The 116,839-nt window shown below is 45.9% G+C and overlaps 1 protein-coding gene across 5 annotated transcripts; it reads right to left on the bottom strand.

Annotated features, from left to right (window-relative positions):
- Positions 1-41,313: 41,313 nt before the first annotated feature.
- LOC139277510 (NFX1-type zinc finger-containing protein 1-like) lies at positions 41,314-98,542 on the bottom strand. Of its 5 annotated transcripts, none has more exons than XM_070896052.1 (15): positions 98,237-98,542; positions 90,101-90,185; positions 78,172-78,310; positions 71,895-73,802; positions 69,287-69,418; positions 60,645-60,793; positions 60,028-60,171; positions 59,348-59,468; positions 56,152-56,381; positions 55,579-55,718; positions 53,980-54,134; positions 52,615-52,760; positions 47,764-47,874; positions 45,106-45,201; positions 41,314-44,073 (listed from the first exon to the last, which is right to left on the bottom strand). In XM_070896052.1, the coding sequence occupies exons 3-15, from the start codon at positions 78,293-78,295 to the stop codon at positions 41,641-41,643; spliced, it is 5,889 nt and encodes a 1,962-aa protein (XP_070752153.1). In that variant the 5' UTR covers positions 78,296-78,310; positions 90,101-90,185; positions 98,237-98,542; the 3' UTR covers positions 41,314-41,640. The 5 variants fall into 5 exon arrangements, with proteins under 5 accessions (XP_070752153.1, XP_070752154.1, XP_070752152.1 ...); XM_070896053.1 differs by lacking the exon at positions 98,237-98,542 and adding an exon at positions 90,304-90,395; XM_070896051.1 differs by lacking the exon at positions 90,101-90,185.
- Positions 98,543-116,839: the final 18,297 nt, after the last annotated feature.

Raw genomic sequence — 116,839 nt, 5'->3', positions numbered from 1 at the left:
AAAGTGTGACATCCCCACTGACACCTGGGAGTCCCTGGCCCAAGACCGCCCTAAGTGGAGGAAGTGCATCCGAGAAGGCGCTGAGCACCTCGAGTCTCAACACCGAGAGCATGCAGAAATCAAGCGCAGGCAGCAGAAAGAGCTGCGGCAAACCGGTCCCAACCACCCCTTCCCTCAACGACTATCTGTCCCACCTGTGACAGAGTCTGTGGCTCTCGTATTGGACTGTTCAGCCACCAAAGAACTCACTTCAGGAGTGGAAGCAAGTCTTCCTCGATTCTGAGAGACTGCCTGTGATGATGATGATGATGATGTACACCTCCCAGCGAGAGGTGGGCACCGGAAAGACTGGAGTTCATCATCACCCCCGGCAACCAAATTGTAATTTGATAAAGGTTTTCGTTACAGTTTTAAATTGTGAATTTGTGGGTTCTAGTGCCAAAAGGGGGCACTTGATTTAAAGTTTCTACTAAAATAGTTGTACACCTCCCAGCGCAGCCTCATTCTCAAGATCGCTTTACATTTAAACTAGAATTAATGCTGGGTTTGTGACAATACAAAGTTTCTGTAGGTAGCTCCTGAATCTTAACCAAGTTTGGTCTTGGCTAAGTTTTCATTCTCAAGGCACTTTCATACTGCAATAATGTAGCCAGCCGCAGACAACAACGTATATTTATATAGTGCCTTTAATGTGGAATAATTTTCCAAGGCGCTTCACAGAGGTGTAAGGAACAAAAAGAATATTAAGCTAAAGAAGATATGTGGAGTGGTGACTGTAATGTATGAACGTGTGAGCATACTCACAGGTTTGAGTCACTAAAAGTGGCACTGGCCCTGACTCCACTAGGTGTGTCGAGGATGCTCAAGCACGTGGGGCGATCCTGTCCGACTGACCCCCATCCCAACGGAATTCTTCATTGGCGCCAAGCCCCGAAACCTCCCTTGGGAGCTGGCGCCTCACAACTTGAGCCGCCTCTGGGAAATCCTTTCCGTGGCTTTCAGTTCTACGCGGATGGTATTTCTGTACGGGCTGGTCTTGCACACCCTCCATTTTGCCATCCCCATCTGCCGTCCGGACATGCCATGGCGCACCATCTTGCCGTCTGGAGGATGCTGGAGTCTCCAATGGAGGGCTCTCTATGCGGGAGTCCTCCCTTTGTCTTTTGGGGACATGGCAGTCCCGTGCAATAAGTTTTTAAGTCAGTTCACGGACTCCCAGGCTGCCTGCAATTTCTGCTGTCTGGAATTGTTTATGTTCAGTGTGTGAGATTGTGGCTCCTCTTCCATTATTTGAAGGGGTTGCTCCTCAATTTTTGGCTGCACTTCAGTCCCACACTCCTGATCTTTGGGCACCCAGTGCAGAGGGGAGCGGGCAGGTCGGAGGGCTTCCTCGTAGGACTGCTCCTGGACCTGGCCAAGGTGTCCCTGGAGATGAAGCACGTGGTGTCCACCGGTACGCTTGCGGCCATCCGCAAGAGGTGGGCACCGGAGGGACTGGAGTGCATCATTTCAACAGGGAACAACATTTTAATTTAATTTGATTTGACAAGGTTCCCTTTAATGTTTAGTTGTTAATTTTGTGGGTATTGGTGCCCTTAAAAACAGTGTAACTATTTGTACTGCACTTTTTTTGACAGACATGTGTCTGTCAAGCCCCGCCCACTTCCCGGCCCCAAATCATTCCCTCCACGTGGTGCCGAGAAGCAGGACCTGAGGCGCCGACTCTCTTCCCCGGCTCAGGTCCCGGCCCTCTTCCCTTCCCCCCCCGACTCTTTCTCTGCGCCCACCCCCGCCCCGCCCAACTCTCCCCCGCACCGACCCCAATCCCTCACGGGGGGGATCGAGAGCGGCAGGCCTGGGGCGAAGAGGGCCAAGCCTGGGGCCGAGAGGTCTGGGCCTGGGGCCGAGAGCGGCCGGGCCTGGGGCCGAGAGCGGCCGGGCCTGGGGCCGAGAGCGGCGGGCCTGGGGCAGAGAGGGCCGACCCTGGGGCCAAGAGGGCCGGGCCTGGGGCCGAGAGCGGCTGGGCCTGGGTCCGAGAGCGGCGGGTGTGGGGCCGAGAGAGCCGGGCCTGGGGCAGAGAAGGCTGGGATGGCTCAGAGGGAGGGAGGGGGACATCCCCTTAAAAAAGGGCTCTTGATTTAAATGATTTACAAACATAGTTGCACTGTGAGTGGCTTAGCCAGTCATGTGATGTTCACAAGACTCAATAAAACCCCAGTTAATTGTGGTCAGGTTCTCCATAATGAGGTAGGAGTTGTGAACCTGGTGGATGAACTGGTAGTGTTCAGTTTGATTGTTAAACCTTTGCTAATAAACCAGCTAGTTCTTTACAGCAAATGTATAGCTATGAATTCTTAAGCAAAGAACAGATGAAGCAAAGGGAAGGGGATGTATGAAGTTTGTGATGTGGGCCGAAGACAATTACTTCAATCTTGCTAATATTAATTGCAGCTCATTAAAATGGATGTCAGACAAGTGTATCTGACTTGCATAAAGGCAGCGGAGGGATAGAAAGATTCAGAGCTGCGTATTGTCAGTGTACAGGTAAATGCTGATCCCGTGTTTGCAGATGATGTCGCCAAGGGGCAACATGAGGATAGGACCACGAGTGAATTCTTGTGGGCCACTGGAGATAAGTGTCGGGGTGGGAAGAAAAGCTATTACTAGAGGTGCTCTAGCTACAATCGCATAGGTAGGAGTGGGACTGAGTGACGACAGTCCCATGTGGGTCTCGCTCTGTGGTATAAATGCCCTGATGGTCAGGGTATTGACAGCATTATAGATCCACATTTCTGGGGGTTTACATATGTCCTGCCATATTACAGGAGCACATTTTACAAGGTAAATGTGGCAGTAGTACCAGGCTTTATACATCATAAGGTCAATTCCATTCTCTGAAGTTACTAGTGTTTTAGAATTGCTAATATGTTGATATTTACAGTCATCAGGTTAAGCAATTCAATACTGTATTTCTGAAACCATCCAGAAATAATGTCTGCAGAGTATTTACAATGAAGCTATTATATTTGGTTATCTGCCAGCCCAGTTTATGCAGAGCCTCATGGAGCAGACAGTGCTTTAAGCCTATTTTGTAGGATACATAGAAATATAGAAACATAGAAAAAAGGCGCAGGAGTAGGCCGTTCGGCCCTTCGAGCCTGCACCACCATTCAATAAGATCGTGGCTGATCATTCACCTCAGTACCCCTTTCCTGCTTTCTCTCCATACCCCTTGAGCCCTTTAGCCGTAAGGGCCATATCTAACTCCCTCTTGAATATATCCAACGAACTGACATCAACAACTCACTGCGGTAGGGAATTCCACAGGTTAACAACTCTCTGAGTGAAGAAGTTTCTCCTCATCTCAGTCTTAAATGGCTTACCCCTTATCCTTAGACTGTGTCCCCTGGTTCTGGACTTCCCCAACATCGGGAACATGCTTCCTGCATCTAACCTGTCCAGTCCCGTCAGAATTTTATATATTTCTATGAGATCCCCTCTCCTTCTAAACTCCAGTGAATAAAGGCCCAGTCAATCCAGTCTCTCCTCATATGTCAGTCCAGCCATTCCGGGAATCAATCTGGTGAACCTTCACTGCATTCGCCCAATAGCAAGAACGTCCTTCCTCAGATTAGGAGACCAAAACTGAACACAATATTCCAGGTGAGGCCTCACCAAGGCCCTGTACAACTGCAGTAAGACCTCCCTGCTCCTATACTCAAACCCCCTAGCTATGAAGGTCAACATACCATTTCTTCACCACCTGCTTACCTGCATGTCAACTTTCAATGACACCCAAGTCTCGTTGCACCTCCCCCTTTTCCTAATCTGCCGGCATTCAGATAATATTCTGCCTTCGTATTTTTGCCCCCAAAGTGGATAACCTCACATTTATCCACATTATACTGCATCTGCCATGCATTTGCCCACTCACCTAACCTGTCCAAGTCACCCTGAAACCTCTTAGCATCCTCCTCACAGCTCACACCACCTTAGTGTCATCTGCAAACTTGGAGATATTACATTCAATTCCTTCATCTAAATTATCGATGTATATTGTAAATAGCTGGGGTCCCAGCACTGAGCCCTGCGGCACCCCACTGGTCACTGCCTGTCATTCTGAAAAGGACCCGTTTATTCCAACTCTCTGCTTCCTGTCTGCCAACCAGTTCTCTATACACGTCAATACATTACCCCCAATGCCATGTGCTTTAATTTTGCACATCAATCTCTTGTGTGGGGCCTTGTCAAAAGCCTTTTGAAAGTCCAAATACACCACACCCACTGGTTCTCTCTTGTCCACTCTACTAGTTACATCCTCAAAAAATTTCAGAAGATTTGTCAAGCATGATTTCCCTTTCATAAATCCCTATTGACTTGGAACGATCCTGTCACTGCTTTCCAAATGCGTGTTATTTCATCTTTAATAATTCATTCCAACATTTTCCCCACTACTAATGTCAAGCTAACCGGTATATAATTACCTGTTTTCTCTCTCCCTCCTTTTTTAAAAAGTTGTGTTACATTAGCTACTCTCCAGTCCAGAGTCGATAGACTGTTGGAAAATGATCACTAATACAGCCACTATTTCTAGTGCCACTTCCTTAAGTACTCTGGGATGCAGACTATCAGGCCCTGGGGATTTATCGGCCTTCAATCCCATCAATTTCCCCAACACAATTTCCTGCCTGATAAGGATATCCTTCAGTTCCTCCTTCTCACTAGACCCTCGGTCCCCTAGTACTTCTGGAAGTTTATGTGTGTCTTCCTTCGTGAAGACAGAACCAAAGTATTTGTTCAACTGGTCTGCCATTTCTTTGTTCCCCATTATAAATTCACCTGATTCTGACTGCAAGGGACCTACATTAGTCTTCACTAATCTTTTTCTCTTCACATATCTATAGAAGCTTTTGCAGTCAGTTTTTATGTTCCCTGCAAGCTTCCTCTCACACTCTATTTTCCCCCTCCTAATTAAACCCTTTGTCCTCCTTTGCTGAATTCTAAATTTCTCCTCAGGTTTGCTGCTTTTTCTGGCCAATTTATATGCCTCTTCCTTGGATTTAACACTATCCTTAATTTCCCTTGTTAGCCACGGTTGAGCCACCTTCCCTATTTTATTTTTATTCCAGACAGGGATGTACAATTGTTGAAGTTCATCCATGTGATCTTTAAATGTTTTCCATTGCCTATCCACCGTCAACCCTTTAAATATCATTTGCCAGTCTATTCTAGCCAATTCACGTCTCATACCATCGAAGTTACCTTTCCTTAAGTTCAGAACTCTTGTCTCTGAATTAACTGTGTCACTCTTCATCTTAATAAAAAATTCTACCATATTATGGTCACTCTTCCCCAAAGGGCCTTGCACAACAAGATTGCTAATTAGACCTTTCTCATTACACATCACCCAGTCTAGGATGGCCAATCCTCTCGTTGGTTCCTCGACATATTGGTCCAGAAAACCATCCCTAATACACTCCAGGAAATACTCCTCCACCGTATTATTACCAATTTGGTTAGCCCAATCTATATGTAGATTAAAATCACCCATGATAACTGCTGTACCTTTATTGCATGCATCTCTAATTTCTTGTTTGATGCTGTGCCCAACCTCACTACGACTGTTTGGTGGTCTGTACACAACTCCCACTAGCGTTTTAGAAACATAGAAACATAGAAATTAGGTACAGGAGTAGGCCATTTGGCCCTTTGAGCCTGCACCACCATTCAATAAGATCATGGCTGATCATTCAACCTCAGTATCTCTTTCCTGCTTTCTCTCCATACCCCTTGATCCCTTTGGCCGTAAGAGCCATATCTAACTCCCTTTTGAATGTATCTAACGAACTGGCCTCAACAATTTTCTGCGGTAGAGAATTCCAGAGGTTAACCACACTCTGAGTGAAGATGTTTCTCCTCATCTCGGTCCTAAATGGCTTACCCCTTATTCTTAGACTGTGACCCCTGTTTCTGAAACTCCCCAGCAATGGGAACATTCTTCCTGCCTTTAACCTGTCCAATCCCTTCAGAATGTTATATGTTTCTATGAGATCCCCTCTCATTCTTCTAAACTCCAGTGGATACAAGCCCAGTTGATCCAGTCTCTCCTCATATGTCAGTCCTGCCATCCCGGGAATCAATCTGGTGAACCTTCACTGTACTCCCTCAATAGCAAGAACATCCTTCCTCAGATTTGGAGACCAAAACTGAACACAATATTCCAGGTGAGGCTTCACCAAGGCTCTGTACAACTGCAGTAAGACCTCCCTGCTCCTATAATCAAATCCTCTAGCTATGAAGGCCAACATGCCATTTGCCTTCTTCACCGCCTGCTGTACCTGCATGCAAAATCAATGACTGATGTACCATGACACTCAGGTCTCATTGCACCTCCCCTTTTCCGAATCTGTCACCATTCAGATAATATTCTGTCTTCGTGTTTTTGACACCAAAGTGGATAACCTCACATTTATCCACATTATACTGCATCTGCCATGCATTTGCCCACTCACCTAACCTGTCCAAGTCACCCTGAAACCTCTTAGCATCTTCCTCACAGCTCACACCACCACCCAGCTTAGTGTCATCTGCAAACTTGGAGATATTACATTCAATTCCTTCATCTAAATCATCGATGTATATTGTAAATAGCTGGGGTTCCAGCACTGAGCCCTGCGGCACCCCACTGGTCACTGCCTGCCATTCTGAAAAGGACCCGTTTATTCCAACTCTCTGCTTCCTGTCTGCCAACCAGTTCAATACATTACCCCCAATGCCATGTGCTTTAATTTTGCACACCAATCTCTTGTGTGGGGCCTTGTCAAAAGCCTTTTGAAAGTCCAAATACACCACATCCACTGGTTCTCTCTTGTCCACTCTATTAGTTACATCCTCAAAAAATTCGAGAAGATTTGTCAAGCATGATTTCCCTTTCATAAATCCATGCTGACTTGGAACGATCCTGTCACTGCTTTCCAAATGTGCTGATATTTCACCTTTAATAATTGATTCCAACATTTTCCCCACCACTGATGTCCGGCTAACCGCTCTATAATTCCCTGTTTTCTCTCCCCCGTCCTTTTTTAAAAAGTGGTGTTACCTTAGCTACCCTCCAGTCTATGGGAACTGATCCAGAATCAATAGAATGTTGGAAAATGATCACCAATGCATCCACTATTTCGAGGGCCACTTCCTTAAGTACTCTGGGATGCAGCCTATCACGCCCATGGGATTTATCGGCCTTCAATCCCATCAATTTCCCTTACACAATTTCCTGACTAATAAGGATTTCCTTCAGTTCCTCCTTTTCGCTAGACCCTCGAACCCCTAGTACTTCCGGAAGGTTTTCTGCCCTTTGATATTCCGCAGCTCCACCTATACAGATTCCATATCATCCAAGCTAATGTCCTTCCTTACTATTGCGTTTATTTCCTCTTTAACCAGCAATGCTACCCCACCTCCTTTTCCTTTTTGTCTATCCTTGCTGAATGTTGAATACCCCTGGATGTTGAGTTCCCAACCTTGGTCACCCTGGAGCCATGTCTCCGTGATGCCAATTATATCATATTCATTAATTGCTGCCTGTGCCTTCAGGCACATGGTAGACCTTAGGCCTCTGTGCATGGTAATATAGGCACTCCCCATCATGTTATCAGACCATTAGTTTCAATTACATAGGATATATAGTCTATGTCCGTGTTTATGCTCCACTCAAGCCTCCTCCCGTCATTGCTGGAGTGGAACTAAACTACAGAACCAGTGGGAAGCTGTTCAATCTTCGCCATCTCCAGACTAGATCTAAGACCACTCCAACCTCTGTCGTTGAGCTACAGTATGCGGGCGACACCTGCATCTGTGCACACACAGAGGTTGAACTCCAGGACATAGTCGACGTATTTACCGAGGCGTATGAAAGCATGGGCCTTACGCTAAACATCAGTAAGACAAAGGTCCTCCACCAGCCTGTCCTCGCTGCACAGCACTGCTCCCCAGACATCAAGAGCCACGGCATGGCCCTGGACAACGTGGACCACTTCCCTTATCTCGGGAGCCTCCGATCAACAAGAGCAGGCATTGACGATGCGATCCAACACCGCCTGCAGTGCGCCAGTGCAGCCTTCGGCTGCCTGAGGGAAAGAGTGTTTGAAGACCCTCAAAACTGTCACCAAGCTCATGGTCTACAGCGCCGTAGTAATACTGCCCTCCTGTATGGCTCAGAAACATGGACCCTGTACAGTAGACACCTCAAGTCGCTGGAGAAATACCACCAGCGATATCTCTGCAAGATCCTACAAATCACCTGAGAGGACAGACACACAAACGTTAGCGTCCTCGTCCAGGCCAACATCCCCAGCATTGAAGCACTGACCACACTTGATCAGCTCCGCTGGGCAGGCCACATAGTTCGCATGCCAGACATGAGACTCCCAAAGCATGCGCTCTACTCAGAACTCGTCCACGGCAAACGAGTCAAAGGCAGGCAGGGGAAATGTTACAAGGACACCCTCAAAGCCTCCTTGATAAAGTGCGATATCCCCACTGACACCTGGGAGTTCTTGTCCATAGATCGCCCTAAGTGGAGGAAGTGCATCTGGGAGGGCGCTGAGCTCCTTGAGTATCGTCGCCGAGAGCATGCAGAAATCAAGTGCAGGCAGCGGAAGGAGCATGCGGCAAACCTGTCCCACCCACCCCTCCCCTCAACGATTATCTGTCCCACCTGTGGCAGGGACTGTGGTTCTCGTATTGGACTATACAGCCACCTAAGAACTCATGCTAAGAGTGGAAGCAAGTCTTCCTTGATTCCGAGGGACTGGTTATGATGATAAGCATAACCCTCTGATCCCTTCTCCCTCATATACTTATCTAGCCTCTCCTTAAATGCCTCTATACTATTCACTGCAACCACTCACTGTGGTAGCAAGTTCCACATTCTCACCACTCCCTCTGAGTAAAGAAGTTTCTTTTGCATTCCCTATTTAATTTCTTGAATTCCTTATTTGATTTCTGTCGAGTCAGGAGGGGTCATTTTTGCTTTGGGCGATAATGTAAAACAGATTAGCTGCCCGTTTACATCTCTCTCGATTTTCATTTCTATTGACTTAGCAGTATATTCTAGTAGTACTAGTAGATGTAACGAATGACAACTGAATGCTATTTGGCTTCTCCAGTTGATTATATTGTTCTTATTTGGTTTTGTCTTTTTGTGACCTCTTAAATGGCCACCTACAGATCGTGTGGTTGGTTGATGATTGTTGCCATATGACAAAAGCATTCTTTGTGGCAGAGCATATAATCTGGTTTGCAGTGTCCATTCCATTTTATTTTCCTTTGACTTGTTGATATGAAAGTCATAGGGCTAGAATTTCCATTATGATCGCTGGGCGATATTTCCAGCCTTAGTGCTCTTTTTATTTTTCAGGATTGCTGGAATATCGCCCATTTTAAAAAACGCTAGTTTCGCCTTTTTCATTTGGGCGATAGCCTTAGCGAAATGGGCCTTAGCATTGTATTCAGTCGTGCAAGGCTGGCGTTTTGTACATACGTATTTTTTTCCAGCAAAGAACTTTTCCCGCGATTCGGAAGTTCAGGGGTCATCGGTGCATGCTCAGAAGACTGAGGGAGAGAGAGAACAAGAGAGAACAAAGCTGAAACTAAGTCTGTGGAGGTTGAAAAATCTCAAACCAATCGAGCAATAGTAGTGTGCAGCAGGGTGAAGGAGGGCGAGAGCCTTCTAAGATGAGGCCAATGAGGCCCTGGTTAATGAGGTCGAAAATCAGTGGGGCCAATTAACCCGGGGTGGGCATGGGAAACCTCCCCCCCGCATATATCAAAAAATATGCGGCGATATCGCCGCCGTAGTCTTATCGGTGGCCCACGATAGGCATGAGGCAGACCAGTGCCACAAGCGGTGGAACAGTCTGGTTGCATCGGCAAGATTCAATTGTTACATTTTAAACTGATTCATTCATTAGAATGTAAATCTGCCAGATTGTAATTAAGTTGGATAATCTTGGGTAGCTTCCCTGCTAAGATTTGGACTGGGGTTGGAACCTGCGCCCTTTTATTCTAATGTTGCTGAGATGCCTTAAACTTAATCGACAGTATTAATTATTATTATTTAAAGGAATGACTGGAAACAGACACACCGCAAACATTCTGCATTTGTACCATTTAGTTTCGAAGGGGAATTCTTGTGTGCTGTGAGCTAGTCTTTAACTTGGGCACCGTCTCCTTTTTGATTACATTGGTGGATGGGTCAAGACTGAGCACTGAGGGATCCAATCACCTTTACCCAGACTGTGTGAGTCTCTTCGGCTGCTGTCACTCACACAGTGACCCAGCCTGGACTGGGGGAGAGCTGCCCTGGCTCACTGTCTGCCCTGGGACACTTTGGGACATTAGCTCCGGCCACACGGAGGTCTCCAAGCACAGCCCATGGACACGGTGTCCCCTCCCATTACAGTCCTGTCATTGCCAAGCTCACCAGCGGTCCTGATCCACCCCCCTCAGCCCCCCCCCCCACCTCTGCCACTGGGGGACCTCCATCAATTCAAATAAACCGCCTACCTTCCCTCAGGCACTGAATGGCACGGCCCATGGATGGGGCCTTTCCTGGAGATTGTATGCGAGATGTTTGGTGTCAAGCTTTAGTTCCTAAACACAATCTTGTTAAATATTTTCTCTGAACATGGATGTTATAACCATGCATCCAGTTTATGTTAATGATGAATTGCATGTGGGGTGACTAATTGTGGATTACAATATCTGTTGTGTTTCCGTAATAGTACCTAGTCAATCAGCTTATGCCATGCTTTTGTCACGTTTGCAGAGGAAGATATCTAAAAATCATGCCAAGCGGAGGCAGACCGGAGGAGGGCCTGCTGAGCTGCACTCTCTGACCAACCTGGAAGAACGTGCTGCAGCTTTAGTGGGCACCCATAATCATTCTGCCACCCGTGATGGTGCAGATCCCGTTGTTGTGCCACGTGAGTAATGTGTAAAGCAGTGGTAAAGCAGTGGTAATTTAAAGTAATGTAATGGCTTTTCATTATAATATATGAATGTTGTAATATTATGCATACAGTTTCTGTACTCTTCTGTACTCTCATGTTAATCATATGTAACGTCTCTCATTCACATTTATTGCAGTAGTGTTGCTCCTCAGATAGAGCGGTTGGGAGGGCTTTAAACTGGCTTGGCAGGGGGATGGGAACCCAGGAGAGGGCTCTGAGCTAATTAGAGTGGGTGAGAGCTCAGATGAACAGAACCCCAAGAAAGGATGCAAAAGGCAGGAGGCAACAGAGCAGAGTAGCACTGGCGTAAGTGTAAACCACAAGGTGATAGGAAGGGACAATATGTATGAATATAAAGGGGCTGCAGGAGGGGTCAAAACTAAAAATCATGGTTTAAAAACTAGTATTAAAACACTTCACCTAAACGCACGCAGCATTCGAAACAAAGTAAATGAGTTGACGGCACAAATCATTACAAATGGGTATGATTTGGTGACCATTACAGAAACGTGGTTGCAGGGTGGCCAAGACTGGGAATTAAACATACAGGGGTATCTGACAATTCGGAAAAAGAGACAAGAAGGGAAAGGAGGTGGGGTAGCTCGGTTAATAAAGGATGAAATCAGGGCAGTTGTGAGAGACAATATTGGCTCTAATGAACAAAATGTTGAATCATTGTGGGTGGAGATTAGAGATAGTAAGGGGAAAAAGTCACTGGTGGGCGTAGTTTATAGGCCCCCAAATAATAACTTCACGGTGGGGCGGACAATAATCAAGGGAATAATGGAGGCATGTGAAAAAGGAACGGCAGTAATCATGGGGGATTTTAACCTACATATCGATTGGTTAAATCAAATCGCACGGGGTAGCCTTGAGGAGGATTTCATTGAATGCATACGGGATTGTTTCTTAGAACAGTATGTTACAGAACCTACAAGGGAGCAAGCTATCTTAGATCTGGTCCTGTGTAATGAGACAGGAATAATAAACGATCTCCCTTAGTAGAATAGTAAAAGATCCTCTCAGAATGAGTGATCACAGTATGGTTGAATTTGTAATACAGATTGAGGGTGGGGAAGTAGTGTCTCAAACGAGTGTACTGTGCTTAAACAAAGGGGACTACAGTGGGATGAGGGCAGAGTTGGTTAAAGTAGACTGGGAACACAGACTAAACGGTGACATAATTGAGGAACAGTGGAGGACTTTTAAGGAGCTCTTTCATAGTGCTCAACAAAATATATTCCAGTGAAAAAGATGGGCGGTAAGAGAAGGGATAACCAGCCATGGATAACCAAGGAAATAAAGGAGAGTATCAAATTAAAAACCAATGCGTATAAGGTGGCCAAGGTTAGTGGGAAACTAGAAGATTGGGAAAATTTTAAACGACAGCAAAGAATGACTAAGAAAGCAATAAAGAAAGGAAAGCTAGATTACGAAAGTAAACTTGCGCAAAACATAAAAACAGATAGTAAAAGCTTTTACCGATATATAAAACGGAAAAGAGTGACTAAACTAAATATTGGTCACTTAAAAGATGATAAGGGAGATTTAATAATGGGAAATGTGGACATGGCTGAGACCTTAAACAATTATTTTGCTTCGGTCTTCACAGTGGACGACACAAAAACCATGCCAAAAATTGCTGGTCATGGGAATGTGGGAAGGGAGGACCTTGAGACAATCACTATCACTAGGGGGTAGTGCTGGAGAGGCTAATGGATCTCAAGGTAGACAAATCCCCTGGTCCTGATGAAATGCATCCCAGGGTATTAAAAGAGATGGCGGAAGTTAAAGCAGATGCATTTGTTATAATCTACCAAAATTCTCTGGACTCTGGGGAGGTACCAGCGGATTGGAAAGCAGCTAATGTAATGCCTCCGTTTAAAAAAGGGGGCAACAAAAGGCAGGTAACTATAGGCCGGTTAGTTTAACATCTGCAGTGGGGAAAATGCTTGAAGCTATCATTAAGGAAGAAATAGCAGGACATCTAGATAGGAATAGTGCAATCAAGCAGACGCAACATGGATTCATGAAGGGGAAATCATGTTTAACTAACTTACTGGAATTCTTTGAGGATATAACGAGCATAGTGGATAGAGGTGTACCGATGGATGTGGTGTATTTAGATTTCCAAAAGGCATTCGATAAGGTGCCACACAAAAGGTTACTGCAGAAGATAAAGGTACGCGGAGTCAGAGGAAATGTATTAGCATGGATAGAGAATTGGCTGTCTAACAGAAAGCAGAGAGTCGGGATAAATGGGTCCTTTTCGGGTTGGAAATCGGTGGTTAGTGGTGTGCCACAGGGATCGGTGCTGGGACCACAACTGTTTACAATATACATAGATGACCTGGAAGAGGGCACAGAGTGTAGTGTAACAAAATTTGCAGATGACACAAAGATTAGTGGGAAAGCGGGTTGTGTAGAGGACACAGAGAGGCTGCAAAAAGATTTAGATAGGTTAAGCGAATGGGCAAAGTTTTGGCAGATGGAATACAATATCAGAAAATGTGAGGTCATCCACCTTGGGAAAAAAAAACAGTAAAAGGGAATATTATTTGAATGGGGAGAAACTACAATATGCTGCAGTGCAGAGGGACCTGGGGGTCCTTGTGCATGAAACTCTTTTTGGAGTTTATCTGAAAACATAAAACATTAATCCGTGCCACCCGACCTGGATGACACACCAGACATTTACAAGGCCCTTTTTTTCCTTTTTTGTGGGTTTTTTTTGTGTTTTTCTTTTTTTGTTTTTTTTTGGGGCACTAAAATCACATTTTTTTTTCCAGTGCCCCCTATAATAGGGGAGGGGGACACTAAAAGCACCGGCAATTAAAACAAATTAAACTTTAAAACGTAAAATCAAATTAAAATTTGGTTGCCGGGCGTGATGATGCACTCCAGTCCCTCCGGTGCCCACCTCTCGCGGAAGGCCGTGAGCGTACCGGTGGACACCGCGTGCTCCATCTCCAAGGACACCCTGGACCGGATGTAAGAGCGGAAGAGAGGCAGGCAGTCAGGTTGAACGACCCCCTCGACCGCCCGCTGCCTGGACCGGCTGATGGCACCCTTGGCCATGCCCAGGAGCAGTCCTACGAGGAGGCCCTCGGACCTACCCGCTCCCCTCCGCACAGGGTGCCCAAAGATCAGGAGAGTGGGACTGAAGTGCAGCCAGAATTTCAGGAGCAGCCCCTTTAAATAATAAAACAGGGGTTGAAACCTCGTGCACTCAATAAAAACATGGAACACGGACTCCTCCAGACCGCAGAAATTGCAGGCGGCCTGGGAGTCCGTGAACCGGCTTAAAAATTTGTTGCACGGCACTGCTCTGTGCACCACCCTCCAGGCCAAGTCCCCGATGAATAGTGGGAGGACTCCCGCGTAGAGTGCCCTCCATCGGGGACCCCCGCCTCCTCCGGACGGCAAGATGGTTATGCCATGGCGTGTCCGGACGGCCGGCGAGGATGGCAAAGTTGAGAGTGTGCAGGAGCAGCCCGTACATGAAACCCCTCCGCGCGGAACTGAAAGGCACGGAGGGGATTTCCCCGAGGCGGCTCAAGTTGTGAGGCGCCGGCCCCCGAGGGAGGTTCCGGGGTTTGGCGCCGATGAGGAATTCCGTCCGGACGGGGATCAGTTCGGACGGGATCTCCCCACGTGCTTGAGCCTCCTCAATGCACCTAACAGAGTCAGGGCCCAAAGCTGTTTTTAGCGACTCGATGGCTTTGGCCGCGCGGCGGACGTTTGCTGAATTTAGGCGCCGCGCCAGCGTGTCTGGCGCCATCCAGCCCGCTCCTCCGCCATCGAGCAGGTCCCTGACCCTGGTCACCTCACCAGCCACAGCCCTCTCTTCCGACCGCCACATAAAACCTCGGTCGTGAAGGTACGGATTCCCGAGCAGCGGCTCCTGCAGGACAGCCGCCACTCCAGCCGGCGGAGAGCTGCGCTTGGTGGAGACTTTGTTCCAGACCCTGATGAGTTCCTTGTAAAAGACAGGCAGCTCCCGGAGGGCGGTCCTAACACCCCCCAAGTTCACAAACAGGAGCTGCGTTCCTTGTGCATGAATCCCAAAACGTTAGTTTGCAGGTGCAGCAGGTAATCAGGAAGGCAAATGGAATGTTGGCCTTCATTGCGAGAGGGATGGAGTACAAAAGCAGGGAGGACCTACTGCAACTGTACAGGGTATTGGTGAGGTCGCACCTGGAGTACTGTGTGCAGTTTTGGTCACCTTACTTAAGGAAGGATATACTAGCCTTGGAGGGGGTACAGAGACGATTCACTAGGCTGATTCCGGAGATGAGAGGGTTACCTTATGATGATAGATTGAGTAGACTGGGTCTTTACTCGTTGGAGTTCAGAAGGATGAGGGGTGATCTTATAGAAACATTTAAAATAATGAAAGGGATAGACAAGATAGAGGCAGAGAGGTTGTTTCCACTGGTCGGGGAGACTAGAACTAGGGGGCACAGCCTCAAAATATACGGGAGCCAATTTAAAACCAAGTTGAGAAGGAATTTCTTCTCCCAGAGGGTTGTGAATCTGTGGAATTCTCTGCCCAGGGAAGTAGTTGAGGCTAGCTCATTGAATGTATTCAAATCACAGATAGATAGATTTTTAGCCAATAAGGGAATTAAGGGTTATGGAGAGCGGGCGGGTAACTGGAGCTGAGTCCACGGCCAGATCAGCCATGATCTTGTTGAGTGGCGGAGCAGGCTCGAGGGGCTAGATGGCCTACTCTTGTTCCTAATTCTTATGTTCTTATGTTCCTTGTACATATGCCAGCGCAGCGCAAGCATTCTCATGTCTCCCCTTCTCTTTCAATAACTGCAGTTATGTTTTCTAGCTCCCCAGGATCCCCAAACGCAAAGGGAGGCCCCTGCACAAACAGCTGTACCACTGCAGGTCATCATCACTACAGATGACGAATATCAATGATGACGAAACAAAGCCTGATTTTTCATCTGTGTTACCTACAGCCACGTCATCCTCAATGAATGAAGTAACGGGGCCAAGCAGCTTGCAGCAGGCCACTCCAAGTCGTCCAGTGCCCACGCCAACCCCGCGGAGGTTGCGTCAGTGAGGTTGGCACGCACTGTGACAGGCAAATGTCAATGAGAACATGGTGTCACTGTCAAGGGCGAGCATCGACATAGGTCAAGAGCTCCTCCAGGCGCTTGGTGGGTTGCCACATTGTCTGCGAGAATAATGGAGGGCATGGAGCAGATAGTTGTGGCTATGGGACGAACGACCGACTCTGTCGATGCCTTGCAGCATGCAATAGTATTGGGATATGGCACTGCACCACAAGGTGCCATACCACCAACCACCACAACAGATGCGAGACAGGAGGAAGAACGTCCTTCAGACTTGGAAGACGTTTCTTTGCAAACATCTTCTCCTCCATCCACTGAGATCATTCTGCCGACATTCCCCCACCACCCCCCCCAACCCCCAGCAGCAGCCCTTGAGGTGCTCTGCTGCCAGACGTCTTGGTCCCATTACTTGGGGAGTATGTGGGAAATGGAGGGGTTATGACAAGGGGGGTCAAGGTACAGGAGGGAAGCGTGGCTGCAAGTAGGGAGGAGGTGGCCATATATTATTGTTTTTATTAAAAAAAAATTGTTGATTGTTGGGGATGGTGGGAGGGTGTTGTTATATTGTTCTGTTAAAAATTTTGTTCACTTTTGGGGGTTGGGGCGGAGGGGGTGGGGGCGGTGTTATATATGTTTGTTTAAAAAAAAAATTAGATTACCTGTTAAATTATTAAATGTTTTTATCTAAGTTTACAATTGTTGTGAAGTGACTTCTAATAACATAAGGTAAAACATCAATACAATGGCCAGGCCAGGCAAGGATAAAACATAATGCAACGTAACTTCACGCAAAGCGATCATTTATGAGCTGCTGATGCAAGAGTTTTGCAGCTGCGTAACTACCATGGGGCTTTTCCAGTGGTGTGACGGGGGGGGGCGGGGAGGGGGGGTTGTTGGGCGTGGGGCATGGGTTCGGCGCCAGGCTGATTGTCCTCCCTGAGGTCCTCGTCCTCCTCTTTCGCCTCCCCTCTCTCGGAACAGCGGTCCCATCTGGTAATTGTTGTCCACTCCTGATAGCTAGGTTATGCAAAATGCAGCACACCACAATGAACTGAGCGACCTGCTCAGGGTGGTATTGTAGGTTGCCTCCTGAGTGGTCCAGGCATCTGACGTTCAGAACTCCAATGATCTTTTTGACGTTATTGCGTGTGGCTATATGGCTTTCGTTATAGCGCTTCTCAGCTTCTGTCTGGAGCTTACGCAAGGGGTTCATGAGGCAGCTGGCAACGCCATATCCTTTATCCCCCAACATCCAACCGTGACCTTGTGGCTGACTCTCAAACAGTCAGAGACAGTGCGCATCATGGATTCTGCCTGGAAAATTTGCATTTACTGCCATGATTATTTGCTTGTGGTTGACAACGAGCTGCACATTCAGGGAATGGAATCCCTTTTGTTTCCGAAACACCTCTGCATCCTGTAAAGGTGCTCGCAGGGCGATGTGCATGCAGTCTATTGCTCCCTGCACCTTGGGGAAGTTTGCTATTCTTGAAAAACCAAAAGCCCTCTCAGTCTGTGCCTCCTTGTTTATAGGGAAGTTTGTAAAGTTCCATCCTGCGTGCATAAAGGGCTTCAGTCACCTGTCGAATGCAGCAATGTGTGGCGTGCTGAGAGATACCGCAAATGTTGCCAGTAGAGGCCTGAAAGGAGCCCGATGCGTAGAAGAAAAGTGCCGCAGTAACCTTAACCTCAATGGACAGTACAGTCCTGATGGTGCTGGTAGGTTGCTGATCTCCCTTAGTTAGCTGGCATATCTCACTGATGATCTCCTTTCAGAATTGCAGACTACTTTAATGCACGTGTTATCAGACAAGTCCAGGTATGATCGCTTATCCCTATAAATGCGTTGGGTGTAACGTCTCTTCCTTGTAAAGTCCTGTCCCCTCAGTACAGATTCACACAAGGCATGTAGTGAAGTCAAGGTCACTCTGGACCTGCACCTTTATTTAACAGCTCTGGAATGCTGCACTTGCCTGAGACCTGTCCTTATATACCTGTCTCTTGCAAGTGCACCCCTGGTGGTAAGGTACGCTGGTGGTTACAGGTCATATCTTATTACAGTCATGTATAGCATGTTTGGATACAGTTATATATAATAATGTAAGATACATGACATCACCCTCCCCCAAGGTCTTATTGTCTTTATAGGTTCAGTCTCTCAGGTGGTCTACGCTCTCGCGTGGAGCGTCTGAGTTGTGGCTCAGTTGTTTGCCTTGGTGTCTGTTTTTCTTTGGGTGTGGTTGCTGTTGATGCGCCTGGGCTGTCTGTTGGGATTGCCCTTTCCTCAGGTTGTTCCCTCTGTCTGTCCACCAGGAGTGGTGCGAGTTCCACATTGTAGTCTGCCTCTGGTTCCGCAGTGTTGTTGGTAAATCTGCTTTTGACTTGGTCTACATGCCTCCGGCAGGTTTTGCCATTGTCTATTTGTACTACCAGTAGCCTGTTTCCTTCTTTGCCTGTTACTGACCCTGCAAGCCATTTGGGACCTCTGCCATAGTTTAGTACAAACACTTTGTCCCCTATCTCATTTCATCTCCCCCTCGAATTTCTGTCATGGTAATCAGTCAGCTTACGGCGCTTTGCCTCAATGATTTTGTGCATGTCTGAGAGGATTAATGAGAGCCTTTTCTTAATAAAGTCCTTTTATAATCCTCTTAATAAAGTCCTTTTCATCAACAGTTGCGCGGGGGGATTCCAGTCAGTGAGTGCGGACGAGATCTGTATGCCAGCAGCAGTCGCGACAGGCGACCCTGCAGCGTGGGACCTTGGATTTTAAGCATGCCTTGTTTAATGATTTGCATTGCTCTCTCTGCCTGGCCGTTGGAGGCCGGCTTGAACGGTGCCGTCTTGACATCATTTATGCCGTGGTCAATTATAAAGTCTTGGAATTCTGCAATGGTGAAGCACTGACCATTGTCACTGACCAATATGTCAGGGATTCCGTGCGTTGCAAACATGGTGTGAGGCTCTCCACAGTGGTGGAGGTTGTGCTCGAGTTTAAAATGGTGCATTCGATCCACTTTGAAAATGCATCTACAACTACGAGGAACATTTTGCCCATGAATGGGCCCGCATAGTCTACGTACACTCGCGACCACGATTTGGTAGGCCAGGGCCAGGGGCTCAGTGGAGCCTCCCTGGGGGCATTGCTGAGTTGGGCACAAATGGTGCACCTTCGGACGCAGAGCTCCAAGTCCACGTCAATACCAGGCCACCAGACGTGGGATCTGGCTATGGCCTTCATGAGTACGATCCCCGGGTGCTTGCGGTGGAGCTCCCAAACAAATGCCTCTCTGCCTCGCAGAGGCATGACTACTCGGCTGCCCCACATCAGGCAGTCTGCTTGTAGTGATAGCTCATGCATGCACCTGTGAGAGGGTTTTAATTCCTCGGGGCAGGCATCGCGAGCCTCTGCCCAGTCACCGGTTAGGGCACATCTTTTTACTAAGGATAACATGGGGTCGCTGGCCGTCCAGGCTCTGATTTGGCGAGCCGTCATGGGCGAACCTGTGGACTCAAAGACATTGATTGCCAAGACTATCTCACAGTCCTGTTCGTCAGACCCTTCCGTGGTCACCAGGGGTAGCCTGCTGAGCGCGTCGGCACAGTTGTCTGTGCCTTATGGTATAGTTGTAGGACGCCAGCATGAGTGCCCACAGTTGAATTCGCGCCGAGGCGTTGGCGTTTATTGCCTTGCTCTCGGATAGGAGGGACGTGAGGGGCTTGTGGTCAATTTCTAACGCGAACTTGGCCCCGAAAAGTTATTGGTGCATCTTTTTGACACCGTACACGCACGTGAGTGCCTCCTTCTCTACCCTTCCGTACCCGTGCTCTGCTCGCGAAAGTGACCTGGAGGCATAAGCTATGGGTTGTAATTTGCCTGCACTATTGACATGTTGCAAAACGCACCCGACCCCATACGCTGACGCATTGCATGTGAGAACTAGCTTTTTACCTGGGTCAAAGAAAGTCAAAACACTGTTGGATCACAGAAGGTTGCGTGCCTTATTGAAGGCGCGTTCCTGGGGGTCCCCCCAAAACCAATCGCACCCCTTCCTGAGTAGCACGTGGAGAGGCTCCAGCAGCGTGCTTAAGTTCTGCATAAAGTTCCCAAAGTAATTGAGTAGCCCGAGAAAGGCGTGCAGTTCTGAGACATTCCGGGGCCTGGGTGCCAGGCGAATTGCTTCTGTTTTGGACTCTGTTGGGCGGATTCCATCAGCGGCAATCCTTCTGCCCAAAAATTCAACCTCGGGTGCGAGAAACAGGCACTTGGATTTCTTGACTCGTAGGCCAACCCGATCCAACCGCTTTAGTACTTCCTCCAAATTACGGAGATGGGAGTCGTTGTCCCTGCCCGTGATAAGTATGTCGTCTTGAAATACAACCGTCCCCGGGATGGACTTGAGCAGATTCTCCATGTTGCGTTGGAATATGGCAGCTGCCGACCTGATGCCGAATGGGCAACGATTGTACATGAAAAGGCCTCGATGTGTGTTAATGGTGGTGAGTAGCTTGGATTCCTCGGCCAATTCTTACGTCATATACGCAGATGTGAGGTCTAATTTTGAGAAAAGTTTACCTCCAGCCAATGTGGCAAATAAGTCCTCCGCTCTGGGCAGCGGGTACTGGTCCTGTAGGGAGACTCTGTTTATGGTAGATTTGTAGTCCCCACAGATTCGTACGGATCCATCAGGCTTCATGACTGGGACAATGGGACTTGCCCAGTCGCTAAATTCCACAGGTGATATAATGCCTTCCCACAGAAGCCTGTCTAGTTCGTGTTCAATCTTTTCCCTCATCACATAGGGTACAGCTCTGGCCTTGTGATGGACCGGTCTAGCATCCTGTGTGATGTAGATTTTGACTTTGGCCCCTTTGAAAGTGTCCACACCTGGCTGTAAGAGATGTTCAAATCGCTTTATAACTGTTGAGCAGGAGGTCCATTCCTCTAATGATATGGCATGGACATCATCCCATTTCCAGTTTAGTTTTGCCAGCCAGCTTCTCCCCAGCAGTGCTGGGGGGTCTCCGGGGACAATCCACAGGAGAAGTCGGTTCACTGTCCCTTTGTGTGTGACAGAGAGCATGACGCTGCCGAGGATTGGTACGATTTCTTTGGTATAGGTCCTTAGTTTGGTGTCGACCCTTGTGAGTTTTGATCTGTCTCTTTTATGCGGCCACAGTTGTTCAAATTGTTGAGTGCCCATGAGAGATTGACTCGATCCCATATCCAGCTCCATGTTGACAGATATCCCGTTGAGTAGGACCCTCATCATTATAGGAGGCGTCCTGTTGTAGGAGCAGCAGCCATTTATCGTGTTGACCCGCTGTACACCGGTGTCCCGGGTACTGTCCCCACCATCTTCTGGTCCGCTTTCCGACCCATTTGATTCGTATACCAGCCGAGCTGCCGTTCTTTTGCACATGCGGGCCAAATGCCCTGTATATTCACAATTTCTGCAAACAGCCTGCTGAAATCGACATCCCCTTGACGAGTGCCCACCCCCACACCTCCAGCACAGACCTGTTCCATTGTTCAAAGTGTTCCCAAAGAATGAGCTGTGTCTGGCTTATCTCTCTTGAGCTTCTCTCAGTTTGTAGTTGATTGCTCGCATTGTGGGTTGATGAGGTGTGAACGGCCGTTCCTGTGGCCCTTGATGGCCTCTGCCTGCTATCGAGAGCTTGTTCTCCCGGTTTTGTCTATGTGTGGGGGTAGCAGCTTGATGGCTTCTATCTGCTGTCGAGAGCCTGTTCTCCCAGTTTTGTCTGTGTGTGGGGGTAGCAGCTTGTTTAGTGCTGTTAACTTCTTCTTCCGATATTTCGTTAGTTGTCGTACCTGCATTGTAAATTAACCTCGTTTCTTCTTCCCCTACCAAGAATGTCTGTGCAACCAATGCTGCTGCCTCTAAGGTCAGGTTCTTGGTCTCTATGGACTTTCGGAATATGTCTGCGTGGCCTATTCCTTCAATGAAAAAGTCTCTCGGCATTTCTCTCCTCAGTTCATCGGAGAACTCACATAAAGTAGCCAACCTCCGAAGTTCCGCCACGAAGTCGGGTACGCTCTGGCCCACACAGTGTCTGTAGTTGTAGAACCTGTGTCTGGCCATGTGTAGGCTGCTCGCTGGCTTCAGGTGGTCTCTTATCAGTGTGCTCAATTTTCAAACGACTTGCTTGCTGGTTTCTTGGGTGCCAACAGATCCTTCATTAAAGCATATGTTTTCGAGCCACAGCTGGTCAAGAGATGGGCTCTTCTCTTGTCTGCCTTATCATCGCCTAACTAGTCTTTGGTTACAAAGCTTTGCTGGAGCCTTTCTATAAAGTCCTCCCAATTGTCTCCCGCATTGTACTTTTCATCTGATCCGTTGTTCGCCATTCTGTGGATTCTGTAATCCCATAACCCGTCGCCACTGTAAAGTCCTGTCCCCTCAGTACAGATTCAGATGAGGCATGTAGTGAAGTCAAGGTCACTCTGGACCTGCACCTTTATTTCACAGTTCTGGGAATCGAATATACTTGCAAACTGTGAAAGACTGCATGACAATTTATTCTAGGCTGTGGAGAGACTGAAGGCTTTACCCAAGTCAGAGGGTCAATATTAAGTGTGCAGAACACAACCTTGTTGTCGGGAGGAAAACAAATTGACATAATGCTACAATTCCTGTAGCTCTATGTGACATAGCAGTACAAAACCATTTGCAGCACTGCCTATCTATAACGTCCTGACAATATTGCCATGGGGTAAGCACATGGTTTCCCCATAATCAATCAAACTAGACATGACTCCTATGATGTGTGGAGGATGCAAAAATAAAGGAAAATGAGTGGATGTCATTGCTAATTGAGAGTTCACATGTTTACACACGGCATGACCCTGCCATATGCATTATATTGGAACTGGGTAGAATTGGCATAATCTGAGCATCCAGGAACAAGAGCCCTGGCCTCTCTTCCTTCCTTCCTTCCTTCACTTAGAGATGTTAAGTCCAAGAGTAGTATCAGCATTGCACCCTGATTGAGATGGGCTACCTCAGAGCAGTCCAGGGACTGAACCTTGGGATCTTCCTGATGTGTATGGCTGAATATTACAACAGTCAATATTTTAAGAATGAATAATGATGTCTCTTCTTCAGAGTTTCTTCAGCAGCACTGGTGGCCTTTTACCTCTGGCACGTGGATTCAAAAACAGCCCTGACTGATTGGATGAAAGCCTCCTCTAGTTGCCGACTGTAGAAAATGAGATTGGGCAGTCTTAGTCCAGTTCCTGGCGAGCATAACCCTGCAGAATCACTAAGTGGCTGGTCAGAGAAATGTCACACTGTCCAATAGGGAGCTCCCTTCATTCCTGCACTCGGCTTCTTTGGGTTGCAAAGGCCAATATGTCAAAGGGGTTATTGTGCTCCCAAGCCTTTTAAATTACAAAAAGCCCCTCAGTAGCTGCTGGTGCCTGAAATTCTAGCCCATGATCTTCAAGGAGCTTTCAGCAGGTCATGTACTAAACCACAAAAATATTTAAATGCAGAGGCCTCGCTGGATGAAGTGAGGTCAGCTCAGTGGAGTTCATGTGCATACAACATCCGAGGAGCAGCAACCCCTGACTCTGCATCAGTGCCACATTCTCTGCCCATATATGTGCAAAATGTATCACTGCTCTTTTAGAAGTAGCAATTTTAAAAAATCAGAACAGTTACTCTTTCCTATGTATAATCTGCACACATCAGCGCATATACTCTGCAGTTTACATATGTACTTGAAATGTTCACCATCTAGAGATATTCTACTGTACCTCCTGCACAAGGTGATCACTCTTAAGGATGAATGTGCCATGTGTGCTAAAGCCTATGAAATACAGAGAAGTCTCTGATGACCTGCAAATGATGGATTCGACCCACATTTAAACATTAAACCCTGGCTGTTGAGCGTGTAGTTGTTCTCAATCAGTATCAGTGCAATCACCTAATTATTGATTGTCTGCTGGGAATAACACAGACCTCATAAGAAAATTGGCAAGATTTTTCTGGAGCATGCCCAGTTAGTTAGACTTGTTAGTGTAGGTTCTAAAAGTTTTTGTCCACAAAGTTGCTGGAAGCGCGAGCTGATAACAGCATCTTGAGCAGTCCCTCGAAACGAGGATGACTTGCTTCGATGCCAAAAAGGGATGAATTCACGGTGTTTCAATGAAGGATCTAATATTCCGGATCCCAAACTACATCTTGAAGGGTGGACGATGCCTGTGCGTGGATTTTTTTTAACATGTGGCGGCTGTTGCACTGCAGCCACCACACAGGCTTGACAGACTAGGTCTTGGTCCAATGGCAAGGATTAACCAAGATGACTGGAGATCAGCTCTGCTGCACAGGCCTAGTGCGCGCACATATCGCAGTGTGGGCTTGCCCGTGCTGCCCCTGGGCCCTTCTGGGCCCCGATCACATCCCTCCACGAACGCTTGCCGCTCCTTCGCCCTGACCTCACCGCTCCTGCTGTACCTGCACGCACTACAGTCAGCTGTTGCCCTCCTGCAGCAGCATGCACTACTCCCTGAAGTGGCACGCCACCGCACGCTGCTCCCTCTACTGGCCCCGGTCTGCGGATAGTCTTGCAGGCGGGGACCCCGCCGATTTCTGGGCCAGGCCGCCCACGTTGCTCCCTCCAATGGCATAACAGCACAGCGAGGACAACAGGGCATCTGGGAATTTGCTGAACAATGGGACAAACAGTATATCTCCTTAGCCAATGAGATTTAAGGATTGAGAAATAAACAGGAAGGACTGAGAAGGAGGGTGAATTTGACTGGGTGAATTCCATGTCAAATCAGGTAGAGAAAGAGAGGGAAAGAAAGGTTGGATTAAGCAAGAGACAGAAGGGAAAAGTAAGAAAAAAAAAAGTAAAATTTGACATTTGTAAAACAGCTTGAATGAATGAAACTCCACATTTATAATTGTTCATTTTCTGGGTAAGAGATTGATTGGTAGTCATTAACAATTATCATGTCGTTAAAAGGGTGCTTATGCTGTTAATTACTAGTCTTAACTTTCTGTGGCCAGTTTAATGGCCAATTATTTGTGCAAATGCAGCAACTTCATAAAAATCACAGGAGGTTTAGGGCGAGATGCCTTTTTCATGAATACACGAAACACCAGAGTCAAAAGTAAGCCACAGCAAGGAACATCAGGCTTGAGGAAGTATACTGGGGTGAGGGCATGAAGGCATTTGTAGATGAGGAGGACATAAATTTTAAATTCAATCCATTGCGGAATGGGATAACAATGGAGGTCAGTGAAATGGAGGTGGCAGGCGGTGGAATTTTGGACAAGTTGCGATTTATGGAAAATAGAGATAAGGAGGCTGGTAAGGAGCATGTCAGAGAAATTAGATTAGATTTTCAATTTGCCGCCCAGGCACTGGCATCGTGGATTGGCTGACTGTTGCATTGATTTCAATCGAGATACAAGTTGGACAGTTTCTACAATGAGTGTCCGATCTGCAATGCCAGTTTTCACAGCTAGTTGAAAATCTAGCCCTGACAATAGCAAAAAACTGCGGGAGCTGGAATCTGAAACAAAAACAGAAAATGCTGGAAATACTCAGCAGGTCAGGCAGCATCTGTGGCGAGAGAAACAGAGTTAACGTTTCATGGCTGATGTGCTGAGTATTTCCAGCATTTTCTGTTTGTGTTGAAAATCTACCCCAGGCAGAGTTTTTGGTGGGAACCGAAAACAAAGGCTTCAGTTTCCAGATAGTTAGATTGGAGGAAATTCTGGCTGATCCTTGGCTTAATAGGCCCAAGTTTCGGCATCTGTTGAATACGGTGCACCTCCGAGGCTTACGTGACCTGCCTGGGCTCGAAGGTGCGCCGGAATAAATTATTGCAATTCTCCGGTCCTCCTGGACCGTGGCGTGGCTTGGCGTGGCGCAGCGTTATCTTCCTGGGTTGGAGCAAGCCTATAGTACTCTGCAGGTGGGCGGGGCTAAGCCCCTGTGTGTCTAAATACAGCTGGCATTGTTGCGCATGCGCGTTGCAACGTGCGCGCATGCTCAATGGAACCTCGACCTTGGCAATCGGCCATTTAAAGCAAGAACGTGGCACGCATTTAAAGCTGGCTGGGATTTTTGGTTGCAGGTAGGAAAAGGATTGAACATTATTTTATTGATTCTTGCGCAGAGTGCTGAAAAGGTGCTGCATAGGTGCAAGCAAGGACATTTAAAGGGAAAATGTGGCAGACACTCATTTAAAGCTTGCTGGGATTTTTGCTTCTTGTGCAAAGGTGCCACATAAGTGCAAGCAAGGACATTTAAAGGGAAAACGTGGCACTCTGCTACAGCGAGCTGTGTGAGTTATGGGTGCAGGAAGGGAAGGAGTGAAAAGTCTTAAGTGATTCTTGGAGTGCAAAGGGGTGCTACACACGTGCATGCAAGAAAAGGACTGTGTTTTTAATAATCACTGAGTGGAAATCCAGTATCTGTACAGCAATGCAAGAACATGCAGCGAGAACGAAGAACTTCTTGCATGACGAAGTCGAGACACTAGTTAATGTCATTGAGGGTAGATGGCAGGAGCTGGACACCAGCAACAGAGGCCGCACCCAAAGAAATCAAGAAACGCTGGGACCTGTTTGCAGATGAATACTGCGCAGTGGTGAATACCAGGAGATCTGGAGCCCAGTGTAAAAAGAAATGGCAGGACCTTGGTCAAGTCGTTAGTGTAAGTAATATCTTCATTTTCTCAATGGAATTGCAATTCTAAATGTGACCAGCTGTATATGTCCCACCCGGCAGAAAGGCACCCTCTCTTAAAAGTTATATTTTCATCATTGCAGAAGAAATTGGCTCACAACAAAAGGGAAAGAACACTAACAGGAGGAGGCCCGCCAAATCTGCACCCACTGACACCCTTGGAACAGAGGGTCGCTGCCATGATGAGTCGTGCCTGGAGAAAGGCAATCAGTGATGCACAAGCTGGGCCCACACGCTTGGGAGAGGGTAAGTCCTGAAAATGCATTGTGACCCTTTAAATCAACCTGCTGCCTCGCCTGCTATGTGCGAGACTATCCATGTCACCCATCCTCCCCACTCCTGTGCTGCTAACCATTTGACTGTTCGGTTATATTTTGCAGAACATGATGTCAATCCAGAAGATTCAGAGGAAGAGTCAGATGCATGCGATCAAGACCAAGGTGGTGACGGGGAGGAGGGGCGAATGGATATGTGTTTAGGGAAGAATGTCGAATGTAATATAGATCAGTTCATAGTGCAGGGCCTCACTATCCCAGAGAATACCATGAATTCTCATACAACATTCCACTCCTTCATCCACCCCCCATCCTTCCGTGGTGCTTTAAGTTCTGATGCGGCATGTCATCGTCTCCTCGCGTACCTATCCGCGCTTAGTGATGCAAGTTCTGGTAAGACGTTCCATGGTTTCACATCCTTTGAGGTTGAGAGTCACAGTGGTGGTGGTGGAATGCAGCTTGTAGCACCCAGGGCCCCATTCTCAGAGGTAGAGGGTCACAGTGGTGGAGGTAGAATGCAGTGTGAAACACCCAGGGCCCCAGTGTCAGAGCAGGTCCCAGTGGTGGTGGTGGTGGTGGTGGTGGTAGAATGTAGCTTGTAGCACCCAGGGCCCCATTATCAGAAGTGGAGGGGCACAGTAGTGGTGGTAGAATGCAGTGTGGAACACTCAGGGCCCCAGTGTCAGAGAAAGCGGGTCCCAGTGGTGGTGGTGGTGGAATGCAGTGTGGAACACCCAGTGTCAGAGAAAGCGGGTCCCAGTGGTGGTGGTGGTGGTGGAATGCAGTGTGGAACACCCAGGGCCCCTCCGTCCCACCCTGCGCCTCGCACTGGAGTGGTGCCACGAGGCAGAGCTGGGCGGAGAGTAAGGAGAACCCGAGTAGGCTCTCCTGAGATGCAGCATTCAACAAATGGGCTTGACGTTATTGCATTGGGTGTGGAGGGCAATGGCCTTACCCGTTCACTCGAGGGCACCATCAGAGGGGTTGGTGATGAGTTGACAGCGCTGTGTGGGCAAATAGCAGTTATGCCACGTGAACTGAATGCGGGAATGGCATGGCCAGTGCAAATGCTGGCAGAGGCCATCGAAAAGTTAGCTGCTGCAATAAGCGCACACCTCCCTACCAATCAAATGCACCTCCCACTGTAATCCCAGTATCAGCCTCTGTAGAGATCCAAGCAGGGACCCCCCTCTCTCCCCTGCCCCCCACCCCCTCTCTTCCCCTATCCACCCTCTCTTCCCCCCACCACCCCTTCTCTTCCCCTACACCCCACCACCCCTTCTCTTCCCCTACACCCCCCTCCCCATGAGGCAGTGCACATGCACCGTGATGTGGATGAGAGCTGGGTGCAGCCTTTCTTTGCTGCTGGTGTTGATGTAGTAGATTTGATGCCACTGTTGGAAATGTTTACAAATTGAAATTGTGTACTAAGTTTTGTAACTGTACAAGTATATAAGTGATCATAGAGTTTTTAAGTGATCTTAGTAAGTTGTTTACATTTACTGCGTTAAAGTTATCTTATGGTTGTTCAGTAATTCTGTTTACAGATTGAAATTGTTTACTACGTTTTCTAGCTTTAGAACTACATAAATGTTTGGGGTTGTTAAGTGATCGGAAAGAGTCAAATCAAAATTGATACAACAGTGATTTTATTGCAGTAAAGTACATTGTAAAGATTTCAATAAAATGTATTGTACATTGAGACAGAATCATGACAAGAATGGTTTTATTATTATTGCACTAAAGTAAAGTATATTGTCAGCATATCAATAAAGTTAATTACTTAACATTACAACTGATTCCTGGTCCATTAACATACCAAACACAATCTTTAAGGAACACCTGCAAAAGATAAACATCCCTCATCCCTTCAGTCATGCGTGCCTCTTGCACCTAGCCATGACCGAGGGGCATGCTGGTGTGGTGTGTCGTGGCTCGGAGATCTCTCCTGCTGCAGTGGGATGGGTGTCCGTGGACTGAGGAAGCCAGCGACTAATTGCCCTACAGTATCTGAAACACACAGATTGGTCCTGCTGCTGGCTGCGAGAGATTGGGTCAAATTAGCCATAATTAGGTGTTGATGTGCCTGCCTCAGCCGGGAGGCTACACTTGTTTATTTATAAAAAGAGAAGCAACTATCCTCATTCAGCAGATATAAGGCAAGATATCATCAAAAGAGGTTTTTGGACATTTTAAGTGATGTGTTTAATGCTTCAGTCCTTTTTGTGTTTAATTCCCACCCGCCTCTCCGGCTGTGCCTGCACTGAGCTTACCTCTAGATAAGGTTGTTCTGAACTTACAAAAGTGGGCACTTACTCCAGCCTAAGTTAGTTTGTAGTAAGTTTCACTGCCGAAACTTGCAAAACAGGCCTGAGTGGCTGGACACACCCCCTTTTGAAAAAAAAATACCTTACCTAAAGCCAACCTCAACTAACTCAGTAAAACTGGAGCAAACTAATATCCGAGAATTGCAATTTCTAACATTCTCCAAACTAAACTAGTTGCTCCAAAAAACTAGGAGCAACTCCACCCGAAATTTGGCCCAATGTCAGGCAGTCAGTCTGATAGCACAGAGGTGGGTGTGGCATTGAAGGAGGTGGCAAAACTGGGTATCGTCTACATACATATAGAAGCTAACCTTCTGCCGTCAGTTATCACTGAGGAGCAACATATAGATTACAAACCCACAAATAGGGTCAAGGTCAGTCTCAGGAGTGGGAATATTCAGCATTATACATTGCTGGTGAAATATTCTATTTGTAAAATGCAATACAAATTGAACTCAAAAACTTGTTTTCAAGGATTAGATAGTTGCAATTTCAATATCCCAAGAAAATAATTGAATCTGCAACTTGTAATTGTGATGTTAAACCAGCATAAGTATTTATTTTTCCTTATTGATATTTCTTCAGTTTTGTAAATTTTGTTTTTTCACCTAGACCATACGAGCTAGTTGATCTTTTTCATACTATATTCATAGTCTCCATTTTATAATTTCTTGCCTTTTTCCCTAGTCTTGTTGTAGTTTCTGTTTCATGTATTTTTCTTGTGTTTTAATGCTTTTCAGTCAATTTTCTCTCTGCTCCTCTACTTCTTTCAGAACCATTCCTATCATTCCTTTCTTACATTCTCTGTTCAATGTCCTTTCAGTCATATCTTGCCTCATTACCTTGCTTGTGATAACTCTGTCCACCAGAATGAACTGAGGGCTAGACTTTCCACTATTATCGCTATCACCCAAAAACGGGCGATATTTCCAGTCTTAGTGATTTTTTAATGGGAATATCGCCCATTTTTTTGACTGCTAGTTTCGGCTTTTTATTTTGGGCGATAGCCTTAGCGATGTGAAATGGGCCATAGCGATGTATTCAGTCTGCAAGGCTGGCGTCCATAGCAATGGCCGTTTTGTGCATGAGTTTTTTTTAGCAAAGAACTTTTCCCGCGATTCGGGAGGTCAGGGGTCATCTCCGCATGCTCAGGACAAAGGGAGGGAGAGCGAGAGAAGGAAGCTTTTGAAGAGGGTGGATTGTGGAGGAGTGCTAAAGATTGTAGAGGAGTACTAAAAGATTGTGAGTGTTAAACCGAGTGCTAAACTTAAAAATTATGGAGATGTCCAAGAGGATTTGGGAGAGCATCTGCAGGAGGTTGCAGGGAGGAGGGCAAAAGCCTTCTCAGACGAGGCTAATGAGGCATTAGTGAATGAGGTCGATATTGTGTCGTCTGTGTCCGACCAGTGCCACAAGAGGTGGAACAGTCTGGTTGCTTCCGCAAGAGTAAGTATTAAATTATGAGATTTTAAATTGTAATGATCCACTGAATATGTAAATCTGCCGGATTGTAATTAAGGTGGGTAATCTTGTGTAGCTTCCCTGCTAAGATTTGAACTGGGGTCTGAACCTGCGCCCTTTACGTCTAATTTGGGCACCGTCTCCTTTTTGGTTACTTTGGTAGGTGGGGCACAACTGAGCACTGAGGGGTCCAGTCACCTTTACCCAGACTGTGTGTGTCTCTCTGGCTGCTGTCACTCACACAGTGACCCAGCCTGAACTGGGGGAAGAGCTGCTCTGGCTCACTGTTTGCCCTGGGACACTTTGGGACATTAGCTTCGGCCACACGGAGGTCTCAGAGCACAGCCCATGGACACGGTGCCCCTTCCCATTACACTTCTGTCATTGCCGAGCTCACCAGCAGACCTGATTTCCCCCACCCCCCCCTACAGGACCTCCATCGAGTCAAATCAACCGCCTACCTCCCCTCTGGCACCAAAGCAACGGCCCGTGGATGGGGCCCTTCCTGGAGATTGTACGTGAGATGTTTGGTGTCAAGCATTAGTTCCTAAACACAAACTTATTAAATATTTTCTCTGAACGTAGATGTTATAACCATGCATCCATTGTGGATACAAATGGTATTAGCATATAACGTTAGAATCTGTTGTCTTTCTGTAATAGTACCTAGTCAATTAGCTTATGCTATGCTCTTGTCACGTTTGTAGAGGAAGATATCTAAAAATCAGGCGGAGCAGAGGCGGACCGGAGGAGGCCCTGTTGAAGTACAGCCACTCAATGATTTGGAGGAATGTGCTGCAACACCAGTGGGCAGCCACAGTTGTTCTGCCATCCATGGTAGTGCAGATCGCGTTGTTGCACCACATGAGTACTGTGTAAAGCAGTGGTAAACCAGTGGTAATTTAAAGTAATTTAATGGCATTTCATTATATGAATGCTGTCATGTTATGCATGCAGCTTCTGTACTACTCTCAGGTTAAGAACATAAGAACATAAGAAATAGGAGCAGGAGTAGGTCATTTGGCTCCTTGAGCCTGCTCCACCATTCAAAAAGATCATGGCTGATCTGATCATGGACTCAGCTCCACTTCCCTGCCCGCTCCCCATAACCCTTTACTCCCTTATCACTCAAAAACCTGTCTTTCTCCACCTTAAATATATTCAATGACCTAGCCTCCACAGCTCTCTGGGGCAGATAATTCCATAGATGTAAAACCAAATGATTTAATCATATGTAATGTCTCTCGTTCGCATTTATTGCAGCAGTGTTACTCCTCGTACATATGCCAGCGCAGCGCAAGCATTCTCATGTCTACCCTTCTCTTCTAATAACCTCAATTATGTTTTGCAGCTGTTGAGACTCCCGAAGCACAAAGGGAGGCCCCTGCATGAAGGCTTTAGCCGCTGCAGGTGGTCATCACCACGGGTCCAGAAAAGGAGACGAAAACTGAGGAGGAGGAAGATGACCACCTGTCATCTGTGGTACCTACGGCCATGTCTTCATTGACAGAGGGCATGATCTTAGAATAAGGGGCCGCCCATTTAAAACTGAGATGAGGAGAAATTTCTTCTCTCAGAGGGTTGTAAATCTGTGGAATTCGCTGCCTCAGAGAGCTGTGGAAGCTGGGACATTGAATAAATTTAAGACAGAAATAGACAGTTTCTCAAACGATAAGGGGATAAGGGGTGATGGGGAGCGGGTGGGGAAATGAAGCTGAGTCCATGATCAGATCAGCCATGATCTTATTGAATGGTGGAGCAGGCTCGAGGGGTCGTATGGCCTACTCCTGTTCTTATTTCTTATGTTCATATGTTCTTATGACAGATGAAGTAGCAGAGCCAAGCGGCTTGCAGCAGGCGACTCCAAGGCGTACAGTGCCCACGCCAACCCCATGGAGGTTGAGTCGGCAAGGTAGGCACGCGCTGCGATGGGCAGATCTTAACAAGGACATGCTATCACTGTCAAGGGTGAGCATTGACATAGGTTGAGAGCTCCTCCAGGCACTTGGTGGGCTGACCGGAAACATTGCCACAATGTCCGCACGAATAACGGAGGGCATGCATCAGATAGTTGTGGCATTGAGGCAAAGAACCGATGCTGTCCGTGCCTTGCTGCTTGCGATAGTATCGGGAGACGGCACTGCACCCCAAGGTGCCGTCCCACCAAGCACCAGGACTGATGCAAGGTGGAAGACCTTCCTTCGACTTGTAAGACGTTTCACCAGAAACGCCTTTTCCTCCAGCCACTGAGGAGATTCTGCCGACATCACTAGCCCCCCTACACCCCCACCTCCACAGCAGCAGGCCTTGAGGTCCCCTGCCGCAAGATGTCCTGTTCCCATTACTCGGATTTAAACGGGGGCTTACTACAAGGTGGGGTCAAGATTCAGGAGAGAAGCGTGGCTGCAGGTAGGGAGAGGGTTGCTATATATAGTTCTTAGTTCTTGTTAAATTAAAAAAATTGTTCAATGTTCACTGTTGAGGATGGTGGGAGGGTGCTATGTTATTGTTGTTAAAAATGTTGTTGACTGTTTGGGGTTGCGGGGGCTGGGGGTGTTATATATATTCTATAAATTTTCAGATTTGTCTTTAATTATTAAATATTTTTATTTAACTTTACAATTGTCCTGAAGTGTCTTCTAATAATGTACGGTAAAACATCAATACAATGGTTGGAAACAATGGCCATGGCCAGGCCAGGCAAGGATGAAATATAATGCAACTGTAACTGTCACCAATGTAAGTTCACGCAAAGCGTCCTTTTATGAGCTGCTAACTCAGGAGTCTTGCAGCTGCGTAACTACCAGTTCCAGTGTTGCGGCGGGGGGTGGCGGCATGGGGGCATGGGTTCATCACTCGGCTGATTGTCCTCCCAGAGCTCCTCGTCATCATCCTCCTCCTCCTCTTCCACCTTCCCTCTCTCCTGAGTTGGACCGGTGGTCCCATCTGGCAATGGGGAACAAAGAAATGGCGGACCAGTTAAACAAATACTTTGGAAGACACAAATAACCTTCCGGATGTACTAGGGGACCGAGGGTCTAGTGAGAAGGAGGAACTGAAGGAAATCCTTATTAGGCAGGAAATTGTGTTAGGGAAATTGATGGGATTGAAGGCCGATAAATCCCCGGGGCCTGATAGTCTGCATCCCAGAGTACTTAAGGAAGCAGCCCTAGAAATAGTGGATGCATTGGTGATCATTTTCCAACAGTCTATCAACTCTGGATCGGTTCCTATGGACTGGAGGGTAGCTAATGTAACACCACTTTTTAAGAAAGGAGGGAGAGAGAAAACGGGTAATTATAGACCGGTTAGCCTGACATCAATAGTGGGGAAAATGTTGGAATCAATTATTAAAGATGAAATAGCAGCACATTTGGAAAGCAGTGATGGGATTGGTCCAAGTCAGCATGGATTTATGAAAGGGAAATCATGCTTGACAAATCTTCTAGAATTTTTTGAGGATGTAACTGGTAGAGTGGGCAAGGGAGAACCAGTGGATGTGGTGTATTTGGACTTTCAAAAGGCTTTTGACAAGGTCCCACACAAGAGATTGGTGTACAAAATCAAAGCGCATGGTATTGGGGGTAATGCACTGACGTGGAAAGAGAACTGATTGGCAGACAGGAAGCAGAGAGTCAGGATAAATGGGTCCTTTTCAAAATGGCAGGCAGTGACTAGTGGGGTGCCGCAGGACTCAGTGCTGGGACCCCAGCTATTTACAATATACATTCATGATTTGGATGAGGGAATTGAGGTAATATCTCCAAGTGTGCAGATGAAACTATGCTGGGTGGCGGTGTGAACTGTGAGGAGGAAGCTAAAAGGCTGCAGGGTGACTTGGACAGGTTAGATGAGTGGGCAAACGCGTGGCAGATGCAGTATAATGTGGATAAATGTGAGGTTATCCATTTTGGGGGCAAAAACACGAAGGCAGAATATTATCTGAATGGCGGCAGATTAGGAAAAGGGGAGGTGCAACGAGACCTGGGTGTCATAGTACATCAGTCATTGAAAGTTGGCATGCAGGTACAGCAGGCGGTGAAGGCGGCAAATGGTATGTTGGCCTTCATAGCTAGGGGATTTGAGCATAGGAGCAGGGAGGTCTTACTGCAGGGCCTTTGTGAGGCTTCACCTGGCCTATTGTGTTCAGTTTTGGTCTCCTAATCTGAGGAAGGACGTTCTTGCTATTGAGGGAATGCAGCGAACGTTCACCAGACTAATTCCCGGAATGGCATGGCTGACATATGAGGAGAGACTAGATCGACTGTGTCTGTATTCACTGGCATTTAAAAGGATAGAAGGGGATCTCATAGAAACATAAAATTCTGACGGGACTGGACAGGTTCGATGCAGGAAGAATGTTCCCGATGTTGGGGAAGTCCAGAACCAGGGGTCACAGTCTAAGGATAAGGAGTAAGCCATTTAGGACTGAGAGGAGGAGAAACTTCTTCACTCAGAGTTGTCAACCTGTGGAATTCCCTACCCCAGAGAGTTGTTGATGCCAGTTCGTTGGATATATTCAAGAGGGAGTTAAATATGGCCCTTACAGCTAAAGGGATCAAGGGGTATGGAGAGAAAACAGGAAAGGGGTACTGAGGTGAATGATCAGCCATGATCTTATTGAATGGTTGTGCAAGCTCGAAGAGCCAAATGGCCTACTCCTGCACCTATTTTCAATGTTTCTATGTTTGCCCTCTCCTCATTGCGAGATTATGCAACATGCAGCACACCACAATGAACTGAGCAACCTGCTCAGGGTGTTATTGTAGGTTGCCTCCTGAGAAGTCCAGGCATCTGAAACTCTGCCTAAGCAGTCCAATTGACTTTTCAACGACATTGCGTGTAGCTATGTGGTTTTCATTGTAGCGCTTCTCAGCTTCTGTCTGGGGCTTAAGCAGGGGGAGTCATGAATCAGCTGGCAAAGCCATATCCTTTATCCTCCAGCATCCAACCATGACCTTGTGGCTGACTCTCAAACAGGTCAGAGACAGTGCTCTCACACAAGATGTGCACATCATGGATGCTGCCTGGAAAATTTGCATTTACTGGCATGATTATTTGCTTGTGATTGACATCGAGCTGCACATTCAGGGAGTGGAATCCCTTTCGGTTCTGAAACACCTCTGCATCCTGTAAAGATTCTCGAGAAACCCAAAGCCCTCTCACTCTGTGCCTCCCTCGTCAGGGGGAAGCTTATAAGGTCCATCCTGCATGGGTAAAGGGCTTCAGTTACTTGTTGAATGGAGCAATGTGTGGCGTGCTGAGAGGTACCGCAAATGTCGCCAGCTGAGGCCTGAAAAGAGCCCGATGCATAGAAGGAAAGTGCCGCAGTAACCTTAACCTCAATGGACAGTGTGGTCCGGATGGTGTTGATAGGTTGCAGATCTCCCTTAATTAGCTGGCATAGCTCACTGATGAACTCCTTTCAGAAGCACAGCCTCCTAACGCACGTGTTATCGGACAAGTTTAGGTATGATCGCTTGTCCCTGTAAATGCGTTGGGTGTAACGTCTCCTCCTGTCATCTCTTTGATTGGGCACATAATGCTCTTCAATATACCTTTTCCCATCTCTATTCTGCAGCAGGTGATTAGTGACCAATACTGGTTGAGAAATTACAGGCCCCATCACTATAAATGCCCTTAATTTGTCCTTAACAAATACAAATGTGATTAGATGATTGGTCAGAGTCAGAAAGGCCCTTAAAAATCACTCTCAAATTGATTCTCCTCACAAGCTCTTGAAGCAGCCTTTTAGTACAGATCCTCCGAGTTTCAAAATGGTGTTCATAGTGCCGAGTAGTGCCGACTTAAGGGCAGGTGAGTGCAGCTTTTTTTCAGCGACTTTTTTGGCCAGCGATCATTTTGGCGAATTGTGGGCGAAATGCCGAAAGTAGTGGGCGTCGATAATCTGGGTGATAATCGGGCACAAGTTTCCATTTCCAGCACTATTCTCGGCCTTGCACACGGATGACGTAACATATATATATATTTTTAAATTAGGCTGGGCGATGCAGCACGTGTGCCGAAAGTTGGGCCGGTGATAAATGGGCGATAATCAGGCGCTAGTTCCCACATTTTAGCAAATATGGGCGATAGCCTGCATCTCCACTCTTACATGGGCACTAAATGGGCGTTGTGCCGAAAGTCTATATGTTTGCCCCAAACAAGGTAGCAAGGCAAACAATGAAATACATACCTGGAAATAAAACACAAAGTAATGCAAATTAATAATGAAATTAAATAATTAATAGTGTTATATAGAAAGAACTAAGTAATTAATAGTGTTAGATAGAAAGAACTTGCATTTTTATAGCACCGTTCACAACCTTAGGATGTCCCAACGTGTTTTACAGCCAATTAAGTACTTTTGGAAGTGTAGTCACTGTTGTAATGTAGGAAACATCCAATCAATTTTTGCACAATAAGGTCCCACAAACAGCAAAGTGATAAATAATCAGATAATCTATTTTAGGTGTTGGTTGAAGATAACTGTTGGCCATGACATTGGGGAGAACTCACCTGCTCTTCCTTGATTGAAATAGTGCCCTGGATCTTTTATGTCCATCTGAGAGGGCAGATGTCTCATCTAAAAGACGACACCGCCAATAGTGCAGCACTCCCTCAGTACTGCACTGGAAGTGTCAACCTAGATTATGTGCTCCAGTCTCTGGAGTGGGACTGGAACCCACAAACTTCTGACTCTCGAGTCAAAAGCGCTGCCAATAGCCAGCTGCCATTTCCTGCTGATTTCAGGTAGACAACATATCAGGGCGCACCGATGAGATATGGGAGTTAAAATCTCCCTGGTCTCATGCTGCTCAGTTTGCTGCCTACCTTGGCCTCATCCATTTGATTTCACCAGCCCGCCCCAAGGTAAAACCAGGTCTTGGTATATCCTGAACTACATATTTGAAAGATTAAAGAGCTCCCAGTAGTATATTAAATTTGTAGTGTTGCAAATAATAATTGGGCTTGCTCAATAGATTATTTTCACTGTGTGACATCATCTGAGAACACAGCATCAGTTTCCACATTGGTACCGATGACACCAGTTCTACTTCATCACCACTTTGCTCAACCGCTCCAGTGTTTCTCAATTGTCAGACTGCTTGTCCGACATCCAGTAATGGGAGAGGAAATTTCCTTCAACTAAATATTGGGAAAACCGTAGTCATTGTCTTTTGTCCCCGCCACAACCACTGTTCCCTAGCTACCGACTCCATCCCTCTCCCAGGTAACTGTCTGAGGCTGAACCAGACTGCTTGCAACCTTGGTGTCGTATTTGACCCAGAAATGAGCTATCAACCACATATTTGCGGCATCCTTAAGACTGCCTATTTCTACTACTTAACTATTCCAACGCACTCTTGGCAGCCCTCCCATCACCTACTGTGAATGTGAAGTCATCCAAAACTCTGCTGCCTGTGTCCTAACTCACACCAAGTCCTGTTCACACATCACCCCAGGAGTCGCTGACCTACATTGGCTCCCGGTCCACCAATGCCTCAATTTAGAAATTGTCCTCCTCGTTTCCCAATCCCTTCATGGGCTCGCCCCTCCCTATCTCTGTAATCTCTTCCAACCTTGCAACCCTCGGAGATATCTGCGCTCCTCCAATTCTAGCCTCTTGCGCATCCCCAATTTTAATTGCACCAGCATTGGCGGCCATGCCTTCATCTCTAAGCTCTGGAATTCCCTCTCTAAACCTCTCCGCCTCTCTTTCCTCCTTTTAAGACGCTCCTTAAAACCTGCCTCATCTGCCCTAATATCTCGTAATGTGGCTTGGTGTCAAATTTTATTTGATAATGCTCCTTTGAAGCGCCTTGGGTCATTTTACTATGTTAAAGGCGCTATATAAATACAAGTCGTTGTTGTTGCATATTTTATGACATGCAAGAAAAGATGGTAACAGCATTAAATTTCAGCTGGGTCAACATCTCAGCCAGATTGGACCTAAATGGCGACCCAGAGGAACATAGAATAGAAAGTTTGTGATTCAGATGCAAAGGGGGTCAAACTATATTATGAAGCTCACTGCAGTGGTGTCACTTTTCCTTCATTTATACCACGTTAAGTATATAACAAAACCAACGCTCATTTAACATTTTGTTACTTTATTTAGAGAGTTTTATTAAAGACATTTTAACTATTGATTGATTACATTTTCTCTTTTTTTAAAGAACATATAATCTATTAAAAAGCATTGAATGTGACCAACAGATCTCCAGAATTAATGGGTTAAAGCAACAAAACACACAGATTTAGGATTTCTAACAAAATCATCTGTGGCAAAACTAAAACGGTCAAAGTTTAATGACTGATTCTATTAAAACCAAAGTGGTTATAAATCATTTACACAACCACATTATAATAGATATAGGGAACCAAATACCCCTGTGTTTCTGGAAACAAGAATAACATTGACAGATCATTATTTTCCTATAGTTTTGCCTTTCCAATATCTCATCTGCACCATTTATCATTACAACCCAGCTGCTCTCGCACATGGATTACTCAGTCCGACACCATGACAGCCATTGTTTTAAAGAGAATCCATACCCCTGGGGGGTCCAAACGATGACACTCCGACCCTAGCAATCCAGCCCATCCCCAAACAATTCTATTCTATTTGTGCTCATTTTTCTTATTCACTGTTTGTCCTGTTTGTACTTAATGTGTCTGAAGGTTTGGATCTGACAGTTCTTGGCATAACTGCTTCATCTGGTAGATAGATCCTAAATAATAACTTCAAAACCCATTAGTATCTGCTGCTTAAGATATTACCAATTTAGTAGGACCATTTATTTCAACTTTATTGGCTTGAAAACTCTTGGGCTATTGCTCCTGGCTCAAGTGCCAGGATGCACCCAATGGGAACCTTGACCAAAGAGGCCTGAGGTCAGAGGGAGGTTCCCTGATTTACATGTTGCTGGCAGGTGCCTGTGCCAGGATGTGCATATGTTGGGAATCCACCAGAGTACAGTAGGAAAAAGCAGCGCTGGCTAACTACTCATCAGGCCACAGGAAATATTAATAATGGGCCCATCAAGCTCCTGAAATGCCAGCCTTATTTTGAGGGTCCAAGAGGGCCACAAATACACATACGTAGTGACCACCAGGGCCACTCCTGGTGAGACGGTATGCCGAGTTCATCCTAGCGGTACCAGCCATCTGGTGTAAACTTGGCCAGAACGGAAGAAGTGCCACGCCTGGTAGTTTCCTTCCCCTAGTCATGCCATTTTGACACAATAGGCCGTGCTTAGGGCAAATGGAGGTTATGCCCCCAAAAAGGACCTCAGAAACTTAGAGAAAAGGCCGGGACTGATGTATTGGATCCTAGATTATTTCATGGGCCTTCCATCGCATTCCCATCGGACTTAGACCAAGATAATGCCAGAAACGCTTGTGGAAATTCGGAGTCAATAAGTAGCCCATGTACCTAAACAGGCTATCCTGCTCCACCCCATATCTTAACTTTCATGAGTTAATTAATAAAGAAGATCCTCTGCCTAGAGGCACTTCTTGTTGTAAAAAAACAGGCCTGCAATCCAGGCCATTACACCTTCACCCACCAGGAGCCTCCATTGTCGATCATGCCAGACTTTCCGGGGTCAGGGGGAGGTTCCCGGATATGCATCCCAGCAGCGAATCCCATGCCACTATGGATGTATCTAGAAAATCCACTTACTGGAGAGGCCAGAACATCTGGATGAAGCTTGCCGAGAAGAAGGCTGCTTAAAAATTAAGTAAAGAAAAATTTGGCCTTTGTCTTCGAGGGTGCAGGTCACGATCACAGCCTTTCTTTGACACCCCACTCACTGGTGGATCCACTTCACCACCTCTTAGATGTCAAGGAGCTATACCTAGTCTGACCAAGTGTGCTTCAGCAAACCATGCGCTCCCACTGAGTGGCAGGGGCATGGCTACTCCTGACTGAGGGTCCCCGCCACCCCCCATCCCTGCTTAGGATGATGGCTATGATTGGATGGAAAGCTCCCGCAACGTGTCCAGGTCCCAGCAGTTCCGGCTGACTCACTGAAGTTATGGTGGGAGGATGTCGGAATGGCTGCAGAATTTCCATGGCCCTAATTGATAGTTGCATTTTTACCACCAATGGTAAGCCTGTTTATAGAGTGCCGTGACATTCATTTGTGGTGAAGAGTAAAATCAACAGTACAAACTGGTTTTCTCTCAACTCAATAGAAGATGTTTCTGAATGTGCTCTTTTGCAGTAAACCAATAAAAATTACTTTCCAGAGAAAAGAAATGCCCCACTTTAATGACAACTGAAAGCAGGCTCTGTAACTGTTGCAGAATAGTATGGATGGGCAACTAATATTGAGGTCCACCCGTTCCCTAATTTGGTTTGGGGTTTGCAAACACAGTATTGACTGCAACACATGCGAGCCCAAAATCAATATAGGGTTAAAAACATGTTTAATACATGACTGATCATCCATTATTCTATAATACAATTGTTTTAAGATGCATTATGTATGAATTTAAAGCAAAAGGTACCACACTACAATTCAGCCGTACTCATTTCTTCTTGCAGTAGCATAGGATAAAAGGGAGGACGCAGCTCCTCACAAATTAAGCCCGATATCCAAATATTGCAACATAATCGTCAGTGTTCAGCTAAAGCTACCAAAATGTTAATGTAAACAGTACAAGATTTCTTCTCACTAATGATTGAATGCATAGGAGTTAATGAGCATAGTCAACCCATTAACCTTATAAAAAATCTTCAAAGTTCTTCAAAATTCAACATATTGTTTGCAACATCTGACCAGGCAGAATATTGAGCTCCATCCATTTCTGAAGCCACTTGGTTACTACTCTCTAAAGTATGATTGGTACCCCCAATTACTGCATCACAATCTGGACATTTGACTTTTTGCATTGCACCTCCACATTCTGTGATAACATAGACATGCCCATTTGGGCACTTAAACCAGTGACCTTGACGAAGGCCCATTGCCTTGACTATCATCACTCTCTCCGTCTCAGATATAGCAAGACCAGTTTCAGGAAGAGCAGACTTCAATTTTTCCATTTCCTCTTTAACAAACTTTTCATCGTCTTCAGTGAATCTCTTTGTGTGCTCTAGGGTCCTCTGCACATGTGCAATCTTCTGCTCCGTTGAAGAGTCTAGCTTTCTGCCTGATGCCATGCTGCACCGGACATAAAGGTCAAAAAGAAATGTAAGCCTTTGAATTTCACTTTGCAGATCAGTAAGCTCCTGTCCTGTGAATCTCCCTCGAGATTTATCTATCCATTTCAGACACTCGAACAGCTTAGTATTAAACTTCACTTTCATGGATGAATTTATTCTTGCCTCTTGACTTTGAAGTTCAGCAAGTCTAGAGAGAAATGCAATTTTATTTTCAATAACAGTCAGGCCCTGTAGTGACAGGGCACATGACTGCAGCACAGAGGACAAGTTTTTATTCCGATCTGGAAACTGTTCAGCTATAATGGAGCGCTCATTCAGTACAGACTCTAAATGTTTCCCAAACTGGTTATTTTTCACTGCATCTCCCTGGACAACCTTCTTCACTCTTTCGATTTCACAGAGGCTATTTTTTATTATTGCCCCATAACGAAAATTCTTTCTGATGGGCATTCGGCACTTCGGGCAGTCTTTCAGCTTTATGACCGCGTCATTGTCTTCTTGCTCTATCTTCATGTACTGGTCGAAACCAGTCACCTCAAAAATATGGCCGCAGTCTTCCAGTTGAACAAATCTGGCATCGGGCTCATCTTCATTTCCAAAGAAGATTTCAGTGATTTCAGCATAGTGGCACACGCGGCACTTCTTGGGGCAAGGCTCTCCGCAAAGCCCGACACAAGGGTGCCGACAATTCAGCCGTTTCTTGCAAGGCTCATTACAAGGAGGCCTGTCACATGGCTCTGAGCAGAGCTTCCGACACCTATAGTGCTGACAGGCCCACTCACAAGGCTCCACACAAGGAGTGCACAGCTCCCCGCACTTCCTCCCACACTTGCTGTGCTTGCATACGTTTTCGCACTGCCGCTGGCATGGGGGGCACTGGTTGGTGCAGGGTTCCAAGCACTCGTGTGAACAGATGAGCAACCGCCTGCATGGCTGGCTGCAACTCTCATGGAAGCGGCCTTCGTAGCAACGGTGACAAGATCCAGAACAGTTGTGGTCACAGTTCAGGAGCTTTTTGCATTTTTCTTTGCAAGGAACACACTTCCCAATCTTTGCAGCCTCTTTTATGTGACATTCTACTTCCTGAACATGATCGCATTTTAGGGTTATTGATACTTTTTTGCTGCATACTGCACAATCTTCTCCACAAGCTGCGGCACATTTATGGCCACAGTACAGGATTTTGGAACATGGTTCCTTGCAGATAAAATCTGCTGGGTTCTTAGAACAAGGTACTTTCTGCACGTGTCTACACTGGGGAATCACTTTATCCACCTTTACTTGACATTTACCACACTTCTCATAGCAGGACTTTGCACACCTATGTCCATCATCACAAAGTACTTTCTGACATGGTTTCAAACAGTTAAATTCCTTGTGATCTATATCGTATGGATGACATGCTCTAGTGCAAACGTGGCCGCAGTCCAGCCTGTACTCACACGGCCGGCTGCAGCCTCCTTCGGGAACTTTGCTGAAATCTTCGGCTTTGGACACAAGGGTCATAGTTTTCGGGTGATTCTGACAGGTCAGCAAAAGCGAGTGACCAATATTGGCTTTCTCATGCAAGGTATGCATGATCTTGCTCCAAAGAGGAACGTTCGCTAGAATGCTCATGTTTCCTATGCAGTAAAGACCTTTCTTGGCCCGTGATAGAGCCACACAGACCCGGTTTGCTATTTGCAAGAATCCGACCTTGCCGGTCTTATTGCTCCTCACCAGCGAAAGCAGAATAATATCGTTCTCCTCTCCCTGATATTTGTCGACCACATGGACCTTCACACCAGCAAACTTCTTGGAAGGCATCATTTTGCGCAAACAGAAGAGCTGTCCTGTGTAGGTGGTGAGGATAGTGATCTGCGAAGGAGCGTAATCCTGACAAATGAGATAGTGACACAATGCTACAACAAAGGCAGCTTCGTGCTGGTTCTGATGACTCTTCCCATCCTGGATTTCCTCTTCGGGAAAATCGTGTTCCACAAAGAACAGGTTTGAGGAAATTCCCTGTGGATAAATTGTGGGGAGGAAGAGAGAAAAAGAGTTTAAAAAAAAATAATAATAATTTCAATGCAACAAATTCCACAATCTGCTAAAATTGTGTTGTACAGAACACATGACAAATTGGTACAGATGGGCAGACAGAAAGAAAATGGCTTGGAATTTGTGGTTGGGATGACGGCGAACTGGCAGTGTTCAACATCATTCCTTTAAAACTGACCGCAACTTATGGATTTGGCGCGCGCTGCTGATCGCAAATTCCGGGCCAATATCTATTTTACTTTGAGATTATGGAAACCTTCTTTGAGAAGCAAGCCCACATTTTAAACGAAACTAATGCTGGAGCCTGACATCCCTTTGCAACAGGCTTTACACTTCATTCCATTACTATTTAGGTCACTACATATTCAATGAGCATTTTCTCAACTGAATTAAACTATTCTGGCTATACCATTGTATACAGTACATCATAAATTATAACAGGAACACTGAACATTCGACTTCTGTATGCAGTGGTGTTGTTAGATGGTGTTTACTTGTTCCAGCTTGGATGTCTTTGAAATGGTGTCCAGGTCAATTTCAACTACTTACTTCTGGGACTTTTCCTTTTGAATCACCTGCAACCCATTTTATTCAGGCTGCTTTAGTGCGAGGCAAGCTGAAGGGTCATTGATCTGAAATGTTAATTCTGTTTCTCTTCACAGATGCTGCCTGACCCGCTGAGATTGCCAGCATTTTCTGGTTTTATTTCAGATTCCAGCATCTGCAGTATTTTGCTTTTGCAAAAATATATTACAAGGTTGGAGAGTTTCAGCTATTTTTTGATATTCTCGTGAGAGGGGCGGGAAGCCCTTCATACTGAAAGGATCCTGTTGTATTTGCCTCCTAACAAAAACTTTCATAATCATAAATTTGTCAGTGACATAATTAAATTACTGCAATGATCACATCAAAACCGCAGTAAATGTTATTCATTTGAAACGCATTGGATTCCCTTCAAAAAAGGTGCATTCACAAATCTGGAAATGTAGTTCAAACCTTGATGTTTTCATAATTCATTACAGATGGGTGATTTTCCAGCTGCTCATAGATGTGAGGAGTCAGAAGCTCAGCTATTTCAGGTCTCATGCGATGCTGGAACAAATAAAATTAACAGAATTAACGCTTTCTCCCCTACTGTGAACCTCCCCCATACAACCAGGCTCAGATTCCATAAGGAAATGTTATGAATGGGAGTCTGTTGTGGATATCTTAAGTTTAGAGGAGTCTGTTACTCCCTTAAACATAGAGGGCTAGAAATTGCGTAGCGCCCCGTTTGGGGTGATAACTTTTGTGGGAGCGCAAAGGTATTGCCTATGCTACCTAATTCTAGAGGACGTGAACTTTCGGTTTAGCGCTCCAGGAGGGAAGTGGATCACTAAATCCAGCGTTACCACTTCCCTTGGAGCGTTAAACCAGGCAAGAGGGGCGGTAGTGGCAGAACACTGCACAATGTCCAGTGCAGCGCTGCTGGGATCAGAGGCTCCTTCCCTCCCTTAAAGGGAAGGTCCATTGCTGTGGGTTCTGCATGAAAATGATGCCCATGCTCAGCGACATGGCTCACCTGCGATCGGCGACGATTAGCCCTAAGCACTCTATCATCATAGGCAGTCCCTCGAAGCGAGGATGACTTGCTTCCACGCCAAAAAGGGATGAGTTCACAGGTGTTTCAATGAAGGACCTAATATTCCAGATCCCGAAGATGCCTGTGCATAACATGTGGTGGCCGTTGCACACCAGCCACGACACAGGCTTGACAGAGCTAGGTCTTGGTCCAGTGGCAAGGATTACCCAAGACTAACTGGAGACCAGCTCTGCTGCACAAACCGAGTGCACACACATATCACAGTGTGGGCTGGCCCGTGCTGCCTCGGGCCTTCGCCTCTTCTTGGCCCCAGATTTACACCTCTCTTGGGCCCCGGTCACTTCCCTCTATGGACTCTTGCCGCTCCTTCGCCCCTCCTGCTGTGCCTGCCCGCACTGCAATCAGCGACCTGGCTTCGTAGCCATCGCCCTCCTGCAGCAGCACGTGCTGCTCCCTGCAGTGGTATGCCGCCGCACGCTGCTCCCTCCAATGGCCCCTGCCTGCTGATGGTGTTGCAGACCGAGACCGTGCCGATTTCCGGGCCGGGCCGCCGCACGCTGCTCCCGCCAATGGCCCCTCTAACAGGGTGCAGGGCTGATCAATCGCAGCGGAAGAACATTTTAAAAAAATGACCAGAGTGCTGAATAAAAAAATTTCCCCTACCTCATTGGCAATCCCTTTAAATACCACTCCAAGAGCAGCTGGCCTCCCTTACAATGCCTCCTGCAGCTGCCAGTGTTGATGCCCGACGATGCTGCAGGGGGTGGGTGGAAGTGATGTTCGCATCCGGGGCGTTACCGGGACGCTGCGCACCAGATGACATCATGATCTCCGGGGCACAGGTGACCGTGGCATTGGGGTTAACCGCCGCAGCTAACCTGCAAGGGAAGTTAGCGGGCATCGGTACTCTCGCTGCACCCGGCCGCAGCGCCATTAGTGCCCCCCCCCCCCCCCCCCCCCAAGACGTACTAACGGGAGGTGCAAAGGAGGCCAATCTTGCATTTAGGAGTCTGGACTTGTGCCCTCTCTCTCCTTGTATACTAGCATCTCTTTGTGTCCTGGGCCAGATACTAGTGCCTTAAAAATGTGAGCTAGAACAGGGGCCAAGAAAGGAAGATGGGTAGTCAGGAGTTTGATAGGAAGGGCATCAAAAGGAGCAGGAAGTGGGTCTCGTGGACGAGATGACCTCAGGGGAGGGAAGGGCAGAGGGATTAGGTTCCGAGTTGGAGTGGGTGGGGAATTGTGGAGGTTGGGAGCATGGGGAAGGATGCAGCCACATGGATGATGATGGTCTTGGTGAGAAAGTAATCCACGAGCTCCTCACACATGGTGTTCGAGGTGAGGGGTGAAGCACATCACATTAGCTGCACTGGGTACACACACTAAATAAAAATATTTCACTTCATTATACGCGTCCAAGTCATTCCTTTTATTGTGCTAAATTGGAACAGCGACCAACAGCAGGTCTACTAATGCTTCAGTATATTCTGGGCCCACGCTGACACAAGCACATACTGCACCCTCAATGGTGGTGTTGTTCCTTGGTTCTGTTCCAGAGCTTTGCCAGCTGACTCCGTTGCTGTAGCATTAGACTGAAATGTGCGTTTATAGATGCGGAAACTGTGGGAACTTGACGGCTGGGATTTTTTGAACAAGACAACTTCAATTAACATGCATCAAGAATTTAGGAAGCTGCACTTCAGCTATCTGTGTTACTGCTCGTTCCACTTGTTCACAGAAGGGAAGAATTTGTGACGGGTGGTTTTGTTCATCACAAACGCCTCCACATTTACATTCACTTCAGATTAATGTAGCAGCTGTTGGGATTTTTAAGCCCCAGTAAGGAAGCGGTTTATTATGTGTGTGGCTGTACTAGCTACATTATAAGCAAGCAGCTCTTGATAAATTCGCAACAGAGATTTGTTTGTTTTTGCGTTCCCTGACAGCCTCATGCTAACCTTTCAGGGCACAGTTAGAAATTGTCACCCTTTCAAACGTAAGCAATAACTGTGTTCCAGAAACACTGAAACCAGGCTGTCCAAATACTTTTGATGCATTTCGCCCGTTCTCACCTGATAATCTAGTCGTATGAATGGAACGTTCACTTTCACAAGACGTTCAAATAAAGACACTTCCAGATAGAAGTTTCTGGCCAGATCATACACTGTAGCACTGGGCCGAAGCTGTTGGGGAAAGAATTACGTGGTTATAACTGGAGGTAAAAGGCACAAAAAATAATTCACATAATCTGCTCGTTATCAGTAGTCAGACAGACATGCCCATCAAATCTATTGGAAGCATTCAAAGAATTATTGGCTTGCATTTTCAAAGGCACAAGTAGCATGTTGAGGCAACATTTCACAGCATTGGGTTACCGACAAGACCACACAGTCTGCTGCTCAGCATATTTGGGAACCTCGAGCTGCAGCAGAATTCAGATTTTAGTGAAAAGTCACTTTATTAAACCTTAATATATTGAAATCAATCATTTTTTTTTTGATATTGAGCCTGGTACAACAGTTTTGGTAAAATAATGTTTTTGATTATGCTTAGTAGTTATTCAGTGAATCTCCATTGCACATAGGTGGGGCTTTCAGTTTATGAATTATTGGACAGGTTGCTAATTGCAGCTATTGTGTGTTTCTGTTTAAAACTTATAATAAATTGCAGTGGAAAATCTTAGATTTAATCAAAACAATTGAATATTTATCCTGTTACATAATTAGAAAATACATTGTTCATATTTAAGCAACATTTGAGAAACAGAAATAAAATCAGAAAATGCTGGAAATACTCAGCAGGTTCGGCAGCATCTGTGGAGAGAGAAACAGAGTTTTGTCAGAAATCTGCGTTCTGACGAAGGGTCATCGACCTGAAATAATGGGCCCAAGTTTCCACATGATTTGCGCCTGATTTTTAGGAGCAACTGGTGGAGAACGGACTATCTTAGAAATCGCAATTCTCCACATTTTTTTTTTCTGCAGTTCTCGTCAGGTAGAACAGTTCTACTTTGGAACAGAATTTTTTCTTCAAAAGGGGGCGTGTCCGGCCACTGACGCCTGATTTGAAAGTTTCCACAGTGAAAACGTACTCCAAACTAAAGTAGAATGGAGCAAGTGAAGATTTTTGTAGAACTGAAAAAACCTGTTCTACACATTAAAAAATCAGGCGCAGGTTACAAATTAGGCGTCCAGAACGAGGTGGGGGGGGGGAAGGGAACTCATTAAATTCTACATTAAATCCTTATTTATACTTCTACAAATATTATACAAATAAATCCAACCTGAATAAACATTTATAAGCAAAGAAAAGATTAAATAAACCATCTTCCTACCTGTGTGAAAGTGCTTCAGGCAGGCCTTTCGGGATAGAAGGCTAAACGGGCCGTCCCGAGACTTCGGGCAGGGCCCGTCCCCAGCACCAGATTTACAGGTAGGTGGCGTTGGGTCGGGTCGAGGGAGGGAGGGAGAGAGAGGGGGGGAGGGAGGGAGGGAGAGGGGAGGTAGGGAGGGAGGAGGGAGGGAGGGGAGAGGGAGGGAGGGGGGGGGGAAGGTCAGGTCGGATCTGATCCAGTCCGGGAGCGGGAGTCGGGTCGGGTCGGGTCCAGTGGGGGGGGGGGGGTCGGGTCGGGGAACAGGAGCGCGGGTCGGGTTCAGTCGGGGGGGGGGGCGGAGTGGGAACAGGAGCGCAGGTCGGGGCGGGTCGAGTCCAGTTGGGGGGGTGGGGAGCGGGAACAGGAGCGCGGGTCGGGTCGGGTCCAGTCGGGGGGGTGGCGAGCAGGAACAGGAGCGCGGGTCGGGTCCAGTCGGGGAGGCGGGGAGCGGGAACAGGAGCGCGGGTCGGGTTCAGTCGAGGGGGTGGGGAGCGGGAACAGGAGCGCGGGTCGGGTCCAGTCGGGGAGGCAGGGAGCGGGAACAGGAACGCGGGTTGGGTCCAGTCCGGGGGGGGGGCGGAGCGGGAACAGGAGCGCGGGTCGGGTCGGGTCGGGTCCAGTCGGGGGGGTGGGGAGCAGGAACAGGAGCGCGGGTTGGGTCGGGACCAGTCGGGGGGGTGGGGAGCGGGAACAGGAGCGCGGGTCGGGTCAGGTCGGGTCCAGTTGGGGGGGTGGGGAGCGGGAACAGGAGCGCGGGTCGGGTCGGGTCCAGTCGGGGGGGTGGGGAGCAGGAACAGGAGCGCGGGTCGGGTCCAGTCGGGGAGGCGGGGAGCGGGAACAGGAGCGCGGGTCGGGTCCAGGCGGGGAGGCGAGGAGCGGGAACAGGAGTGCGGGTCGGGTCGGGTCCAGTCGGGGGGGGTGGGGAGCGGGAACAGGAGCGCGGGTCGGGTTGGGTCCAGTTGGGGAGGCGGGGAGTGGGAACAGGAGCGCAAGTCGGGTCCAGTTGGGGAGGCGGGGAGCGGGAACAGGAGCGCGGGTCGGGTCGGGTCCAGTCGGGGGGGGGGGGGGGGCGGAGCGGGAACAGGAGCGCAGGTCGGGTCCAGTCGGGGGGGTGGGGAGCGGGAACAGGAGCGCGGGTCGGGTTGGGTCCAGTTGGGGAGGCGGGGAGCGGGAACAGGAGCGCGGGCCGGGTCCAGGCGGGGAGGCGGGAACAGGAGCGCGGGTCGGGTTGGGTCCAGGCGGGGAGGCGGGGAGCGGGAACAGGAGCTCGGGTCGGGTCCAGTTGGGGAGGCAGGGAGCGGGAACAGGAGCGCGGGTCGGGTCCAGGCGGGGAGGCGGGGAGCGGGAACAGGAGCGCGGGTCGGGTCGGGTCCAGTCGGGGAGGCACGGAGCGGGAACAGGAGTGCGGGTCGGGTCGGGTCCAGGAACAGGAGCGCGGGTCGGGTCGGGTCCAGTCGGGGAGGCACGGAGCGGGAACAGGAGTGCGGGTCGGGTCGGGTCCAGTCGGGGAGGCACGGAGCGGGAACAGGAGTGCGGGTCGGGTCGGGTCCAGGAACAGGAGCGCGGGTCGGGTCGGGTCCAGTCGGGGAGGCACGGAGCGGGAACAGGAGTGCGGGTCGGGTCGGGTCCAGGAACAGGAGCGCGGGTCGGGTCGGGTCGGGTCCAGTCAGGGGGGCGGGGAGCGGGAACAGGAGCGCGGGTCGGGTCGGGGCCGGGCCAGTCGGGGGAGGGGGGGGGGAGCGGGTGTCGGGTCTGGTCCGGAGGCAGGGGGTGGGTGGGGGGGGCGGGGAGCGTGTGTCGGGTCTGGTCGGGGGGGGGGGGGGCAGAGAAGCAGGAGCTGGCCGTGGGAGGAGCCTTATTCATGCAGCCCCAGTGGGGCCATTTGGCCAGGGCTAGGGGCTGCGTGCTTCGGGCCCCTCCCACACAGTTCGGCACTTGGAGCTACTGCACTTGCGTGCCCACTGTAGCGCATGTGCAGAGGTCCCGGCACTGTTTTCAGCGCAGGGACCTGGCTCCGCCCCCCGACAGCTCCTGCTGCGCTGCGCCGAGGGCCAGAGGACCTGCAGGGAGGTGGAGAATACGGACGATTTTTTGAGGCGCACTTTGTGGCGCGAAAAACGGGCATCCAGGTCGGGACTGCGCCGTTCTAAGCGCGTGTGCAAACTTGGGCCCATTAACTCTGTTTCTCTCTCCACAGGTACTGTCTGACCAGAGTATTTTCTGCATTTTCTGTTTTTATTTCAGATTTCCAGCATCTGCAGTATTTTGCTTTTGAGAAATATAAGATGTCTAAGATTTTGCTGTAAGGAGAAGAGATTAATATCGAAGGTTTTCCTGTTGGCCTACACCCATTTAACTACAGGACCCCTGGACATGATTTGGTTTCTTGGCTCCACAAACCTTTTTTTTGTTTGTATTTTGAGGCTGATGACAAAATCTCACTGTGGAAACGACTGGAGCAAGTATACGGCAACACTTTAAAGCAAGATCACAAGTTCAAAAATAGTACCATTTCTTTGTTGTGCCTATTTGGCTGAATTTGCCAATACTTGAGCACATCTGCTCTTTAGATTTTGCAACACCTCTCAAGCAATGGATTGTTGAAACAAGGTTATTTTTGTATCGATCATTTAAAAGAAAAAGTGCTTTTAAAAATGGGTCAAAAAACCCAATAATCATGAGTATTGTGGCTTCATGACTGAAAATATTGACCTGAATGTTCCATTCCAGCAGGTGGAGCCAAATGCAGGAAGGTATTTCTGTATGGACTCACTATTACCTCAGTATGGCGTTCTGTATGGACTCACTATTACCTCAGTATGGCAGTCAGTCCACATGCTCAAACAGCACAGCAGATCCCACTGGAAGTCTATCGTACCACATTTTGCATTGCGGTGATCATTCAACAACAACTTCTATTTACATAGCACAGTTAATGTAATGAAACATCCCAAGGCGCTTCACAGGAGTGTTAACAAAAAAACCCAAGCCATATAAGGAGATGTTATTGTTCATGTTCCCTAAAACTATCTTCAATTTGCTATGCATTGCAAGACTTAAGTAAATATTATCCATGTAAGGTGAAATATTAGCTGTTTGCCAAGTGAGGCTTTTAATTGTGTAGGTTTCACCAAAAATAGAAGGAACTCTGATAGACATGCAATTCCAACAATAGATTGTTGAACTTTCAACCCACGGTCACGAGTTCAAATTCCAATCCCAATTGATATTTGCACTAGTCTATGCTCATTAGATGAGCGTGACCAGTTTTTGACCAATGCAATAACAGCAGAGCATTTGATCTGTCGGGGTAGATGGATGAAAAAAATGAACAGTCCGGGTGTGCCCCATAGAAGTCCAACTTTATTCAACCAATTATACTACGATAGAGGGTGGCTTTGGAGAGGTGCATGTTCCCGACTGCTCCCCCCACCCCAACTGGGCTGCGAGTGAAAGTAAGATGATCAAAAAAAGCAGTGAGGAAATTGCCTAAAGAGGTCAAATGAGCAGCCACTTAAGTGACAAAAAGGAAGGAGCAGCAAATACTAACCTGCTGATGGTCCCCAATCAGAATAAGATGTTGGCAAGCACTGCTGAGTGTTGTTATTAAATGAGCTTCCAGAACCTCCGCTGCTTCTTCTACCACCACAATGCGGGGCTGTACCTCCTGGAGCACCTTCCTGTATTTAGCTGCACCTGTTCAAATGGATAATTCGGGTCAATACTTTCAGTCATGAAGCCACAGAACTCATGATTTGTGTGTTTTCCGGCTCACTATTCTTTTAAATGACTGGGTAAAATTTACTTAAGCCTTACAATGGACAGCAAAATTAAGACAGTTTTAGGGAATTTGAGCTGGAATGTCCAGCACAATGCAAAGGTTGGTGCTATCGACTTCCAGCGGGATCTGCTGTGCAGTTTGTGCATGTGGATGGTCAACAAGGTCATTGTTGCTTGAAGTGAATTGTAAGATTCAAAGAGCAGATATGCTCAAGTGATGGCAAATTCGGCCAAATATCGGATGCCAAATATAGAGTTATGATAGCAAACTATTTAACTTTCCCCTATGTACTGAGACTGTTTACCAGCAGATATTGTGTGGAATGGCTCCGACACATCAGGCTGGATTCTCTTCTTCCGGGCAGAATTCCAGCAAGGCGAGTCTTCCACCCACCCACCCTAGCCTGTTTCTCTTGGTTAAGAGGTCATTTGATAGTCATGGTTGGCTCCTGACAGGCTTTCTGCTGCCAAGAGGGAGCCCGCTAATATCTGGTCACAAAATACAGAAGAGACAGACGGGCAGTTAAGGAAGCAGAAGAGCCCCGAAGATCAGGGAATCCGCAGCCTTGTTGGCCTCAGCAGGGGCTGAAGTCTATACAGGAAGATAGGTGGGGGCCATATTAGAGGGAAAGGAGACCACCAAAAGGCCCTCTCCCTCCACGGCGGGGGGACAGAATCTGACAACCATTGCCAACACTACTCTGGGCATACAAGGTGGTCCCGGGAAATGGCAGTAACTGGAATGGACACCAGGAAAATCTGCCAGGATGACGGGTGGGGAAGAAGCAGCCAGCAGTGCCAGCACAGGAGGGGACAGTGAAAGCCAAATTGGGCAATGAGATACTAGATCTCGTTGCCAGGTTTTGTCTCATTCTCTGCCATTTTGGGCAGAATTTTGGAAGGGAAACCAGCCCTTGAATTCTTTGTTAAGTGCACCAGGAATGTTGTTTTTTATGTGGTATGTATAAACATGTTTATAAAGAATGAGATTACATTTCTTTTACACACAAGTCACAGAAGCTATCTGCCACCCCCCACCCACCCCAGGTTGGTAAAGCCAATTCCTAACCGTGTGGATGCTAATGTCACAATCTGCATTGAATCAGCACGGATAGTAGATTTTTAAAAATCATACCTGTGGTTGTCATCCCTACAACTTTAGCTTCCTTCAGAACCCAGAGGTCTTCTTGCAGCCTCAACTCTGCCAGCCTGTCTGCTGCTGCTTGGTAGAGCTGCTCATGTTGAACTATCCGTCGCCTTATATCCGTCTGATACATGGACAACCACAACCTAGAATTTTAAAAAGGAATTATTAGATTCTATAATTACTGGAATGATCATGGGTCTAGAAACATAGAAAACATAATGGGGAAATTTTCCAAACCAAACCATGCCCAGGAATGCCAGGATTTCCTGTCCTGGGCCATTAATATGGCCTGGGGACACCCTGGAACAAGACCTTCTTCTCCACCCAGATATGCTGGGAGCGGGCAGAATGGGGAGGAAGTTCGAGCACAGTTCCAGCGCAGCGCCATTACTGGCCATTAACCTGAAGATTTGCCCGAGTAATTTACAGAAATTTGCAAACTTAGCCAGTCTGAGTGTGCTACTCAGCTCAAACCCGTGCCTATATTTTGGGATGTCCTTATGCCTGGGTACTCCATAGCTGCGAATCCAGGGGGAAAAAAAAAAAAGAGGCCCAGCACTGCCTCCTCCTTTCTGAACTTTGCACTCAGGGAAGGGTGTTCCCTGGGGGAAAAGGTTAGGAAAATGGGCCCCCATATTTCAACACACTGGTGGCAGGTCCTAAAACCAGGTACCTCTTGCAGCATCTAATCAATTACACTTGAATAGTTGTTGCCTCTCACTAAATACAAGATATTCTAATCTTAAAAGGAAGAAAAAATGTTTTTCTAAAACTGCATCATTTCAATTTGTTAATTTCTATCAAATGAGCTTGTGGCACCAAAATAGTAAGAATATTTTCACTGACGAGCAAATGTCAAGAACATCATGCAGAATTTCTGCAACATACATAATGGATTAGTTTCGCCGTCAACATTTTGAATTTCAAATTTGAATCTTGTAACTACGCGTTACTCAAATTGCGTGACCTCACGGAATATGTTTCATCAGTTCTCTGGCTGGAAAACCAAATAAAAACAAGTACAGGTACAACGTCTCAAATCCGGCTGTCCAAAAATCAGAACTGTCCGAAAACCGGACATTTTTGAGAAAATCCCATTTGATGTACAGTAAAATAAAATATGGAATTATGGCCGGACTGGTTATCGTCGTCAGGGATGCGGAGGATCCTCTTTGGAGAAATCTTGACAGATCGGAAAAGCTGGTTTTTGGCGCATCATGCCCAGAAAACTGGCTTTTGTGAGGCCTTGCCAGGTCCGTGAGCACTTCATACGGACCCGGGGAAGCCGGAATTTTCAGCCCACAGATTTTCTTGTCCGAAATCTGGAAAAATCCGAAAACCGTCACGGTCTCGGTCCCAAGGTTGCCAGATTTGAGACGTTGTACCTGTAGCTTCATTTCAAGCGTTATAAAAACTAAAATATGCAGAACCCAATGGGCTGCACTGGAGGCATGTATCTGGATGGTAAAGCAGTGATCATAGAAAAATCATGATCTCAAGACTACTGAAGAGAGCTCAGCAACAAAAATGAGAGTAAGCGGAACAGGAAATCTTGATGCAAACCAAGAGCAGCCTGCAGCCTCTGACCTGTACAGGCGCCATCTATCCTTGAGGGGAAGCATCCAGATATTGAAAATTCTGTTTTCCTCTGCCGCAGCCATAGCACCGCTCTTCCGCAGTTCTACTTTTGCTTTCTGTTTCATTTTCTTCTTTTGGTGACCTTGGACCTGTTTAAAAGCAGCAACATTGCGTTAAGAGTGGGACTGAATAGCCACATGAAAAGGTTATTTTGAAATATAAGCAGCATTTGGCAATGCGGAGGAGATGACTTTTATCAATCTTTTAAATACAGGTGTGATCTGACGCTTCTACAACGGGCTATTTTCAAAGTACTTGCCAGTGACAGAGGATCTCATATCCAGCACCAGCACATAAAATCACAGGCACATTGCCCACAAATTTTCATCCAAATGCGCTCGTTAATTTCTGATATACGCTGAGGTTTCCTACTGCCATGGTGTAGTCAACAGAATTTACATTAATGTGTCAACAGCGATTGCTGCTGACAACAGGAGCTGAAATTCCATTCTTTGATAACTTTAACGAAAAGGGGCCAGTTAATGACGACTGTAGTTCAAGTTTCAGAACCTCTAGATTTACCTGCCACCCTGCTTCCTCCTGCGGATGTGCGCCCTGACTTCCATGGTTAAGGTTCATTGCCAACAATGTGTTTGCCAGTTCAGTGAGATCAGCATCTTGTTTCTTCTTGGCCCTTATTTTTGGCTCATCGTCATCGATCACTCTCTCTGCCTGGATGAGCTCTGCTTCCTCAGAGATATGAATCAACTCCTCTTCAACATCCTCATCCTCACCTTCCTCCTGCTCTTCATCTTCACAAAAAGAAAAAAAAGTTAAAAGCATAAGAAATAGGATTAGGAGAAGTCATGTGTAGGTGTAGACAGAGAACGTAGAGAGAAACTGTTCCCATTAGCAGAAGGATTGAGAACCAGAGGACACAGATTTAAGGTGACTGGCAAAAGAACCAAAGGCGATGTAAGAAAAAACGTTTTTATGCAGTGAGTGGTTGGGATCTGAAATGCACAGCCTGAAAGGGTGGCGGAGGCAGACTCAATCTTATCTTTCAAAAGGAAGTTGGATAAGTATCTGAAGCCAAATATATTTGCAGGGCTATAGGGAAAGGACGGGGCAGTGATACAAGCTGAGTCGACACGGGCTCGATGGGCCAAATGGCCTTCAGCGCTGTAATCATTCTGTTATTCTATGGAGTTGGCCATACGGCTCCTCGAGACTGCTCTGCCATTCAATAAGATCATGGCTGATCTTCTACCTCAATTCCAGTTTCCCGGCCTATCCCATATACCTTGATTCTCTAGTGTCGAAAAATCTACCAATCTCCGTCTTGAATATACTCAATGACTGACCATCCACAGCCCTCTAAAGTAGTGAATGCCAAAGACTCACAACCCTCTGAGTGAAGATATTTCTCCCCAGCTCAGTCCTAACTGGCCAATCCCTTGTCCTGAGAATATGACTCCTAGTTCTAGATTCTCCAGCCAGGGGGAAAACAGCCTCTCAGCAGCTATCCTGTCATGTCCTCTCAGAATCTTATTTTTCAATGAGATTACCTCCCATTCTTCTGAGCTCCAGAGAATATAGGCCCATTCTACTCAATCTCTTCTCCGAGGACATCCTTCTAATCCCAGAAATCAATCCAGTGAACCTTTGTTGCACCCACTTTAAGGCAAGTATATCCTTTCTTTAGGTAAGAAGATCAAAACGTTCTTACTTTTATACTCCAATCTCCATGCAATAAAGGCTAACATACCATTAGCCTTCCTAATTGCTTGCTGTATCTGCACGTTAAATTTCTGTGGTTCGTGTACAAGAACACCCAAATCCCTCTGCACACTAACATTTACTAGTCACTCACCTTTTTAAAAATATTATTTTCTATTCTTCCTACCAAAGTGGATCATTTCATATTGCCCCACATTATACTCAATCTGCCACCTTCTTAACCTGTCTATATCCCTTTGCAGTTTCTTTGCATCCTCCTCGGCTTATTTTCCCCACCTCATCATCATAGGCAGTCCCTCGGAATCGAGGAAGACTTGCTTCCACTCCCAAAGTGAGTTCTCTGATGGCTGAACAGTCCAATACAAGAGCCACAGACCCTGTCACAGGTGGGACAGACATTCGTTGAGGGAAGGGGTTGGTGGGGCTGGTTTGCCGCGCGTTCCTTCCGCTGCCTGCGCTTGACCTCTTCACGCTCTTTGCGTTGAGATTCAAAGAACTCAACGCCCTCCCGGATGCACTTTCTCCACCTCGTGCGGTCTTCGGCCAGGGTCTCCCACGTGTCAGTGGTGATGTCGCACTTTACCAGAGAGGCTTTGAGGGTGTTCTTGTAACTTTTCTGTTGCCCACTTTTGGCTCGTTTACCATGAAGGAGCTCCGCATAAAGCATTTGCTTAGGGAGTCTCGTATCTGGCATGCGAACTATGTGACCTGCCCAGCGAAGCTGATCGAGTGTGGTCAGTGCTTCAATGCTGGGGATGTTAGCCTGGACGAGGACATTGATGTTGGTGCGCCTGTCCTCCCAGGGGATTTGCAGGATCTTGCGGAGACATCGTTAGTGATATATCTCCAGCGACTTGAGGTGCCTTCTATACATCGTCCATGCCTCAGATCCATACAGGAGGACGGGTATTACTACAGCTCTGTAGACCATGAGCTTGATGGTAGATTTGAGGGCCTGGTCTTCAAACACTCTTTTCCTCAGATGGCCGAAGGCTGCACTGGCGCACTGGAGGCGACGTTGTCCGCATCAATGTCTACCTTTGTTCCCAAGATATGGGAAATGGTCCACCTAGTTTTGCATCGTCAGCAAACTTGGATACATTACACTCGGTCCCCTCATTGAAATCATATATATATAGATTGTAAATAGCTGAGGCCCAAGCACTGATCCTTGCAGCACCCCACTAGTTACAACCTTCCAACCTAAAAATGACCAGTTTATTCCTGTTTTCTGTCTGTTAAGCAATCCTCAATCCAAGCTAAGATATTACCCCTCATCCCAGAAGCCCTAATCTTATATAATGAGCCCTCATATTGATGACAAAAATAAAATTAAAGCAAAGCTGTCAAAATTGGGCAAAGGGGACCCCCGATGTCTGAGGTTCAGCACTATAACTGGGAAAGCAGATCACTGCTTGGTAGGAGTGGGCTGAGCAGTCAGCTTTCCCATGGCTGGGGAAAATGGCAGTCTTTCCCACCAGAGATAGCATTTCGACTTCCCACCAAGGGAAAACCACTTCTTCAGGTGTTAGTGGTGACAAGAAGGGCAAGATCTAAAATTCTGGTGAGATAGCCACAATACTATGGGACAATCGTCTGCTTTACCCTCATTGTTAACCAACCTAGAGATTGAGATGGAAATGAAATTTTCATGACCCATGGTTAGAAGTTCAAGTCTTGGTGCTGGCCATCATTCTAACTCATTTGTCAGGTGGGATTCATAAAATTCTTGACAATCTCATCTGAACGAGCATCCAATTAAGGGGTAGCATCGAAAACGTACACCGAATAATTCACCTCACTGAATGCTGTATTCTGGCAGCCAATTAGTGTATGGCAGGATCAAAGATGACAGCAAGCCCACAACCCAGATTCATCTGCCATCCCAGGTTAAGGGGATCATGTTAAGTTGTTAATAGTACTGTTGAGGAGGAAAAACTAGGCTTGGAAGTAATGGAGGGAGTGAATATGGTTTGTGATTTAATACAATTCCAGAGTCACATTAAAAAATTCTGAGCACGAAAGTGGGAGCCTTTACCTGCATTTTCCATGTTCTGAGGATCTCCTCCAGGAATTCCAACCACACCCATGAAGCCAAGACCCAGCCACTCCAAGATTACTGAATGCCTTCCTCCAGGCAAAACAAAATCATCGAATACCTACAAAAGCATTAAAATATTCAATAAAACAGTCAGGACATTCTGCAACATCAACTTCATGCCTGAGTGCCATAACTGACCTATCAGGCATATAAACACTCAAACAAATATTTAAAACAAGCAATAGTGTGGCGCTTTAACCGTGCCAACACATCCTGAGCATTCATAACACCAGGTAAAGAGCACACCATCACACTTCAACTTTTAATTGTATAGTAAACTTCATCAATTAGCACACAGGTTCACAGCACAGGTATTCATCCCATAGGATGGAGGGGGAACCCCATAAGGCAGGATACTTGGAAGATGCATGCTTCCAGACATCAGATGAGAAGTGTATCTGGTTTGACTGTAATAATCCTACAGCAGGCAAATAACCTGCCAATACAACATTTCTATGCAGATATATGAAGAATAACTGCTTGTTCAAGGCATAGAACTGCTGGCACCTGTGGACTCATATCTCAGCATACGTCAATGTCTTCAGGAGAGGATCTTGTATTTATGAAAAAGGGAGAAAATAGTGGGGGGTGGAAAGAAATATCTTGTGTGATCATACCTGTCCATTCTGCAAGTTTTTCCAGTGCATTTCAGAGATGTATTTCTCCAAGTACTGCTCGTGAAGAACTCCTTGTGTTGTGCACTCCAAGTGCTGTGCTGCTGCACTAATTTTCTGCTCTGATTCCCTCATCTGATTGGTTACCTATATTGATCAGAGATTAGAATGATTCAGTCCCTGAGTGTTGCTAATACAGGTACAATGTCGAAAATCCAGAAGCCTCAGAATCGAGGCCCCTCCGGATTCTGTGTATTTCCAGACTTCGGAACGTCTTTCAGACGTCTCGAATCTGGGGGGGGGGGGGGGGCAGGGGAGGTCGGGCAGCCGAGTGGGGATGGGTCGGCCCGAGGCAGGTAAGAGGTCGGCGGTTGAGGTCGGCAGCGGCTTGAGGCAGGGGAGAGGAGAGGTCGGCAGTGACCCAAGGCGGGGGAGAGGTCGGCGACGGCCCGAGGCGGGGGTCCGGATTCCGGAACATTTTCCGATTCCGGATGACCCCGCCACAGATCGTCCCAGTGTCCAGATTCCGGAACAGTACGGATTCCAGAACTCCGGATTTTCAACGCTGTACCAGTACTCATTCCAAATCATGAAATTTCAGCATCATACTACAATCTTACTTCAAAATAGGCTCCTCGCAAGTGTTGGGGGAGTTTTCTTCTGAAATCCCTGCTGTTCCTCAGTTCCTTCAGGGTGAATCTTTTCAGTAGTTCACTGTTACTCCTTCCACCCACCCTGACAAGACCAGAGCGCAAAAATCCATAGATTCCTAAACAATAAAAAGACACACACATTAAGATTATATTGCCTAGATTCTCCTCTTCCTGCCAGAGGATGACCAGGACAGGACTTTCGTCCACCGTCAAAACACACTTTCCTGGATTGGGGTTCCTTCGCCATGCAGGACAGGCTCCCAGTAGGATCCCTGCCCCCAAGAAAATTCTGGCAGTGATACAATGGAACCACCACTGCAGTACCTGAAGAGTGGGATCTCTTAATGGAGGTAGAAAATCCCCCACGATCAATGAGGTACTGGCAATTTTCAGGTCTTCACTTGGACCGAGGCCCAAAAAAACTAATAGAGGGAAATTAATATGGAAGTGCAAATGTGGCAGTAAACCACAATGCCCAATTTTCCAGTCAAAGTTAAAGCACATGGGATTGGGGGTAGTGTGCTGACATGGATTGAGAACTGGTTGTCAGACAGGAAGCAAAGAGTAGGAGTAAATGGGGACTTTTCAGAATGGCAGGCAGTGACTAGTGGGGTACCGCAAGGTTCTGTGCTGGGGCCCCAGCTGTTTACACTGTACATTAATGATTTAGACGAGGGGATTAAATGTAGTATCTCCAAATTTGCGGATGACACTAAGTTGGGTGGCAGTGTGAGCTGCAAGGAGGATTCTATGAGGCTGCAGAGCGACTTGGATAGGTTAGGTGAGTGGGCAAATGCATGGCAGATGAAGTATAATGTGGATAAATGTGAGGTTATCCACTTTGGTGGTAAAAACAGAGAGACAGACTATTATCTGAATGGTGACAGATTAGGAAAAGGGGAGGTGCAAAAAGACCTGGGTGTCATGGTACATCAGTCATTGAAGGTTGACATGCAGGTACAGCAGGCGGTTAAGAAAGCAAATGGCATGTTGGCCTTCATAGCGAGGGGATTTGAGTACAAGGGCAGGGAGGTGTTGCTACAATTGTACAGGGCCTTGGTGAGGCCACACCTGGAGTATTGTGTACAGTTTTGGTCTCCTAACCTGAGGAAGGACATTCTTGCTATTGAGGGAGTGCAGCGAAGGTTCACCAGACTGATTCCCGAGATGGCGGGACTGACCTATCAAGAAAGACTGGATCAACTGGGCTTGTATTCACTGGAGTTCAGAAGAATGAGAGGGGACCTCATAGAAACGTTTAAAATTCTGACGGGGTTAGACAGGTTAGATGCAGGAAGAATGTTCCCAATGTTGGGGAAGTCCAGAACCAGGGGACACAGTCTAAGGATAAGGGGGAAGCCATTTAGGACCGAGATGAGGAGGAATTTCTTCACCCAGAGAGTGGTGAACCTGTGGAATTCTCTACCACAGAAAGTTGTTGAGGCCAATTCACTAAATATATTCAAAAAGGAGTTAGATGAAGTCCTTACTACTAGGGGAATCAAGGGGTATGGTGAGAAAGCAGGAATGGGGTACTGAAGTTGCATGTTCAGCCATGAACTCATTGAATGGCGGTGCAGGCTAGAAGGGCCAAATGGCCTACTCCTGCACCTATTTTCTATGTTTCTATGTTTCTATGTTGCCTGCAGTATCCCATTGATTTCGGGCAGGATAATGGAGGAAAATGCAAGCCTATATTTTTTCACTCGGTGTTATCTCTCTCGTAAATTTAGTTTGTTGTCTTACTGTTAATTTTGTATTATGTTTTATTTTCCTGTACCATTTTCAAAATTAATAAAGACAGATGTTACTAATCTTAGGTCTATTTTAGATATTCCCTTGGGTTCAGCAACAAGGGTCACTTTTGCAAATGGACTCCATGTTCTTTGCAACTGCTTCCTTATCCAGGGGTTGACCAGTAGAGCTGTCAATTAAATCATCCACTTGGTGGAGGTTCCTGGCAACAATTCCTTCCTGCTTTCAAAGTGAATAGTGTCATCTCAACAAAATCTGGTTGGACTCTCACGGTCTGATCTCAAGAAAGGCAACATTTTACAGATCAGCCTGACCAATTTGGCTTCAACCCACAACTCCTCTCCCAATTCTGGCTGCAAAGTGGATTTTAAACTTTTGTGAACTTACTTCAGCTTATAAGTATCACATCGATATAAACAGCACTGAAATGGCCCTCATCACAAATGACAGCCTATGTGATTGTGGTAAACTATCCCTCCTCATCCTCTCAACTTGTCTACAGCCTTTGACACAGTTGACCACACCATCCTCCTCCAACTCCTCTTCTCTGCCATCCAACTAGGTGGGACCGCACTAGTCTGGTTGCATTTTTATCTATCTAATTGGCCTGGGAGCAGCGTGGAGGTATACCACTGCAAGGTACAGCGCGAGCTGGTGCAGAAGGGAGACGGCAGTGAAGAGTGACCTAATCATGGTCCAGGTCGGTGATTGGAGCGTGGGCAGATACAGCAGGAACGGCAAGAGACTGTGGAGGGATGTGATCGGGGCCCAGGAGAGGCGTGAATTCAGGTTCAGGGGCCCAGCCCACACTACAATATGTGTGCGCACTAAGTCCATGCAGCAAAGCAGGTCTTCACTTGTCTTGGATAACCCTTGTCACTGGACCAAAACCTAACTCTGTCAAGCCCGTGTGGTGGCTGGTGTGCAATGGCCACCACACGTTAAAAAAATCCACACACAGACATCTTCCACCCTTCAGGATGTAGTTCAGGACCTGGAATATTAGGTCCTTCATTGAAACACCTGTGAACTCATCCTTTTTTGGCGTGGAAGTAAGTCATCCTCATTTCGAGGGACTGCCTATGATGGTGATGATGATATCTAATTGTAGCCAGAGAATCACCTGCAATGACTTCTCTTCCTGCTTCCTTAATGTTACCACTGGAGTCTCCCAAGGATCTATCTTTGGCCCCCTTCTATTTCTTTACATGCTCCCCCGCGATATCATCTGAAAACACATCAGGTTTCAACTTGTACGCTAATGACATCCAGCTCTACCTCACCAACATCTCTCTCAACCCCTCCACTGCCTCTGATTTGTCAGACTGCTTGTCCGGCATCCAGTCCTGGATAAGCAGAAATTTCCTCCAACTAAATATTGGGAAGACCAAAGCCATTGTCTTCGGTCCATGTCACAAACTCCATTCCCTAGCCACCAACTCCAATCCTCTTCCTGTCTGATGCTGAAGCAGACCGTTCGCAACCTTGGTGCCGTATTTGGTCCCAACATATCCATTCCATCAGCAAGACCACCAATTCTACCTCCCTTAACATCGCCTAACTCCGCTCCTGCCTCAGCTCATCTGCTGCTGAAACCATCATCCATGCCTTTGTTACCTCCAGACTTGACTATTCCAATGCTCTCCCAACGGCTTCCCACCTTCCACCCTCCATAAACTTGAACTCGCCCAAAATTCTGCTATCGTATCCTAACACGCACCAAGTCCCGTTCAGCCATTATCCCTCTGTTCGCTGACCTACATTGGCTCCTGGTCTAACATAAGAAATAGGAGCAGGAGTAGGCCATTTGGCCCCTCGAGCCTGTTCCACCATTCAACAAGATCATGGCTGATCATGGCCTCAACTCCACTTTCCTGCCCGCTCCCCATAATGCTTGACTCCCCTATCGTTCAAAAATCTGTCAATCTCTACCTTAAATATATTCAATGACCCAGCTTCAACATTCTCTGGGGTAGAGAATTCTAAAGATTCATGACCCTCAGAGGAGAAATTCCTCCTCATCTCTGTTTTAAATGTGTGATCCCTTATTCTGAAGCTATGGCCCCTACTTCTAAATTCCCCCATGAGGGGAAACATCCTCTCTGCATCTGCCCTGTCCAACTTCTTCAGAATCTTATACGTTTCAATAAGATCACCTCTCATTCTTCTAAACTCAAATGAGTATAGGCTCATCCTACTCAACATTTCTTCATAAGACAACCCCTTCACCTCAAGAATCAGCCAAGTGAACCTTCTCTGAACTGCCTCCAATGCAAGTGTATCCCTCCTTAAATAAGGAGACCAAAACTGTACACAGTACTCCAGGTGTGGTCTCACCAACATTTGTAGCAAGACATCCCTACTTTTATACTCCATCTCCCTTGCAATAAAAGGCCAACATTCCATTTGCCTTCCTGATTACTTGCTGTACCTGCATGCTAACTTCTTGTGTTTCATGCATAAGGACCCCCAGATCCCTCTGTACCACAGTATTTTGTAGTCTCTCTCCATTTAAACAATAATTTGCTTTTTTATTCTTCCTACTACATTTTCCCACATTATACTCCATCTGCCAGATTTTTGCCCAGTCACTTAACCTATCTATATGCCTTTGCAGATTGTGTGTGTCCTCTTCACAACTTGCTTTTCCACCTATCTTTGTATCATCAGCAAATTTGGCTCGATTACACTCGGTCCCTTTATCCAAGTCATTAATATAGATTATAAATAGTTGAGGCCCCAGCACTGATCCCTGTGGCATCCCGCTAGTTACAGTTTGCCAATCTGAAAATGACCCATTTATCCCGACTCTCTGTTTTCTGTTAGTTAGCCAATCCTCTATCCATGTGAATATATTACCCCCAACCCCATGAGCTCTTATCCTGTGCAGTACCCTTTTATGTGGCACTTTATCGAATGCCTTCTGGAAATCCAAATACACTACATCTACTGGTTCCCCTTTAGCTACCCTGCTCGTTACATCCTCAAAGAAATCTGGCAAATTTGTCAAACGTTATTTCCCTTTCTGCTGTCTAACACCTTAATTTTAAAATTCTCACTTTGTTTTCAAATCACTCCATGGCCTCGCCCCTCTAACCTCCTTCAGCCTTTTAACCCCCCCAAGATCTCTACACTCCTCCAATTCTGGCTACTTGCACATCACCAATTTTAATCGCTCCATCACTGGTGGCTCCACCTTCAGCTGCCTAGGCCCCAAGCTCTGGAATTCCCTTCCAAACCTCTCCATCTTACTTTCTTTCTTTAAGACACTTCTTAAAATCTACCTCTACCCTAATATCTCCTTATGTGGCTCGGTGTCAAATTTTGTTTGATAACGCTCTTGTGAAGCACTTTGGAACATTTTACTACATTAAAGGCACTATATAAATTGTGTTGTTGCTTTTGTTATGCCCAGATCTTCCGAGGCAAAATGGTGGAGCATCTCTAAATACGAGACAGACAACTGGATAATTACTGGCACATTGCAAGTTCTACTGCAGAAAAGTTTTACAGTATAATAAAGATGAAACTGTAAGGTTCCCAACCCTCTCGCTTTGGGCAAGAGCCGACTGAAATGGCCAATTGGTCTTCCAAGTGCTGCTGCTGGTGACTCGGGAAAAACGCTCCTTGTATGCGCAGATCTTGCATGCGAAGTACCCTGGCTGTTGTGGCTTGCAACCAAACCATGTTGTCCAAGCTATGTTGGTCTCTCTTGTTATTCCCAAATGTCACTTTATTATCAGTTGTGAGAATGACTGCATCAGGGTCAAACAAAATCCCTTGGAAACTCCGTGAGACTATGGAGAGGAATTGGGAGAGAGAGAGAGAGAGAGAGAGAGAGAGAGAGAGAGAGAGAGAGAGGTGGGGGGGGGGGGGGAAAGAGTGAGAGAAATACAAACAGGGAGGGAGGATGGAGAGAGAGAAAGAGAAACACAAATTGGGGGAGGGAGAGAGAGAGAGAGAGAGACACACACACAAATTGGGGGAGGAATAGTTCGAGTTAGCCTGTGATGTGCTCGGTTATATAATGTGTTTTTATTTCATGCAGCTTTTGTGTTTCTCTCAGAGGACCAAGCCTTACCTCCCTGAAGCTGGGTTTCAGCAGAGAAATAAAAAGAAAAAGACTTGAATTTATATAGTGCCTTTCACAACCACCAGACATCCCAAAGCGCTTTGCAGCCAAAGAAGTACTTTTAGAGTGTAGTCACTGTTGTAATGTAGGAAATGCGGCAGCCAATTTGCGCACAGCCAGTTCCCACAAACAGCAATGTGGTAATGACCAGATAATCTGCTTTTTTTGTTTTGTTGATTGAGGGATAAATATTGGCCAGGACACTGGGGATAACTCCCCTGCTCCTCTTCGAAATAGTGCCATGGGATCTTTTACATCCACCCGAGAGTGCAGACGGATCTCGGTTTAATGTCTTATCTGAAAGACAGCACCTCCGACAGTGTAGCGCTCCCTCAGTACTGCACTGGAGTGTCAGCCTAGATTTCTTTGTGCTATTGTCTCTGGAGTGGGACTTGAACCAACAACCTTCTGATTCAGAAGCGAGAGTACTACCAACAGTGGGGATGTGGGAGTCTGTGAATTGAATTGGGTTTAGTTTTGGTTTTATTTATTAATTTTATAACTTGTTATGTATTATAAAAAAAAAAGTCATAAAATTGTACGAAAACTTTAGTTAGAAGTTCCTTATACTGATGATGTTTTTGTTGAATCAGTGTTATTTACTTGGGGTTTCTCATTGCGGCCAATACAGTAGAAATATCACAGAAGTCGTTCTTATTGAAACATTATTTAACCATAATTCTTTCTATTCTTATATGTTATTTGATTTATAAATTATGTTATTCATCTCACTATAAAACAGAAATCAAAATATTTTATTCAGAGCTTGGTGTACTAAGACACTCAATTACGGTAAATGCAGTAACATTTGCAAACAATGGGCAAATGTCACGGTGATCAAATGTCACATGATCAAATCTCCAGGAATATGTCAAACCAAAGTTGGCAACCCTATGAAACTGAACATATTGCATTCTTACTGAAAAAGATCTTACATTTACATAAATATCTCCCTTGATGATAACTGGATTTTCTAAATTCTAGAAACTTATCAGAAACTCAAAAATGTGCTTATAAAAGGATTTATAGATAGGGACCCCCCCATTATAATTCCCCTGAATTATAAACATGACAGAAAGAGTAAGGATTACAAGAGCTAACCAAGAATTTCTACATAAGCATAAATTATTATATTACTGGAAGGAATATATTTGATGAATAAGTGCTCCTGACGCAATGTTGGCATTCTAGGAAACTTGCCCCTCAAAGGGGAAACAGTTTGCCTGATTGTCTAGGCCCAAACAAGATAATTAGCCACTGGGGAGATACGCAGGATTACTCGTGCCCATAGAACCTTACTTGAGTATAAGTTATCATCTTTAGAGAGGAGGCGAAAAAATTAGGCAAGAAAAGTTTCTGTCTGGTTTCTGAATGGTCTAAGAAAGAACTTGCATTTATAAAAGCAGTTTACATGTGCTTGGGACATCTCAAAGCACATTACAGACTTGAGAACATAAGAATTAGGAGCAGGCCATACAGTCCTTCAAGCCTGTTCCGCCATTCAATAAGATGATGGCTGACCTTTGCCCTCAACTCCACTTTCCCGCTTGACCTCCATATCCCTTGATTTCCCCCAAAGTCTTAAAATCTATCTGTCTCAGTCTTGAATATACTCAATGATTCAGCATCCACACCCCTTTGGGGTAGAGAATTGTCAGGATTCACAACCCTCCGAGTGAAGAAATTCCTCCTCATCTCAGTCTTAAATGGCTGACCCCTCATCCTGAGATTGTGACTCCTAGTTCTAGATTCTCCAGCCAGGGTAAACAACCTCAGCATCTACCCTGTCAATCCTCCTCAAAATCTTATGTTTCAATGAGATCACCTTTCATTCTTCTAAACTCCAGAGAGTATAGGCCCAATCTACTCAATGAATTATTTTTGAAGTGTAGGCACTGTTGTTTTGTGGAGTACACTCACAAAACTGTTGTGCAAATGGTTAATTTAATCAGTAGCATGTCATTAACTGAAGTAGTATGACATGAGCAATGGGGCTGAAATTGCGAGGTGCTGCTCCAAGTGCAGAGTCTTGCAAGATGCGATTTGAAGACAGGGCTAGAATATAACCAACCGACTCTCCAACCCACACTCACCACTTGCATTGCAAAATTTCAGCCCTCTGTCTCAAGTGTGTAATTGATACCAGGCAGATTGCAATATGTGGCAGGTTCAGCACTTATCAACTGATAAATGATGAATGAAGCACAACTTGTATATGATCCAGATGTAGTGAGAAGTGATAAATGAAGCACATCTCGCATATGATCCAGATGTAAGTGGAAGATTATTGTGGCACACTGCCCATTAATATTTTTACGATCGAAAGTGTATTAAATAGATTTGTGCCAAAAAACAAAACCAGCTACAAGGACAGCATTAGCACATTCTACCTACAGCACAATCACTAACATTTAATGTAATTGTGATATATTCTTTACCACATCACTAACACACACTACATGCAAGATAGCTGTTGCAGTGCCACAGTAGTCCACTAGGTGGAGCAGTAGTCCACTAGGGGGAGCTCGATAGTACAATAATGGACAAAACTAAGGAGCATTGATAACATTTTGATTAAACATCCAAGCTAATTTACATAAACATACGCAAGATGAAAAACAGGTCTCTAGTCAGCAAATTGCAAAGTCAATTTAATAAAACACTCGGGTGCTTGACAATTAATATTAAAAAAAATTCAAGCAGTCAGAGAGCAGAACCTTACCTTCAAGAAATTGGTCCAGTGCGTGGTTTGTGTAGCACACCACCAGAATCGGAGACTTTCTTAAACCCAGTTGCCAAACTGCCTCATTATTTAAGAGAGCTTGCACAATTTTTAACCCTACATAGGTTTTTCCTGTAAATGATAAATTGGTATCACTCAGCTGAGTTTGAAGAAAACCTTAAAAAAATTATTACATACTGCATCATTGGTCTAACATTTACTTACTGGAACTTTTTTTCAGAAGCAATATATACATTTTTTAAAACGATCCAAAAGCATTCATCAGAAACCTTAACCCAAGTTTAGACATCTTTTGTAAAAGAAAAAAGACTTGCATTTCTATAGAGCCCTTCACGGCCACTGTACATCTTAAAGCACTTTACAGCCAATGAAGTACTTTTGTAGTGTAGTCACTGTTGTAATGTGGGAAACGGCAGCCAATCTGCACACAGCAAACTCCCACAAATAGCAATGTGATAATGACCAGGTAATCTGTTTTTGTTGTGTTGAGGGATAACTCCACTGCTCTTCTTTGAAATAGTGCCCTGGGATCTATTATGTCCACCTGAGAGAGCAGAAGGGGCTTCGGTTTAATGTCTCATCCAAAAGACCACAACTCCTACAGTGCGGCGTTCCCTCAGCACTGCACTGGAGTGTCAGCCTAGTTTTATGTGCTCAAGTCCCCGGAGTGGGATTTAAACCCACAACCTTCTGACTCAGAGGCGAGTGTGCTACCCACTGACACCAGTAAAGAAACCCTTGATTGCCTGGGATACCAGATTCTTTCACTCACTTTTCATTTAGTTACAAAAGACTGGAACAATAATTCTTGTGTTTTATTCTGCTGTAACTGTGGTGTATTTGGATTGTTTTAATCAACAGTCAGCCAGAGAATTTGGGGCAATTGAGCACAGCATAAGTTTGCTGACATGTGTAATGCAAAATTAATCACATTAACACAAGGCACTACCTTCCATCTGAAGATCCTGACACAGCGCTCTCAGGAAGCTCAGTGCTCTGATCGATGTATCCTGAGGCGCCACACCATTCAAAATAAATGAGGTGCTGTGAATTATTTTCATATCGTATATCAATGTAGATCTGTTTCCACCCAACTAATCAACTAAGGTTTTGCAACTAAACTAAAGGGAGGAGTATTTTAACTGGGGGTGTTTTTTGGCTGGGCAGAGTGAGCGTCAACTCCACCTGATGCTGTCAGTTAACTCCCAGGCCTCATTTTCATCTAGCCGGCCACCTTCCTATCCGAAACAAGTAGAACGAGGTAGCTGGTCAGTGGTTGGATGGTTAACATTATGTGGTCTGAGGCCGCCAGCAGCTAAAAGAGGGTTCCAGCAGAATCTCAGCGTTGGGAAGGTGTGAGTGGGGAGCCCGGAATAGGAGAGGCTTGTGCGTATGGGACAAGCACTCTCATCCTATCAACATATTCTTCTATTCCTTTCTCCCTCATGTACTTATCCAGCTTTCCCTTAAATGCATCTATGTTATTCACCTCAACCACTCCACGTGGTAGCAAGTTCCATATTTTCACCGCTCTCTGTGTAAAAAAGTTTATCCTGAATTCTTTATTGAATTTATTAGTGATCATCATATATTTATGGCCCCTAGTTTTGGACTCACCCACAAGTGGAAATATCTTCTCTACTTTCACCCTATCAAACCTCTTCATCATTTTAAAGACCTCGATCAGGTCACTTCTCAGACTTCTCTTTTCTAGAGAAAAGAACCCTAGTCTGTTCAGTCTTTGTGTTATATCGCAGTCTGATTGGAGGTTTTATTCTTGGATTAGATTTCTGACTAATTATAAATTTTCCAATTAATTTTTGAAGAGGAAAGGAAACTGCTCCGACAACATTTTTCAGACCATTACTGTATTTATTCCTTATACAAATGTGAGATATTAAGGTTTTTCAACGGCTTGGTTGGCAAGTGCACCATTTAAAGTAGAACTGAGTTATACAGACCAGGAACATCCCAGGTTTGATCCCTAGTATACACGAATCTCAGCCAAAGGTGGTAAAATTGGCTTTAATTGGCTAGGGCGGGGGGGGGGAAATTTGCCAATGTTTCCACTTCCAGTCATTATCCAGTGGCCATTGCAGAAACAGTTGCTTGTGGGTACTGGGCAGGGGCGTTACGTGTGGGTACTGGACAGGGGAGTTGCGTGTGGGTACTGGACAGGGGAATTGCGTGTGGGTACTGGACAGGGGCGTTGCGTGTGGGTACTGGACAGGGGCGTTGCGTGTGGGTACTGGGCAGGGGAGTTGCGTGTGGGTACTGGGCAGGGGAGTTGCGTGTGGGTACTGGGCAGGGGAGTTGCGTGTGGGTACTGGGCAGGGAAAGGATCCACACTCAGCTCTGATGCCCCCACCATGTTGAGCAGCCCAATGACACTCACTTAGATGAGGTGCAAGAAGCTGATTAATTCCCATGAACCCATATTCCAGTGTGAATTCAGTATCTTTAGAGTCGGAAGGAGAAAATTGGAGGGGGAAAAAATAATTTGCAAAAATTGTTTTCATTTTTTATGCCACTGAGCATAGTAGGCAAATTAGACTAAACTAATATAAGTGCGGTTCTTTGGGTGTACCTGTCCCAGGAGGTCCTTGTATGATGGCCAATTCCTTAGTCAATGACATCTGCAGAGCTTTCATCTGTGACTCATCCAGGTTCAGCTCTTCCTTTGAAGGCCATGATGCAGGATTAAGGACATTGATTTTGGTTTTCCTTTGCAAATAGTCAAAGATTCGGTCAGTATCTTCCTCAGGGCCCTGAGATTTTTCTTTCATTAGAGCTTCAAGATTATAGCTGTCATTGAAATTCAAGTACCTTGGAACCTGGATTTCTGTGTCACATTCTACAATGTACTTTTGAAAGGGAACATCTTCTCCTTGGATCTCCTGTAGGCCTTCTAAAACATGACGGTAGGCTTCAAAATATGCTGTTGTTTCTACCATCAGGAAACAATCAGAAGGTTCCACCTCAGCCAGCAGGGGACGGCTACGCACATTGAAAGACAGGTTGACAATGCCCTCTTTGAGCTTTTCAGGATCCCGATCGGACACAGTTGCAAACAGTAAGGTTTCAAAGTTATCTTTTGACAAACACACAAGAGAACCATACAGCAGACGCTTTGAATTTTGCCACCGGATAAACTTCAGTGGCCTCGTGTCAAACTGGACTTTATAGCCGACACCAGTGGAAGTGCAGAGTGGAACGATAATGCGCGTGTTGAAATATACTCGGATGTCATCGAATTTTCTCCTCCTCAGGCCCTTTTCATCATAATTCTGAAGCAAGTCTAAGATTCCGTCTCTCAAAGGTCTTACAAAGTCTTCTCGCAGAAGACGGAAATGGGTATCAAGGTACACTTCAGTATTTGCATACTTTTCAGTAATGAGGTTTGGTCGCAGAAATGGCTTTTCTTCCAAATGAACCTCATTGTACGTAGGATATATGGTCATTGTTCTGTAGTTGTCCTCCGGACCAGTTTCTTGATTGTCTATCAACATATGGGTATCTGTCCTGAGCGTTCCATCCCGTTTTCTCTCTTGTAGGTGGTGAATTATATTTTTGACTTTTTCCATGCTTTTTTCAATCTGGTCACCAATTGAAACCCCAGCAGCTCGTAGAGTATTCACCGTAGGATCCAATACCAAAATCATCATGGACATCTCCTGGACTGAACTGGCTGGAAAAATGCTTACCAACTCCTGAAGCAAGAATAGAATACTTTCAATATAATCAGGGTACTGCTGCCTTCGCAAAGGCACTGGATCTGTACTCATCTGAACCACATATCGAGGCAATTGAACCTTCAGAAAGAGAGAGTCCTTTACAATGCCCAGGAGGTGTTGAATGCTCTGACGGTCAGTCTTGGACCTACAGGCTTTGCATAAGACTTTACAAATGAGTTGGATAAAAGTGGAGTTTAGTTGTTGGTTTAACAAGTCCTTTAGGCCAGAGCTGCAGGCTAAAGTTATAACAATTTCAGATGGCTCTTTGTCCAAAAGGCCTTCCATTGTTTTGTAGCCTAACTTTCTCACATACTGTTCTTTGTCCTTTGTATATCCCTCTTTAGTTACTTCTTGAGGTCTCCTCCTCTGAAAGTGAGGATTTCCTTGCATTTCAGCCTGCCTGCCTCTGCCACCCTCACGAAGGTCATTCCTTCGCCACGGTTCATTCCTATGTTCATTGTGCTGATCCCTTCTGCCCTGCTGGACTCCTTGGCGATTGCCCTGAACACCAGGAACTCTGCCGGCTGGATTGCGATTACCTCTTGCTGCATTCTGCCTCTCATCCAGATGCCTGGGATTGGGATTAAAGTTCCACTCTTGGCTCCTTTCTCCGATCTCTCTAGCTGCTAACAGTTCCCCTTGCCTGGGTGTCGAAAGTGCTCGTCTGGGGTGTGGTGCACATCTCTGGTCTGCCGGTGCTGTGGCATTTCTCTGGTTTCCACTATATCGCCGTCCGTGTGGTTCAGGACGTTCCAGAGATGCTAAAGATATGGAAAAGGGAAAGACAAATTATACATTTTACGGTGGAATTCTTCAGGCCAGGTGTGTTAACATCAGTTTTCTTAGAAGCTCTTACCCCCTTGTTTTCATTGTAAAATGAACAACATTAAAGAGCTTCTCCCCAGACTCCCTGTGCAATTGCTTGTTTCACAGAATCTATAGGAGCTGTTAAGTTTAAGAGATACACTACGTAATATACCCTTTTTGAATAATGTTTCTAGTGTGGAATATAATACTTAAGCAGTACTGTCCATTAGTCAGTAGTCATCCAGCTAATTGTGGTTTTACTATCAAAGTACTGTTTTGAACTGTTATCTTTTTCAGATTTGAATTGCAGTCTGGGTAAGTGGACAAAACCAGTAATCTCTTTAAACAATTTAAATTCACAATGATTGTAATACAGAAATACCCAACATATGTCCCATAGGTTAAAATTTGTTCAGAGTTTTTCTTTTATATTTACTAAGCTGTACGTCTAACAGCTACATGTCAATTCTGAAATGAAGGTGTTTTAATAGGCCCCTGCATCATGCATCAGAGAAAGAAAGTAAAAAGAAATGATGGAGAAAGAATAAGAAAGAACTTGTATTTATATAGCTGTGCCGAAAATTACGGTGTCGCTTGCGCCAAAAACCGGCTTTTCCGATCTGTCAAGATTTCTCCGTACAGATCCTCCACATCCCTGGGAGAAGGACATTTGTGTGGGAGGGATTCGGCTATTTGCCCAACTCTTGCCCAGCGAATGTCCTTCAAATTTTTATGCCTGGTAAAAGCAGGCATATAGCTTACTTTTACCAATGTAAGAGTTTTAAAACATAGAAAATTAAATTTAATCATACATGTTTACATTTAAAACCCTGCCCATTAAAGTAAGTTTATTCTAAACCCTATTAAAACACAAAAAAAAATTCTCAAAATATATAATTTTTTCCTAAAACATATAAAATAGGTGCAGGAGTAGGCCATTCGGCCCTTCAAGCTTGCACCATCATTCAACATGATCATGGCTGATCATGCAACTTCAGTACCCCACTACTGCCTTCTCTCCATACCCCCTGATCCCTTTAGCCATAAGGGCCACATCTAACTCCCTTTTGAATATATCGAATGACTGGACTCAACAACTTTCTGTGGTAGAGAATTCCATAGGTTCACAATTCTCTGGGTGAAAAAGTTTCTCCTCATCTCGCTCCTATATGGCTTACCCCTTATCCTTAGATTGTGACCCTTGGTTCTGGACTTCCCCAACATCGGGAGCATTCTTCCTGCATCTAACCTGTCCAATTCCATCAGAATTTTATATGCTTCTGAGATCCCCTCACATTCTTCTAAATTCCAGTAAATATAAGCCTAGTTGATCCAATCTTTCTTCAAATGTCAGTCCTGCCATCCTGGGAATCAGTCTGGTGAACCCTCGCTGCAATCCCTCAATAGCAAGAATGTCCTTCCTCAGATTAGGAGACCAAACTGCACAATACTCAAGGTGTGGTCTCACCAAGGCCCTGTACAATTGCAGCAAGACCTCCCTGCTCCTATAATCAAATCCTCTTGCTATGAAGGCCAACATGCCATTTGCTTTCTTAACTGCCTGCTGAACCTGTATGCCAACTTTCAATGACTGATGTACCATGTCATCCAGGTCTTGTTGCACTGACCCTTTTACTAATCTGTCACCATTCAGGTAATATTCTGCCTCTGTTTTTGCCACCAAAGTGGATAACCTCACATTTATCCACATTATACTGCATCTGCCATGCATTTGCCCACTCACCTAACCTGTCCAAGTCATCCTACAGCCTCTCAGCATCCTCCTCACAGCTCACACTGCCACCCAGCTTAGTGCCATCAGCAAACTTGGAGATATTACATTTAACTTTAATTTCAATTATTTTTAAATATGTGAGTTTTTAAAAAAATTTATTATGTTGTGTTTCTTATTTTAGGAGGGTTGTCTCATTGATAGTAATGGGAACTCGTAAAAACGGAGTTCCCATTATCAATGAGCATACGAGACAGTGATTGGTGGTCCAAGCCCTCGTGACTCCAGCATTTCCGTACGTACAGGGAAATCATCTCCCTGTATGCTGTGCATCGATTGAAGGCCTCCAACTGGAATCAAAGGTGCCTCCGGGACCACCAGGTATTTTCGCAAAATATTCTCGGGTCGGAGGCATTCGTCCAAAGGAAGCCTCCAACCAAAATTTCCCACCCAGCATCTTTCACATCCTCAGGGCATCTAAAAGTGCTTCACAGCCAATGAACTACTTTGGAAGTGTACTCATTGTTGTTTTGTAGGCAAACACAGCAGCCAATCGGTGCACAGTATGGACCCGCAAAGAACAATGGTGGAAATGACCAGTGAATCCGTTTTGGTGGTGTTATTTGAGGAGCAGCTGTTGGCCAGGTCACTGGGAGGACTCCTCTGCTTTTAGTGCTATGGGATATTAAACAGTCACCTGAGCAGATGGACAGGGCATCTGTTAAACATCTCATCCAAAGGACAGAACCCCTGATAAAACATCACTCTCTCATTACTGGGCTGAAGTGTCAGTGTAGATTATGTGCCCAAGTCCTGGAGTGGAACTTGAACCCATAACCTTCTGGCTGAGAGGTGAGAGTGCTACCACTGAGGACATCAGAAGGAGGGAAAGTTGGAAAAAGAGTCAAGCCAAATGTGAAACAGAATTTCAGTATGGATATCAGAAATTATAGGTTCAGATCAACCAAGATGTCAAAGTTCACAAAATGATGTAGTTATATCAACCAATTGCAGCCTCTTAACTCTTAGTAAATCCTTTACATTACCAACCACTGCATTCCTAAGCCTTCTGGGACTCCCTAACTAATGCATGTTTTATGTAGCCCGTCTTTTCCTTACACTGGATTAGCTATTAGCAGTAAAGCATATTGTGATAATATCCACATTCAAGTATGACATGTTAATGGTTCATCTCACAAATTTAAGCTCAAACTCTGACCATGTACTGCAGTGGGTTATTCTGAAACAGGTCCATCAATCCGAAGATTGTTGCAATAAAGTCTTATTTACAATTCAGGGAAAGAAGAAAAAGAAAGGCATCAGTGAAAGAATAGAAAATGAAAGACACACATGAGACAAGAACGTAAAGAAAGAGAAAGAAGCAAATGGTGCACGGCAAGGAAATGGATTCAAACTGCCATGGTGGACCCTGTCAGGGGAATAAATAGAAATGCTTCCTCACAGGAAGGGAGAGAACAATCAACAACTGACTCACCATTCTTACTCACTTCTGGAATTCAAAGATTTAATGCTTGACTCTCGATTTACTGAAAATAAATTTCTGCCCCAACTCAAGGAAATTGCACAACATTTATCAAAGACTCATGCCTTTGAGCCACTGAGTGAGCACTTTAACATTGTGCTGTGCCTTGGGACAGCTGGCTCGAAGTTTAAATGCACAACTTCAGACACATCGGGCTGGACTGGAATGGGGAGGGCGGGTTCAGGGCAGGAAGGGTGACTCTGAGGCGATCGGAAAACTCGGGAGAATGACTTTAAACGGCAGGACCTGATTTTCATGCGAAGCCTCGGTTTCCCACCCACAGCCAGGAGAGGCTAGCCAGCTGTGGGCAGAGAGACGGGAGGGAGAGTTTGCATGGGGGCTGGGCCGGAAGAGGATCAGGAGGGGCCAGGCAGAAGATCGGAGGCCAGGCCAGGAAGTCGGGCCGGGAGTGATCGGAGGCCTGGGGGTGTCTCTGATTGTGGGGCATGAGTTAATCAGGGTCCCTGAATCCAGGACGTAGGTATAAAGGTTCTACAAGGTGTATAAAACCCAACCAGCTACAGTTAAACACAAATGGAGGCTAAAGAGGAGGCTTCCAGCCTCATTGTAATATTTAAACGTCCCATCTCCTGGCAGCGGGTTAGCTGCCCGCCTCCGTTAAAACCGGAAGTGGGTAGGTTGGAGGTGGGTTCAGGTCAGGATTCCGATTGTTAACACTTTAACCATCCCCCTGCTCCTAACTTACCTGTTTTTTTTTTTGTTTGTTTTTTTAAGGTTAAAATACCCCCCCACCCCTCACCCCCCCAGCGAGTTCCCAATCTCAGTTGAGTGAGGTGAGGTGTAGGGATGAGATCTTCTGCTTCGCCACAGAGATGGAGGAATCAGAGGGCGAATTACTGCATGCCATTCACAAGCAGCCAAGTGAAAATCACCCTAGCCAGAGCCTGGAAGCAGGCCAATTACCTCGTGAATCGGTCAGCAAAACATAGAGAGGGGAAGAAAATAATACTGGAAAATACAAAGAGGAGAAAAATACATCCTTCATAAACTGCAAGAAAGGTCTGCAACCATTAATAACCTCTCTCACCATCTCCTCTTCTAGGGTTACGTCTTGATCGTTCTTCTGTAGCTGCTCTCCTGTTTGGGTTGTCCATCTCAGTTTCCCGGCCCCTCCACCTGTGGTCATCCCTCTGCCAGTGGTCTGGATCCATTTGAAACAACTTGCTCTGTGAAGACATCAAGTTATTACATTTCACATTACTGCTGCAACAAAAGGTGGTGTCTTCCACCAAGACCAGATGTAAGGGCATGGTTTCAGAAAGACAGTGAGGTAGGATAATTCAGTCCTCCAAAATAATTGTTCTCTTTTCCCCTGTCCTGAAGGCTATCCTCACGCTGAGGTACCTTGATCAAGTGGCAATTATTATTTGTGAAACTAGACTACGAGTGATAACTGTTATGTAATAACTCGATAGACTGAATACTGTAAACTAACACAGGTACAAACCTGGCTCTGCTTTATTCGGGCCCAAAGTGATAACATTACATGATGGCTTGCCTTTTATACCTAGAAACATAGAAATATAGAAAATAGGTGCAGGAGTAGGCCATTCGGCCCTTCTAGCCTGCACCGCCATTCAACGAGTTCATGGCTGAACATGCAACTTCAGTACCCCATTCCTGCTTTCTCACCATACCCCTTGATTCCCCTAGTAGTAAGGACTTCATCTAACTCCTTTTTGAATATATTTAGTGAATTGGCCTCAACAACTTTCTGTGGTAGAGAATTCCACAGGTTCACCACTCTCTGGGTGAAGAAATTCCTCCTCATCTCGGTCCTAAATGGCTTCCCCCTTATCCTTAGACTGTGTCCCCTGGTTCTGGACTTCCCCAACATTGGGAACATTCTTCCTGCATCTAACCTGTCTAACGCCGTCAGAATTTTAAACGTTTCTATGAGGTCCCCTCTCATTCTTCTGAACTCCAGTGAATACAAGCCCAGTTGATCCAGTCTTTCTTGATAGGTCAGTCCCGCCATCCCGAGAATCAGTCTGGTGAACCTTCGCTGCACTCCCTCAATAGCAAGAATGTCCTTCCTCAGGTTAGGAGACCAAAACTGTACACAATACTCCAGGTGTGGCCTCACCAAGGCCCTGTACAATTGTAGCAACACCTCCCTGCCCTTGTACTCAAATCACCTCGCTATGAAGGCCAACATGCCATTTGCTTTCTTAACCGCCTGCTGTACCTGCATGTCAACCTTCAATGACTGATGTACCATGACACCCAGGTCTTTTTGCACCTCCCCTTTTCCTAATCTGTCACCATTCAGATAATAGTCTGTCTCTCTGTTTTTACCACCAAAGTGGATAACCTCACATTTATCCACATTATACTTCATCTGCCATGCATTTGCCCACTCACCTAACCTATCCAAGTCGCTCTGCAGCCTCATAGAATCCTCCTTGCAGCTCACACTGCCACTCAACTTGTCATCCGCAAATTTACCTGGGCCGCGTACAGCCCAATGATCTCCGACAGTGGCACCACCTGGTGGCTAGTAACCCCAAGCATACATACATGACAATATCCCCCTTTTAGATATTAGTAACAGTTTTTTTACAAATTGAGACGGTCCGGGGCTTTCCGCTCCAGAGTTGATCATCTCAGTTCAACTCCAACCTTGGGTGCGCGTTCTGAGTCTGTTATGACTAGGGGCTGGGTAGACAATCTGATGGGAGTGGCAATGACCATGTCAGGGATTGAAAGTCCAGATTCACTGATGACAGCGGAGTCCTCTGATGACTGAGGGTAGATTGGTTGGTCATTGATTGTGTCTTCCTCAGACTGTTCCAGTTCATCCGTGTACCGCAGCTTTGTCTGATCAACAAGTTTCCTGCATGTTTGCCCATTCTTGAGCATGACAATAAACATTCTGTTACCCTCCTTGGTCGTAACAGTACCGGCAATCCACTTGGGACCTTGACCATAATTTAGTACATACACAGGATCATTAACAGAAATGTCGAGTGACACAGCAGCGCGATCATGATAACACTGCTGACTTTGACGTCTGTAGTCAACATGATCGTTCTAGTCAGGGTGAACAAGAGATAGCTTGGTCTTGAGACGTCTCTTATCAATAGTTCAGCGGGGGACCCCAATAAGCATGTGGGGTCTTGTCCTGTAACTAATGCATGACAAGCGAGTCTGCAGTGAACCTTGAGTTACACATTTCATACTCTGCTTGATCGTTCGGACAGCATGCTCTGTTCGATCATTAGATGTGGATTTGAATGGTGCTGACCTCACAAGTTTAATACCATTGAGTTTCATGAACTCTTGAAACTCCAGATTAGTGAAGCAAGATCCGTTGTTGCTTACAATGATGTCGAGCAGACCATGAGCGGCAAACATGATAGCTATGAATGTACTGGATGACATGATTATACACTCTATCCACTTGGAATATGCATCCACCACAACTAAAAACATCTTTCCCAGGAAGGGACCTGCAAAGTCGATGTGGATCCTGGGCCATGGTTCAGATGGCCACGACCACAGACTCAGCGGCAAGTTTTGCACTGATGCACACACGATTCCAGATCAGAGTCAATTCCAGGCCACCATACACGAGACCTGGCAATGGCTTTCATCATGACATACCGGGATGAGTGTTATGTAGATCATGTAAAAATTTCTCTCTGCCTTTCTTAGGCATAACAAACGATTACCCCACAGTAAACAATCTGACTGAATGAATAGTTCGTCTTTGCGATGGTTGTAAGGTTTGGTCTCATCACTTAGCTTGGGCATGGCAGACCAATCACCACTAAGGACACAACATTTCACAACCAATAATAATCGGGTCCTGGCTGGTCCAGGTCTTAACTTGTTGAGCCGTGACAGGGGTTCCTTCACTTTCAAAAGCATCTGTAATCAACAGTAGGTCTGCAGGTTGTGGCGTCTCCACCTCCGGTGTGGGCAACAGCAGATGGCTCAGTGCATCGGTGCCAGGTCTATGGCGAATGACATAATCATAAGCAGATAATGTCAGCGCCCACCTCTGGATGCGGGATGATGCATTGGTATTGATTTCATTGTTTTCAGAAAACAAAAAGGTATGAGTAGCTTGTGATCTGTTTCCAGTTCAAACCGAAGACCAAACAAGTACTGATGCATCTTTTTAACCCCATACACAGCTAATGCTTCTTTTTCTTTCATGCTGTAGGCTCTTTCTGCCTTTGACAAACTTTTAGAAGCATAAGCAACAGGTTGTAGTTTACCCGACTCATTAGATTGTTGGAGCACGCAACCAACTCCATATGACGAAGCATCACAGGCCAATACTAGACGCTTAGACGGGTCATAATGTACCAGCAGCTTGTTAGAGCAAAGCAGATTAGTAGCTTTCTCAAAAGCTCTATCTTGAAACGCACCCCAAATCCAGTTGTTGCCTTTTCTTAGCAGCATGTGCAGTGGCTCTAATGAAGTGCTCAATCTAGGTTGGAAATCACCGAAGTAGTTGAGTAGACCAAGGAACGAACGCAGCTCTGTCACATTCTGAGGCTTGGGTGCATTTTTGATGGTCTTGGTTTTCGAGTCTGTAGGCCTGATGCCGTCAGCAGCAATTTTTCTCCCCAGGAATTCGACTTCCGGTGCCATGAAGACGCAGTTCAAATGTTTCAGTCTGAGTCCCACTTTTTCCAGACGATGTAGAACCTCTTCCAGGTTGTTCAAATATTCGGCGGTGTCATGATCTGTGACCAGGATGTCATCTTGGAACACGACGGTTCTAGGGATGGACTTCAGTAGACTCTCCACGCTCCTCTGAAATATGGCTGCAGCCGAGCGAATTCCGAAAGGACATGTTATAGATAAACAGTCCTTTGAGTGTTGATGCACGTAAGCTTCTTCGATGTCTCGACCAGCTCCTGTGTCATGTAGGCTGATGTCAGATTCAGTTTTGTGAACGACATCCCCCTGGCTAGTGTTGAAATCAGGTCATCAGCCTTCGGTAATGAGTATTGATCCTGTTTCGAAACTCTGTTGATCGTAACCTTGTAGAAACATAGAAACATAGAAGCCTGCACCGCCATTCAATGAGTTCATGGCTGAACATGCAACTTCAGTACCCCATTCCTGCTTTCTCGCCATACCCCTTGATCCCCTAGTAGTAAGGACTTCATTTAACTCCTTTTTGAATATATTTAGTGAATTGGCCTCAACAACTTTCTGTGGGAGAGAATTCCACAGGCTCTGGGTGAAGAAGTTTCTCCTCATCTCGGTCCTAAATGGCTTACCCCTTATCCTTAGTCTGTGACCCCTGGTTCTGGACTTCCCCAACATTGGGAACATTCTTCCTGCATCTAACCTGTCTGAACCCATCAGAATTTTAAACGTTTCTATGAGGCCCCCTCTCATTCTTCTGAACTCCAGTGAATACAAGCCCAGTTGATCCAGTCTTTCTTGATAGGTCAGTCCCGCCATCCCGGGAATCAGTCTGGTGAACCTTCGCTGCACTCCCTCAATAGCAAGAATGTCCTTCCTCAAGTTAGGAGACCAAAACTGTACACAATACACCAGGTGTGGCCTCACCAAGGCCCTGTACAACTGTAGCAACACCTCCCTGCCCCTGTACTCAAATCCCCTCGCTATGAAGGCCAACATGTCATTTGCTTTCTTAACCGCCTGCTGTACCTGCATGCCAACCTTCAATGACTGATGTACCATGACACCCAGATCTCGTTGCACCTCCCCTTTTCCTAATCTGTCACCATTCAGATAATAGTCTGTCTCTCTGTTTTTACCACCAAAGTGGATAACCTCACATTTATCCACGTTATACTTCATCTGCCATGCATTTGCCCACTCACCTAACCGATCCAAGTCACTCTGCAGCCTCATAGCATCCTCCTCGCAGCTCACACTGCCACCCAACTTAGTGTCATCCGCAAATTTGGAGATACTACATTTAATCCCCTCGTCTAAATCATTAATGTACAGTGTAAACAGCTGGAGCCCCAGCACAGAACCTTGCGGTACCCCACTAGTCACTGCCTGCCATTCTGAAAAGTCCCCATTTACTCCTACTCTTTGCTTCCTGTCTGACAACCAGTTCTCAATCCATGTCAGCACACTACCCCCAATCCCATGTGCTTTAACTTTGCACATTAATCTTTTGTGTGGGACCTTGTCGAAAGCCTTCTGAAAGTCCAAATATACCACATCAACTGGTTCTCCCTTGTCCACTCTACTGGAAACATCCTCAAAAAATTGTAGTCTCCACAAATCCTGACAGTGCCATCACTCTTCAACACAGGAACAATGGGGATGGCCCATTCGTTAAATTCGACCGGTGATATGACCCCTTCACGCTGGAGTCTGTCCAGTTCAATTTCGACCTTCTTCCTCATCATGTACGGAACCGCCTGAGCTTTATAATGGACGGGTCTGCACCTTGGCTCCCGTGAAATTGCCGATGCCCGGTTCAAACAGCGAGGGGAACTTGCTCAGCACTTGAGCACATGGAGTATCATCTTCCAACGACAACGTTTTGATATCGTTCCAATTCCATTTGATTTTTTCTAGCCAATTCCTGCCGAACAGCGTTGGACCATTGCCTGGAACAATCCATAATGGTAAATCATGAACCGCATCATACGACACCTTGACTACTGCACTGCCAATCACCGTTATGTGTTCTTTAGTGTACGTATGCAACTTGGCATTGACTGGACGCAGCTTAGGCCTCACAGCCTTAGTATCCCACAGCTTGTCGAATGTCCTCTGACTTATTATTGATTGACTTGCACCCAGCATCGGTACCGGCACACCGTTAATGATTAATGTTAAACTTATCGGTTGGCTCTTTGTTAAGAACGAATACAGTCCATACACTTCCTCCTCTGGTATCTCGGATTGCATATCCGGATCCGCGCTATACTGGTCATCATCCGCCACGTGGTGTGTCGCAGCACACTTGCTCAGTTGCGGACATGCACTGGAGATGCCCCAGTTTCGAACAGCCTTTACAAATGTACAGTTTAAACCGACACTGATGAGGCCGATGATTGCCCCCACAATACCAACACGGTAAAATCGGATTCATTCCCATTGGCGGACTTTGGGCAGCCACAGGTTTCCCATATGCAGTAGAGTAGGCCCTGCCAAATGCAGTTCTGCCAAATGACGATACAATCTTGTTTACAGTGCTTGTCGAGTTTTCGATGATATCTGCTTTAAGTTTTTGTCCATCGTCATGCATACCTGGGCAATCGTGATGGCCTTGCTCAAGTCCAGTGCCTCCGCCGCCAGTAGCTTACGCAAGATCACCTCATGATTGATGCCGATTACAAAGAAGTCGCGCAGCATGTCTCCCAATGAGTTTTCGAACTACACTGTCCAGCTAGACGACTTAGGTCGGCAACGAATTCCAACACATCCTGGCCCTCAGAACGAACGTGCGTGTAGAATCGATATCGTGTGATGATGATGACTTCTTCTGGTTTGAGATGGTCACGTACCAGAGCACACAATTCCTCATAGTCCTTGTCCGTTAGACTTGCAGGCGAGAGAAGATTCTTTGAGTCCATAGATTTTCGGATCGCAAAGCATGAGGAAGACCACCCTGCGTCTAACTGCCTCAGTGGGTTCCTCAATTTTGTTGGCCACGAAGTACTGGTCCAGGCGAGCTACAAAATCTGCCCAGTCCTCTCCCTCTACGAATCTCTCCAGAATTTCAATTGTGCTCATTTTTTTTTTTGCATGTGAAGGTTCTTAAGTTACCTCGTCGTCAAATGTTATGTATGTAATAACTCGATAGACTGAATACTGTAAACTAACACAGGTACAAATCTCGGCTCTGCTTTGTTAGCGCCCAAAGTGATTACATTACATCATGGCTTGCCTTTTATATCGGGGCCGCACATACATAGAAACATAGAAACATAGAAAATAGGTGCAGGAGCAGGCCATTCAGCCCTTCTAGCCTGCACCGCCATTCAATGAGTTCATGGCTGAACATGAAACTTCAGTACCCCCTTCCTGCTTTCTCGCCATACCCCTTGATCCCCCGAGTAGTAAGGACTTCATCTAACTCCCTTTTGAATATATTTAGTGAATTGGCCTCAACTACTTTCTGTGGTAGAGAATTCCACAGGTTCACCACTCTCTGGGTGAAGAAGTTTCTCCTCATCTCGGTCCTAAATGGCTTACCCCTTATCCTTAGACTGTGACCCCTGGTTCTGGACTTCCCCAACATTGGGAACATTCTTCCTGCATCCAACCTGTCCAAACCCATCAGAATTTTAAACGTTTCTATGAGGTCCCCTCTCACTCTTCTGAACTCCAGTGAATACAAGCCCAGTTGATCCAGTCTTTCTTGATAGGTCAGTCCCACCATCCCAGGAATCAGTCTGGTGAATCTTCGCTGCACTCCCTCAATAGCAAGAACGTCCTTCCTCAAGTTAGGAGACCAAAACTGTACACAATACTCCAGGTGTGGCCTCACCAAGGCCCTATACAACTGTAGCAACACCTCCCTGCCCCTGTACTCAAATCCCCTCGCTATGAAGGCCAACATGCCATTTGCTTTCTTAACCGCCTGCTGTACCTGCATGCCAACCTTCAATGACTGATGTACCATGACACCCAGTTCTCAATCCACGTCAGCACACTACCCCCAATCCCATGTGCTTTAACTTTGCACATTAATCTCCTGTGTGGGACCTTGTCGAAAGCCTCCTTTGTCCACTTTACTGGAAACATCCTCAAAAAATTCCAGAAGATTTGTCAAGCATGATCTCCCTTTCACAAATCCATGCTGACTTGGACCTATCATGTCACCATTTTCCAAATGCGCTGCTATGACATCCTTAATAATTGATTCCATCATTTTACCCACTACTGAGGTCAGGCTGACCGGTCTATAATTCCCTGCTTTCTCTCTCCCTCCTTTTTTAAAAAGTGGGGTTACATTGGCTACCCTCCACTCCATAGGAACTGATCCAGAGTCAATGGAATGTTGGAAAATGACTGTCAATGCATCCGCTATTTCCAAGGCCACCTCCTTAAGTACTCTGGGATGCAGTCCATCAGGCCCTGGGGATTTATCGGCCTTCAATCCCATCAATTTCCCGACTAATAAAGATTTCCCTCAGTTCCTCCTCCTTACTAGACCCTCTGACCCCTTTTATATCCGGAAGGTTGTTTGTGTCCTCCTTAGTGAATACTGAACCAAAGTACTTGTTCAATTGGTCTGCCATTTCTTTGTTCCCCGTTATGACTTCCCCTGATTCTGACTGCAGGGGACCTACGTTTGTCTTTACTAACCTTTTTCTCTTTACATACCTATAGAAACTTTTGCAATCCGCCTTAATGTTCCCTGCAAGCTTCTTCTCGTACTCCATTTTCCCTGCCCTAATCAAACCCTTTGTCCTCCTCTGCTGAGTTCTAAATTTCTCCCAGTCCCCAGGTTCGCTGCTATTTCTGGCCAATTTGTATGCCACTTCCTTGGCTTTAATACTATCCCTGATTTCCCTAGATAGCCACGGTTGAGCCACCTTCCCTTGTTTATTTTTACGCCAGACAGGAATGTACAATTGTTGTCATTCATCCATGCGGTCTCTAAATGTCTGCCATTGCCCATCCACAGTCAACCCCTTAAGTATCATTCGCCAATCTATCTTAGCCAATTCACGTCTCATACCTTCAAAGTTACCCTTCTTTAAGTTCTGGACCATGGTCTCTGAATTAATTGTTTCATTCTCCATCCTAATGCAGAATTCCACCATATTATGGTCACTCTTCCCCAAGGGGCCTCGCACAATGAGATTGTTAATTAATCCTCTCTCATTACACAACACCCAGTCTAAGATGGCCTCCCCCCTAGTTGGTTCCTCGACATATTGGTCTAGAAAACCATCCCTTATGCACTCCAGGAAATCCTCCTCCACCGTATTGCTTCCAGTTTGGCTAGCCCAATCTATGTGCATATTAAAGTCACCCATTATAACTGCTGCACCTTTATTGCACACACTCCTAATTTCCTGTTTGATGCCCTCCCCAACATCACTACTACTGTTTGGAGGTCTGTACACAACTCCCACTAACGTTTTTTGCCCTTTGGTGTTCTGCAGCTCTACCCATATAGATTCCACATCATCCAAGCTAATGTCTTTCCTAACTATTGCATTAATCTCCTCTTTAACTAGCAATGCTACCCCAACTCCTTTTCCTTTTATTCTATCCTTCCTGAATGTTGAATACCCCTGGATGTTGAGTTCTCAGCCCTGATCATCCTGGAGCCACGTCTCCGTAATCCCAATCACATCATATTTGTTAACATCTATTTGCACACTTAATTCATCCACCTTATTGCGGATACTCCTTGCATTAAGACACAAAGCCTTCAGGCTTGCTTTTTTAACACCCTTTGTCCTTTTAGAATTTTGCTGTACAGTGGCCTTTTTTGTTCTTTGCCTTGGGTTTCTCTGCCCTCCACTTTTCCTCATCTCCTTTCTGTCTTTTGCTTTTGCCTCATTTTTGTCTCCCTCTGTCTCCCTGCATAGGTTCCCATCCCCCTGCAATATTAGTTTAACTCCTCCTCAACAGCACTAGCAAACACTCCCCCTAGGACATTGGTTCCAGTCCTGGCCAGGTGCAGACCGTCCGGTTTGTACTGGTCCCACCTCCCCCAGAACCGGTTCCAATGCCCCAGGAATTTGAATCCCTCCCTGCTGCACCACTGCTCAAGCCACGTATTCATCTGCGCTATCCTGCGATTCCTACTCAGACTAGCACGTGGCACTGGTAGCAATCCCGAGATTACTACTTTTGAGGTCCTACTTTTTAAATTTAGCTCCTAGCTCCTTAAATTCTTTTCGTAGGACCTCATCCCTTTTTTTACCTATGTCGTTGGTACCAATGTGCACCACGACAACTGGCTGTTCTCCCTCCCATTTCAGAATGTCCTGCACCTGCTCCGAGACATCCTTGACCCTTGCACACATGCATACAGCCCAATGACCTCCGACAGTGGCGCCACCTGGTGGTAAGTAACCCCCCTCCCCAAGCATACATACATGACAGTAACAATCTGACTGAAAGGACATCATAGCCAAGCTTAATCTTTCTTCACCCAATCTACACACATGTAGATTTCGAGCAGGAATCAGTGGACAGCAATTAGCAGCTGGAATCCTGGCCAATTTTCTCCTTCCAACCCAAGGGTATTGAGGCCAATCATTGCCCCCCTTACTACCATTTCAGCGGAGATCGGGTAACTAAGAATTGAATCCTGGACCTTCCTAGTCTGTATGGCTCAGCTGCTCAGTGTCTTAAGCAGTTGAACTGTGGAGGGCCTGGCCAAGGTGGCCATTAACAGGTCCAGGCAGTGGGCAGTCAAGGGGTCATTCAGCCCGACTCTCTTCCACGTTACGTTCGCACCTGGGTGTCCCTGGAGATGGAGCACGCAGTGTCTACCCGTACATTCGTGGCCTTCCGCGAGATGTGGGCACCAGAGGGACTGGAGTGCGTCATCACCCCGGCAACCAAATTTTAATTTGATTGGTTTAAGTTCACTGTAAAGTTTTAGTTGTTAATGTGTGTGTTCTACTGTCCCTTTAATAAGGGGACATTTGGCTTTAAGCTCTATTTAAAATAGTTGAACAGTGGAGGGAATAGAGGGGGGGAGGGGGGCCGTGGGAGGGTGATGGTTTTCTTTAAATATTAAAATCAATAATCCGTCAAAAAATACCTGTGATATTTCAATGATAGTTGCACATTATTAGGTTTAATTAAAGAAACAACTGAAAACCTAATATTCAAGAGTGCTTTAGCTGCTAACACACAGGCAGTGTTCCAAGTCCTCAGAAGCATTTGTCAAGGTTTTATTTAGAAATTAATTCTATGACGTAATGAAACTAAGCAGATGTTTGCTTAATCTATTCACAGTAAGTATGACTCAATAAGTCAAAAGATTAAAGTATTCTCATTTCTGATCATCCTGCAGTCAACATGTAGCCTCAAATCTGCCTCAAAGGAGTACTGCTTTTCCCATACCTGCAATTAGATCCACAAGAATAGTTTTTTTATTACGCTGCTGATCAATTCACTTTCAAATTAATGGGAGCGCTTCCTGGAATTATAATACAACTGGTCAATAATAAATTCTATGCTAAGAAAATGATAATAATACCAGCTAACAGAATTTCCTTGAATCGAGTCCTTACTATTCTTTTAGCCCACGATAACGATGTCAGAAATACCTGTGCACGTCATAATGTACTGTTCAGAATATAATGGGCATATGCATGGAGGTATATATGCATCACCGATGAAGAGTGTAAAGATCTGTCCACTGGAAGAACAGCAAGTTCCAATAATAAAATATTATTTTTAGTTAGCATTTATCTTGGTGTTTAAGTTGGAGAAATGCTGGGATCCAACATTCTGTCACATGTATCACTTATAGTCTTAATGGTGCCTCAAAAATGATTACAGAAAGAACATAATGCCCGCCATTATCTTTATATACAGAATGGTCATTAAAGGATTACGAAGTAACCTACTAATTCAAATTTAAGTTTAGTTTCTCATCTTGGCAACTGCCAAATATTTGGTGTATGCCTTCCCTGGGCTACTTTTTATTTTATTTGCCAGTTTACTCCCAGCCCCCACCTGAGCACATAGATTCCACAGGCACTGGCTGTCCTCTGGTACCTCAATCAAATGTCCATTCTTCATAGTGATTCCCAAATGACAAGTGTCAGCATGTTATTTGACCATGTAAGGCATCGTAACTAAGCACAATGCTGTCCTGTCATGTCCTGATGTCTAGATAAGCACCTTCTGGCATGAGTCACCAATTAGTCATTAAAAACAGGAACCCTGACTGACTTTTTTCCCCCTTCTTCCTTTGTCCGAGGACCATGGGGTCAACTCTATTTCATTCCAACTGCCACCCAGATTGAGATTAGCTCGTTCCGCACCACTTCTCCTCTGCAGCAACTTACATTCTGGGAAGAATTGATGTCAAGGAGCAGGGTCTGCCTAAGGTTTATCAAACGCCACAATTGAAAGCTTCCTCAGCCATGGTCCCTTAAGGAAAAATGCAGTAATAATCATTAGTGATTACCCCATCCTTTGCTTGTTACCATTACAATTCTTGAGAGGAAAAAAGACATTTGAAGAAACACGATTTTTTTTTTACACTCACCTCCATTTTGTGATGCAAGGAAACACTTGTATGAGAGAAAATATGGATTATGCCAGCACATTTTGGATCCTAATCTCCAAATGGAGTGTAAAAATACAAAACGCTTCTTAAAAAACAATGACTTCATTTTCCGCTGTAGTCATGGCTACTCTAAGTTAATAAATACATGCAAGGAGCTGTTGTTTGATTACCATGTTAAACAATACCTACACAAAGTTTCTCCAATAGCTACTGCTCTCTCATCCCTACAGGAGCACTGCACACAACACTCCAATCCCTTGTGTAGTGTTACTTTGATCTAAACAACAAACAGCAACAAGCTACTGAAGTTCTTATTCCAGTTATTTTTAAAACAAAGATACATGACATATGAACAAACACCCTCTCTACCACTGCGTTCTCTCACTCTCAGGCCTTTAACATTATGCCATGCAAATATTAGTCCGTTAACATTCACTGCAATTCCTTTCTCCAAAACGTTTTGATGCAAACATCTCCATTAACCAAAGAACAAAGGAACTGCAGACAAACACATCATATTGACTTGTATTCACAGTATGATTTCAATGCCACAGAGAATAACACAGGGGCAGCTGGGAGTCACTGCAAGGCTGTCACATCACTAGGATACAGAATGGACAGTTTATTTAACCAACCAATGCCAAGGAGTTTGGTTACAGTATATAAATGGAGAAGAAGGAAAGTTAAATTTGCTGTGCATCATTCTTGTTATTATGCTTTACAATAATGCTATGCACACATGGTGCAATTGCACTTTCTTTCCCCGAGCCAGACTTGCTAAGGATGCCGATTCTTCTTGCGATACAGTTCCATAGGTGCCAGCAGTTGTCCGGTACCTCAACCATACAGCCAATCACAAGCCTTAACAAAAGTGTTGGGAGGCTACTTGACTAGGAAAGACATCATTACCAAACCAGATCCCATTCTCATCGCCCCTTTATCTTAGGCAGTTCCTCAGAGTCAATGATGTCTTGCTTCCACACTAAAAATGAGTTTTCAGGTGACTGATGAGTCCGATGCGGGACTCACAGTCTCTGTCACGGGTGGAGAAGATGGTAGTTGAAGGAACGGGTGGGTGAGGTTCTTGGGTTGCCGTGTGCTCCTTCCACTGTTTGCTTGGGTTGCCGTGTGCTCCTTCCACTGTTTGCACTTGGCTTCTGTTTGCTCCCAGCGAAGAGACTCGAGGTGGTCGGTGCCTTCCTAGATGTTTCTTCTCCACTTTGAGCGATCTTGGGCCAGGGATTCCCAGGTGTCGGTGGGGATGTTGCACTTTTTCAAGGAGGCTTTGATGGTGTCCTTGAAGCGTTTCCTCTGCCCACCTCGGACTCGCTTGCCGTGTCGGAGTACTGAGTAGGGCGCTTGTTTGGGAGGCTAGTATCGGGCATACGGACAATGTGGCCCAGCCATCATCGTCCATACATACACTTGCTGGTATCTCCATAGCCCAGGATTACCATGCCCAAATGTAATACTTTCAGTTACCTAGATAATTTTAGGCAACACCTAAATGTTAACTCTTTTCCTCTCGCCACAGATGCTGCCTGACCTGCTAAGTGTTTCCAGCATTTTCTGGTCTTTTTTCAGATTTCCAACATCTGCAGTATTTTGCTTTTGTAGCACATATAATGCCATCCTGAATGAGAATAGCTAACTGAGCACAAACCAGACATCAAACTTGAAACCTTCATGGTCTGCATGACTCCGTATCACAATAAGCAAGCAGCGGACCCTGCAATGAGATTTTATATACGCTGGTTTTGGAATTGAACTCCGAAGCTCAGCCTAAAATCTTAATAGATGAGACTCTCCCGAACACACTTGGCAGATTTAAAATGTTCTATATTTTTCAGTTTTAATTCCCTGTTTTCAAGCTTTCCAATGAAGAGTTTTGCCGTGACTTTGAAACTTCCATTACCAATGTAATATACATCATTAAATTTGTGAAGCATTTTAACATGATATGGTGAAAATACTGTTATTTTGCTGGGAAAAGTGATCCTCACAAGGCAAGAAGCATCAGTCATGTTTAATCTATTGTACTAAACTGGGATCTTAAAAGGAAAACATTGTGTGGTCTCTCACTTGCGATGAAGTGCATTTTACTGAGTCCTCCCTCTAACAATATAATACTATAATACGTGTAGGAACATATCTTTGTAAAACAGAGTATATTCTTGTCTCTATGGCAATCAGCTGAGCTATTATAGCTCTGGTTGAACATCATGATCTTCCAAAACATCTTGTGTTCCTGTCATGTGATACAGAACTAACCACCATAAACGGCAGTGGTGAAGAGCAACTGATAATGACAGAAAATATGAATTAAAACACTAAAATGAAATGGACAGAATAAAGTAAACTACTTATTCACTTTACACTTGTCTGTTGTGGTTTTTTTTGGTTAGATAGTGGATGTTGGTGACAACTAACTTGAGGAGTTAGTGAGCTAAACAATGTGACAGTGTAAGGGTGCTTTTACTATACAAGTGTAAAGGCAAGGTCATTTCTATACCCATGAATCTGCAATTTGGATTTAACTGAAAAGTTGCTGCTTACAGATAGTTTAACCAACTGCTCTGAACAATGGGGTGGGGGGAGGAAGGTTTAACACAGTCAACAATCTAGGGTACCCTCTCTTTAACTTCCTTTTTTCAAATTCAATTACAAGTTACTGTGGCTCCCGTGATGAATATATCTTCCCTAAAAGAATCTAGTGAGATTTTACATGACTGAAAATATTATGAGCATGACAGATTGTTAACATAGAAACATGGAAAATAGGTGCAAGAGTAGGCCATTCGGCTCTTCGAGCCTGCACCAGCATTCAATAAGATCATGTCTGATCATTCACTTCAGTACCCCTTGCCCACTTTCTCTCCTTACCCATTGATCCCTTTAGCCTTAAGGGCCATATCTAACTCCCTCTTGAATATATCCAATGAACTGGCATCAACAACTTTCTGCGATAGGGAATTCCACAGGTTAACAACTCTCTGAGTGAAGAAGTTTCTCCTCATCTCAGTCCTAAATGGCTTACCCCTTACCCTTAGACTGTGTCCCCTGGTTCTGGACTTCCCCAACATCGGGAACATTCTTCCTGCATCTAACCTGTCCAGTCCCGTCAGAATTTTATATGTTTCTATGAGATCCCCTCTCATCCTTCCAAACACCAGTGAATACAGGCCCAGTCAATCCTGTCTCTCCTCATATGTCAGTCCTGCCATTCCGGAATCAGTCTGGTGAACCTTCGCTGCACTCCCTCAATAACTTAAGTAAAATTAAATATTAAATCTGATCTTCAATGCAAGGTTTTTAATTCACAGATGTTTCTCCCGTATATCTGGAAAATCACAGCCAATAGTCTCTTCTTGCACTTATCTTTGGAATGTTACTAGAACCACAAGTGTTGTTAGCCACTGAGCTGAGTGATAAAAAAAATTATATTAATAATTGAATAACATAGAAATATAGAAAATAGGTGCAGGAGTAGGCCATTCGGCCCTTCGAGCCTGCACCGCCATTCAATAAGATCATGGGTGATCATTCCTTCAGTACCCCTTTTCTGCTTTCTCGCCATACCCCTTGATCCCCTTAACCGTAAGGGCCATTTCTAACTCCCTCTTCAATATATCCAATGAACTGTCATCAACAACTCTCTGCGGCAGGGAATTCCACAGGTCAACAACTCTCTCAAGTGAAGAAGTTTCTCCTCATCTCAGTCCTAAATGGCCTACCCCTTATCCTAAGACTATGTCCCCTGGTTCTGGACTTCCCCAATAGCGAGAACATTCTTCCTGCATCTAACTTGTCCAGTCCCGTCAGGATCTTATGTGTTTCTATGAGATCCCCTCTCATCCTTCTAAACGCCAGTGAATAAAGGCCCAGTCAATCCAGTCTCTCCTCATATGACAGCCCAGCCATCCCTGGAATCAGTCTGGTGAACCTTCGCTGCACTCCCTCAATAGCAAGAACGTCCTTCCTCAGACTAGGAGACCAAAACTGAACACAATATTCCAGGTGAGGCCTCACTAAGGCCCTGTACAACTGCAGTAAGACCTCCCTGCTCCTATATTCAACTCCCCTAGCTATGAAGGCCAACATACCATTTGCCTTCTTTACCGCCTGCTGTACCTGCGTGCCCACTTTCAATGACTGATGAACCATGACACCCAGGTCTCATTGCACCTCCCCTTTTTCTAGTCTGCCGCCATTCAGATAATATTCTGCCTTCGTGTTTTTGCCCCCAAAATGGATAACCTCACATTTATCCACATTATACTGCATCTGCCATATGTTTGTCCACTCACCTAATCTGTCCAAGTCACCCTGCAGCCTCTTAGCGTCCTCCTCACAACTCACACCGCCACCCAGTTTAGTGTCATCCGCAAACTTGGAGATATTACACTCTATTCCTTCATCCAAATCGTTAATGTATATTGTAAAGAGCTGGGGTCCCAGCACTGAGCCCTGCGGCACCCCTCTAGTAACTGCCTGCCATTCTGAAATAGACCCGTTTATCCCGACTCTCTGCTTCCTGTCTGCCAACCAGTTCTCTATCCACGTCAGTACATTACCCCCAATACCATGCACTTTGATTTTGTACACCAATCTCTTGTGTGGGACCTTGTCAAAAGCCTTTTGAAAGTCCAAATACACCACATCCACTGGTTCTCCCTTGTCCACTCTACTAGTTACATCCTCAAAAAATTCCAGAAGATTCATCAAGCATGATTTCCCCTTCATAAATCCATGCTGACTCGGTCCGATCCTGTCACTGCTTTCCAAATGGGCTGCTATTTCATCCTTAATGATTGATTCCAACATTTTCCCCACTACTGATGTCAGGCTAACCGGTCTATAATTACCCGCTTTCTCTCGCCCTTCTTTTTTAAAAAGTGCCGTTACATTAGCTACCCTCCAGTCCATAGGAACTGATCCGGAGTCGATAGATTGTTGGAAAATGATGACCAATGCATCCACTATTTCATGGGCCACTTCCTTAAGTACTCTGGGATGCAGACTATCAGGACCCGAGGATTTATCGGCCTTTAATCCCATCAATTTCGCTAACACAATTTCCCGCCTAATAAGGATATCTTTCAGTTCCTCATTCTCACTAGACCCACTGTCCCCTAGTACATTCGGAAGGTTATTTGTACCTTCCTTTGTGAAGACAGAACCGAAGTATTGGTTCAATTGGTCTGCCATTTCTTTGTTCCCCATTATAAATTCACTGAATCCGACTCCAAGGGACCTACGTTTGTCTTTACTAATCGTTTTCTCTTCACATATTTATCGAAGCTTTTGCAGTCAGTTATGTTCCCTGCAAACTTCCTCTCATACTCTATTTTCCCCTTCTTAATTAAACGCTTAGTCCTCCTCTGTTGAATTCTAAATTTCTCCAGTCCTCAGGTTTGTTGCTTTCTCTAACCAATTTATATGCCTCTTCCTTGTTTTAACACTATCCTTAATTTCCCTTGTTAGCAATGGTTGAGCCACCTTCCCAGTTTTATTTTTACTCCAGACAGGGATGTACAATTGCTGAAGTTCATCCATGTGATCTTTAAATGTTTGCCATTGCTTATCCACCGTCAACCCTTTAAGTATCCTCTGCCAGTCTATTCAAGCCAATTCACACCTCATACCGTCGAAGTTACCTTTCCTTAAGTTCAGGACCCTAGTTTCCGAATTAACTTTGTCACTCTCCATCTTAATAAGGAATTCTACTATATTATGGTCACTTTTCCCCAAAGGGCCTCGCACAACAAGATTGCTAATTAGTCCCTTCTCATTACACATCACACAGTCTAGGGTGGCCAGCTCCCTGGTTGGTTCCTCGACATATTGGTCTTATGATTACAAGTGTACATCACCCTCTCCTCTCCATCCCAACCCTGACCACCTTGATTCTGCTTTCCAATCTGTAGGTGAGTGGCCATCCAGCACCTTCAGCACAGAGGGCAGTGTGGGGAGCCTGCTTGCAGGTCATCGCCAAAACTGCTGTTGATCAGCATCATGAAGTGCATTCGAACCCCAGTAAAGACTCCACATCCAACCTCCTCTCCTATAACTCTTCTATTCAGCACCTCCCTTCAGCAGCACAGCCAAGACTGGAAACTTTGCAGAATGGCAAGGGGTCGAACCTGCGTCCCACATTCCCATGTGCTGAAACCCTTCGCATGACTACACTGTCAAACTGAAGTACAACTTTCTTTATACATTACATATACAGTCCTCCCAGGCCGGCAGACAGTCCACTTACACTCTTGCTTTGAAGCAAAAAGACAAAACATGTTTATGATTCAACCTTCACCTGAGGTTTTAAGAGGACAACGCTAATAAGGTCAGCTGCTTCCCCACAGAAAGGAGCGAAAAATTAAAAATGCATAGACAAGTCACAATACCGACTCGCATACACCTCCAGGTTACTGGTTATAGGACACCACAGTGTGAAGCCGGCATGCATATCGTCTATTTGTGGTCTTGACTGCAAAATGGTGCACGTCACAGGGAGTTATTGAAAATAGGGCAGAGGGAGGAAATCGCAACTTACAACAACATCATGTCTGACTCAGTGATGTCGTTTTTACTTCCTTCTGTGGACATGCCTAAAAAAACTAGTTTGTCACAGTGAAAACAGTCGTTAAGCACATGGATTAAAGGTGCACAATTATATTCCCCACCCAACCCCCAACAGGTAAACTGCTTTACCTCCGCCTGAAGCACAGAAACATGAGCAATCGTGGAACATTGCAGATCAGCCCCAACCCAATTTGCAGTAACTACTGTAAAGCAACAGCAAAACTTTTAGCTATTCTCCATTACCAACCTTAATTCAGCATTAAAGCAAATTCACGATAAATGTTGACGATCTTAAATGATTGCTTTAAATGTCAGTCAAGTTTCAACGACAAACACGGACTGATCGGTAACTATTTCCCCCGTGCTCCCGGTAAATGTTAAGCAGCTTATCATGCTTCATTAAAAAAGGATTTTTTTTCAATCTAATAAAAAAGGGGATTTTTCACCCCAAGTGGCTATGCTTGTGCGGTTTACGGTCAAATTATTCATAGGATCAGACAGCAATGACATGGAACAGTAACAGGGGAGAATAAATAACACGACTGGGAGTCAGGGCGCTTCCTCCTTTTTTTTTAAATACAGAAAAAAGTGGATATGAATACAAGATAGGAAATTCCATTTTGTCCTCACGCCGACTTTGTTGGCTGAAATGAATTAGCGACAAGAGGAATTTCGCCCCTGACTGTACACAAATACCTCGGTCATGTGTGGATGGCCAGGTCAACATTACAACATTTTGTTGTTTGCTTCGGCGGCCGATGAGATATTTTAGGAGAGCTCGCACAAAACCCCAGGCTTGGGGAAAAGAGAAATGGGTCAGCAATCTCCACCCCCTTTCTGACATCACCTGCAAAGGAGAGGGATTATCTGAGGAAAGCACCCGACAGACCCAGAGATCAATGTGCAATGGCTGTGATCGCACACCCAGATGATAACACAACACACGCTCGCCCTTTTGCTGTGGGGAGGCACATCTTTCCCAGCCACTGTTTCAATGGCCTTGCCTCACAATTACTCAGCTCAACAACAACAGGAAAAAAAATCCAATGATACTTCCGGGTGGGGTTTTTGCAGTCTGCACTTCCTGGACGGGTTTTGCCCCCCGCCCAGAGCGGACTGACATGATGAATGATTCATGGCTGGAGAGCTCGTGGGGCTGCCCGCTGGGACGCGCAATGTATCCATCTCCCTCCCTTCGCTACACTGTCGCTGACATTCCGCTCACCAAACATTCCGTCCCTCTAACTCCCTCTCCCACTCACACTCACACTCAATAATAAGTGCAGTTGTCACCGCCAGCCCGCTTTGCTCATTGTGCAGCCGGGCTTACCCGCTCGTTGCTCTGCTCCCTTCACTTGTGGTTCACACGGTTGATGCTGCTAAGCGATGGCGACAACAATGAAGCAAAAAACAGGGGTCCATTTAAAAACAAAATGTCACTGATGGAGCGCAACAATCGCTCCGGGTTGCCTGTCTGCCGCGGCCGGCGATGTTCGCCTCAAAGGCTCTGCTGCTGTCTCTCATCGCCAGCCGCCCTCCTTTATACGGCTGCACCCTTCCTCCGAGCCGCCACTTTCGGTTTTCATTTCCCGATTCGGGCTCTGACCCGAGCACACACCGCCAGCGCTGGATTTTTTTTCCTCTCTCGCTCTCAAACAAACAGTCACGTGATCGGCTGAAGTCACTGAGGCGGCCATCTTGCTAAAGGCCAGCCCGCGCCCCGCCGAGGCCGGGAGGCCGATCCTGGCTTCAACCGACCGCTCCTCCATCTTGGGAAAGGTAAATGCTGAGTGGCCTATTTTTTTTAAAGCAGCTGCCAAGCAAAATAAACGCAAAAGTGTTGAGCAAACAAACCCGAAATCGAAAATGCAATCAATCCGAAATTGAATGTTAAAAAATACAAATCTTTAAGTTGCGAGTTCAGAAACAGGCAGTACAGGAAAAACCTAGATCCAACATTATTCCATACGACCTGATCTGTGAGTTTCCATAATACTAGATCTCCCTTTGTATTGTTTGGCCTTTATTTATGAGCTCTGATCATTTTTTTAAGTCCATGGAATAAAGAAAGTTGGTAAGGAAGACTTACATTTATAAAGCGCCTTTCACAACCTCAGAATGTTCAAAAGCGCTTTACAGCTGTAAAGTCCTGACCCTGCAGTACAGACTTACACGAGACACATGCTGAAGTCAAGGTCACTCAGGACCTGCACCTTTATTTCACAGCTCTGGAATGCCACACTTGCCTGATACTTGCCTTTATATACCTGTGTGGGACAGGTGTGCAGTGTCTCCTGCAAGTGCACCCCTAATGATAAAGTCATCTCTAGTTACAGTCATGTATAGCATGGTAAGATACAGTTATATACAGTGGTGTGAGAGACATGACATCACCCTCCCCCAAGGTCTTATTGTCTTTATAGATTCATTCTCTCAGGTGGTCTACGCTCTCGCGTGGAGCGTCGTAGTTGTGGTTCAGTTGTTTGCCTTGGTGCCTGTTTTTCTTTCGGTGTGATTGCTGGTATCTCGCCTAGGCTGTCTGTTTCGTTCAGTATGATTGCTGGTATCTCGCCTGGACTGTCTGTTGAGACTGCCCTTTCCTCAGGTTGTTCTCTCTGTCTGTCCACCAGGTGTGGTGTGAGTTCCACATTGTAGTCTGCCTCTGGTTCTGCAGTGTTGTTGGTAAATCTACTTTTTACTTGGTCTACATGCCTCTGGCAGGTTTGGCCATTGTCCATTTGTACAACCAGTAGCCTGTTTCCTTCCTTGCCTGTTACTGTCCCTGCAAGCCATTTGGGACCTCTGCCATAGTTTAGCACAAACACTTTGTCCCCTATCTCATTCCACCTCCCCCTCGAATTTCGGTCATGGTACTCAGTTAGCTTCCGGCGCTTTGCCTCAACAATTTCATGCATGTCTGGGAGGATTAACGAGAGCCTGGTCTTTAAGGTCCGTTTCATCAATAGTTGCGCGGGGGGAACCCCAGTCAACGAATGCGGACGAGATCTGTATGCCAGTAGCAGTCGCAACAGGCGGCTCTGCAGCGTGGGACCTTGGATATTTAGAATGTCTTGTTTTAACAATTTGCACTGCTCGCTCCGTCTGGCTATTGGAGGCCGGCTTGAACGGTGCCGTCTTAACATGATTTATGCCATGGTCAACTATAAAATCGTGAAATTCTGCACTGGTGAAGCATGGACCATTATCACTGACCAATATGTCAGGAATTCCGTGCATTGCAAACATGGTTCTAAGGCTCCCCACAGTGGTGGAGGTGGTGCTCGAGTTTAAAATGGTGCACTCGATCCACTTTGAAAATGCATCGACAACTACGAGGAACATTTTGCCCATGAATGGACCCGCATAGTCTCCATGCACCCGCGACCACGGTTTGGTGGGCCAGGGCCAGTGGCTTAGGGGGACCTCCTTGGGGGCATTACTGAGTTGAGCACAAGTGGTGCACCGCCGGACGCAGAGCTCCAAGTCCCCGTCAATGCCAGGCCACCAGACGTGGGATCTGGCTATGGCCTTCATAAGGACAATCCCCGGGTGTTCGCGATGGAGCTCCCGGACAAACGCCTCTCTGCCTCGCAAGGGCATAACTATTTGGCTGCCCCACATCAGGCAGTCTGCCTGTAGTGATAGTTCATGCATGCGGCTATGGAAAGGTTTGATCTCCTCGGGGCAGACATCGCGAGCCTCTGCCCAGTCACCAGTTAAAACACATCTTTTGACTAAGGATAACGTGGGATCGCTGGCCGTCCAGGCTCTGATTTGGTGAGCTGTCATGGGCGAACCTGTGGATTCAATCACCTGTGTGATTGCCATGACCATCTCACAGTCCTGTTCGTTGGACCCTTCCGTGGTCGCCAGGGGTAACCTGCTAAGTGCGTCGGCACAGTTGTCTGTGCCTGGTCTGTGCTTTATTGTATAGTCGTAAGACGCCAGCATGAGTGCCCACCGCTGAATGCGCGCTGAGGCGTTGGCGTTTATTGATTTGCACTTGGATAGCAGCGACGTGAGGGGTTTGTGGTCGGTTTCTAACGTGAACTTGGCCCCGAAAAGGTATTGGTGCATCTTTTTGACATCGTACACGTTCGCGAGCGCCTCCTTCTCAACCATACCGTACCCGCGCTCCGCCCGCGAAAGTGACCTGGAGGCATAAGCAATGGGTTGTAATTTACCCGCATCATTGACATGCTGTAAAACGCACTTGACCCTGTATGCTGACGCATCACATGTAAGAACTAGCTTTTTACCTGGGTCAAAAAAGGCCAAAACACTGTTGGAACATAGAAGGTTGCGTTCTTGGGCGTCTCCCCAAAACCAATCGCACCCGTTTCTGAGTAGCACATGGAGAGGCTCCAGCAGCATGTTCAAGTTCTGCATATAGTTCCCAAAGTAATTGAGTAGCCCGAGAAAGGCGCGCAGTTCCGAGACATTCCGGGGCCTGGGTGCCAAACGAATTGCTTCGGTTTTGGATTCTGTTGGGCGGATTCCATCAGCGGCAATCTTTCTGCCCAAAAATTCGACCTCGGGCGCAAGAAACAGACACTTGGATTTCTTAACTCTTAGGCCTACCCGATCCAATCGGCTTAGTACTTCCTCCAAATTGCGGAGATGGGAGTCGGTGTCCCTGCCCGTGATGAGTATGTCATCTTGAAACACAACCGTCCCCGGGATGGACGTGAGCAGACTCTCCATGTTGCGCTAGAATATAGCAGCTGCCGACCTGATGCCAAATGGGCATCGATTGTACATAAAAAGGACCCAATGTATGTTGATGGTGGTGAGTAGCTTAGACTCTTCGGTCAGTTCTTGCATCATATACGCAGATGTGAGATCTAGTTTCGAGAAAAGTTTTCCTCCAGCCAATGTGGCAAATAGGTCCTCCGCTCTGGGCAGCGGGTATTGGTCCTGTAGGGAGACTCTGTTTATGGCAGACTTTAGCCCCTTTGAAGGTGCCCACACCTGGCTGAAAGAGATGTTCAAAACGACTTAGAACTGTTGAGCAGGAGGTCCGTTCCTCTGACAACATGGCGTGAACATCATCCCATTTCCAATTTAGTTTTGCCAGCCAGCTTCTCCCCAACAGTGCTGGGAGATCTCCGGGGGCAATCCACAGGGGAAGTCGGTTCACCGTCCCTTTGTGTGTGACTGAGAGCATGGCGCTGCCAAGGACTGGGATGATTTCTTTGGTATAGGTCCTTAATTTGGTGTCGATCCTTGTGAGTTTTAGTCTGTTGCTTTTGTGCGGCCACAGCTGTTCAAATTGTTGGACGCTCATGAGAGATTGACTAGCTCCCGTGTCCAGTTCCATGTTGACGGGTATCCCGTTGAGTAGGACCCTCATCATTATTGGAGGCGTCTTGTTGTAAGAACAGTGGACATTGATTGTGTTGACCCGCTGTACCTCGGCGTCCCGGGCACTGTCTCCACTGTCTTCTGGTCCGCTTTCCGACCCTTCTGATTCGTATACCAGCCGAGCTGCTGTTTTTCTGCACATGCGGGCCAGATGCCCTGTATAGTTGCAGTTTCTGCAAACAGCATGCTGAAATCGACACCCCCTTGATGAGTGCCTTCCCCAATATCTCCAGCACAGACCGCTTCCATTGTTTCTGAAGGATGAGCTGCGTCTGGCTGATCTCTCTTGAGCTGCTCTCAGTTTGTAGTTGATTGCTCGCATTGTGGGTTGATGAGGTGTGAACGGCCATTCATGTGGCCCTTGATGGCTTCTGGCGCCACTGCCTGCTGTTGAAGGCCTGCTCTCCTACCTTTGTCTGTGTGTGGGGGTAGCGGCTTGTTTCACGCTGTGAACCCCTTGTTCCGATGTTTTGTTAGTTGTCGTACCCGCAGTATAGATCAACCTCATTTCTTCTTCTCCTGCCAAGAATGTCTGTGCGACCAGTGCTGCTGCCTCTAGGGTCAAGTTCTTGGTCTCTATGAGCTTTTGGAATATGCCCGCGTGGCCTATTCCTTCAATAAAAAAGTCTCTCAGTACTTCTCTCCTTAGTTCATTGGAGAATTCACATAAACTAGCCAGCCTCCGAAGTTCGGCCACAAAGTCGGGTATGCTCTGGCCCACACTGTGCCTGTAGTTGTAGAACCTGTGCCTGGCCATGTGTAGGCTGCTCGCTGGCTTCAGGTGGTCTCTCACCAGTGTGCTCAACTCTTCCATCGACTTGTTTGCTGGTTTCTCGGGTGCCAGCAGGTCCTTCATTAAGGCATATGATTTCGAGCCACAGCTGGTCAAGAGATGGGCTCTTCTCTTGTCTGCCTTATCGTCACCCAACCAGTCTTTGGTTACAAAGCTTTGCTGGAGCCTTTCTATAAAGTCCTCCCAATTATCTCCAGCATTGTATTTCTCACCTGAGCCGTTGGTAGCCATTCTGTGGATTCTGTGATCCCGTAACTCGTCGCCACTGTAAAGTCCTGACCCTGCAGTACAGACTTACACGAGGCACATGCTGAAGTCAAGGTCACTCAGGACCTGCACCTTTATTTCACAGCTCTGGAATGCCACACTTGCCTGAGACCTGCCTTTATATGCCTGTGTGGGACAGGTGTGCAGTGTCTCCTGCAAGTGCACCCCCGGTGGTAAAGTATGCTTGTGGTTATAGGTCATATCTAGTTAAAGTCATGTATAGCATGGTAAGATACAGTGGTGTGAGATACATGACAACAGTGAATCAAGTACTTTTGAAGTGTAGCCACTATTGTGATGTAGGAAATGCAGCAGCCAATTTTCACATAGCAAGATCGCACAAACAGCAATGAGATAATGACCGGATAATCTGTTTTTAGAGATGTTGGTTGTGGGATAAATATTGGCCAGGGTACAGGGAAGAACTCGCCTTAGAAATAGTAACACAGGATCTTTTATGGCCACCAGAGAAAACAAACAGGGCCTCAGTTTAACATCTCGCCGAAGGACGGCACCTCTGAAAATGCAGCACTCCCCTCAGTACGGCACTGGAGTGTTAATTTGGATTTTGTGCTCAATTTTTGTGGTTGCCTCCTGTAATGTATGCACCTTTGAGCATGCTCACAGGCTTGTGGAGTTGTTGCACTGTGAGTGGCTTACATAAGAACATAAGATCCACATCCAGACCAGGGAAAAACAGGGCTGCATCATCGCCCCAACCCTCTTCTCAATCTTCCTCGCTGCCACCTCACAGATAACAAGCTGGAGTAGAACTAAGCTACAGTGCCAGTGGAAAGCTGTTCAACCTTCGCCGTCTCCAGGCCAGGTCCAAGATCACCCCAACCTCTGTCATCGACCTACAGTACGCAGACGACGCCTGCATCTGTGCACACACAGAGGCTGAACTCCAGGACATAATCAACATATTTACTGAGGTGTATGAAAGCATGGGCCTTACGCTAAACATCTGTAAGACAAAGGTCCTTCACCAGCCTGTCCTCGCCGCACTGCATTGCCCCCCAGTTATCAAGATCCACGGCGTGGCCCTGGACAACGTGGACCATTTCCCACCTTGGGAGCCTTTTATCAATAAAAGCAGACATGGATGAGAAGATTCAACACCGCCTCCAGCAGCCTTCGGCCACCTGAGGAAAAGAGTGTTCGAAGACCAGGCCCTCAAATCTACCACCAAGCTCATGGTCTACAGGGCCGTAATAATACCCGCCCTCTTGTATGGCTCAGAGACATGGACCATGTACAGTAGACACCTCAAGTCGCTGGAGAAATACCACCAACGATGCCTCCGCAAGATCCTAAAAATCCCCTGGGAGGACAGATGCACCAACATCAGTGTCCTCGTCCAGGCCAACATCCCCAGTATTGAAGCACTGACTGCACTTGATCAGCTCCGCTGGGCAGACCACATTGTCCACATGTCAGACACGAGACTCCCAAAGCAAGTGCTTTACTCAGAACTCCTTCATGGCAAACGAGCCAAAGGTGGACAGAGGAAATGTTACAAGGACCCTCTGAAAGCCTCCCTGATAAAGTGCAACATCCCCACTGACACCTGGGAGTCCCTGGCCAAAGACCGCCCTAAGTGAAGGAAGTGCATCCGGGAGAGCACATGCAGAAGTCAAGCGCAGGCACAGGAAAGAACATGTGGCAAACCTGTCCCATCTTCCCTTACCTTCAACGACTGTCTGTCCCACCTGTGGCAGGGACTGTGGCTCTCGCATTGGACTGTTCAGCCACCTAAGGACTCATTCTAAGAGTAGAAGCAAGTCTTCCTTGATTCCAAGGAACCGCCTATGGTGATGATGATATATGAACGTAAGAAATAGAAGCAGGAGTAGTCCATTTGGCTCCTCGAGTCTGCTCCACCATTCAATAAGATCATGGCTGAACTGATTCTGGCCTCAACTCCACTTCCACACCCGCTCCCTATAACCCTTGATTTCCTTATCATACAAAATTCTGCCTACCTCCACCTTAAATATATTCAAAGACCCAGCCTCCACAGCTCTCTGGGGTAGCGTATTCCAAAGATTCACGACCCTCTGAGAGAAGAAATTCCTCCTCACCTGTTTTAAATTGGCGACCCCTTATTCTGAAACTATGCCCCCTAGTTCTAGATTCCCCCATGAAGGGGAAACATCCTCTCTGCATCCACCCTGTCAAGCCCCCTCAGAATCTTATATGTTTCAATAAGATCGCTTCTCATTCTTCTAAACTCCAGTGAGTATCGGCCCAACCTGTTCAACCTTTCTTCATATGACAACTTCTTCAATTCAGGAATCAACTTGTGAACCCTCCCTGAACTGCCTCCAATGCAAGTATATTTCTCCTTAAATAAGGAGACCAAAACTGTATGCGGTACTCTAGGTGTGGTCTTATCAATGCCCTGTTCAGTTGGAGAAGGACTTCCCTCCTTTTATACTCCATTCCCCTTGCAATAAAGGCCAGCATTCTATTTGCCTTCCTGATTACTTGCTGTCCCTGCATACTAACTTTTTGTGTTTCATGTACAAGAAACCCCAGATCCCTCTGTACTACAGCATTTTGTAATCGCTCCCCATTGAAATAATAATTTGTTTTTTTATTTCTCCTACCAAAGTAGATAACCTCATATTTTCCCAAATTATAGTCCATCTGCCAAATATTTGCCCACTCACTGAGCCTATCTATATCCCTTTGTAGGTGCTTTGTGTCCTCCTACAACTTGCTTTCCCACCTATCATTGTATCATCAGCAAAAATGGTTACATTACATTTGGTCCCTTCATCCAAGTCATTAATATAAATTGTAAATAGTTGAGGCCCCAGCACTGATCTCTGTGGCACCCCACTAGTTACAGTTTGCCAACCTGAAAATGACCCATTTATCCCGACTCTCTGTTTTCTATTAGTTTGCCAATCCTGTGAGCATGCTCACAGGCTTGTGAAGCTGTTGCACTGTGATGTTCACAAGACTGATGATGGTCTTGCAAGCCGGGCCATTGGAGGGAGCAGCGTGCAGCGGCCTGGCCCGGAAATCAGCACGGTCCAAGCCTGCAAAACCATCAGCAGGCCGGGGCCATTGGAGGGAGCAGTGTGCAGTGGCATGCCACTTCAGGAAGCAGCACGTGTTGCTGCAGGAGGGCGATGTCTGCGAAGCCAGGCCGCTGATTGCAATGCGGGCCGGCACAGCAGGAGGGGCAAAGGAGCAGCAAGAGTCCGCAGAGGAAGTGACCGGGGCCCAGGAGAGACGTGAGTTTGGGGCTCAGAAGAGGCGAGGGCCCATGGGCAGCACGGGCCAGCCCACACTGCGATATGTGTGCGCGCTAGGTCCGTGCAGCAGAGCTGGTCTCCAGTCGTCTTGGTTAATCTTTGCCACTGGACCAAGACCTAGCTCTGTCAAGCCTGTGTGGTGGCTGGTGTGCAACATAAAAAAATCCACGCACAGGCATCTTCCACCCTTCAAGATATAGTTCGGGATCGGGAATATTAGGTCCTTCATTGAAACACCTGTGAACTCATCCCTTTTTGGTATGGAAGCAAGTCATTTTCGCTTCGAAGGACTGCCTATGATGAGGATTCATGAGACTCAATAAAACCCCAATTAATTGAATTCAGGTTCTCCACAATAAGGTGTGCAATTGTGAGCCTGGTGGATAAATTGGTAGTGTTCAGTTTGATTGTTAAACCTTTGCGAAAAAACCAGCTAGTTATTTACAACAAATGAGCAAAGAACCCATGAAGCAAATACACTACAAAAATGGCAATGAGGATGGGATATTCTTCCTGAAAAAATTCTGGTGGAATTTCCTTTTATGAGAAGGCAACTGCAAGTGGAGCATGGTGAGACGATAAACCAGAAATATGATTCCTGAATGAGAGTATGGCAGTACCATTTTTTGTGAATATTGACAGTACTGATAAAAAAAAGCTTGTGGAAAGCCATTTAGAGTCATTGGAAAGCAAATCAAAATGATTGAGAGTGATTAATGGCTGTTAAGCTAAAAAGGCAACATGGATGTGACAATGAGTTATGTCATTTTTTTGGGAGCTTTTGACAAGAATAAGGAATCGTAAAGATTGAAAGATTGCAAATGTTCTTTTAAAGTGAATGACATCAATGAAGTCCCAGCAGGCATGGCAGGTTCACACTTAATGAATCAAAAAGTTCAGGAGAAGATGAAAGCTATTTTGTCAGTTATGATTGGAGCAGAAAATTATAATATCTTAGTGAATCTGTTAACCCCAAGAAAGGTTAAGGATGCTTCATTCTCAGACATACTACAGATATTGGAGAATCATTTTGATTCATGGCAGAAAGCTATAACTGAGAAACCAAAAGCCTGATGAAACCATCAGTGAATACATTGGTGCCATAAAAAATTATCCCTGCACTGCAATTTTGGAGGATTCTTAGGCAGGGCTCTCTGAGATAAGACTAACCGATGAACACATATAGTCAAAATTGTTAGGTATGGATGATCTCTCTTTTGAGAAAGCTTGCAAGATAACCACCTCCATGGAGATGGCAGAAAAAAATATTAAGGAATTGCATCCATTACCGGAAGTAGTTGCAGTTCACAGCCACTGTAGAAACGCAGAAGTGTGTGAGGGAGAGTTATGAAACCAAGAAGAATAGATGTCATAGGTGTAATGGCAACAATACTGCACAACAATGTCAGTTCAAGTGGACAAGATGCTACCGTGCCAAGTAAGGGGACACATTGCAGCCGCATATAAATCCAAGGACAGGCCCAATGATAATCAAAGACCTCACTGGGTGGAAACCGATCAGAACAGTGTAGATTTTGGTGTATATGGGGTATATGCAGTAAAGGGCAAGGTAATATATTCATTCAGTCAGGATTTCAGAATGTTAGCACTGATTAATGATCGATGGATTAATATCGCAATAGATGCAGTGGCTGATTGCTCAATAATGAGTCAGGATGTGTATTGCAAGAATTTTAGAGACATACCACTAAAAGCGAAACCAGTGAAGCTGAAAACAAATACAGGGGAAAAACTGCAGATACTTGGACAAATGGAGTGTGTCGCACAATACCAGGGGCAACAAGCAAGATTACCTATTATTATAGCGAAATACGTCAATCAGCTGACACTCATGGGCAAAGATTGGCTAAGAGTGCTTTGTTTGGATTGGTACAGTGTCTGTTGTACAGAAATAGTTCCGAGGGCAGACAAAATGGTGCGGCTCTGTGGGACTATAAAATTACCCTGAATCAAGTGGTTGATGATGAACAGTACCCTTTAGTGACATCACAGGACCTGTATGCAGAACTGGCGGGAGCCAAAGTCTTCACAAAACTGGATCTCTCCCACTCCTATGCTCAACTCAAGGTTGACAAGGATAGTCAGCAGTATCTGACAGTCAACACACACAATGGTTTATATTCATACACCAAGTTGCCCTATGATATCAAGTCCTCACCAAAGATATTTCAGACTACCATGGATAAGATCTTACAGGGAAGAAATCACTGTTTGTGCAATCAAGATGATATGTTGATAGCCACCGGAACAGAGAAGGAAAACCTGGAAATCTTATAAGAAGTATTCAGATGGTTCAATGACCATAATCTGAAGCTGAAGGGAGTAATTGTGCATTTATTCTGCGTAAGGGGGTTTATCTGGGAGCCATCATGATGGCTCCGGAACCGAAAAACATTACTGAATTACGATTCTTTTTAGGCATGGTCCAATATTATGCTTGTTTCCTTCCTGGACCAGCAACGGTACTCACACCACTCCATTATTTATTAAAGAAAGATGTGCGTTGGATATGGGACAAAGAGCAACAGAGTGCTTTTGACACACGCAAACGATGCTTGAGCTGTAGTGCTCTTCTTGTCCATTATAATCTGACTCATGAACTAAGACTAGAATGTGATGTCTCTGGGTATAGTGTGGGAGCAAATGATCAGCCATGTTATGAATGATGGTCAGGAAAAAACAGTTGCCTTTGCATCGTGTACGCTCAACAAAAACAAACAAAATTATGCCCAAATTGAGAAAGAAGCTTTGGCAATTATATTTGGTGTTAAAAAGTTTCACCAATTTCTTTTGGGGTGCCAATTCACACTTGTAACTGATCACAAATCGTTACTAGCTATCTGAGGCCCAAAGGCAGCAATTCCATCTATGGCGGCTTCCAGGATGCAAAGATGGGCTATTTTATTGTCTCAGTACGATTACAGAATCGAGTGCCGTACGTCGAAGCAGAATGCAGTGGCAGATGCTCTTTCAAGGTTGCCCATGAAGATTCTGAAATTGTCTGCGAACAGAAAGATGTCACATTACTGCAGGGTTATGAGCACCCTGCGAGGGTGGCCTGAAGATCAAAAGCATTTAGACAAGGCGATAAAGCCTTTTTATCATCGTCGGCACGAATTATCATGTGAGCAGGGTTGTCTAAAATGGGACCTGAGAATAGTCATTCCCAGTGCACTACAGGCCAAAGTCTTGATGGAACTTCATGGTGAGCAGACTGGCATCATGGGCATGAAAGCGGTTGCCCGAATTTTTGTTAATTGGCCTGGGATGGATAATGACTTAGAATTATTGGTAAATAAGTGTACTATCTGTAAAGACTGCAGAGCCATCCCAGCTAAAATGTCACTGCAAGCATGGATTTGGCCAACAAGACCATTCCAAAGAATACATATGGATTTTTGCAAGAAGGGCAATGATAATTTTCTGGTTCTAATCGATAGCCATTAGAAATGGTTGGAAATTCGACATATGGAGTCACCTAAGACTACAGAGCGTACATTGGATGAATTGCGGGATATTTTTGCATGCCATGGCCTGCCCGAAGAAATGGAGTCAGATCATGGGCCGCAATTTTGGTCCATGCCATTTGAGAATTTTGCCAGATACAACGGTATCAGACACACGTTGGAAGCAACATATCACGCTGCTTCAAATGGTGCAGCTGAAAGGTCAATCAGGATTGTCAAGGAGGCTTTGCAGAATCAAATTTTATAGACTGGATCATCGGTGAACATGAAGCATAGGCTAGCGAATTTTCTTTTCAAATAAAGAACCACACCCCATTTTACAACAGGGTACACACTTGCTGAATTATTGATGAAACGTAGGCTGAGGACGCGTCTCAGCTTATTGCAACCAAACTTGACTGATAAGGTAGAGAAGGCACAATCAGTGCAAAAACTTCATTACCATTCCGGTATCAGAGAGCAGTGCTTTCAGAAGGGTGATCAGATCAGAGTTATCATTCTGTCAAAAAGGGCAAGTCCATGCAAATAGAACATTGGTACAATTATTTGGGTATGTGGCACCAAGCAATACCTCGTCAAAATTGGTGACTACATCAGAAATGTTTCTGCTGAGCGATGCACCTTCGGTACCACGAGTATATGATTATGAGTCTGACTTGGATGGTGATCAGAGAGAGTTGCCAGGTTCAAGTATTCCAACGGACACAAAGTCCATATCTCCACCAACTCAGATGCAGCCGACTGAAGATGGTTCTGCGGGTGTGGGATAATCTCGCAGAGACTTTGTATCTTCCAAGGGGGGATGTGGAGTTGAGATTCAGTTGAGAAGATCAGTGAGAAAACTTAAACCAACTAATCAGGATATTAATAACTGGGAATATCAAGATCTTAGGAAGAAAGCTAACACTAGGACTAATGTAAGGGTTTCAAGGAAACTCAAAGGACACAGGAAGATAGAGGTCAGGAATCCTGGGCTACACATCCTGAAAACAGAAATTCCTCAAGACCGTCTCCTGAGCCAAAGGAGAATACAGAAATTGGGCATTGCCAGCCAATTGCAAAGAAATGGAGATGTGAGTGGGAGGAAGCTAAAAGCTTACAACAATATACTCAGGCCCAACAGTCCAAGTTGTAAAATTGTAATCAAGATATAGATAAATAATCTTTTGAAATATTGTATAATCATCATCATAGGCAGTCCCTTGGAATCGAGGAGGACTTGCTTCCACTCCCAAAGTGAGTTCTTTGATGGCTGAACAGTCCGATACAAGAGCCACATACCCTGTTACAGGTGGGACAGACATTCGTTGAGGGAAGGGTCGGTGGGGCTAGTTTGCCGCGCGCTCCTTCCGCTACCTGTGCTTGGTCTCTCCATGCTCTTTGCGCTGAGATTCGAAGAGCTCAACGCCCTCCCGGATGGACTTTCTCCACCTCAGGCGGTCTGCGGTCAGGGTCTCCCAGGTGTCAGTGGTGATGTCGCACTTTACCAGCGAGGCTTTGAGGGTGTCCCTAAAACTTTTCCGCTGTCCTCCTTTGGCTCGTTTACCATGAAGGAGCTCTGCATAAAGCATTTGCTTAGGGAGTCTCGTATCTGGCATGCGTACTATGTGGCCTGCCCAGCGAAGCTGATCGAGTGTAGTCAGTGCTTCAATACTGGGGATGTTAGCCTGGTCGAGGACACTGATGTTGGTGCGCCTGTCCTCCCAGGAGTTTGCAGGATCTTGCGGCAACATCGTTGGTGATATATCTCCAGCGACTTAAGGTGCCTTCTATACATCATCCAGGCCTCAGATCCATCCATAAATAACTACAACAATAAATATCTTATGGGAGGAGCCAGCATTGTGAGAGCGGAATGGGCGCGGAACTACAAAGGGCGGCAGCAGCTTGGAGCAGCGGCAGTGGGGAGGATGCCAGCATCGCAAGAGCGGAGCGGGCGCGGGATTACAAAGGGCGGCAGCAGTTTAGAGCAGCGGCAGTCGGAAGGAGGCCAGCATCGCGAGAGCGGAGCGGGCACGGGGCTACAAAGGGCAGCGGCAGCTTGGAGCGGCGGCAGATCAGGAGGCCAGCTGCAGCAGGGGCAGAAAGTAAACAAAGAAATAAAAAGAAAGCGAAGTGTGATGTCACGGCCAAGCGGGTAAGTGATTGGCTGGTGGGTTGGTGAGTATTTTATCTTTTTCTTTTTCTTTTTCTTTTCTTATCAGTAGGTAACCTTTGGCATTGTTGTGAAATTAAGTTAATTTAAGGGTTAAGTCAAGACAGGAAAGCCCAGACCTGTGTCATGCTCCTCCTGTGCTATGTGGGAAATCCTACTATGTGTGCAGGAAGTGCATCCAGCTGCAGCTCCTGTCAGACCGCATTGCGGCACTGGAGCTGCGCATGGATTCACTCTGGAGCATCCGTGATGCTGAGGATGCCATGAATAACACGTTTAGTGAGTTGGTCACACTGCAGGTAAAGGTTACAAAGGCAGATAAGGAATGGGTGACCATTAGGCAGAGCAGGAGTAGGAAGGTAGTGCAGGGGTTCCCTGAGGTCATCTCCCGACAAAACAGATATAACACTTTGGATACTGATGGGGGAGATGGCCCATCAGGGTAAGGCAGCAGCAGCCAAGTTCATGGCACCATGGGTGGCTCTGCTGCACAGGAGGGCAGGAAAAAGAGTGGGAGAGCTATAGTGGTAGGGGATTCTATTGTAAGGGGAATAGATAGGCGTTTCTGCGGCCACAATCGAGACTCCAGGATGGTATGTTGCTTCTCTGGTGCAAGGGTCAAGGATGTGTCGGAGCGGCTGCAGAGCATTCTGGAGTGGGGGGGGGTGTCAGCCAGCTGTCGTGGTGCATATAGGTACCAGAGATATAGGTCAAAAACGGGATGTGGTCCTACAAGCTGAATTTAGGGAGCTAGGAGTTAAATTAAAAAGTAGGACCCCAAAGGTAGTAATCTCAGGATTGCTATCAGTGCCACATGCGAGTCAGAGTAGAAATAGCAGGATAGCACAGATGAATACGTGGCTTGAGCAGTGGTGCAGCAGGAAGGGATTCAAATTCGTGGGGCATTGGAACAGGTTCTGGGGGAGGTGGGACCAGTACAAACCGGACGGTCTGCACTTGGGCAGGAACGGAACCAATGTCCTAGGGGGAGTGTTTGCTAGTGCTGTTGGTGAGGAGTTAAACTAATATGGCAGGGGGATGGGAACCAATACAGGGAGACAGAGGGAAACAAAAAGGAGACAAAAACAAAAGACAGAAAAGAGATGAGTAAAAGTGGAGGGCAGAGAAACCAAAGGCAAGAAACAAAAAGGACCACTGAATATAAAAGGGCTGCAGGAGGGGTAAAAACTAAAAATCATGGTTTAAAAACTAGGATGAAAACACTCTACCTAAATGCATGCAGCATTAGAAATAAAGTAAATGAGTTGACGGCACAAATCATTACAAATGGGTATGATTTGGTGGCCAGAACTGGGAATTAAACGTACAGGGGTATCTGACGATTCGGAAAGATAGGCAGGAAGGGAAGGGAGGTGGGGTAGCTTTGTTAATAAGGGATGATATCAGGGCTAGTTTATAGGCCCCCAAATAATAACTTCATGGTGGGGCGGGCAATAATCAAGGGAATAATGGAGGCATGTGAAAAAGGAACGGCAGTAGTTATGGGGGATTTTAACCTACATATCGATTGGTCAAATCAAATCGCAGGGGGTAGCCTGGAGGAGGAATTCATAGAATGCATATGGGATTGTTTCTTAGAACAGTATGTAACAGAGCCTACAAGGGAGCAAGCCATTTTGGATCTGGTCCTGTGTAACGAGACAGGAAAAATAAACGATCTCCTCATAAAAGATTCTCTCGGAATGAGTGATCACAATATGGTTGAATTTGTAATACAGATTGAGGATGAGGAAGTTGTGTCTGAAACGAGAGTACTATGCTTAAACAAAGGGGACTACAGTGGGATGAGGGCAGAGTTGGCTAAAGTAGACTGGAAACAAGGACTAAACGGTGGCACAATTGAGGAACAGTGGAGGACTTTTAAGGAGCTCTTTCATAATGCGCAACAAAAATATATTCCAGTGAAAAAGAAGGGCGGCAAGAGAAGAGATAATCAGCCGTGGATAACCAAGGAAATAAAGGAAAGTATCAAATCAAAGACCAATGCGTATAAGGTGGCCAAGGTTAGTGGGAAACTAGAGGATTGGGAAGATTTTAAGCAACAGCAAAGAATGACTAAAAAAGCAATAAAGAAAGGGAAGATAGATTACGAAGGTAAACTTGCGCAAAACATAAAAACAGATAGTAAAAGCTTTTACAGATATATAAAACGGAAAAGAGTGACTAAAGTAAATGTTGGTCCCTTCGAAGATGAAAAGGGGGATTTAATAATGGGAAATGTGGAAATGGCTGAGACCTTAAACAATTATTTTGCTTCCGTCTTCACAGTGGAAGACACAAAAACCATGCCAAAAATTGCTGGTCATAGGAATGTGGGAAGGGAGGACCTTGAGATGATCACTATCACTAGGGAGGTAGTGCTGGACAGACTAATGGGATTGAAGGTAGACAAGTCCCCTGGTCCTGATGAAATGCATCCCAGGGTATTAAAAGAGATGGCGGAAGTTATAGCAGATGCATTTGTTATAATCTACCAAAATTCTCTGGACTCTGGGGAGGTACCAGCGGATTGGAGAGCAGCTAATGTAACGCCTCTGTTTAAAAAAGGGGGCAGACAAAAGGCAGGTAACTATAGGCCAGTTAGTTTAACATCTGTAGTGGGGAAAATGCTTGAAACTATCATTAAGGAAGAATAGCGGGACATCTGGATAGGAATAGTGCAATCAAGCAGACGCAGTATGGATTCATGAAAGGGAAATCATGTTTAACTAACTTACTGGAATTCTTTGAGGATATAACGAGCATGGTGGATAGAGGTGTACCGATGGATGTGGTGTATTTAGATTTCCAAAAGGCATTCAATAAGGTGCCACACAAAAGGTTACTGCAGAAGATAAAGGTATGCAGAGTCAGAGGAAATGTATTAGCATGGATAGAGAATTGGCTGGCGAACAGAAAGCAGAGAGTCGGGATAAATGGGTCCTTTTCCGGTTGGAAATCAGTGGTTAGTGGTGTGCCACAGGGATCAGTGCTGGGACCACAACTGTTTACAATATACATAGATGACCTAGAGGAGGGGACATAGTGTAGTGCAACAAAATTTGCAGATGACACTAAGATTAGTGGGAAAGCGGGTTGTGTAGAGGACTCAGAGAGGCTACAAGGAGATTTGGATAGGTTAAGCGAATGGGCTAAGGTTTGGCAGATGGAATACAATGTCGGAAAGTGTGAGGTTATCCACCTTGGGGAAAAAAAACAGTAAAAAGGAATATTATTTGAATGGGGAGAAATTACAACATGCTGTGGTGCAGAGGGACCTGGGGGTCCTTGTGCATGAATCCCAAAAGGTTAGTTTGCATGTGCAGCAGGTAATCAGGAAGGCAAATGGAATGTTGGCCTTCATTGCGAAAGGGATGGAGTACAAAAGCAGGGAGGTCCTGCTGCAACTGTATAAGGTATTGGTAAGGCCGCACCTGGAGTACTACGTGCAGTTTTGGTCACCTTACTTAAGGAAGGATATACTAGCTTTGGAAGGGGTACAGAGAAGATTCACTAGGCTGATTCGAGAAATGAGGGGGTTACCTTATGATGATAGATTGAGTAGACTGGGTCTTTACTCCCTGGAGTTCAGAAGGATGAGGGGTGATCATATAGAAACATTTAAAATCATGAAAGGGATAGACAAGATAGAGGCAGAGAGGTTGTTTCCATTGGTGGGGGAGACTAGAACTAGGGGGCACAGCCTCAAAATACAGAAGAGCCAATTTAAAACCAAGTTGAGAAAGAATTTCTTCTCCCAGAGGGTTGTGATTCTGTGGAATTCTCTGCCCAAGGAAGCAGTTGAGGCTGGCTCATTGAATGTTTTCAAGTCAAAGATAGATAGATTTTTAAGCAATAAGGGAATTAAGGGTTACGGGGAGAGGGCGGGTAAGTGGAGCTGAGTCCACGACCAGATCAGCCATGATCTTATTGAATGGTGGAGCAGGCTCGAGGGGCTAGATGGCCTACTCCTGTTCCTAATTCTTATGTTCTTATGTTCTTATGAATTAACTGCACAGATAGCTGTTAACGGATATGATGTAATTAGGATTATGGAGACATGGCTCCAGGGTGACCAAGGCTGAGAACTCAACATCCAGGGGTATTCAATATTCAGGAAGGATAGACAGAAAGGAAAAGGAGGTGGGGTAGCCTTGCTGGTTAAAGAGGAGATTAACGCAATAGTAAGGAAGGACATTAGCTTGGATGATGTGGAATCTATATAGGTAGAGCTGCGGAACACCAAAGGGCAGAAAACGCTAGTGGGAGTTGTGTACAGACCACCAAAAAGTAGTAGTGAGGTTGGGGATGGCATCAAACAGGAAATTAGGGATGCGTGCTATAAAGATACAGCAGTTATCATGGGTGACTTTAATCTACATATAGATTGGGCGAACCAAACTGGTAGCAATACGGTGGAGGAGGATTTCCTGGAGTGTATAAGGGATGGTTTTCTAGACCAATATGTCGAGGAACTAACTGGAGAGCTGGCCATCCTAGACTGGGTGTTGTGTAATGAGAGAGGACTAATTAGCAATCTTGTTGCGTGAGGCCCCTTGAGGAAGAGTGACCATAATATGGTCGAATTCTTTATTAA

The sequence above is a fragment of the Pristiophorus japonicus genome, chromosome 12 (genome assembly GCF_044704955.1).
Source record: "Pristiophorus japonicus isolate sPriJap1 chromosome 12, sPriJap1.hap1, whole genome shotgun sequence".
Taxonomy (NCBI): Eukaryota; Metazoa; Chordata; class Chondrichthyes; family Pristiophoridae; genus Pristiophorus; species Pristiophorus japonicus.
Note: the sequence above shows the minus strand (reverse complement) of the source record. Positions and strands in the feature narration are given on the sequence as shown.

Bases quoted from the DNA above. Each gene is read 5' to 3' on its own strand.
- LOC139277510 (XM_070896050.1), bottom strand. From the start codon at position 78,322: ATGTCTTCACAGAGCAAGTTGTTTCAAATGGATCCAGACCACTGGCAG. The intron at 60,172-60,644 runs GTAAGATTGTAG...TGATCAATATAG, and splicing joins TGCGAGGAGCCTATTTTGAA to GTAACCAATCAGATGAGGGA. The intron at 47,875-52,614 runs GTTAGTATTTGC...TTTCCCCAACAG, and splicing joins TGATTGGGGACCATCAGCAG to CTTCGGCCCAGTGCTACAGT.